A 143803-nucleotide genomic window follows, 5' to 3' on the forward strand; every position below is an offset into this window, starting at 1 on the left:
CATATAAAACAAAAAACAATATATACACACTACATATATTTTCATTTACAGATACGAATATATATGTAGATATACACACACACACACGTATGTGTTCAGATAAACAAAAAATATATAATGAAATAAAACAAAATCGTCTGACATAATGTAACAATGTTTGGTCTGAAAAGGAGTAGGAAGAAGTATGAACATACTTATTAATTCCTACCCCTGCTCAACATCTTATTGATCCCACATAATTCACCTAATTCCCATCATCACATACTTCACACGATACACGAGGAGAACCTATATAAACTTGGCTACCGTGACTGATATAATTTGGATATAATTTGATATTTTTATACATACAATGGGTGATCATCTTTATCGGTATCATATTCTTCCAAAATCAGTTTTCGAAGTATTTTCATGAACTTACTAATTCCTGAGCATTGCTGTAGATCTATAGTAAAACTATTCCACAGTTTTACCCCATAAATAGTGACACAAAAGGTTTTAACCTTTGACCGTGCTTTAAGAATCCTTAGATTCAATTTCCCCCTCAATTCATAGTCTCCTTCTCTGTCATAGAACATCCTCTGTATATTTCCTGGTAACATATTGTATCTGGCCTTGTACATAATTTTTGCAGTTTTATATTTTATAAGATCCATAAACTTCAGTATTTTTAATTTCAAAAACATGATGTTAGTATGGTCTCTAAATCCTGCTTTATTAATCATCCTGATTGCTTTTTTTTGAATTTTACATATTGGTTGAAGTGCAGTTTTATATGTGTTTCCCCAAATTTCCACACAGTATTCCAAATATGGCAATATAAGTGAACAATAAAGTACCCGGAGTGATTTGGAAGGCAAAAAATATTTAACTTTACTTAGTACGGAGATGCTTCTTGACAGTTTGGCTTGTATATGCTTTATGTGAGGTTTCCAGCAGATTTTGTTATCTATTATCACACCCAGAAATTTTGTATCCGAAACTTGCTCTATTTCAACATTGTTTACTAATAATTTTGCTCCTGCATCTTTTTTTACAATTTCCGAATAACATAAATGTAGTTTTTTCCAAATTTAATGATAGCTTATTTCTATCAAACCATGTTTTCAGTTTAATCATTTCTTGTGTGACAATTTCCAAAAGCTGATGTAAGTTCTCTCCAGCACAAAAAATATTTGTATCATCTGCAAATAGAATAAACTGTAGTATATCTGATGTTCTGCATATATCATTGATATAGAGGATAAACAGCTTTGGTCCCAATACTGACCCCTGCGGAACTCCACAAACAATCTCCATACACTCTGATTGATATTCCCCAATTTTCACAAATTGCTGCCTGTCTCTCAAATAACTCTTTACCCATTCTAACACCACTCCTCTAATGCCGTAGTACTCCAGTTTATCAACTAATATGTCATGATTAATTGTGTCAAAAGCTTTTTTTAGGTCAATGAATACACTAACTATACATTGTCTTTTATCTATATTGTTGGTGATATTTTCGATCAGTTCCATTAATGCCAATGATGTTGATCTATTTGATCTGAAACCATACTGACTATCCGTTATTATTTTGTGTTTATCTATAAATTTGTCAAGTCTATTACTAAAGACTTTTTCCAGTGTTTTTGAAAATTGAGAAAGTAGAGAGACAGGCCTATAATTTGTGAATTGGTGTCTGTCACCATTTTTAAACAGTGGTGTTACTTTAGCTGTTTTCATTTGTTTTGGGAATGCACCAGTTTGTAAGGACAAATTGCAAATGTGTGTTAAGGGTTTGGAAATGCCCTCTATCACTCTCTTAACGATTTCCATATCAATGTCGTCAGAGTCTGTAGAGTTTTTTGTTTGTGATTTCCCAACAATATCAATGATTTCCATTTCTTCCACCACCGTTAAGAACATTGAATGAGGATTGCGGTCAATGAGTCTAGTTTCTTTCTCTACAGAATCTGTTATATCAGGAATTGTTTCAGCCAAGTCTGGCCCAACACTTACAAAGAATTTATTGAACTCATTTACCACATCTCTCATATTAGTAATATTTCTATCATTATTTGCGAAATACGAAGGATAGTCTGCCTGCCCCGAGCCCTTTTTGATGATGGTATTTAATGTTTTCCAGATCCCTTTAATATTATTTTTATTCATAATCAGTAATTTTTCATAGTATTCCTTTTTACATGACCTTAAAATACTCGTTAATTTATTTTTATATTTCTTGTATTTATTTTCAGCTTCTGTGCTTCTGTTCATTATAAATTCTCTGTATAAGGTATTTTTCTTCTTACATGCATTTTGCAATCCTTTTGTAATCCATGGGCACTCTGCATATTTTTGTTTTTTACTATATTTCTTTACTGGGCAATGACTATTATATAACAGTTTAAATTTTCCTAAAAAAATCTCATAAGCTTTATCAATATTTTTTTCCTTATACAGCATCTCCCATTCTTGCTTGAGTAAATCACTTTTGAATGCGTTTATTGACTCTTCTGTTCTCACTCGTTTGTATTTTATTGTGTTTTGCTGTTTAACCTTCCTGTAATTGCTGTTATACACTATAAAAACAGGTAGATGATCACTGATGTCATTAATTAGGAGACCACTTATGGTTCTATTTTCTATTTCATTAGTAAATATAATGTCTATTAGGGTTGCCGACTGTGCTGTAATCCTGCTGGGCTTAGTGATCACTGGAAAAAGTCCCAAGCTATACATTGTATTAATAAATTCCTCTGTCGCTCTCTGCTTGTTTGGATTTAGTAGATCTATGTTAAAATCCCCACAAATGAACATGACTTTTTGATTTGTCCTAATGAATGTTTTATCTACCCACTCCGTAAAAATTTCAATATTAGAACCTGGTGTTCTATATATACAGCTTACAATGACATTTTTCTCTTTTCCCATACTAATTTCTATTGTTACACACTCTAATATATTATCTACCGCCACCGTCATTTTTTCTACCATCTTGTATTTTAAATTTTTATCCACAAACAAGGCCACACCACCGCCATTCTTATTCTTTCTATTTGTAAGATTTAATTCATATCCATCTATTACAAAGTCCTCTCCTTTCTGTTTATTAATCCATGTTTCAGATACTGCAATCACACTGAATGGATGTGTAAATTTGCTTAAATATTCCCTTATTTTGTGAAAATTTGCATATAAACTTCTACTATTAAAGTGGATTATAGATATTTTGCCGTCGACCTTGACAGTTTTGTTGAATTGTTCTTCAGTATGATAGTAGCAGGTATTTTTGATGTTAAAAAAGTTCAGTTCTGGATCAATGTCCTGCTCTGTGAAGTGTGTTTTGTATTCCGTGTTTACTGGTGAATTTGAGACAACATGAGACAACATGACAAAGATGAAGTGGCACTTTCATCCATGTGTTGATAGCTACCACTGGTCGACAAAACGTCAGTCTTCTTTGACATATTTAGCATTTTCTAATCTTTTCTGACTGGGTTAAGTGTTTCACTAGCCAAAAGAAGACAATTACATTTCAGCGTTTTATTTCTTTATTAGTACACCTGCATTTATTAATTCACAGTCTATTGCAATTCACAGCTGCATCTTTTTTCTAAGAAAACACTAATCGTAGCACCGATTTGTAACACTGTTACCATGCATATAGAACAAGTATTACAAACATGTGTTAAACGCATATAAAATATTATTAATCAGTATTTTGGTGGTCCTGAGTATTTATTTATGTCATTTATGTCATGAGCTACAAATAAAAGTAAGATACCCCTTCAGCCATATTACTCCAATTTCAACCCTTTTGGCATAACATTTATAATAAAGTAATCATAAATGATTCTCTTAGTTCACAGAGGGTTGATCTATATGCTTTGTAATTGTTTGAATAACTATAGTGAATAGGGTATTCAAGCAAATATTTGCCAATAAATACTGAATGAGTATTTAGTACGAGGGACAATTTTTAACTTTATGTTTAATAATTAAAAAAGGGTTTTAAAAATTATAGAATACAGCAGCTAATATCTGATAAAAAGTTTACAATTGATGCCTGACCTTTATAAATAAATTTTTAATGGCTTATTATTTGTTTTTTATAAATTACACATGTATTTATTTATTTGTTTACATTTTAAGTTTGAATTAATGCGCCAATTGTGTAATGATCAAAAAATATTTAAAAAATTAAAAAATAGAGTGTAGTGCCTCTTGCTCACACGTCCGTCCACGTTTGAATGTAAATGCTGCTTTTAATAAGAATTTTATTATTTTAATTCTATTCTATTTAACATATTTGCCGATTGTATTGTGCCCAAAACGGTCATATAGATAAAAAGAAGGAAAACAATCTGTATGTTAAGACACTGTTCAAGTTTTTTCTTTGTTCGTTTTTTTTTTTTTTTATCTAGAAGTGAACAATAAAGTTTCAGGACAAAAAAAAATATTTTGGAGGAAGTATACCCACGCCACTTCCGGAGACTCTGTAGCTAGCAGGTAGCTAGTGATGAGTGATGGCGTCTGCTGCGATGGATACCACGTAAATGAATAACAACAAAAACATTACGGCGAGTGCGTGTCTGCGTGTCAATAACGAGGCCGTTTCTGTGAAAGTACACTGAAAAACAGTGTGTCGTTATGGCGACCGGGAGCAGTGGTGGCGGATTGCCGTCAAACCATGACGGTCAGGAGGCAGCATCCAACTCGGCTCATTGCGGAGCACCAGCAGCGCTCTCCAACGTCCCAGCCTCCGCTCCTACCCCGTCCGGCTCCCCGCCCGTCCTCGGCCTTCACCGGGAGCCCATGTACAACTGGCAGGCGACGAAGAGGTCCCTAAAGGAGCGCTTCGCCTTCCTCTTCAACAACGAGCTTCTCAGCGACGTCAGGTTCATAGTCGGGAAAGGAAGACAGGCCCAGAGGATACCGGCCCATAAGTTCGTCCTGGCCGCTGGCAGTGCCGTTTTTGATGCCATGTTTAACGGTGGGATGGCCACGACCTCTGCTGAAATCGAGCTGCCTGATGTGGAGCCGGCCGCCTTCCTCGCGCTGCTCAGGTAGGACAGGTGAACCCCAAGCCCTGCCTGCATTCGAGACCACCTAGTACCACACTATTTCCGGGTGGTAAAAACCTCATGCATACCTCATGATCAAAGTGTACATAAACATTAAAAACAGCATTTAAAAGTTAATCAAAGTCAAGGCGCTTATGTGGCCCACCATATTGTTTTTAGGGGATTTCTCATGTTTAACCCTAATGAAAAATACGAAACCTCGCTCTAACCTACTCTATTAAAAACAGTTTATCACTTATTAATTTGACTTCCTGATTTTAGAGGTCTCACAGCAAAGTGACCTTCAGACCTTTTCTTTCAAATTAAAGAATTTGAAAGGTAAAAACTCAAATACGAACTGCTAAGAAACTAATAATTAGAAGGGGTGGGTGGGGGAGGGTATAGCGATACAGTACAGTTTCACGATATTGTATCGACGCAGGGACACCAAATATCGATATTTTATTATATGAATGAAAATAAACAGATAAATAATAAGTACATGAAAACACCCTGTAATACTACTCTACTAAGAAGAGGGCTTATCTCCTGCACCACCATCCTAAATTATAATTCTGATTCTGATTTAGGATGGTGGTGCAGGAGAAAATAATGCTAGCCAAGCAATAAATGGGCTCAACTGAAAAAAAAACACAACTATCACCACAAATGATGGACACACTCAGCTGGACAAAGTATATAATTGCCAACTTGACCCCATTCAATCACAGAAGGGCAACATTGATGGATGATTTTAGTGACATTGTTGTTATGCTTGACAATCTCATTTTGCAACAGAAAAATAACTGAAGCACATAACTTTGTTATTGGATAAAATATATACTTTGATGATATATTTAGGTAATAAATAACTGTATATGTTATTGAAATACTCAGCTTATTGCAAAATGGTAAAAATTACAATTATAGCAAATCATGAGGGAAATATTGTGATAGTATCGTATCTCAGGGTGTCTGGTGATTCAAGCTAATAATGAGTAAAGAACTGTTGTGATTATCTAGAGGACCATTTCAGTTTATGCCAAATGAGTAGTGATGTTTGTATGAACTTGTTCCTTGTAACTCAAAATGTTGAGGCACCTCCATCTTAGCATGGCCTACAAATATTAAGAATTTACGTAGAATAACTATGAAAATGTAATTGTTCCCTTTGTTCTGGTGCCTGTTTCCTCTCTACAGGTTCCTCTATTCTGACGAGGTCCACATTGGTCCCGAGACAGTGATGACGACTCTGTACACGGCTAAGAAGTATGCGGTCCCTGCTCTGGAGGGGCACTGCGTGGAGTTCCTCACCAAACATCTCAGAGCTGACAACGCATTTATGCTTCTCACTCAGGTTACTTTCACTCTCCTCGACTATAGTGCATCCTTTACGTTAAAACTGAGAGATCCAGATGGCCTGGATTGTACTTTCGGTTTGTGAAATTTTTAATGTTGAAATATTCCTTTTAATTCTGCAAGTTAACTTGCTTGGTTTTGAACCATCCTCGATGGCACTAGATATAAATAGTCAGATTTATGTAGTCTACAAAGAGTCAGATTTCTTTAATGGCGGGCATGAATAGGGTTTTAATATCAGCTATGTGTATTTTTTTTTAATGCATTTTCCAGGCAATATGTTAAAAAAATCTAATGAAAATCTGGCATTGCTCTTACCGTCTGTTCAACAGCAGCTCTTACAGTTAGAGATAAACTGTATTTCTTTTAAGTGTGTGTGTGTGTGTGTGTGTGTGTGTCAGCACCAGACCACCTCCCAGCCATCGCTGGCAGGACTTTTACAACATTAGCTGTTCTATTTTTGGTTTATGCTGCCGTTTGTTTGGGTTCAGCATTCTGTTCAGTGGCTGGCTGCTGTGCCCTCAGGCTGCTACTGAATCTGATTGGGGGGTAGAAAAGGTCTCAGCAGCAACTAGAACAAAACTATAAACAATACTGTAAATAAGCTAAAGCAACCATATTCTGAGCAGTGTTTTCTTTATTAGCAGTGGTGGTTTGGGAGATTTATTCATTAGCATTATGAGGTTCCACCCAACTTGGATTGTTTTAGTGTTTGCATTAAACTTTCAGTTTTGTTTTTGCTTGTTCTAACGTGTTTGGGGGTAAATTCGATACCCTCCTTTGCTGCGTTCAAGATAAATGACCAGAATCGACACTTACATGGATACTTTTGTGGTCTTGTTACAGGCCAGGTTATTTGATGAGCCTCAGCTCGCCAGTCTCTGCTTAGACACCATCGACAAAAGCACAGCAGATGCAATAAATGCAGAGGGATTTACAGATATTGACCTTGGTATGTGAGCGTTTATGATCAGGTGTTTTCTTGTCCACGGTTTGCATGCGACTTGTTAAATATTAAGACTTCTGTGTATTTGCATGTGTAGACACTCTTTGCGCGGTGCTTGAAAGAGACACACTAAGCATCAGGGAGAACCGTCTGTTTGGAGCGGTGGTCCGCTGGGCGGAGGCTGAGTGTTACAGGCAACAGCTTCCTCTGACCGCGGAGAACAAACAGAAGGTTCTGGGGAAAGCCCTCCCGCTCATCCGCTTCCCGCTCATGACTGTTGAGGAGTTTGCTGCCGGTAAGTGAATCACAGAAATATGAGTTTATTTGCAATGCTGTGATGTTTGCAACACTCTTCTTACCAGTTCAGCCATCACTAAGCATATCCATCATGTTCCTCATGTATAACTCAAACCACAGAAACCAGTTTGATATTCTTTCTTGTGCAACAGGGCCTGCCCAGTCTGGAATATTGTTCGATCGGGAGGTGGTAAATCTGTTTTTACACTTTACAGTAAACCCCAAACCGCGGGTCGACTACATCGACAGGCCTCGCTGCTGCCTCAGGGGGGAGGAGTGCAGCATTAATAGATTCCAGCAGGTTGAGAGTCGATGGGGGTACAGTGGTACCAGCGACAGGATCAGGTGAGCGGAGGCTTGATGGTTGTTTTTTTTTGTTTTTTAATTATTAACACTTGATTTTTCTCATTTTCTTTCCATCTCTTTCTCTCTCTGCAGATTCAATGTTAACAGAAGAATATCCATAGTGGGTTTTGGCTTGTATGGTTCCATACATGGACCCACTGACTATCAGGTCAACATACAGGTAACTTCTGGCACGGAGACATAATGAGGTTCAAGAAAAAATACTTACACTGCTGATGAGTGGGTTTATAACTTTTTAGTAGAACTCAGTGTCATTTCATTTTTATATTATTGCCAGCAAGTAAAAAACAAAACAACAACTTTGAAATATTAAAGTGAATAAAAAAAAAAAAACACAAGAAAAACAACCTTTTCTAAAATACAGAGTTGTGGTAACACAAGCATCAATCCTCACTTAATATATCTTAGCTTTAAACTATAAGTTAAGTGCTCAGTGTGTAAAATCCCCCAAATTATTCCTCAAGGCTTTTAACTAAACTGCAGCCAGGTCTCTGTAGCTTGCATGAGCATACAGCATATGCTCAAACTAAGAGCTAGCATTGGCCAAAATAATGATGAGATATACATAAGACTGTCCTGCAGCTTTGTATACTGTGTGTCATGTCCAAAGAAATTGGGATGGAGAGTGAAATGTAAACAAAAACAGGATACAGTGCAAATCTCATAAACATGTAATTTATTCACAGAAAAACAGAGAAAAATGTCACATGTTTAAAATAAGAAATTTTTACCACTGAATGAAAAACATCAGCTCCTTCTGAATTTGATGGCAGCAACACCTGTCAAAAAAATTGGGACAAGGGAAACAAAAGAATGGAAAAGTAAGCGCTACTGAGTTCAGTAACATGAGAGGCAGAGTTTCACTGTTTTGCAAAAAACTGCAAATCTACAAATTGTGGGACAATTTCAGAATAATGTTCTTCAGTGTGAAAGCAAGCGAGACACCAGTGTATAATCTGTATGCCTCACTTCCTTATACCAGTATAATATTTATAGTAAGGTAACTGAACCCTGACATTACCCTTGGGTCTTCCTGTTATTTATTACGGTTATTTATGCATCAAAGCTTTTATTCTATAATTACAGGCAAAAAAAAGCATCGTTTTATATAATACACACATAATACATTAGTTACTGTTATTAATCCTCTTAGCTGTAGAGTCAATCTAGCTAGCTAGTGTTTCCAGTCACATCAGATTTTGCTAGCAGTACCATTAGCAGGAAGGAAAGCATACATTAGAAATTAGTGGACTCCATTTCCAATCTAAAATAGCCAGTATTGCTCAGTGTTGGTGCTGTAGAGGAATGGAAGAAAGAGACAAAGGCAAGGCGTTAAGGAGCGGGCAACTCATCCGAGTCCCTCACATTAAGGTTACTGCACAGGCTGCTGGAGGTAACCCAGAGCTGGAAAAGATCTTATTTTTTAAGTAACGTTACAGTCCGCTCACACATTGGCAATAAAGATAAAAACATTGCTTTTATGAAAAAAGCTGAAATAATGTTAAAAAAATACCGGTAAGTGGGGAAATTAAAAATCTGAACACAGTAGTAATATCCTTTCCAAAATATGCAATAAAGATACCAAAAAAGGGTGTGCTGTCTAGATCTGCTTTATGGTAACCTCACTCTCTTTTATTGTGTAATTTATAATTCCTCTTTATATGACGGTTTTCTCTGTTTCCTGCTTGAACACAAGCTTTAAGATAAAACATGGCTGAAGATACTGCGATTGCTAAAAGCGAGTGTTCAGTAGCTGACCTTTTATCTCTGTCAAACACCAAGCCCTGACAAGTGTTTGCCTTTCAGTTATTTTACTAAAAATGCGCCATCAAATGCCAACTGACTTGTTCAGTTCCCTGTATTTGTTAAAAAGTCTAACAGAAGCTTCTGTACACCAGTGAACAGCCCAGGTTCTTACAGTGCTCGGTAGATGTTCTGATTACAATCTGTGATGTAAAGGTCCAAGATTTGCATCGTCCCTGGATTTCAAAGTATAGCCTGGGGCCCTTTATGCGTGTGATCCCTCCTATCGCTGCTGCTCATCTAAACTAAACCAAAACCCCAGTCACACAGGCGAAAACGATCGACGACTGAATTCAGCAGTTTAGCGGTCACAGGCTGGTCTCTGTGCCTGTTAACTTTAGTCCCCAGTAAGAAGAGACATAGCTGAATATGTGCTGTGTAACAGTTTATTTCAGGGGGCTTCCACGTTTGTTACAGCTACAGAAATCCACCAGTAAACAGATGTGACACTGATGCTGCCAGCTGTGTAAAAAGTTGATTTAGTTGTTGTACATTCAGTGAAGACTTTCTCCTGTTCCTCTGTAGATCATAGAGAGCGACAAACGCATCACACTGGGACAGAACGAGACAGGTTTCAGCTGCGATGGCACAGCAAACACGTTCCGAGTGATGTTCAAAGAGCCCGTGGAAATCCTACCCAACGTCAGCTACACTGCGTGCGCCACCTTAAAGGTCAGCCCGAGGTCACTGTATTTGAAAACTGAATTGAAGGAATGATTGAAAATGAGCTTAATTTAACGTCTGTCTTTTTAATTTTATAACTCAGGGCCCCGACTCGCATTATGGCACTAAAGGGTTAAAGAAAGTGACCCAGGAATTGGCATCGGGGGCCAAGACAACATTTTTCTTTTTTAGTTCACCTGGAAATAACAACGGCACATCCGTGGAGGACGGGCAGATACCAGAAATCATCTACTACAGCTGAACTCGCTGCAGTGTCATTCAGGTACACTGAAACAAGGAGACCTCGGACTGCTGGGAAGACTGGACTGTTCTTAGTGCCTCACGAGCCTATGGAATAACGAGTGTGTGTGTGTGTGCTGTATGTGTGTATTTGTCTATACGATGTTGGTGTACAGGCATGATCAGCAATGTGGAAACAGCCTGAGTTGTGGAAAAATCACAGCTCTGTTGTCAAAAAAAAGAAGAAAAGAAGCTTTTCGGGGGACAAAGTGTATCATCGGCTATGAATGATCTAAATACAGACACATCCTGGAGACAGGCCTGAGAGCTGTCTGTTTGTTAACATGTGAATCTGAGCTACACGTCAGACTGCAGACAGTTACAATCTGTTTTGCTGATGCATTTATCCAAAGTACAATATTTACATTTTTTATTTTTTTTTTTATTGTGCACTGTTTATCATGTATTCAACATGTGTCTGTTCAAGTACTTTGTTTTGGCATTGTAATCACGCTCCGTGTGTGTATGTTGTGTAACATTGCCAGTGGTACATGCTGTTATTTATGACTTCATGTTTGCTTAGAGTTAAAATGAAAAAAGAAGACGGAAAAAAAACCAGCAACAACAAAATAAACGTTCCAGTTTTATGGGGAAATAAATGTTTTGGTTTTTTTTAATATGGCTTAAAAGGTGAGTTTTTTTTTTTTCCTGTTCCAAACGCTGTGGTAAATATTTATGTACAGTTTATATCATTCCTCTTTGTGTCACTAGGTGATGCCAAATCCTCTACATGCATTCAGATACTACAAAACAGATTAGAGGAGGGGGTTGTGAGACGATCAAGGGAAGTAATCGGCGTCGTGGTTACAGTGTCGTCCTTAATCCTGACGCACATCTCAATAATGCCCAATTATTCTTTGCTGGATGTGCTCTATTCTTACTCTGCCAGTGAAAAGAAGGCTGTCCTCTGAAAGCTGCGTCTACAGCTCAAAAGATGAAGTGCTCTTTAATTGCATAATGTGCACATTCATATGAAACAGGCAGTGCAAACAAGGCCACTTTAGATGGCTGTGAGTGGGCTTTGACGAGGAGAGTGATCCACGAAGGCTGTCAGGTGAGTCACCGGGACCTGAGAGCTTCTGCTGTCTGCCCACTTAGACGGCCCTCATAAGAGAAAGAACCAAGAAAATCAGTTTGAGGCAGCTTTTTTTTTTCTTTTTTTCACCACCCACGACACAAAACACTCAAGAACCAGGAGGACAGATAGTCCACAGCACTACCAGTCCTCTAATTTTTACCTGTACTTTGTTAAAAAAATATATTTTAAAGTCTTCAAAGAACTTAATAAAGGCTTCCTGTTACGTCTGCCACAAACAGGCAAACATGGAGCTTATTGGGAATAACTCGGTCACAAGGATGATTTCTTGCACTTATTAGATTACAAATCCATGACAGGGATTTGTGGTTTCTCTGATGTGTGCGCTTGTCTTTCTAGATGTGTGGGTGGTGTGAGGCTGGTTAGATGGCAGATGAATGAGCCGTCTTTCACAGAGTGAGCCTGAACATGAACACTGATGACAGGAGAGGGGATTTTTCTCTCTGCTGTTTTTTGACAACAAATGACACTGACTGTACAGGACTAAATGGTTTATGTGGTGCTGAAGCATGATTATAATCAGGAACCCCACTTTTAGTACTCAGCCTAGAAATGGTTCCTCTAATTAGTGTGGCTGCAAAAAATGTTGTGCAGCAAAACTCTCACAGTACCAAAAAATGATGCTGACATATGAGCAGGTAGTATTACCTGCATGTGGTTCTTCTGTTGTGAAGGAAGTGAAGTGAAGCAAGGTCTTTACTCTCTTTTCTGGTTTTTAGCATTTTTATAAAAACACATTTTTGTGTTTGCCAAAGACATGCATCATATGTGTATGATGTGTCTGTGGTTACAGTGTGTATTTGTCATTTACATTATGTACCCAGATGTAATTGTGGTAATATAACACACCTAAAGGATGCACACACTCCTGTCTTTATCTGAAGACACAAAGCAACAACAGCAAAAATCACATCAGTGTCAAAACTGAATCAGGAAAACCTGAAATATTTTTCTTTTGGTCAAAAGCTGAGTGTGGTAAGTGTTACACCAAGCAATTTTTAGACTACATCAGTTGAGCCAATTTCCCAGACTTCACGCAGCTTTCTCTACACACAAAATACAAGGGGTTTTACACACCTTTGTTTTCACATTTGTGGCAATAGTCCCTAGGATCTTTTTGGATTTCCCTAAAGGAAATTCAGTTCAGTGATTTGTTTACTCCTATTGTGTCTTGACAATTGTGTTGATTAACTGAAACCACACAAAGTCATTTTTAAGGCTACATTTAGATGCTGATCCTAAAATGTTACCTGGGTCAGTCCAGGTCCCCACTCAGTCACTCATCCTGGATTTTAGCTTTATTGCATGTGCAGCCTATCCTTGTTTGTCAGTGTACTGCATCTTAGCACCTACATTTATTTAAATATTCTCGTCAAGATCCAGCTTTCTGTGTGTGTGTGTGTGTGTGTGTGTGTGTGTGTGTGTGTGTGTGTGTGTGTGTGTGTGTGTGTGTGTCCATCACGACTTAACCTGCAGGCAGAATGGATAGTGTGTGAGTGTGTTTGTGTTCACCTACTTGTCCAGCTGGTGGGAGTTATGTAATTTGTATTCCAGTGTTGTGAGACAGTTGGATAATTAATTTTATATATATATATATATATATATATATATATATATATATATATATATATATATATATGACTTTAACACTTTAACACTTTCAAGATTATTGAAATTGTGAAAACTCGACCTTCCGAAATGGTCAAGACAGCCGGCTGCTGCCTGAATTTAGTTCTGCCTGAAGTTTCATACTCCCCACTGCTTGCCAAGTGCTTGCTGACATATGACTGTGTGGTGAGCATCACTGAACTGATCCTGCTAAATTGCGATGCCTCTCACTTCATATTCTATTATACTGTACGCAGTGCACGTTTTAAAGAACTCTGAATTTGATGGAGAATACATGTCTGTGCGATTAGAGTGACAGTAGAGCGATCAGGCCGTGCACTCCTCATAGAGAGATGCTGAAGAGGAAAGGAGAAACCGAAATGACACACAACAGCCCAATTTATGATTTTTATATAAAAACTGTTATAAAAATTAAAATCAACATTTCATTTATTTTGAAATTTACATTATAGGGCGTGGTTGTTTTTTTTTTCACTTAACAGAAATAGATACAATTGTTTTGCTATTTGTAATTCAAATATTTTTGGTTATTATCTCAAAATTTAACTTTTTAAAAGTTTTTTTTGCAGAATTTTTTCTCAACAATTCAAGTTTGTAAGTCCCAGACCAACCCAAACATTTACATCATTTAGAGGGTACCTCACAAATATTGGAGCTATTAAGCCAAATGTTTGACTTATTGATGAAAGTGGAAGAAAAAAAAACTGTCATAGGCATGTGCCTTCACTTGTGGTGCTAAAAAAAAATCAGTTAGTTCTAACAGTGAGTACTGAAAGTAAAAAATGTACACAAAACTCTCAATTTCACAAATTCATTGTGGCATCTCCACCATTCATGCCTTCATTTCGGACTTGTCGCCTTCATCATCAGATTTTTCTTGAAATTTTATGTTAAGTTTTTTTCCCTTTGCATATTCAACAGTGGAGGAAAATTAAGAGTGTCACTCATAAGAATAAAGATGGCACCCTTTTATTTACGTAGCTAAAATGATGGAGTGCAGCAGCATGCACAACACCAAGAATCAGAGACTGAAGTAGCTCGATAAAATAAATCCATATTTATTTATTTATTTATAACTGTGCATTTCTACCATGTGCTTTTAAAATTTTGACTCATTTTATAAGTATTTCATTCACAGTCAATCAGGAAAAGGATAAACAAAGGCATATTTCCTACATTTAGCTGTTTGGGCAACTGGTTTTAAACAAAGGGACATTTTCTCTATTCACAAAAAATCTGCACCTTTCCCTCTTGAATCTGACTTTTATTAATATTCAACAATGTAAATTATCAGCAGTGGTTCGATGTGCTGCTCTGTAGGACGCTGATGGTTGTCATCTTGAAGGGTAATTGCAGCCTAGACGGCAGTAAGCACAGGGCAGGTTGAAGAATGAGGGAAAATCGTTCCCATTTCGCAGACTGCTGAATCTGAGAATGTCCTTACCCTGAATGAGACAAGAAAAACAGATGGCTCAGATGTTGCATTTTTGATCAACATCAATTACAAACCAGCATCTTTACTGCAATGAAAAGGCTTTCGGTGTAGTTCTGTGTGTCAGCCTGTCCCTCGGCCAATCACTGGTTTGCATGAGGAAGACACAGATGGACTGAGCGGAGCATCTAAGGTTTTGGAAGATGGAGCCATCTTTGGTAACAAGAGAAAAGCCATTTCTGTCTGTATTCCCATGAGAGAAGAAATACATTGAATTTTCATGACCTGCATTTTATTTATAACATGGGAATTTACAATTTGGGCTTTCTACTACATATGCTGAATTTGATAATAACAGCATCAGCTTTTAATTCATGAGAAACCTTTTTGGCCTATGGTTGCTTGCAAAAAGTGGCACCAAAGCTGCTTCTTGTTATGTTTCACATCCACTACTGAATACATCTCTCACCAGGTTAGTAAAGGATCAGGTCTGAATGCTTCTTCCACCAAGTATTCCTAGAGCTGTCTATGTGTGCCACTAGAGTACCACCTGATATAATCAGACTAACAAGCGCTCCTCTGCACCACAGTCCACCGTCTTCACATGGATGACCTGGGCAGCTGCATGATTAAGTTACAGAGTGTGCATTCGGATGAGCAAAGCACCAGGGTGCATTCAAACCTCACTTTGCGACCTATTCTTAATTGTTAATTAAGTGCATATATGATCACGTGGCTTCTAGCTGCACGTGTGCTCGTGCACACAAGGTACACTTGTGCACAGTGTTGTTTGAATGCTGGAGGCATTCATTTCAACACAAAAGAGCAGAGCGCTTTGCCATTTACACACGCTACTCGCTACACGAACACTCTGCACTGTCTGCTGGGGGCTGGCTGGCCCGGACCAACCTTAGCCCCTGCACTCTCCAACACCAGATGTAGGTCGCCGAGTGCTCCGGGGGCTGGGGGATCCTGCGTGTTTGTGCGTGTTTCCGGGGAGGCTGTAGTGTATTGTGCGCACAAGCGCATGTGTGCATGCTCTTCCAAGAGGAGGGGGGGCAGAGTGATGATTGTAGTGGATGAGTTCATCATCAAGGACATGGCCCCCAGCGCACTGTCTCCATTGCTGTCACATTGCATCGTCACAAACAGGCCACAAAAAATGTTGTGCAGCAAAACTCTCACAGTACCAAAAAATGATGCTGACATATGAGCAGGTAGTATTACCTGCATGTGGTTCTTCTGTTGTGAAGGAAGTGAAGTGAAGCAAGGTCTTTACTCTCTTTTCTGGTTTTTAGCATTTTTATAAAAACACATTTTTGTGTTTGCCAAAGACATGCATCATATGTGTATGATGTGTCTGTGGTTACAGTGTGTATTTGTCATTTACATTATGTACCCAGATGTAATTGTGGTAATATAACACACCTAAAGGATGCACACACTCCTGTCTTTATCTGAAGACACAAAGCAACAACAGCAAAAATCACATCAGTGTCAAAACTGAATCAGGAAAACCTGAAATATTTTTCTTTTGGTCAAAAGCTGAGTGTGGTAAGTGTTACACCAAGCAATTTTTAGACTACATCAGTTGAGCCAATTTCCCAGACTTCACGCAGCTTTCTCTACACACAAAATACAAGGGGTTTTACACACCTTTGTTTTCACATTTGTGGCAATAGTCCCTAGGATCTTTTTGGATTTCCCTAAAGGAAATTCAGTTCAGTGATTTGTTTACTCCTATTGTGTCTTGACAATTGTGTTGATTAACTGAAACCACACAAAGTCATGTTTAAGGCTACATTTAGATGCTGATCCTAAAATGTTACCTGGGTCAGTCCAGGTCCCCACTCAGTCACTCATCCTGGATTTTAGCTTTATTGCATGTGCAGCCTATCCTTGTTTGTCAGTGTACTGCATCTTAGCACCTACATTTATTTAAATATTCTCGTCAAGATCCAGCTTTCTGTGTGTGTGTGTGTGTGTGTGTGTGTGTGTGTGTGTGTGTGTGTGTGTGTGTGTGTGTGTGTGTGTGTGTGTCCATCACGACTTAACCTGCAGCCAGAATGGATAGTGTGTGAGTGTGTTTGTGTTCACCTACTTGTCCAGCTGGTGGGAGTTATGTAATTTGTATTCCAGTGTTGTGAGACAGTTGGATAATTAATTTTTTATATATATATATATATATATATATATATATATATATATATATATATATGACTTTAACACTTTAACACTTTCAAGATTATTGAAATTGTGAAAACTCGACCTTCCGAAATGGTCAAGACAGCCGGCTGCTGCCTGAATTTAGTTCTGCCTGAAGTTTCATACTCCCCACTGCTTGCCAAGTGCTTGCTGACATATGACTGTGTGGTGAGCATCACTGAACTGATCCTGCTAAATTGCGATGCCTCTCACTTCATATTCTATTATACTGTACGCAGTGCACGTTTTAAAGAACTCTGAATTTGATGGAGAATACATGTCTGTGCGATTAGAGTGACAGTAGAGCGATCAGGCCGTGCACTCCTCATAGAGAGATGCTGAAGAGGAAAGGAGAAACCGAAATGACACACAACAGCCCAATTTATGATTTTTATATAAAAACTGTTATAAAAATTAAAATCAACATTTCATTTATTTTGAAATTTACATTATAGGGCGTGGTTTTGTTTTTTTTCACTTAACAGAAATAGATACAATTGTTTTGCTATTTGTAATTCAAATATTTTTGGTTATTATCTCAAAATTTAACTTTTTAAAAGTTTTTTTTGCAGAATTTTTTCTCAACAATTCAAGTTTGTAAGTCCCAGACCAACCCAAACATTTACATCATTTAGAGGGTACCTCACAAATATTGGAGCTATTAAGCCAAATGTTTGACTTATTGATGAAAGTGGAAGAAAAAAAAACTGTCATAGGCATGTGCCTTCACTTGTGGTGCTAAAAAAAAATCAGTTAGTTCTAACAGTGAGTACTGAAAGTAAAAAATGTACACAAAACTCTCAATTTCACAAATTCATTGTGGCATCTCCACCATTCATGCCTTCATTTCGGACTTGTCGCCTTCATCATCAGATTTTTCTTGAAATTTTATGTTAAGTTTTTTTCCCTTTGCATATTCAACAGTGGAGGAAAATTAAGAGTGTCACTCATAAGAATAAAGATGGCACCCTTTTATTTACGTAGCTAAAATGATGGAGTGCAGCAGCATGCACAACACCAAGAATCAGAGACTGAAGTAGCTCGATAAAATAAATCCATATTTATTTATTTATTTATAACTGTGCATTTCTACCATGTGCTTTTAAAATTTTGACTCATTTTATAAGTATTTCATTCACAGTCAATCAGGAAAAGGATAAACAAAGGCATATTTCCTACATTTAGCTGTTTGGGCAACTGGTTTTAAACAAAGGGACATTTTCTCTATTCACAAAAAATCTGCACCTTTCCCTCTTGAATCTGACTTTTATTAATATTCAACAATGTAAATTATCAGCAGTGGTTCGATGTGCTGCTCTGTAGGACGCTGATGGTTGTCATCTTGAAGGGTAATTGCAGCCTAGACGGCAGTAAGCACAGGGCAGGTTGAAGAATGAGGGAAAATCGTTCCCATTTCGCAGACTGCTGAATCTGAGAATGTCCTTACCCTGAATGAGACAAGAAAAACAGATGGCTCAGATGTTGCATTTTTGATCAACATCAATTACAAACCAGCATCTTTACTGCAATGAAAAGGCTTTCGGTGTAGTTCTGTGTGTCAGCCTGTCCCTCGGCCAATCACTGGTTTGCATGAGGAAGACACAGATGGACTGAGCGGAGCATCTAAGGTTTTGGAAGATGGAGCCATCTTTGGTAACAAGAGAAAAGCCATTTCTGTCTGTATTCCCATGAGAGAAGAAATACATTGAATTTTCATGACCTGCATTTTATTTATAACATGGGAATTTACAATTTGGGCTTTCTACTACATATGCTGAATTTGATAATAACAGCATCAGCTTTTAATTCATGAGAAACCTTTTTGGCCTATGGTTGCTTGCAAAAAGTGGCACCAAAGCTGCTTCTTGTTATGTTTCACATCCACTACTGAATACATCTCTCACCAGGTTAGTAAAGGATCAGGTCTGAATGCTTCTTCCACCAAGTATTCCTAGAGCTGTCTATGTGTGCCACTAGAGTACCACCTGATATAATCAGACTAACAAGCGCTCCTCTGCACCACAGTCCACCGTCTTCACATGGATGACCTGGGCAGCTGCATGATTAAGTTACAGAGTGTGCATTCGGATGAGCAAAGCACCAGGGTGCATTCAAACCTCACTTTGCGACCTATTCTTAATTGTTAATTAAGTGCATATATGATCACGTGGCTTCTAGCTGCACGTGTGCTCGTGCACACAAGGTACACTTGTGCACAGTGTTGTTTGAATGCTGGAGGCATTCATTTCAACACAAAAGAGCAGAGCGCTTTGCCATTTACACACGCTACTCGCTACACGAACACTCTGCACTGTCTGCTGGGGGCTGGCTGGCCCGGACCAACCTTAGCCCCTGCACTCTCCAACACCAGATGTAGGTCGCCGAGTGCTCCGGGGGCTGGGGGATCCTGCGTGTTTGTGCGTGTTTCCGGGGAGGCTGTAGTGTATTGTGCGCACAAGCGCATGTGTGCATGCTCTTCCAAGAGGAGGGGGGGCAGAGTGATGATTGTAGTGGATGAGTTCATCATCAAGGACATGGCCCCCAGTGCACTGTCTCCATTGCTGTCACATTGCATCGTCACAAACAGGCCACATGAAGCCTGACAGCCCGGCAGACCACACCGAGGGCATATTCTTGTCGGTCCCTCACTGTGGCTCTCTCTATTGTTTTCCTTTTCTTACAATCTCCAAGTCTCATCATGCATTACCAGCGTAATAATTGCAATTAAAACATGATGGGATTGATTAGAGGGGGATTCAAAAGGTCTCCACCTGGTAGTCAAAGAAATAACAGTAAGCAGCACATTTATTTTCTTAATGTGGCAAAAACTGCTTAACCAGATGCTTTATGCTGCATTAAGAGATGAGTGCAATGAATGTGTTGGCTAAGGGATAGTACAGTCAACACTCTGTGTCACACAAAGGACCGGATTAACATGCTGACCTTTGGATTAATCTTTCTAGCTGTGTGAACTTTATGTTGAGTCTAGTTTCTGAGGATTTCAAAGGGGATGTCAGTTCATCTCAATCTGACAGGCAGTCCTTCTGATGTGATGTGTTAATATCAGCACCAAATTCTATACTACGTAAGCTAAACACATTCAAAGCAGGATTCGAGCACGAAGACCCACTTTTTTGACAATCCATGAAAAGCAAAAACTATCATTAGTGTTAGAGAAGTAAATGTCAGGGGAAAACACCAAATTCTGTATCATATATCCTCTATAAAATGCAGGCACTATCCATCCAGACTGATGACAGAGTGAACAACACTGTGTGGGTCCTTATAGAGTCTTTGCCAGCAATGCCATCCAGAGAGTCGTGCTATTAGCAGGGACAAACCATAAGAAATATGACTTTAGCTTACTCTTGTAATAACTTGAGACACTGGGAAGTGTTTGTTCACTGTGACCATAGTAAACTTCAGTAGTACCAGTTTACAAAGTACATCAATTAATGAGCTATATGTGTTGTATGCTCCTTTCATTTTCAAAGCTGTACAGTGGGCCAAACTGGAGTCTCTGGAGAGCTAAATTTTGGCAACTGGGCCTTATGTTTGACACCCATGCTTTAACACTTTCAAGATTATTGAAATTGTGAAAACTCTGTTTCGACCTTCCGAAATGGTCAAGGGAGCCAGCTGCTGCCTGAATTTAGTTCTGTCTGAAGTTTCATACTCCCCACTGTTTGCCAAGTGCTTGCTGAGTGTGGGTGGGTTTCTCTTTATAATATTGCATATAATTCAATATAATGTTTTTGTCATATATACTGTGTTTCCATGTAGGCTTAAAACTTTCCTTTTTGATGAAAACCTATAATAAGAGGTGGTTCCCTGAAAAATCCTTTTTTATGATGCTATAGGCCCTTCTTTTGTGGGACCTCCCACAGTGCACCTATCATCTTGGCTTTGCTCTCTTCTCGTTCAATGTAAATTAATTTGATTGACGACTATTGCAGGTCATTCACTTTGGATAGTTTTTGCATTGTCCCCTCTCTTTCCAGAGCCTGTGCGTCTGGTTCTGGAGCTGTGTGTTCCTGATCTTTTGTTTACTGGCACCACCAATCTGCTCAGTGTTTATTGTTTTTCAGCGCTCATCCTTTCTCTCTCCGCTCACCCCAAATGGTCAAGACAGCCGGCCGCCCAGCCTGAATTTAGTTATGACTGAAGTTTCTTACTGCCCACTGTTTGCCAAGTGCTTGCTGGGTGGTGATGTTTTGGGTTTCTCTTTATAATACTGCATATAAATCTGCTGACCTTGATTTGTAAACTCTCCTCAGATTATACTTTTATGATTTGCCAAAGCACTGATAACAAAGAAAGTGAAATGACCGTGAAAGATGGGAATATCTACACTCCTTCCCTGTGCCACGTAAACACAAGTCTGGAATTTTTAGATATTTCTCTGTAAATAAACCCCTACTTTACTTACTGATCTACTCTGCACAAGACATCGCTGTGCTGTGAAGACACAGCAGTCTCGGGTGACAACTCTCTAATCTAAACTGATTACAGTGGTGATGGCAGCGTTCTCCACAGTGTGCCAGTTTCAGCACATCCCCCACGCACTTACGGCCTAACCTCCTTCCTCCCTCCCTCGCTTATCATCACAGCTGATTGCACTGCTGAAGTTCAAATGAACTGTTAACCCTGTCTTTACACTGGAAGATGGTATTAAGGACTGATGAATCAAAATGTGAAATCTTTGGGTCATCATGCAGGATCTTTGTATGCTGTCGGGTAGGAGAAAGGATGTGTGTTGCATCAACTGTCAAACATGGAGAATGACGTGTGATGGCCTGGGGCTGTTTTGCTGGATCCAGGGTCAGTCACTTGTACGAAGTGAGAGGCACCCTGAACCAAAACTGCTACCATATCATTTTGCAGCACCATGCAATGCCCTGTGGTATGCACCTAGTTGGTTATGGGTTCATCCCACAGCAAGATAATGACCCAAAACATAAGTCCAAGCTACAACACAACTACCTCAGGAAAAAAGAACAAGATGGTCCTCACTAAGATAGCTGAACGGGTGTGTGCGTGTATACACACACACAGACACACACACACATTATGAAAAACTACTATTTATATGGTATGTAACACAAGGTCAGTGATTCTTTGGTGTTACAACCTGAATCAGCTTAGTGCGACTAAATGAAAGAAAGAAAATAACAAAATAGTATACGGTAGAAAAATGAAATATGTTTAATGCAAACAGACCAAAGGCCAATATCTGATCTTATCAATTTTTGAACTTTTAGACACATCCCTATAAATTATCTCCAATAAATTATTAGCAACTGTTTCTGCTGGGAACAAGACTCTTTATTAAAAAAAAATAAAAATATCAAACTACATAACTCAACCCCCCCCTCCAGAAATCTCTTGTTTGTTTTTTAAATTTAGTTTATTGACAGCAGATTAGTTCTTAAGTCTACATGTCCTTGCATAACATTCTGACACAGAAAACTGAAGCTGTGTTGCTTACACGTTTTCGCTGCAAATTCTGGTTTAGTGTTTGTTACAACACTGTACCACACAATTTTATACCAAAGCATATAAAACAGTAGCAGAAAATAAACAAAACAATGCTCCTGTGAAATTTCAGAGCAATAATGTGCTAATGAAATTATACGGCAGCCCACAAACCCGAGAGAAACAGTCATTTTCAGTGTGAGCTCCACTGCAGAATACTGCAAATCTATCTCCTGTTAAGACATCCAAATATGACAACAGGGCTGAGCAGTGTGAAATAACATGGGAAAACATTACTGTGGTTAGGTATGACGGGGGGGGGGGGGGGGGGGGGGGGGGGGGGGGCGCTAAGTGGAAGTCCAGCAGATTCACACAGTCCCATTTACCTGCCAGGAATTTTAATTTGGAGAGTAAAAATCAGTGCATCAAAAATAAAATGATAAACACAAAAGACTTTTTTTGTTTATACATTGCTCATCTTGAATCACTGAAAGAAATATTAGTTGCACACTCCTGCATATAGTACTACAATGTGAGCTGAAAGACTACAAATACTTTAAACACTTGTAACACCTGAGAGATTACAAAAGAGATCAGTAGCGATCATGATGTGGTCTCTGATGGGAGACGTATCCCTGGTTGGAGCTTGGCCGCCCTGAATAAGACCCACTTCCATGACCCCAGTGCCGGTCTCTGTCTCGGTCTCGCTCTCTGTCTCGGTTTCTGTCGTGCCAATGTTGCTGTCCACGATCATCTCGTCTCCAACCGCGGTCTCCTCCCCATCCACGTCCTCTGTGACCACGGTCATGGTACCTTGATGATGACATAAAATTAACAAACAACAGGCAGTGATTGATAGACATTAGCTTAAGTTGTCCTCATAAACTACTATGGTATTGTGAGTCGTGCTTACTGGGTTTCTCTAATCTCTCATCACAATTTAAAAATAGATTTCTCATTTACAAGAAGGTAAAAATACCAGGAAACTCCTCCAGAAACTTCCGTGTTAATGCTGGGATTTCAGTTTTATGAAGGCAGTTCACTTCTTACTGGGGTACATCGCCATGGCAACTTATTCTACCAACCTAACCTGTAGGCTATGCTCCAGATTAGATATTAACAGGTCCAAAATTACCACCTATGGATTAATCGGTTCTCTGGAAAATAGCGTCAACATTCCTGGAAGATCCCTCTGACCTCTGTGGGCAGACTGTATTGGGGCCAAGTTTTCTTAAGAGCATAAAACACAGATTTTGAGATCTAGCCTTATTCCTTGATTTTTGTGTGTGTGCCATTTTCTACAAATATTGGAGAATTTCAGTACACAATTATTAATGGGGTCACACAACACATTTATGAACCTTACATCAAATTTGCTCACAGACAAAGCTTGCATCTGAATTACAAACGAAACTAAAACCATCTTACAGACACTACATTAATTTCATTGCATAACAATTGTAATCCATCAGATGTATTCGTTACAGCAGACTTATAATTTACAGAGCCCTCATTTTCATCAGCATTCTTTTGTGGCTCCTGGAGGAGTTTAAACAGATATGCCCAGACCTCCCTTTTTTTAAGTCACCTCCTCTAGCCCTTGTGCTGCGACACTAAGGTGTTCCCAAGCCAGCTGAGAGACAAAGTCTTGAAATGACTAAAGAAATTACTTGTCCTGGGTTGGCCCTGGAAACTCCTCTGTAGGACATGCTCTAAACACCTCACCTAGGAGGGAAACTAGTCAGATGGTTGAATCACCACAACTGGCTCCTTTTGATATGTGTGAAAGTAGCGGCTTTATTCTGTGCACCACCTGAATGATCGAGCTTTCATCCTCTCTCTCAGGATGGAGGAAGTTCTTTTTCACCACTCCACAAATCACCACCTTATAACAGGGGAGGAGTTTGTGTGCTGTCTCAAGTAATTTGCTCCAAGTTGCAAACTGGTCCTGGGTGAAGGGCAGAATAAATGAGTCTGTGTTGGTTCACAGTCACACAGATCATTGGAGTCCTGTGTGGTTGGTTGGTTGGTTGGGGGGGCTTGCGACTGGGTAGATGCTGCCAGTGCCATGCCTTTCAAAATATATCAGCGGTATCTCGAACGTACTTCATAGTACACTGTCCAGATCAATGGTATAGTGGAATACTGATCTTTAAGGACAGTTTCACCCCTCTGACTATCTTGCTGTCATTTTTCAGTGGAAAACTGCCTTACTTAATGAGAAGTCTTTTGCATTCTTCTTTACTGGTTCAGAGCATCTAAACAGAATCTCTCATTCCTTATCCCAGCTACACGATGGTTAGGGGAATTCTCCTTAATATTTTCTAACGCTTATCACCTACATTACAGCGGTGTTTCTATCATTATCGCTTCTCCCAATCGTTAGCAGTTTCGCAATGACAAAATGAAATCAATAAGCAGCCCTACCGGTTATCTCTGCCTCTCTGGTTTCCTCCCCCACGACTCCTCCAGTCCTCCACGATGGGAGGGTGGTCTGCAGGACGGTTTAAGTACTCCTGGTACTCCTGATCCTCCGAGGAGAACCTGTGTGCGAACATCTCCTCGTAGTTCTGCTGGGTTTCCGCAGTTTCGGTCATTCTGTGAGCACACAAATTATTGAAATACTTAATATCACAGAAAAGCTGCTATCGCGGCGTCGTGTTTGTATTCCCTGTTGGTCTTGCTAAACCGCGTGTTCCCAATAAGATAACTATTCTGGACAGTAATAGTAGTTATCCAACATATAAACAACGAAAAATAAAACTAGATTAAAAACAGTTACATCTCTGGCTTTGAAAAAATACCTTAATGTGACAAGTACGTCGTTAGCTTTAGCGACACTTTCCACTTCTGAAATTTCAGTGTCGTACGTCGCTGAAATCCTTCCCCCCCGGAACAAACCTCTACAAATTTTAACGGTTCTGGGAGCGCGCGCACCTGCCAGAGATTAATGAACGTTACCTGGCAGTTAGGGGATAGAAGAAAAAAGTCCAACAACCATTATGAAAAGATTCAAGACCTATTAATTGACACAATTACATGCTAATAAGTGGCGTAGCGAAGTTTGCTTTAACAGTTATTCCGCTTAATTTGGGAGAAAGGGCAAACTGGTGGAAGCCAGCACAGTGAATGGAAACATGTAAGTGCATCAGATTTTTATTTTTTATTTAAAAAACCGTCGGGTTTAACTGAAAATTATTATTATTTTTTTTTGTTTATGACTAAAAAACTCCAGTCTGGCCTGAAAGTCCATCTAAAACCGCAGACGCCACCACAGATATGACAGGTTTAGGAAACAGTGGGTGGCTGAAAGGAGAAAGCAGGTGGAAGCCGCCCCGTGTCGCTGCTGCTGCCGTTGATATGAAACAGCCCGTTGTGGAGGAAGAAGCTCAGCGTAGAGCAGCGAAATGCAAACATTAACTTAACTCACCAGCGCCGATTGTTTGAAGGCGGCGAGGGAGAAGCCACGCCAAGGTGGGATTCACACCCGCCCATGTGAACAGGAAAAACAAAGGAGGAGAGGAGGAAAAAACTTCCTGAATTGAACGGGCTTCTGTGAGACTGAGCTTGACAGCCCGGTGAGTCGAGTTTGCGAAGAACTGCTCTCTCTCTCCCCCATATCTCAGCTGTCTCTCAGCGGCAAGAGGACTTGTTCGGAGCTGGCACACGGGGTTATGAACTCTTTGGACCGCTAATCATCTACGGACTGCGCTTTTGAAACATTATTTTTCCTCTCAACCCAGCCAATACATAACCTTCAGATTAAAGAAAAAAATAAGGAGTTGTTCCTCAAGTCCGCGGCAATGGGGTGAGTAATCCAGAAAGCGCTGCCCTTCAGAGCGCCTCTCATGACACCTGCGCTGACTAAAAATGTGTTTGTGCGGCGAAAAGACGGCAAATATGCCCCCAGAGCTGCCCGTTTCACCTGTCAGCCCTCAAATACATTTAATTCTAAATATCGCTGATTTCAAGCGCCAGGTTGTGAGAAGATCACCTCTGTTTTATTGCCAGATTGTGTTGCAATGTGGGGAAATTAATGAGGTGACTCTTGTTGGACTGTCAGTGAGACTATTCAGATGTGTGTATATGTGTGTGTGCGGTGGGGGGGTTGATGCCATATTTATAATTATGGATTTATGTTTTATTTATGAGCAGAATTTCAAAAGGATCATTCTTGAGTGCTCCGCTTCTTCCTTTTCTTCAGGATAGGAATATGGTTTGGAGAGGGTTATGATATGGAGGTGTCAGAGTCAACACTGCCCACTAATGAGGAGAGATGGTGGTACTTGTGGAAGTGTGTATTTGTACGTATGTGTGTTGTCCACAGTACTGGAAGTAGTGGCGTGTACTCCCACAGTAGTTTTACATGGTACCGTACAGTATTTTGCCTCTATACTGTGGTATGAATGTTGATTCTGTGGCTCACTGCCACAGTTATGCAATCACCATCTCTCCCTCTTTCTGCACATCTACATATATCCCTGTCTATGCTTTCCAAGCAGCTGGATTGTTTTAATTTCACACAAAAAAGGGAAAACTTTTCAGACTTAAACCTCATTCTAGATCACTTATTTATTCATTTATTTATTTTAGGAATTCTTCCACTTGTAACACACAAAACTTGGATTTATGGAAACTATGATGTGAGGCGTGAATCACTAGCTGCATAAATGCTCAATTATGTAATGAGTACCACCCCATACCAAAGTGATTGCTTTTCCTCAGTATTTTAATGCGTAAGAAACCAGTTCAACAGTCCTGACTTCCTTTCGCCAGTTTGGTGTACTCACCCAGCCGGTTTCAAAGGACTCAGCTGTGTTGTGTCATGAAACTGACCCATGCAGTGGATCTGTGACAAGCATGGCAGCCAGGCCAAAGCAGGAGTTCCCACCTACTCACAGGCACAAAAGTTCCCTTTTTCTTTTCTATGTTCACTCAGTGCTAAGCAGTGGTGTCACTTGTCAGCTAAATACCTTTTTAAGAAGGAGGGCACAAATGGCTTCTATGAAATTTTATCCCACAGGACTTCCTTGAAACTACATTGGCTGCCTTTGTCATTCCAATTAGTTTCGGGGTAATCAAATGTTGCTTGTATAAAAAAAAATAAAAAAAATCTTAAAATTCCTTTTTGCAATACCTGAGCAGCAGTGAAAAATCAAAACTATGGAAGGCTGATAAATCCAATCTCCTACACTTGATTCAGTATTGTTGCTTTGATGCATTTGAATCAGCAGCTATTGCAGCAGTGATTGAATCAGCATGTTGTGACTGTGTTAGATTGTCTGACCAGGAGTCCAAATCACAACTAATGAAATTTACTCTCATAGAAGGCAAACAAAATATTTAATAATAATAGTAATAGCGAATCAAATGTGAGAACTGAAACTGGAAACTTTCTCCTTAAGAAATAACTTAATGATTGTTGCTCATTATGCTGCAACTGAATGATGGAGATTACTGATGAATCTGCAGTTTTCTTGTGTGTTTGTGTAAAACAAGACCCAAAAAACAATGCCTATCACATCTTAAACCTTGAAGTAACTGGACTAAATTAAAGAAAGGGGAGGGGAATTCTTTTGTTCGCCTTCCAATAATTAGCAGATGTGTTGCTAATTCTGCAGTGTATATATTACTACCTGAGCACACCTGCTAATGATGCAATGTGTTTTGCACGAAGCAGCAAATCAACAGATAAGAATGAGTCTGTGTTTGGTGGAGGGAGCTGTAGATCATTTGTCGTGTGTGTGTGTGTGTGTGTGTGTCTTTGTCCCTGAAGCTCCTGTCTCCTAAATGAAGTTATAGATTAACTATAAGTCAGACAACACACACATTAACGCCCTCGATTTCTATCTTTACGTGTCCCTTTATTACCATATTTCTTTGAGCAAATGATCTATCAGTACCCTCTTGACCCTGAGACACTTTTTGTTGTTCATGCCATTTCCACACGATTTATTGAGTATATACTGTTACATATTGGTCCAAATTGTAGCATTGTATGTGTGCATTTGTATGTGTACGTCATGTGCGGCATGTCCTAAAAAAGAATAAATCAAGCCTATGTAATTAAAGACTGGTGAATTGGAGAGGGGGAGGAAATTCAGACGGTAGCACTGGGAAAGAAAGCGATGAGAATTCTGTTTCTAAGTACAGTTTTGCAGCTTAAGGGCTGCATCTCTGGAATTATTCCAACATAAAGCCTAGATTGCCTGAAAGCCCCTACTGAATAGGCAGCCACACAGACAGCAATGCAATCAGCATATTGCTATTTAAAGTAAGCCATGCTGGGAGCAGGCCTAACACAGGGATAGATGATAATCTCCTGGCTGGCCAGAGAATGGCATATAAAGGTTTAACACTCATTGATTAGGCTCTGTGACATGTGACGTGACAGTGGGTCCTTTGGCTGCCCTGACAGGAGAGTGGACTGTAAGCTTAATCTGAGGCTATGTTCTCCATCTGTGTCCGAAGGCTGGAGGGGATGGCTGTAGAGGTGCAGTTGGGGAATAGGAGCAGGTCTTACTGTTAAAGAATCATGTGTAAATGAAAGGGGACAGGCTGATGGTGGATTGGACGTCTCATCACCAGATGGTTGAAGCCTAGGAGGCCATCTGCTGCCATGCTGTTCTTCTGTGGAGACTTCCTCACTTCCTTTTCCTTGGAGCGCTCACATTACGTTGGGCTCTGTGTCCTGCCGCCTCAGTGTGGTGGAGGGAGACCTGCTGTGGTGGCTTGTTTGATTCTGGCCTGCTGCCTGTGTTGCATGGGACACTCAGTGATGCCAGACCTGGCATTGATTATGAAGGTCATTGGTAAAATGAATAAAACATAGTTTACCACAGTCATGCCTAAGACAGAATGTTTTCTACAAAATTAAAATATCCTGCATTAAAGCAATATGTAAAGATTATTTTACTATTTTTCCAGCTGTTTTTCCAATTTGCCAAAATGAGAAACAGCCCGATTACTAAAGTTATAATGTTTCGGCCCTCAGAGCCTGATCATGATCTGTGGAAGGAGTGGGACAAAATATTAACAAGTGTTTTATCTTGAGATCATCAATCGTCGATAGCATGGAGCCAATTATAGATACTTCTATTGAATATGTAGGTGGACTGAACTAATTTCCCTGACAAAGGTGGACTGTGTATTAAAGCAAGAGAGCTACCGTAATTAACTGATTTTAATGCTAGTAAACAAACCAAGTAGCATAACAGCAGCATTTACTACTCTTCAGTTGCACAAATGTCTTGATGTATGTTTGGATAATTGCCTCGCGACGCATCAAACGTTGTATGCCTAATTGTGGATACCGTATTGCAGTACTGAGTTACAATAGGCATGGGAGTTAAATAGTATCTCTCATGTATATCAAATTTTTACTATAGCTTTATAGAGATTGGAAATTCTGGTAATACGGGAATTTTTTTTTTAGTAAAATAGAAATGCTTGTAATTAGTCAGTTTATGAGCAGTAGTGTTGAATTTGGGCTTATTTTGCTCTTCCCTCCTAACGGTTGTTTCTTCCTGCACTGGATAGTGTAGTGCAGAAGAGATGCCATAAAATAACCTTTAACAGTGACTTAATGCGAGTGGTTTTAAGCTGAGACATCATGCTCCTGTTTTGTAAATGTCAGGAGAAAGAAAATGAAAGCATAATATAGAGCTGTAGTTCTCTGCTAACTAGACCTTGAAGTCTGTTATTGCATACAGTATATATATATACAGTGGCCTCCTTTGACCTGTTGACATCATTAGTTGAGCAAAGTGTTTGTTGCAGGGAAAGCCCAGGTGGTTTAGTAGTAATGAACCCAGAGAGAATTTCCTCCGCTGCTTACTTTGCTCATTCACACAGACAACACGCCGTTCTCGCTAATAAGGCGGCGCCGCTCTCCATCAGGACCCGCAGATAAAATATAACACCATGCCTCAGCGGTGCTCACCTAACATGCAAAAAAAGGATAATGAGAATCCAAGTTGATGATTTCTAGTGTTTTATGCTTAGCAAATTAATACACTCATTTCTAATTTTCCATATTCATGTTGCCACATTTGAACAGTACACCTTGTGACACAGTTTTTTTTTTTCATATGGGAAAAGATGTCCTTTTGTTACTGTGCTACACTCTAAAGCCTCTTGTAATGTGGAGTGCTACTGACAGGACCAGCAGAGAAAGTGAGGAAGGATAACTGCTCCCAGTGAGTGTTTCTGCAACTTTACCGTGGATATTTGACAAGTGAATAATGCCCCATTTGTCACTAAAGTTCTTCGAGCAGGCAGCGAAATCTGCATATATATATATTTTTTCAGACCACATAGGGACAAGGACAGCACTTTATACTTACTCTATGAGTGATATAATGAGCTTAAGTAACTGGGGTAGCCTGCTGATTGTCCTGCTTTAGTGCCCGTTTCATCAAGAAAACTTTCACTGTGGTGAAATTGTCTCTAAAGGAATAAAAAAATAAAAAAATAATGGAGTAAAAGACCAAAAAAATAGTTTGACTTCCTAATGTTGGATGTTTCTTTTTATTAGTGAGATGGTTGCACAGTTTGTGTTCACATCAGGCAGCTGAGCATAATGTGGTCCAGTCTCTAGAGGATTCAAAAGGAATGAAATATGAAGTCTCACTGGCAAAGAGACTAAAGAGGTTATCTTATATTATAGGTTACTATTCTCAAACATATTGTTATGCCTCTGGAATTGCACCCATGTAAAAGTGACTACTTTATTCATCTCTTGCACTAGAGCTGGGCGATAGAACGATAACGATATGTATCGCGATATAACTTCTACTGATAGAGAAATTAAGCTATCGCGATAGACCTCGCCGCTCTTGTCCTCAAAAAAAAAAAAAAAAAAAAAAAAGGTCAGCCAATCCAAATTAAGTAGCGCAGAGCCGAACCAATCACAGCCGCAGCGTCACGTCGCGTGACTTGTTACGTACAGCACAAGTGCCAAGCCGCAGTGTGTTTGTTTGGGAAGCAGCCAGCGGGTAATGGAGCCAGCGCGTAATGGAGGAAATGAGTGTGCCGACTAGAAAAATCAACCGAGCGTGACCGAAGAGAAAACAGATGATGGTTCCAATGCCGGAGAGATTGTCAAACGGAAGAGCCATAGAAGTTCCGTAGTGTGACGGTATTTCGGCTATTTCAAGTCTGACAAAAAACAGAGTAGCGTGCACTGTAAATTGTGCCGAAAGCAAGTCTGGAAATACAATAAACTGGTGCATGCGTCACACTGCGCCACGTTATTGTTTCGGTGAAATGAATTTCTACAATACTGTTACTGTTAATTCTACTCTCTGCAGTGTTTAAATGCTTACATATACACACAGTTACTGTCCGTCCACACATACGACTCGGTTCTGCTTCTATGCCCCAGCTTTGTTTACTTTTTCCCACCGAGGCTTCTAGACTTCTGATTGGCCAACATTTAGGCACGGTTAGGAATCTAGCGCCACCTGCTGCTTTGGCATGTTCATAGCAGCGTTTTCCTTCATTTCTGCCTTTATGTGTGGACGGGATTATTTTTTAAAACGAAAATGGAAAATCTCCGTTTTCAAAAATACCCGTGTACGTGTGGACGTAGCCTCAGTCTCTGACTGGAAGCGCTAATTCGTCATTCGGCTTTTGTCAGACTAAAGTAACTGTTAAAACTGTTTGAAAAGCTAAGCTATACAACAAGGAGAGATTGAGAATTTCCTTTTAGTTCTCAGTTTATTTGATATTGACAAAAGTTAGTCAGTTTTGTCTGTTCTTCTGTAAAACAAACTAAGATTTATTTTTAGAATTAATATTTTGTTTCTAAGTGGAATTGACAATTTAGTCTGTTTTGTTTGTTCTATTTTGAAACTTAAACGCTTTAGTGGCTGCCTTTTGTGTAGTTTGCAATATTTGCCTTTTATTTATCTGAAAAAGTCTCATGTTCCTTAAGTACATCTACCCTGTTGAACTTATTATGGGAAATAAATATTTAAATAAAAACAAGCTGCTGATTATTTCACATTTTACTTGTGAGCAATGGCACATTTAAATCTTACAAATATAGTTATTTGGCTTATATCGTGATAGATATCGTTATCGCCTGAAATGAAAAAAACATATCGTGATATGAAAAAATCTCATATCGCCCAGCTCTATCTTGCACATTTAATGCCCGAGACATGGTGCAAACCCAGATAGCGTGTGGCGATGCCATCTCTCTAACCTATTTAGTGAGCGATCTGACACCTTTGTAACGGTACTGCAGGCTAGAAAAAATGACACTGAACTTTCTAAAGAATCGGGCCTTACTGTCACAAGTGATCAACCTTTCTTTTTTTAAGATGTGAAAAATTACCCAAATATGTTTTTACATAACCACCCTTGGCTCCACATTTAATTTTCAAACATTACCACCTTGTGAGGTTAAACTGTCACACAGGTTTACTGCAGTGATACGAGCTTCCTTGTGTTTAGTGAGACACATTAACTTTCTGTAGGGATGTAAAGAATGCAGTTCGCATAGCTGAAGCTGCTGACGCAGCAGATTTCTGTTAAACCAGTTTCAAAGCCTGTTTGAGTGACGTTAAATGCTTTAGCGTTTAACCTCAGATTTCTAAATCCTCTATCAGACCGAGAGCTCGATGAGCAAAGTTTGTCTGTGGGTGCGGTAAGCCCGGAGTGGATTCCTATACTCAGGAATCTGGACAAAGCTGTTTGTCTTTGTTACTGAAAGAAAAACATGCCTGATCTGCACAGATGTAGCAGCACACAAGTGCAAAGTGACTGCAAGCGCTTGCATGAAAATCACCATCCCAGGCTCCTGTTCAAAGATAGAAGCTGTCTGCTGTTTATTCACACTTCCTCTCAGAACACCATGCCATCCTGTATCATCTTAAAATGTCTTTTTTAAGCTGCATGATAATCCTTCTTAGCTGTGTATGGTGTTAGACTAATCGCTACCTACCTAAGTTATAAGTTTTTGTGAGTTATTACTCTCAAGGCAAGATTGTTTTTAACCCTTTCATGCATGAATTATGACAATCTCAATCAGGATTTTTATTCACCTTAGGCATGAAAAAATAGTTTTTTGAGCTTCATTTTTTTAAAAATGTACTTTTCAAAGAGTGTTTTTTTTTACTTGTCCACTTACGTGGACAACATCACCTTTTGGAGTGGGTGGCAGGGTATGGAGTGACACATCAGTGTCCAATGTAGTGGTTTATGTGCAAGTATACCATCAACACTGACTCTGTGAAAGGCTGATACAAGAAAACAGCCTTTGAATAGCTGTCTACTCTAGTGACCACTATGTGTGAAAGGGTTAAAAATGCATGTATTTATAGGTGGGGTACTCTGAGTAGACGGATCTGTCTGTCAGCTCACTTTAAATCTTATTGCTGGTACACAACAAACACGATTGCTGCGTTATCAGTGTGTACAGTCCTGAGGTGCGTATGTAGGTGTATGTAAGCATAGACAGTGCAGTCTAACTCAGACCTGCACCCCCACATAGAAACACACACACACACACACCTGTAAATTATTCAAAGCACCAGATGGGGACAGAGAACGCCTGACAGGCAGCGGGACAAAGTATCCAGTGGTCATAGTCCCAAATGTTGTCGTCTTTTTTTCTTTTCTTTTTTTCCTCATTTATTTTTTTATATCTAGTAAAATCAATCAACCTAATGCTTTTTATCTGAGAAAAGCAGATCAGACAAATCCATTAAACAGTTGTGTGAGTGCATCCATGTGTTCAGCAGCGGCCTTTCACTCCTCCTTCCCTTGCCAGTCTGAGCTGGCTCGAGACACTGGCACTGCAAAGGTCAGCGCGTGTGGCTATGTAAAGCGACAACAGTGATCTGTATAATGGGTTTTGTTGTTCCCAAAGCAGATGAAGACCGAGATTAGGCTTAAAGGGGACAGTGAATTTATTAGGCTTTCATTTCTGTGAGAACCATAATCCCAATGGAAGTAAAAGCTTTATTAGCTCATGAATATGTGCTGCCTGCCAGCTTGTCTGTCTGACATTATTTTCACCGGCAATTCATAACTGCATTAAAGTATTTCTGTCCATGAGACATGTCACTTTGCCCGTTGCAGTGAAGCTTTGCAACAACAATGGGACCATCTGTACCCTGTTAATCAAACATGTGTACGCTTCTCAGCATGAAAAATTGTTTGTTCAGATTTTTAAATAAAAAAAAAAAAAAAAAAAAAAAAAAAAAAAACTCAGATGATTTTGATTAATTTTCCTAAGCACATCCCCGTGCTTAAAATGTTCAAAATTGATTTGTTGGCATCACATTACAGCAGCTGTACCAGTGTATCTAGCTCAGAACCATTACATATGTTTAAGGAAGGAAGATACCAGCCCAAGAAAATGAATGTAATGAAACAGTAAAAAGGGTTATAACAAAGAAAATATAATGCAGTAGAAAAAATTGTGTGGTTCTGTTGCTGTGGTGGTTCAATCCCAACTGCTCCAGTTTGGTTTGGGCAAGATATTGAATTTAAGTTTTCCCCGATGCGTCCATAAGATTGTGAATGCTAGACAAAGTCTAGTCTTGTTTGAATGAATGTGTGATTGGGTGAATACAGCTTGTAATAAAAAGTGCTTTGAGTGCTCAGAGTAGAAAAGTGCCATAAAAGTCCAAGTCCAAGTGATAAGATTTTGTGGAGGCAGATAAGTGATATGTAAACAATGTTTTAGAAGCACATTTGGGATTTTACAGAGAATAAAATTATCATTAAATCATCACTAATTATCAGAGGACAGAATGACTCTTATAGATGCTTATAAGATGGAAATGGTGGTATTTTGATCATTTTTCTTCAAACTGGCCATGACTGTGTTTGGGTGAGCTAATGCTTGTGCTGGCTAGCTAGACTAGTTATCGGGATTCAACTCTACTCATTTTGATATTAAGAGGAGATGCTAATTTAAGCTAGCAAAAACACTATATTAAATCTACTAACCAGAAAAACTAACAGCTGACTCCTTTTTGTCTTTTACTACCTGACACTGATTAAGAGAAATCCGCATGTGACTCAATGCTGCCAGTCCCACGAAGCCTCAACACAATTTAAACTGATGTGTTTTTAAACATAAATTCACTCTGTGCAGTGGTCACAAACAGGTGGATTTACTATAGAGACAGAAAAACAGACAGCCTGAAGAGACACGTTTCGGCTGTAAAGTTGAGTATTTTAACCTGGGATTCTGTGGGGGTGGAGTGGCTTTTAGAGATATCCTGAAGTGCCCATTTGAGGAAATGACAACTTAATTTTTCTGCCCTGGAGTTTGATGTTGGCTTAAGATATGGCGTAACATACAGATCATCCTTGAGGGCTGTTCATACATCACAGCATCCAAATTTCTGACTCAAAAGGGCTGTTTTACTATCGTTGCAGTCATTACACACTGTTTGCTGCTACAACTACACATGTTTCTTTTCCAACTATTTATTTATAAGTGACTTATGTATGTATGTATATATATGTGTATATATTGTACTATTCTTAGTTAGCGTATTGTCTGTCTTGTCTTAATGTTGGTTTAAAATGGAGCACTGTAACAAAAAATAATTTCCCCCAGGGATCAATAAAGTATTCTGATTCTGATTCTGATTAGAGTTCAGCGTTTAGTGCATTTTAGCCAGGTCTTAGCTTTAGATGGAGAATTGAAGGTGAAATCCAAAACAAAAGACTAGAATCTACAGTATGGGCTTGTGTAAATGTGTGGGTCCGACACACTATGGACCGCAGCAAAATACATGTAATACCAGCAAACATTTTGTTCTCCCTGTTTTCCAGGAACGTGGGAACGAACTGCACTGTGCTGTGCTTGTACTGTAGCTCACTACTCAAGGCATCAATATGCTTCCACTGAAGTGCTCTTCAGATGGCTGAACAGCATGTGAAAGCCCACTTACTCCCCGATGTCAGCACTGAGGGGGGGCTGCAATCCAACATTTTCTTTATTTTCCTAAAGCGACAGTCACAAGAACACCCATTTCATACAACTGATGATCAGCTGTAGATTTGTTTTTATTTTTTCCCCAGAGGCTTTATCCCCCTTCTTGACACAATTACTTATGTCACTTTCTGTTTCTATAACCATTTGCAATGTTTTGGATGCCTTTGAGGAAGGATTGTTCATGAGTGTGTTATGCATGTTTGCACGGTTCATTGCATTTCACTCCTCTGTGAAGGCACAGTTTTCACAATGCATTTGACTGTGCCTTGTGGGACAGAAGCACTTTTGGTGCCAGTTGGAGGTGGTTGGAGGGCCCTTGGAATTAAAGAAAGGATAACAAAATGATCAGTATGTGCTCAGAACAAGCTACTAAAATATACTGCAATCAGAATAACAAAGCATTGACAACAGTCAAGTTATTTGTACCAAGCAGTGGCATCTTTCTAATCTATATTTTGTCTCTGAAAGTATTTTTTAATTCACATTTTGATTTCCAACAAGTACTTTGAATCTGTCTCCCCACATTCTTCAGCTTGTATCCATTATTAAGTTCTTGAGGTGTCCTATGATCCCTCTCATCTCAGCCACTCCACTTAATTATTCCTCACTCTTGGAACGTTATAGAGGAGTATTTCAACCACCTGCACTCGCCTTTTGAAATGAGAACCTCCAGTGGAAATTTTAACCCTCCTGAGTCCAGTCCTTTTAAAGCACTATCATTAAAGAGAAGGCAGACTGTTTTTTATTACTTTTTTGCTTCTAGCGGCAGTGCTCTTTCAGTCTTAGGTTTCTGCATAGTTGCCTTGAAACACTAAAAATGGATGGTCTGCTTTCAAATGGAGTTTTTTTTTGTTTTTTTTTTAATATTTATTTATTTTTAACCACAAGCTTTGAAACTGTGTAATAGTGTAGTAGATACCGATGTGTTCTTTTTACTGAACCCAGCGATCACAATGGCTTGAAATTTAATTGATTTACAGAGTCATGTCTATTTTAATACAGTGTCACCTGAAGATCACTCAGTGTCTGCATTCTTTAAATCGGGGAGTGTCAAACATACGGTCTGGGGCCCAGAATTGGCCCGCCAAAGACTTTGGAAAATGTGAAAAGGGGCATACATTTTGGACTTTTAACTAGTTTTAAAGTTTTTACATTTTTACATCTTACCGTACTGATTTAAAAACCTCTGGGTCATTCATACTACACCAAAATATTAAGTAATAGATGAACATTTAAATGACAGTTTCTGGCTCAAGAGTTGGCAGTTCGTCTTGTAATCGGAAGGTTGCCGGTTCGAGCCCCGGCTCGGACAGTCTCGGCCCTTGTGTCCTTGGGCAAGACACTTCACCCGTTGCCTACTGGTGGTGGTCAGAGGGCCCGGTGGCGCCAGTGTCCGGTAGCCTCGCCTCTGTCAGCGCGCCCCAGGGTAACTGTGGCTACAATGTAGCTTGCCATCACCAGTGTGTGAATGGGTGAATGACTGAATGTAGTGTAAAGCGCTTTGGGGTCCTTAGGGACTAAGTAAAGCGCTATACAAATACAGGCCATCAATTTTGGTTTTATTTCATGTGTTTTCTTTGTACTGTTTTTATTTCAGCGTGGGGTTCAAATTATTTGCAAAAGGTTAGGGTTTTTTTCTCTTCTTTTTCTCCTCTGTTAAAAGCTGTGAAAGCTGAAAATCCACTTCTTGTCTTACTGAGTCAGGCTATGTTTCCAGGTAACAGCAGGACTGTCATCGGAATCATAAAGGTGTGTCTGTGGATGTCATTGAGAGGAGGAGCATTTGTATTTAGTCTGCGGTCATTCAAGTTTAACAGCCGCCTTGATCCTGCTCCTCATGCTGATGCTCTTCTGAATCACAAGGGCGGTGTGCAGCTCATGGCTGAGAGGCAGATTACTTCACTCCCACGGATAGATGACATGATTTTGAACTTTTCTCCATCACATTTATTGCTGACTTGGGTTTTATACATTTTATTATTATTTTTTTTTTAAGTCGAGTGTGGTTTCACCTTTTCACTTAAAAATGATTAAACTATAATGAGGCTGTAAGAGATTGAAAATGGAGAGAGAACTGCTTGAGTATAATGACAGAGACGTGGCAGTAAAACTGGGCTGGACAAAAGCTTAACTTGAATCAGCTTGTGAATACTTTCTAAAAGTGGACACTGAAATGAGTCAGAGACGGGCTCAGCAGAGCTTTTATCTACTTATAATTCCCGTAATGAGTGGAATCCATTTTACCGATGTTTCCCAGTACAGTCGTTTGCCGATAAATCCTAAGAATCCCCATTAGTTTACAGGTTTAATATCGGTGTTTTATGGATAACGTGCTACCATTCAAGCTAAGCGAAGTAATACAAAGCAGTTTTCTTTGATTATAAAAGATGACTCATGATGATGGCAAATGTATGCAAAATCATAATTAGGAATTAATCCAACTGATGTTTAATTCAGTGCCTTGTGCTGTGCAATATATAAACTGTTCAACAAAACAAAAACTGCTTTTGGATGTGGGTAATTGCAAATGTGACATGATAATAACATACTAAGAAAATGGGCAAGCATTATGTGCATTATCAGAGTGACATGTTGCCATTAGCACTGTGCATGTTTAGTGTAAAAACTGTTTTGACAATGTGATCACTTGGTTAGATTAACATTGCATCCAGTAGTAGGCAGCTGGTGTGAGAAAAGTCAATTATCTGACTGTGGTGCACTAGAAAAATCTTTCTCTAAACACATAAAAGTGCACAGTCCAAACATCTAGTGTGTTACTGACACTTATGAGAGGGAAGGGGGGTGTTAATGTGCTAATGGCTTTGGGTTGCCATGAGAATTAAGGGTTTGTGTTACATTATCACCTGCCTGTCCACACTAAGACTCTCAGGACTCTGCATTTCTGAACACAAAGCACACGGTCTCTGCAGACTTTATGTGATAAAGCTTTTATTCACCCTATAGCTCTGTTTGTGTGTGTTGTGTGTGAGAGAGATTTGGCTCGTTTATCAGTGGATGTTATCTTGAGCTGTAGTTCCATGTTGTGTCTTATCTCAATCGCCCTCTAATATCGTCCCTCTGCTCTGTCTTCTGCTCTTCAGGGAGCAGCCGATCTACACCACCAGGGCCCATGTCTTCCAAATCGACCCAACTACCAAGAAGAACTGGGTTCCTGCCAGCAAGCAGGCTGTCACTGTCTCCTATTTTTATGACAGCACGCGTAACAGCTACCGCATTATCAGTGTCGATGGAACCAAGGTATGTGTGTGCATATTCTGTATCTTTGTGTAACAATATCAATATCAATAACTGCCCTCGGGAGACATGGAACGAGAGAAACACTTAATAGTATTGAACAAAAGGTGCTGCCAAGCATGTCAGTATTGCATTTGCTGCTCTCACTGATTAGCGTTAGTCCAACATGGCAATGTTTAAGGTTTCCTGCAACTCCTCTGCGTTTGTCTGAATAATTTGATATTAAATTTATTGCACAATGACAAAGAAAAAGATGACATCAGCTCTATTTGAGGTCACAATATTTAGCAGTTAGAATTGTTGTATGATTAACTCTTTACACCTTGAAAGCCTACTTACTGGGAGCAGCCCTAGTAACAGGAGGCTTGAGGTCAAACTTCATCTTTATGGGGAAAGCGTCAAAGTTTAGTCTACTCATGTAGTGCTAAGCTGAAATAACTGTCTAACCGGACTGGCTGACACCTGCAGTTAGGTCCATAAGTGTCAGACAGTGACACAGTTTTTCTAGGTTTGTCTCTGTGCATCACCACGGTGGATTTTAATGATCAAATGATCAAGATGTGATTGAAGTACAGACTTTTAGCTTAAAAAAGGGGTTTGACAAAACCATTGCATTAGCTGTTCAGTAATGAGTCATTTTATGCACAGTCCCCCATTTTCAGAGTTTCAAAAGTAACAGTTGACTGACAAGTTGTTTCATGTCTTGTCAGGCTTGTTCACCATTTATTCCATGACAAATTAAGCATTCTGGAGTTGATTCAAGTATTGAACTTGCATTCAGTTCACTGGAACTGTCTATGTGAGAGTTGTTGATGCAACTGAAAGAAACCAGATTAGACCTCGCTGGAAGATCTCCAAACGTGTTGGCGTAATTCTGAAATAAAAATCTTTAGACAGATGAAGACGCGTTTAACCCGTACCCGAATGATAGGAAGGGAAATCTATGAGGTAAGGAGAGAAACATGATCTGACGCACAACACTTATTCTGTCAAACACACTGTTATAGTATGGGCATGTATGGCTGCCAGTGGAACTGGTTCAGCAGTATTTAGTAATTATCTGACTGCTGATAGAAGTAGCAGGATGAACTCTGTAGTGTACATGGCTGTACTCTCTGCTCAGATCAAAACTGATCCCACGGTGCTTCACAGTACACAAGGATAATGGCCCAAAGCATACAGTGAAAGCAACCCAAGAGTTTCTCAAGGGAAAGAAATTTGATATTTTTCAATGTGCACGTTGGTCACCTGATCTCAGACCATCAGAGCACACTTTGGAGTTACTGAAGACAAAACTGAAGGCAGAGACACCCACAAACAAGTGAGAGTCGAGACCTGGCAGAGCGCATACACAGCATGTGGTGACGAGCATGGGTTCTAGACTTCAGGTAATCATTGACTGCAAAGGATTTTCATCACCATGTTAAAGACTTTTCAAAGTTATTTTAGTTTGTCCAATTACTTTTGAGCCTGTGGAAATGAGGTCATGTAAAGGTTGGCTGTAGTTTAAATGTAATAAATAGACTACATTGAAACAGACTTTCTATACTGTCGCTGCATTTGGTACTGCTACAGTTTAAACTGTGTATACTTGTTATAGCAATGTTAATTGGAGACCTTAAAATTCAGAATTGCCCATTAAACAGTTGTACTTTCCATTAACTGTATAAACATACATCTAATAAAATATTTTTTAAAATTAATGCAGTGTTACAGTTCATAAAATAAAAATGTTCGTGTTGACTGTCCAATTAAGGGAGGAAAAAAAAGTGTGAGCTCTGCATTTTTATTTGCCAGCTGTTTCCATGGATTTAATGTATTTAAAAGCACACACAGCACATAAAAATATGAATATGGGACACACATTGATGATTTCTGTGCTTACCTAGGATCTTCTGCCTAGTTAAACTGTTTCCAGACATGGAGCTTTGCAAAACAAATATGTTAATCATAACATTAACTTGAATAACTGCCATGTAAGTTGAAATATTAGCAATCTTCCCCTCTAATAGATTAACAAGAGTATCAAAGAGCTGCCGACCTGTGGAGTCACAATTAAACTCAATTATCTGTAATTTCATGTCATCAACAAAAAGCCAACAGTCGTCATACTCTGAGGGTGGTAGAGTTTTTAAAGACTGGCCACACTGCAGGGGGAAAGTGTCAACTTTTGCTTGTGTTATAGTGATTTTTTTTTTGTAGTTGTGAGCATAGTGCTAAGATTAAATAATACAAGTGATGATGGACACCACTTGAATTTGTCTACATCCCATATTCACACAGTCTTCCTCTGCTTGCTGAAAAAGTACATTATGCGTTTCCATGGCGATCAGTTTTCTGTCTGTGTAGAAAGCTAGAGGAGCCTCAGGACAGCGATATTCCTCTGTTGACACTGTTAGGCAACCACATTTCAGAGTCTTAAATCACATAGTTTACCTGCAGAGCCACTTTAGGGTGGGTGTGTTGACAGATGTTTGGATTGGTTGATAGTTTCAATTCTCTGCTTCGGTGAAAGGATTGAGGAGTTAAGATTATCAGCAGGCGATGAGTGGCTTTCTCACAGGAAGTCAGCATATCGGTGTTGAGTTTTTTGCACAGCAAGCATGTCCTGCTGTCTTCTTAGTGCAAAGCATGTTTTTTTTTGTTGTTTTTGTTTTTTCTTTTTGTATGTTTTTGACCATCTGGCTCTACTGTAAAGAGCTTGTGTTCATTCTTAGAATTGTAACTCACTTTTCTGGGCAGTTTAAGCCTCACAGCACAATTTTAAGTAAAAGAAGCATCGGTTCTCTTCTCCAGCAAAGCATTGTTGAGTCAAGCTCTGCTAGCTTCAAAGCATTGAAAGCTTTCTTCCTACAGCTACAGAGGCAAGACTTTAATGTGTTATGTCATCAGCCAGCACTTATGGATCTGCAGGGATGACAACAGCTGACAATAGATTACTAAAGATAAACTATATCTACTACTTCATGTCTGTTTTATTTGTGAGAAAGATAATGGGACTATTATTTCTTCATGTCTAAAAGCATCAATTTTTGTCCTCTATTTCCTCAAGGCCATGAGTGCTCTCTCTCTTCTCTCCCTCTCCTGTCATCTTTGTTGTTGTCCTCCTCCTTCTCCCTCCTCTGTAACCTTAACAGAACATTATGTGTCATAAAATCTCTGCAGGGAACCGCTGTACGCGAGGTACAGGGAAAAGGAATTTCTCAAATGTTATCGCAATTTAAAAGGAGCAGACTCCTGCTGATTTTAATTTTATCCTCCTATCCATTTAATTTAAGTGAGTCAAAGTGATGTCGATATGAGCAAAGTAACCAAAAGCGAAGAAACGTTGAGTCATGTCAAATAGATGTTAAATATAGTTTCTAGTTTGCACAGTTGCTGCAAGGGAGACAGGTCTGTCTAGAAGAATTCTGTGCTGTTGCACGCACTAACTATGACAGACCATCAGCTTGTATTCATCCACCTATGATGTCTGGGCAACTGGCTGATGATGATATGGCAAGTAGAGGAGCGCATCAGCACTTTTGACTGTCGCTCAGCCTGCATCGTGCTTCTCATGCAACGATGTACCAAGTGCTGTGACAACACAGTGAGGACACATCTAGCTGTACTTTATAAATAATTCCCAGTATGATAACTTTGTGAGGTAATGCCTAAAACACTCAGTTCTTTTTAGATTTATCTTTCTGACACTTCATTAAGTATCTTCTTTTTTTTTTTTTGGCACAGCCAGTTTCTAGCACTAACGTTAAAGCTCATGAGCTTATGAGTTTGGCTTGTAGGCTAAAAGACATGTCTCCGCCAGTAATAAGAATTCAAATGAGCTTTTTATTCATCAAATGCTTGTGTAATTTAGTAATTTCATTGTATTCATTCACTTTGTCTGCTTATTACAATGTCTGTTAAGCCAGGGCAATCTTCATTGCATGGCATACCCTCCTTTCTCTTCGCTGTTCCTGTCAATCGTCACTTTTGACTGTTAAATACAAAACTGTCAAACAAATATATATTCTGCTACCTAGCCAGAGCTCATTAATGTGCTGGGAAATGTTGGCATTCAGCTGCTTTGCCCATACCAAGGAAGAAAGGAGTAAAAAAATTTCCAAAACCTGAAGGTTCTGAAATAATTATTTTATTAAGTGCTAAGTATTCTACAGTGCTACCAGTGACATGTTGTTTGTGAAAGTGGAAAAATAAGGGTTAATTGTGCTGGAACATAAACAAGATGATCAGGTTTATTCATTCTTTTTAAAGTTGTTTTGGTCTTGCCTAAACAGCATAGTTTGTATCAAACTATCAAAAAGTCAAGTTTTCCTGTTATCATCAATCTGCTCATAAAGAGTACACTAAGTCTTTTTTTTTTTTTTTTTTCTAATTTTCCTTTTTTTTTGAAGTTGTGAGCCATAAATGTTTGTTTCCATCCAAGAACAAGAAAACAAAAAACTAACACCCTCCCCGATAAACCTGGGGATCTAGGGGATATGCACACTCCACCTTTCAGTGTCTGGTACGTCAAGCTAGTCGATTGGATATTGTGCTGTATGCCCAGCTGTCATCAGAGAGAATGCACTGGGCTGTTATCAGTCCCAGCACAATTATCCATAAGGATTATGACACAGTTGCACCAACCTTTTATAGTGTGAAGTCCCAGCATCAGCAAATTCTGTATTGTAAACAAAGCTGCAGATCAGTGACTCTTTCAACAGGGGAAACAAACGAGGACAGGAAACATAAAAAAATAAATAAATCTAAAAGCACGCATTTGAACTTTTGCCAGTTAAAAAGCTGCACTTCATCAGACAACTGTCAAGACTTGAAGCATAAATACACAGAAGTGTTGTATTTATTGTGACTCAAGGTACAAATACACCCTCTATTCAGGCAACACCTGGATTTATAGGTCTGCAAAGACCTTGTGAAGGTCTTGGCTTTCTCAGAGATCAAAAGCTACATTCGGGATGTTGAACTAGCAGACTTATTAATTCAACTTTCTGCGTCATAAACATCAGCAGATGTACAAAACAAATATAATTCACACAAAAACTGTAAAAAAAAAAATACATTCTGCTAAGTTGAGTTAAAAGTGGTGTTAGGTAACCAAACTTGCGTCATCACCACCGAGGAACAGTGTTTTGTTTTTTTGCAGTTCTTAATATATGGTGAGATGAAATGCATCAGGACATTAAAGCAGTTGGCAGACATACAGAAATACTGAACATTTTTTCATCTGCATCACACCTCTACCTGATGAGCAATCGCAATTTTTCCACTTTGCTTTCTGGTTTAATGACAGGACATGGCAGACTTTGTCTCACCTATCATTGGCTGTGTTTCAGATATACCACAGCATCATAATGACTATCCTCACTGCGCATTTGTCACCATAATTCAGATTTTTATTTTTTTGTATGTCCTTTTAAGAAAAAAAGATTCCTTCCTGTTCGTCCTAATTATCAGTAGATAACTTCAGCTGGTGTGTTTTTTTTTTTTTTTGTTTTTTTTTCCTTTCCAACCATGAAAAAGTCATCTGGTATTTGGTGCTTGATAACTGATCTCTCATGTTCTACATCTCCTTTCCTAATCACTGACTCTGCAGATTCTGTGCACTCTGCAGACACCTAATCGGCCGAGGAAGCTTTCCCTTATAACCTCCTGGCTGTCTCTGAGTTTCCAGCTGACCCTCAGGCCATTAGCTTGCCGAGCTTCACTCTGTGCCTCCTGTGCCACTTGATCCACAGCCCGGCTCACCATCCACACAGCTGCCAGCGTCACTCTGCACCCCCTCCCTTTCCTCCGTCACACCCTCCCACTCTCTCATTGGCTTGCTCACTGGGTCGTTTACATATGCGTGCCAAACATACAGTCACAGGTCTCGTGGGGGTAACTTTGTATCCCATGTTACATTACAGATGATACTGTAAATGCAATGACTGAGCCTTTCTCTGCAGATACTTTTAGTTCAGTAGGTATAAAGTTACAGGTATGTAGTTTAATTAGTCTCAGTGTTTTTCTTTATTAATATATAGTATAAAACAGCAATGAGATGTATTCAAGATGGCAGAAAATAATGGAATAGTTTGACATTGCTTTGTTGTTTTGGTTTTAAAAAAAAAAAAAACAAAAAAAAAACTGGGAGAAATAAATCCCTCTTGCCTTCAGAAATGCCTCATCATGCAATTGCTGCAGATTCCTAGGCTGCAGGTGATGATAATCTCCTGTTCCAGGACATCCCAAAAGTTCTGTGGGTTTAAGATCTGTTGATATGTCACCACACAATTACACAACCACCAGCAACCTGAACCAAGGCTGGATGGCTTTCATGTTTACACCAAATTCTCACCCTACCATCTGAACGTTGAAGCGGAAGTCAAGACTCATCAGGTTAGGTGACATTTATTGATCTATTGTCCAACTTTGCTGAGGCCAAGCAAATTATAGCCTCAGTTTCCTGTTCTTGGCTGACAGTAGTGGTATCCGGTGTAGTCTGTAGCCCATCTGCTTCAAGGGTCGATTTGTTGTACTTTCACAGATGTTTTTTTGCTTACCTTGATTAGAACAAGTGGTTATTGATATTGTCTTCACCTCAAAGCAGTCTACATTTTCACCCAGAGAACTGCCGATTACTCGCAATTTAAGAGTCCACATGCCGATTGTACGTTTAATTATGAAATAATTTTATGGTAATGAATTTTTTAAGAAAACTTAGCGGGGAGTAAAATGTTTGAGAAGCACTGACTGCGTTCAGGTCTTTGTACCTGTAGTGTGTAGCTTCAGTGGTATAAACGTCATCATGCTGTGTTTCAAATCTTATAGCAAGAGTTATCTTGCATTATGTTTTTGTTTAATAAAATTAAATTTAGTGAAAAAATTTTTTCTACCTCTTAAAAAAACAAAACAAACAGAATTTCTCCTAATTATTTTGAGAATTATCTGAAAGCATTCATCACACACGAGATAAAAAAGAGAGGATTATTATTCCAAAGGAAATTCACATTTTATACGCCGCTGGTTGCAGACATTTACTGCGTGTTTACCTAACTCCTTCCTTTTTTCGCTTTATTCCGCAGCAGCACTCCACTTTTTCCACAATGATCATTAAAGTTTCATCTTATCTTAACACTTCTCTTTGAGCCAGAGTTATGAGCCCTGTTAAATATTCACTTCACTGCTAGAGATGAGACGTAGGAGTGTTGTTCAGGCTTTACCCAGGTTCCACTTCAGGGGAAATTGGGTCACCTTTGTTTTGAAGAAGCCTCTGAAAGAGTGATGATTTTTAAGATCAGATTAGCAGTGCCTTGGTAAATTGCCAGTCTCCTTATAAACCCTTGATGTGGGAATGATGCCTGCATCAAAGATTGCAGTTGTAATCTTTAGCTGTGTTGCCTGATGGTCGTCTTTTTTTCTTTTTTCTTTTTTTTTGTTCACCTGTTGTGATCTTTCTCCCTAGGCGCCATTAGCATTGATCTAAATAGAGGACAAACATTAATTGCGTACTAATGATCCTTATTCCGCTCGCTCAGGCTCCTCTGCTTTTTGGCTCGCTGTGTCCAGTAATGATGTGGTATAAAGAGTTTTAACACCTCAGCCACTAAAAAGATGGAGAGGGAGACAGTGGGGGCGTAGAATGGGACACGAGTCTGTCAGCAGTTTAAATCCTCAGATCCTGTATTCAGAGCCATGTTGCTATGAAACAAGGGCTGCTCTGCCATTAGACTGTCTTCTATTGTTTCTTAATCGTTGGGATAATTTGCGTGTGCTGGTTTTAAGTTCTGTTATATCTCTGTAGTGAGACTGGGTTTGTGTGCATGCAGCAATAAATCAAAGCTGCTTGTGTTTACATGCACATCTAGCATCACAGAGGATCAGAGTTGTCTATATGAACTAGAGCAGGGCGATATGGCCAAAAATATTTATCACGATATATATTTGAAAATTTGCGATAACGATATAACCGACGATATAATTGATGCGAGACAAAATACAACTCCACAACATTACTAGCGCAAAAAGACAACCTTCCATTTATTTTCACTTAAACAAGAAGCTGGTTTTTATGTACATTAAAGCTTTATAAAAATGTAACAGTGCAAATGCAAATTCCTTGCTGAAAGTTTAACCAAAAGGCATTTCCAGTAGAAATGGGCTGACATATCCTGAGCATAACCATGTATAATATCCACTGAAGTTAAAAAGAGGTGCTTTGCAACATTAAACTGCAGTGTGCAGTACACATTTTTCGGACCATAAGGTGCACGGGATTATAAGGCACATTAAGCGAAACAAAGCAGTCAGATAAATCAAACTTTATTAAACTCATTCTTCTTGCTTCCTCCACTTCTGTACCATTGATTCATTAATGTTGAATTCTCTGGCAGCTGCTCTATTCCCATGTTGTTGCAGTATATTAATGACTAACCTCGTATTGTGGATGGATTATCTCAGTTGTTCTCCTGACTGAAGTTTGGTCCGTTTACAGTATCCTGCCATGCGATTGCATTTGTCTCTAACCATGAAGAACCTTCACGTTAACTTTTATAAGTGGAAAAGTGTTAGTGTTCGTCCTCCAGCTTCACTGTTTATGTTATGCTAACATAGCTGTGTCGCTAGCGATCACGTAGCACATCATTATATACCAGCTAGCCCAACTTCAGTAACCCTACAAACGTCACTGCTGTTTAGTTTCCTGTCTTCATTTATGTTGGAAGTGATAGCAGAGCTGCACGTTTGATTTTTTTCAGAAATCTCTCCGTCAGAACGTGCTATATCATGCTTAGGTAACTAGCGAAACTAGCGAGCTAACTTCCGCTAGCTTCCTGCTAACTTCTAACTCCGTTAAATGTAATAACTTTTGTTTTCATGGATGCCTGGAAGTTAAACTTTATAGTTACACCTGGTAAAGCAGCAATGCTGATCGTTTTATTAAAGATGAAAGAATTTAGACAGTTTTTAACTCTAAGTGATGCTGCAGTGTTGTTTGACCTGAAGCATACGGAGTTTAGGACCCAGATTACTCCCAGATTTAAGAGCATCTTAGTCCGACAAATATGACAATAACAACGGCCGCTTGCATGTTCTGCAAAAAAATGTGCTTTGTCGTGTATCTGACGGACAAACACCAAACCAGTTCCACATCACTGAAGTTGCACCATTTTTACAAACCAATTCTGGTTCATCTGTTTCACTCAACAATCGGCCATGTGCGTATGAAAACAAAGGCACTGCGCATGCGCGTTTTACTCCCATTCTATCGCGATATTTCATTTTCCTATCGTTGCCTAACATTATACCGGTATTACCGTGAACGGTATAATATGGCCCAGCCCTAATATGAACTGTGATGCGATATACAAATCGGTGAAGTCAGGCTGACATGGTGTTTAGACACGTGTTGCTTTCTTCACTGACACATGCACCCGTTACAATTTTAGACTGCAGCAGATGTTTTCTGGCATCTGAGTTGCGGCATGGCTACAACAGGTGAATGGATACCATGTAGGGTTGCCAACTCCCTGAAAAATAAATAAGGGACACCTCGTGGCCAGGGCCGGGCGACCCAGTTGTCTTCACCCTTCCCAGTGTGGTGAATTTTCTAGCTCTTTTTTTGTGTGTGAAATTATTTTTTTTAACCCTTTGACTTGAATTTGATTTAAGTAGATGTGTATTCTTTGTGATATGAACACATGTGAAACAAATGATCATTTAGCCATTTATTTTTAGCTCAAAATGACAACATTAACACAGTAAAACAGGTCTCTTTCTTAAACAGAAGCCTGTCATGCTTAACTTTTGAGAATATAAGTAAATCTTTCTTTAAAAGAACTCTGTCCTGCTTAACTTAAAATAATAGAAAACAATAGAAAGAAAAATATTCTTGTAACAGTGCACATTTAGTGCATTTAGTACAATTGGCTTCAGCTGAGGTATTATTTCAGCTTTTCTAATGCTAATCAGCTGCTCCCGTTTGAAAACCCGCTTGTTCCCATGATTACGCATCTTAACTCATCATCATTATTCATCTATGTATTACTTTTATGTATTAGTCATCTATTTGTTGTAATCATCTATCCTTGCAGTCGTTTATTACACAAAATAAATTATATTATCACACTTCTGGCCACATAGCGCTGATATTCACTGCACATGCCCATATTAACTTTTTCCAGCCAGGTGTTTTCCTTTTCCCATTCTTCCCTTTCTCTGAGGGGAACAAACATTGCTGCTCTAACGCTGGGCTCACACTGTGCGGTTTTAGGCCCATTTTGAGCCGATTTTTGAGTGATCGGACCGATTTTGGCCTTCATCGTGCGTCGTGTAGTATACGTGGGGTAACGAGAAGTGATTAACACCTCACGACCAGCTCCCGATCATCAATCGCTCGTGAGCCGCTCACACTGCTCGCGCGCAAACACGTAAACGCCGTGAAAAAGACGGAGCAGCACGGCTGTGCAGCGTGTGATCTGGACACAAGCGATGGAGGCACAACTTGTAGAACTTTGAAAAGCTCATCCGAGCCTTTTCGATGTGGCCTCACAAAATTATCACGACCACAACAACCGTGAAAATAGTTGGATCTACATCGCTGCTAAATCACAGCTGCCTGATCATGTTTTTCATTAGCAATTTAGCAAAGTTGATGGTGGTGGTGTGTCTGTGTGAGTGAGAGACAGAGAGAGCGAGCGACAGATTTTCTGTTATAACCTTAATTTTATGGACGCACAGTGTGAGCACTCAGGTCGCATCAGAGCATCGGGCGGTATAGTGTGAGACCTGCATCGTGACCTACCAACTTCTAACCCCTGCGAGTCAATCGTGCAGTTTGAGCAGGAGCTGAATAACGCGACTGAAAAAATCGCACAGTGTCTGCCCAGCTTTAGGTGTACTGTCGTCCGAGACTTGCACCGCAGTGACGGCGTTTGTTCCCCTGTTGGCCATGCTTCTTGTTGTGGTCATCTGTTGTCTTCCGGTATTTTCTCCGTAAGCGACCTTTCCTCGACCAATGAGATGAGCGGTAATCTGAATTGTCATACTCGAATTGTCATAAGTGTGCTGTCAGCTCATTGGTCACAAAGCAGGAGAGGGGCTGGGAATTATGTTTTCAAACAAAGCGTTAATTCCATTAACATTTATAGACTACTTTTGATTCTCACTGTATTACGGGACAAAGTGCGTCCCTTATTAGCTCAATACGGGACGTGTACTTTTGTTTCTAAATACGGGACGATTCCGTATTTTAAGGGACGGTTGGCAACCCTAATACCATGGCAAATATAGAGACTGTACTTCAACTGCTTAGAGGTTAGCGGGTCAGCAGTCAGTGTTTTTCCATTTGTGTGTGCTTTTTACATTTGCATGTAAATTATTTAGTGAACAAAACTTTATTTGTAACTGGGGAATGAAACGAGTGAGTTGAGAGAGGCAGCGGTCTGCAACTATTTTATTTAAATCAGTATCACAAAGTAGTGGAGGTCTTTTGCGTGGAGCTGAATATGCAATAAAGACTTTTGCAAATAGCTCAACCTGATTGCTGGTGTATGATAAATCCTTAACCAAACCTGATGTTAATAAGCTTTAGGATAATTAATCCTGGATAAATGGTAGTGTTGCATCAGGAAGGTCATCCTGTGTGAAATCTTTGCCGAATCAAAGGTGCAAATCCATCTTCTGTTGTGACCCTTTAAACATTAAGGGAACACATGAATGTCCCACACAGGTTATTGGAGTGTATTAAAAATGGTACGTTTGATTCACGCGACAATGTCGAAACTTTAAAACTCTGGGTTGACAAAGTGTTTGCTATTCAGCATCCTAAATTATAAATGTGGAAACCTTGTATGCCCTCTGGTTTAACAATAATCAAAGATTAGTACTCTTTAAGCTGTGAACACATAACTGCTATATATTTCAGAGACATGCTTATAAATCTGCTTTTTATATGATTTATTATTTCTTTTAAAATGATCCAATATGCCGTGTGTGGGCACTGGCATACAGCCATCAGCATATTACAGGTGTAGTCTGGTGTGAATGGAGCTACAATAGAGGATTGTCCTTTATTAAATTGGTGGGCCTATTTATTATGTGAATGCAGCTGCTGGAACAGCTTCTGTAATATGTCTTGGCTGAATGAGACGCATAATTTTCCAACCTCTGTACTGCTGAAATCCAACATCAGTTATTTTTATGAGGAGTGTCAGAAAGACCTGAGAACTATGCTGGGAGGATTACACATGACTAGGCTTAGAAAAATCTATGTGTTATTTCCCAACAGGTCATCATCAACAGCACAATCACACCCAACATGACGTTCACCAAGACATCACAGAAGTTTGGCCAGTGGGCCGACAGCAGGGCCAACACAGTGTTTGGATTGGGCTTCGCTTCAGAGCAGCAGCTCACAAAGGTGAGAGGTTTTTGTAGCAGATCCTTCATAAAGCTGATGGATGGCTCATTTCCCCTTTCGTTGATTCTCTTTGCTGGTTCAAAGTAAAATCCAGAATCACAGAATCAATTTAAAATGTTGTATAGTTAACCTGCTGAGCCCTTATTCTAACGGTCAGCCTCTCTGACATTATGATCAGGGGCTCTTAACTGTTTTCAAGAGGGGATCATGCTTTGGAGGTTGAAGGGCTTAAACTGAATCTGTGTTTTGGTTTTTTTTGGGTTTTTTTAAATGGTTAGCTTTTCTTTATTATTAATGTTATTGTAGTTGTTGATGTATTATTATCATTATTATTATTATTATTATTAATAGTAGTAGTAATAGTAGTAGAATCTGTGGTAAAATCAAAGTGTGGAAAAGTGCAGCTTTGTTATCAGTTAAAATTGGTAGAGAACTGGAACGATCAGATATATATTTAAGGGTATCGCGGATCCTCACCATCCTTAGATAATGTTTAAAAATGAACCTCGCCTTGCCACTAATAACCACAGCTTCCTGACATATCTTCTTGTACTTTCAGTTTGCTGAGAAGTTCCAGGAGGTAAAAGAACAGGCTAAGCTAGCAAGGGACAAATCTCAAGAGAAGGTGGAGACATTGAGTAATCACTCCCAGGTAAATAATATCTCTGTGCCGTATGAAAGTCTGATTCATTTCATCTCCTTGGCTTTCCACCCGTTTCATCTACAGTCAGTGTGTTGGCTTCCAGAAAGCTTACAGGGCCACAGAGAAAATGAGAAATGATTTCACAAACACCAAATGATACACTTTCTGTGTTTAGAAATGGCTTCTGGCATAATTATGTATGTAAATATGTTCAAATATTAATGGTTCTCGTGTTTAAATATTACAATGGAATCGTGGAGTAGTGTGAGCCGTCATGAATAAGAGGTCAAAGATCGTCCTTGCTACCTTGCAGGCACAATAGTAACTTAGAGGATAAGGAAGCTATAAACAGTGACAGTAAATTTGCTCAGATCTACATAAATGATAATGATAGTTAGTGGTTCATGCCACAGTCACCCACAACTAACATGCCTGCTTTCTACTCGCTCTGGCTCCAGGTGCTAAGGATCAGCCCTGAAGCACACAAAGCTTCTGGCCCATATGACATGATAGATACTGGCAAGCATTTACCCTCAACCCTTGGCTGTCATAGCTGACGTCTTCAGGGTGTTTTGCCAAAAGAAGCCTAGGGCCCTTTTTCAGAGAGCAGGATTTCTGAGATAGTTCTGTCTTTTAACCCATGAGACCCTTTTAGGTGGCTGCATGTTAACCACAGGCCTCCTTAAAACCTGCTTTGAAACAAAAGTTTCCCTCAATTTCTCAGTCGGAATCTGGTCGTGATACACCCTCAACCAACCAGGCATCCAGCATTAATGGGACAGATGATGAGAAAATCTCTCACGTCGGTCCGGAGGCTGCTCTCCTACAGAGTGAGAATGAACGTCTCAAGAGTGCAGTAGAGCAGAGGTAAGATTTTTATTTCATCAACTTAATGTGAAATCATATGTGATTAAATCCTGTTTCAAATCTACTAAATATCAGTCTCAAGATTCACATCCCGGGCTGCATCAAAGTGCTTATATTTAAATTTGTATTCACCAAATGAAAACACATTTTCCAACAATTTTCTTTTTTCAGTTTTTAAAAAAAGAATAAAAATAGAAAAATCGAATTGGAAACAGCTGGTTCAAACAAGAACTTTCATACTGTGTGATGATGCAAACCAACTAAAACACATACTTTATAACTGATTTTACTTCTCTGCAACTGTTTCATCACAACCAAATAAATAAAAAGTAATAAAAATTCACACACTGCTTGGCCTGCAGCTGCTGCTGCTGATGCAAGTGCTGTATAAACTTTTCCTGTGGCATCAAACAGAAACCACACAGGTGTTTGAAATCTGGCTGTTTGAATGTAAAATAAGCAGATTGGACACACTTCAGTGAGACAGGTACTGCATAATTATGGCATGACACTCGTCCAATCGAACAGCTTGCTCAATATTTATTATATTATACATATAAACTACTATATTACAAGCATGCAAGTGTGTAAACCCAATCCAGATCATATCAGCTCTTGATCACACTCATGCATATTAAACTGTGCTCGTATGTTCTCTCTCTTTATTTTATTGCTGTTACTTAAAGCAGTAATGACTCCAAAAGGGCTCAGAAAGCATATAATCCAAAGAGTGATGCTCCTCCAGTCCACCGTTTGGTTATTTGGGCTTTATAATCCAGATGTAGAGTGTACAAATTGGTAATTGCATGAAATGCCAGATGTGATTCCAGATGAGATTAAAATGACCCTGGGCCCCGGGCCATCAGAGTCAATTAAAACCACAGTGAGGAAATTGGGGGAAAAAATAATAATAAAATGAAATCCCATATCATATTGGATTTATTTGATCCAGATGTGCGGGTGGACTGGAAGGGATTGCAAATTTTTACTGGCAGCAATAGACCCCTAAAAAAAGTAAGAACTACATTAACATTTGCATGAGTGGTGTGGATAACAATTCATTTTTACAGATCTTGTAGTTCTCATTAATTTCCCTAGAAAGAAACTGACAAAGTTGAAAAAGTCACTGCAAGTTGGTACTAATTACACAAAGGCCACTGCAGCCTTTCCTGCTTAACCTGCCTAACCAGCTGAACTATAGCGGTGCCGTTCTTGGCATATACAGTGGGGCAAAAAAGTATTTAGTCAGCCACCGATTGTGCAAGTTCCCCCACTTAAAATGATGACAGAGGTCAGTAATTTGCACCAGAGGTACACTTCAACTGTGAGAGACAGAATGTGAAAAAAAAATTCATGAATTCACATGGTAGGATTTGTAAAGAATTTATTCGTAAATTAGGGTGGAAAATAAGTATTTGGTCACCTCAAACAAGGAAAATCTCTGGCTCTCACAGACCTGTAACGTCTTCTGTAAGAAGCTTTTCTGTCCCCCACTCGTTACCTGTATGAATGGCACCTGTTTGAACTCATCATCTGTATAAAAGACACCTGTCCACAGCCTCAAACAGTCAGACTCCAAACTCCGCCATGGCCAAGACCAAAGAGCTTTCGAAGGACACCAGGAAAAGTATTGTAGACCTGCACCAGACTGGGAAGAGTGAATCTACAATAGGCAAGCAGCTTGGTGTGAAAAAATCAACTGTGGGAGCAATCATCAGAAAATGGAAGACATACAAGACCACTGATAATCTCCCTCGATCTGGGGCTCCACGCAAGATCTCATCCCGTGGGGTCAAAATGATCATGAGAACGGTGAGCAAAGATCCCAGAACCACACGGGGGGACCTGGTGAATGACCTGCAGAGAGCTGGGACCAAAGTAACAAAGGTCACCATCAGTAACACACTACAACGGCAGGGAATCAAATCCCGCAGTGCCAGACGTGTTCCGCTGCTGAAGCCAGTGCATGTCCAGGCCCGTCTGAAGTTTGCCAGAGAGCACATGGATGATACAGCAGAGGATTGGGAGAATGTCATGTGGTCAGAGGAAACCAAAGTAGAACTTTTTGGTATAAACTCAACTCGTCGTGTTTGGAGGAAGAAGAATACTGAGTTGCATCCCAAGAACACCATACCTACTGTGAAGCATGGGGGTGGAAACATCATGCTATGGGGCTGTTTTTCTGCCAAGGGGACAGGACGACTGATCCGTGTTAAGGACAGAATGAATGGGGCCATGTATCGTGAGATTTTGAGCCAAAACCTCCTTCCATCAGTGAGAACTTTGAAGATGAAACGAGGCTGGGTCTTCCAACATGACAATGATCCAAAACACACCGCCCGGGCAACAAAGGAGTGGCTCCGTAAGAAGCATTTGAAAGTCCTGGAGTGGCCTAGCCAGTCTCCAGACCTCAACCCCATAGAAAATCTGTGGCGGGAGTTGAAAGTCCGTGTTGCTCGGCGACAGCCCCAAAACATCACTGCTCTCGAGAAGATCTGCATGGAGGAATGGGCCAAAATACCAGCTACTGTGTGTGCAAACCTGGTAAAGACCTATAGTAGACGTTTGACCTCTGTTATTGCCAACAAAGGTTATGTTACAAAGTATTGAGTTGTATTTTTGTTATTGACCAAATACTTATTTTCCACCCTGATTTACGAATAAATTCTTTACAAATCCTACCATGTGAATTCATGGATTTTTTTTTTCACATTCTGTCTCTCACAGTTGAAGTGTACCTCTGGTGCAAATTACTGACCTCTGTCATCATTTTAGGTGGGGGAACTTGCACAATCGGTGGCTGACTAAATACTTTTTTGCCCCACTGTATGTTTGCTTTGTAACAAATGTTTGTACTTGTGCTAAATCGTTAAGATGAAACTATAAAATAATTATAAAAAACTAAAGTAAATGCATGGATTATTATTTTCTGACTTGTTTTGTTTCTTTTTAATGTTTTTTTTTTTTCTCAAAGCACCAGCTGAGAACAACAACCACACTGCATAAATGTCACTCTACAGTGCTCCCTTTGTATATCTAAAGAATCTGAGGTTATCTTGACCAGTTCACTTATTAAAATTCCTTTGGTAAACTAATAAAGTCCAAATTTTGATTGCAGAGCTCTTTTCAGGAATTATCCTAATAAACAAACCTACAAAATCAAAAAGTCATAATTGAGAATTTAATACAACACTGATATGAAACAGTTGCTGAAGGAAGCGCTTCACTTCATATAAGGGCATCTAAATATCTCTAGCTTCTGGATGTAAAATTGTCTCTCTGTGTGCATTTTCCCATGCATTCACAGAACTGTTGGATTTTGTTTTTGTTGGAGAGTGTCACAGCAGTGAAACAGCAGAGGACTGCAGAATGCTGCGATGCCAGTCTGTCCACATTTGATGATAGAGCAAAACACTTCAACCCAGCCATGCATAAGGAAGTGGGGACAGTGATGCATACTAAATATACATCACATATCTCCCCATCCTTATCGATAAGATAGGAATACACTCACTGTGATATGAAAGATAACAAATCACATGCTGGTGCCAGTTTGTTGGATTTTGGGGGAATTTTATCTACTTCTAGCTTAAATTTTTGTTTCTTTTTTTTATTGTGGTCTAAACATCTCTCAACAGCGTAATGTGCAGCAATACTAATTAAGTAGATGTGTCTGGAAGGAGTTTGTAGAAATATGTTCCGTGTTGGCACTCACAAGCTTTTCAAAACGGAGTGGTTGAAATAAAATTTTACTTCCATTAATAACTCTCCTGCTGGATCTCTTTCTGTCGCTCCTGTCTGACAGCAACACCAACGCCAAGAAGTGGGAAACAGAGCTTCAGACTTTAAGAGAAAATAATGCCAGGCTGGTGGATGCACTGCAGGAGTCTTCAGCTAATGTAGAGAGCTGGAAGAAACAGCTTAGTGCCTGCAAGGAGGAGAGTGACACGCTCAGGAACAAGGTAATACACTCATGCACTCCTACGGGGAAGTTGAACAATGTAGACTAGCCCATTGATTGAGGAAAAAGTGACAGGTTTGATAAACCGTTTCCGCTGCTTTAAAAGAAGAAAACTCTATCACAAACTGCACACACAGAGTTCTCTGCCACGGGTTTGGTCAAAATCTGTACAGAGCAAAACACTGTAGGTACTGTACATTTCATTAGCTTCTGTGTTGCCTGCAGTCTCAGTCTGCTAAAAATAGAATCATTTTAGTTTCATAATCAACGTGGGCTGTTTCTGCAGCTGGGCTGGTGTGGTACCAGTGTTATTCTCTAACCCTTCCTTTTTTTAATTGTTGGTATCAGTTTTGAAATTGCCATTATACTCTACAACAAATCCAGGCTTCCGCTTAACAAGGAGGAATATGTTAAAAAAAAATCTGATTAGCTTAAGAAAAATGCCTAATTTTTCTTTTAACTCCCCCCCCCTCTGTATTTTAGATTGCTGAACTAGAAGCCCAGTGCAATGAAGCCAATCAAGAGAGACAGAAAAACGCCCAGCTGACCGTGAGGGTAAAGGAGCTGGAGGCTGAGCTACAGGACAAGGAGCAGGTGAGACGTGCATCACAATGGTCGGTCTGCAGAGCTGCAATGGAGAGTTTGTTTTACAAACTAGTTCTAGTGCCTTTTTATTTCCCCGAGGAAGTGATTAGGCCTCAATAGGAAATGTTAGATTCTGCTTTGGGTTTTGTGTGGATTTATTTTTTTTTTATTTTTTATTTTTTTCCAATTTTAATCCCAGACAGCTCTTTATATTGCCCCGTTGTCTCAATTTGATTGATCAAACTGTTTTGGGTTTTTTTGTACTGTTAAAAAAATTAAAAATTAATCCACTCTAGTCAAACCTGAAAGAAACCACCTTGTGTCTCCTACATTAATCATCCATAATCCAAACTAGCCGACTGTCAGCTCAGCACGGCCTAATGGCGCTGTTCTTTCTAATGAGGATGAACTCTGTGCGACCACGCGGCATTTTAACCTTTGCTTATTGCTGGTTAGATGCCGTTTTCTGACCGCAGACAAATTAGAACTGACTTCTGCCAATCTAAGAGTCTTGCTGCCCTTTTCATCAGCGACTGCGTCTCCCTGTCGATGCCAAGAAAGGGAGACGCAATCAGTAACGTGTGAAAACCATAAGTAGGATATGTATGCATTTTTATATACTTCTGGTTTGGGGTCATCTGTGCATCTGTCTCATATAGTGCAATGCCCTCTCTTTCAATTCAGTGGCAATAACAGCTTTACTGTGTCCCATTCAGATCGCCTGAGGTAAAGAGTGTCTGGGATATTCTAGTTTACCACATGGCGGCCAGAGTATTAATAGAACGTATAAATCATTCCTTCGAAGGCGGTATATATTTTACACAACAAGAGGAAGGGAAGTAGTTCAAAGAGCTGGAGCTGAATTTGAAAGATGATGAGCAAAGAATGGCATCCTTTGGGAGCTCGGCTTTGCCTTTCTTGTGTATCCTCCATAACGCTGTGAACACCGACCATGGGGTCTGCAGAGAAAGTCTCCTTGTGTGCACAACATTGCTGCCGCAGGCGGCCCACAGAGGCTCACCTACACAGTGACTCACCCCCTCCCTGTCTAGAAATCCACATCCTCATCGCCTCAAACTTAAAAGTGTGCCTATGAATTATTAAGAGTTGACTGCTGTGACCCCTGTGCTGGCCAGCAGTGAACTAACAGAACAAAGCCGCTGCAGGTAACTACAAAGACTCAAGCAATTATTACTTGGCGAAAATGTGCTCGAAGCGGTAACAGATGCCATGAAGCCGCATAGTGTTTTGCTTAAAGCAGGGAGGAGGTTTTCAGAGCAGTAACTGAGATGTTTACCTGAGAAGGAGACGGAGGCATGATCACAAGGCTATCTCTTGATCTTGATGTCCTTTTTGCCTTCTTTGTACCACTTTGACCTTTTTTCATTTTTCCTGGTTGGCTTATTTACAAAGGATGGTGCACCTTAATTAACACTGACATAAAATCATGACTGTAATTATGTTCCAGGGTTTATGCTGGGCATCACACTTTTTTTTTCTTCTTTTCTTGGCAAGCAGTTAATTACTGGCTTAAATGTCCCATTTTATCTGGGTGCTGTTCTTGTCAGTCTATCTACATACTTTTATACAAAAAAGCAATTAAGAATGATTTATTTTAAATTTCAAAGGTCCTTCAGCTAAATAACTTAGATTGTTCCTAAGACCCTGACTGACATCGGAATCGCTGGATTTTACATTTTTTTATTATTAACATTATTCCCAGGAGCTGGAGAACTTGAGGAAGCAGGCAGAGATAATCCCTCAGCTCATGTCGGAGTGTGAGAGCATCACTTCGAAACTGCAGGTACGTTCAAAAGCACCCAGCACAAGCCCTAGTTTTTACCCCCCCTCAGGTGTGATTTACTGCAGAGTACAGAGACCAGGCTGAGAGTTGTCTAGACCTAACACACACGTGAGGACACAATGGCTATCACAGCGAGCTAACACTCGGGCTCTGAGGCGTAAGCAGCGCTTTCAGATGAAGGTAGACAATAAGAGTTGCTATTCATCATTCTGCCTGAGGGCTGGTGACACAACATTCCTATCACGTGTCTCACTAACGCACATTGTCGTCGTTACTGTATCTAATAATAAAGGTCCGTCCCCAGTACAACGCAGAGAGGATTATTGCCTCTTTGAAAAGGGTTCTTTTTTTCTTTTTTTTTCTCCCTCTTCAGTGGAACAGAGATATGTCTCTGTCACAGCTTATTAGTTTCCTGCTGGTGCAGATTTGATCTGTTTTTGCTATAAAAACAGCTGAAGTAGTTTGAGAGCTCTGCTCAAAGCTTTAATGATCAGCTCTTATAACATTTCTGTAGGTGTGTGGGTTGTGCCTGTGAGAAGCCTCACGTCTTCTTTGTAACAAAGGGCACCTGTTCTTCAAAGCTGACTCCTCGCTGAATAATATCAGACTTTCTGTAGAACTAGAAGAGCCAGGCTCTTTGGATCACCGTGTGTCCTGTTAGTGCCAAGTCTGACATGAGCTGCATTGATACTGACGCTCATGTCGCCCTGTGCTGACTGACTCAGATCGGGATTTTTATCGTCCAAGCTGTCAGTGCATGTGCTGCCATTTCAATCTGGGCATGGAGTGATGAATAAAACCAACAGTGGCATGCCTGAAGTTCTTGTGCTTTACAACGCTCGACGGCATGGTTTGTCTCTGCAGCAGCCAGCTGGGTGAAAGACAGCAAAAATGGCTCAAGCCGGAGTTTATCTAACCAGTTATCCAAACTGAGAAGAGGCATAGACGATGGGGTTTCTCCAATACCTTTTGTCCAACTATGGAGCCTAAAGCTGAATTTGACTCAATTTAGACAGAAATGCTGTAAAAAATTATCTTTGCTGGTGCAGAGTTGATGCTTTTTAAAAAAAAAAAAAAAAAAAAAGTCTACCTATTCTACCCCTGTGTTTGTGGTTACGGCTGCCCTCTATTTAAAGATGACAGCCCTCATGGAGATCAGGTTTCAGGAGTCAGCTGGAACATAGTCATGCAGGCGCAACACCCTTTTAGCACTCCTATTTTAAATCCCTCCCTTCATTGCTATCTTCAGCATTATTAACATGTCACTCGTGTTGCCTGTTAGTCTGAAAGATTCACTTTCATGTCCCATTCACATATGCAAACACGTTTCTTTCACATAAATGTTTTCCCGTCCCAACCTACAGCAAGTGGATCTCTCTCTTTGTGTAGCTGCACATGCAACATGGGAAGGCTTTTGTTTGTTACTGCAAGTGAAAAAGCTCTTGCTCATTTCAGCTCAAACACACACAACAAACCAGCTGTGCTGATACATCAAATGTTAACGTTAATGTTTTCCCGACATCTTTCCACAGGCTGCAGAGACAAGAAACAAGGAGCTGGAGGGGAGAATAGAGGGTCTTCAGCTGGACATAGACGACAGCCGACAAAAGCAAGGAAACATGAAGATCGAGCTGAAGAAGTTGATGGATGTTCTAGATGGAAAGCTAGATGAGCTGCAAGAGTTCAGGCAGGGGCTGTCTAAGCTGGGTGCTGATAACTGAGGAAAAGTAGCACTGAGCTAAAAGGGTCGGAGGTCAGGTACGAAGGATTCACTACAGGGCAGAAACTGTGTGGCACCTATTCCCCCAAGGTGACGTCCACACAGACACAATTCAGCTTTGGCTTCTAATAAACACTACCTTGTGAGAAAGATGTTTTTGAGAGAGGGAGAGAGAGACTGGCAGACTAAAAGGAGGGAGGAAGGCCAGTGCACTCCACCAAATGGCTCGATTTCGTGTGCTGGCATTGCAAAACTAAATCAAGAGTCACACTTTGAGCTTACTTAACCGTTTCTGTGGGGGAAAAACAGGTTTAAAAAGCCGGTGGTGGGTTCTTAGATTCTGTCCATCTGTCTTTCTTCTGTTTTGTTTTTTTTCCTGAAGGCAGCACTTCTGCACAAGGAAGTCTGAGCTTAGAGTAGAGGAGGGGACTTAAAGGGCTAAAATGAACAACAGAGACAATGCTGCTCAGCATCACTCAAGTAATAATTGGTGTTAATCTTTGTGTCCCGCTCGAGAATTAAAGATGAAATCTTTGTACAGGCTGTCCTCGCTGTTGCCTCTCTTCTATCTCAGGTGTGTTGGAAGACAGTTTGTACTTATTAGATTATATGCACATATGTGACAAATGGCCGTGACACAAAGTGCCTCCAGGTGAGCTTAAACCTACCTGGTGAGGAGAACTGGCCAATCGATGACCATCACCATAATAACAACTTTTCTTTTTTCTTGTTGAGGAAACCTGAAGATGCATTAAAATTCTTGCTAATAAACTGAGATGAAAAAGGAGACAAGCATGCACACCCCGAGGATGTTAATGAGATGAGAAACGTAAATGATGAAAGCCATGTTTAAAAATAAATAAATAAATTAAAAATAAGAGCCCTCAACTGACTTTATCAACTCTCTTTTATGTAAACACTTTTTTGATTAGATTAAAGAAGGAAAAAACTTTTCCCAGGAGCTTTCCTTCCAGAACAGCCAGAATAATATTGGGAACCCCGTATAGCCATGAGTGTAGTGTTTAAAGGACTTTGTGTGTGCGCGCAGTAGTATTGCTCATTTGCAGAACAAAGATGTCTCCAAGGCTCTCGATGTGCTTCCTACACACTCGGTTTTTGTTATGGTGGTGGTTATTTTTGGGTGAGGGGACTCGGTGCTGCTCGATGGGTGGATGATGTGAAAGTGTACTTCACTTTAGATGGCATGGGGCTTTTCACTAAAAACTTGTCAAAATTTTGTTTTGTTTTGTTTTTTTGCAAGGGGAGAGGGATGTTTTATGCATTTATTTATTTTTGGTGCCTCTCTACAACGACCATTTCTAGAACGTAAGAAGTAAATCAACCTTAACCTAATGTCTCCACAGGTGTACGATAACATATTAAAGAAGTCAGGAGGTTTTCAGGATGGTGCCACAGCTGCTTCTAGGAAGTCCATCTTGAAACTTGCTCCATTTGAAATCAAAGGCACATGTTGTAGTGACATATTTACTCTGTAATACCGGTACTAAGTTTTTATTTTTCATCAGTTTCAATCTTGTCTTAAAGTTGAGATATCGAATGAAGGGATTTTTTTTTCTCGCTTTTTTCTCTTTCTGTTTTGCCCTCCTGTTTGTAACTCACCTGAATCTGGATAACACGATGTATGATCCTTCCTTTTGAACCGATGCCTCTTGTGCACTTTTGTGATTCCTGTTCAATATTGTACAATAGAACTGACAATTGGTAAAATTTAGTTTAATTACACTGCTGAGTTAGTGTCTTTTCTGTAGGGGGATACATTTTTGGAAAGGGCTCCACAGAGAGAAGATGGGAAGTTTCCCTAATACCTACTTAGCTGCATATTAGTGCTGTGGGTTCTGTGTAGGAAACTTAAAAAAAAAAAGAAAGAAAAGCTTACAAACACGCTGCCTGACATTTTATAAGTCTTTAGGCATTTTTCCTGGACGAGAAGCACAGAGGAGGTGGAATGAACCTACAGTGCCAGAGCTGAGTCCCGTCGAGCACAGAAGCTCCGCCACCGCACGATTTACATACCACTAAATATAGCTGTAATCCACGCATAAGCAAAGCAGATGAGGTGGGATTCAATCAGTCAATGATGTATCAATTTCTGAGATTAGAACAAATAAAGCACATAAAGATAAAAGCTGGTTTGAGGACTGATGGAAAACACCTTAAAACGTCCTCCGAGCTCAGAGAAAATAACTGCAGTAGTGGATCAGAGGACAGGTTGCCTTGGTAACTTAATCCTACTGACTTTTATTTTTCTTGTGTAAATAACTGTGTGAATGATGGACTGAGGGATGTACCAGTTTTACTTGGTTGATTTAAAAAAACAAAAAACAAGAAAAAAAACAATCAGACCCTTGGAAACTGGACTCCCATTTAGAGTCTAATTTGTTTTCACCTTCAGACATCAGCTGGTTTACAAGGGGGAAATTAATCAATACGCAGTTTAAGCACCAATTTAGTGTTAAAATGATGGGATAATTGACCAATTAATTCAGTCAATTGGAAATTAACTGCTGTAGGAATGCAGCTATGATTTTCACTGCAAATTACTCGGACTTTTTTGATGAATCACTTTGTTTATTATATGAAATGTAAAAGGAAAAAAAAGTCAAATCTGAGACGTTTTGAAAAGACGTCTTTTGTGCAGCCAACAGTGCACAATCCAAAGACATTTGAGTGATTCAAAAAAGAGAAAACTGCTACAACTGAATAACAACCAACAATGACATTATTTAAATGAGAGACTCTGATATGGAGACTCCTCATTTTTAGAATTGTTTTTGGTTCAGAGTTTAGTAAAGTTCAGACAGCTGTGGAAACACCGTAACAGACACGTTACCAGGTTGGACCTTCAAAACTGACTTCATTCTTCGTGGAACCGATTCAACAAGGTACTGGAAACATTCCTCAGATATTTTGCTGCATATTGAGTTGACACCATCACACAGATTTGCCGGCTGCACATCCATGATGTTCCACAACATCCCAACGGTGCTCTGCTGGAGCAAAATCTGGTGACTGTGGAGGCCATTCGGGCACAGTAAACTCATTTTGTTCAAAAAAACAGTTTGAGATGATTTGCGCTTATTGATATGGCACATTATCTTGCTAGAAGTAGCCATCAGAAGATGGGTACACAATATTCATCTGGTACTGAGGGATTTACACCACTACCTTGACCCACTGATAGGAGGCGTTTGTTAAATTCGGACTCCATGAGAATTTTGCTGCAGAAATCGAGACTCATCGGAACAAGCAACATTTTTCTAATTTCCTGTCGTCAAGTTTTAGTGACCCTGTGTGAACTGTAGCCTCCGTTTCTGTTCTCAGCTGGTAGTTGTTGCGCCTGGTGTGGTCTTCAGCTGCTGAGGCATTTTTGCCAAGAGAACTGTCGCTCATGATTTCAGCACTTTGTCTTTTTTTAACACCATCCTCTGTAAACCCGAGAGATGGCCGTACAAGAGTGCTACTTTCAAAGTCACTTTCTTCTTCATTCTGAGGCTCAGGGTGAACTTCACCAGGCCGACCTGGTCATGTCTGGATGTCTAAAGGCTTTGAGCTGCTACCATGCGACTGGCCAATTAGATACAGTATTTGTAATAATGAGAAGTTGAACAGGTGTACCCAACAAAGTGGTCAGCAAATGTATATTAAGTTAAACAAAAAAATGGTGTGGTGAACATTTTTTACTATTTTACTAATTTTATGAACAATTTATTTTTTAATTAATGTCACATGAATACACATGAATGTCCTTGAGGTCAGCAGATAGGTTCCCAGACTGTTTGCAGCCTTACTGAACACCTGAACACTGTCAGCCAGAGTAACAAACTACACAATGGACCGCCATGAAAGCAGGAAATCTGGGTAGATATTCATGCCCACCTTAGGATGAACCCTTCTCACCTAAGTCACCCTTAAGTCTTTTTGTTTGGCGCCACCAGCAGGTCGCCATTTTGACCATATATCTGACACGCATACTGATAATGATCTGCTAAATGTCAGCACTGCTTTAAAGTTTCAACTCTGGATCTCATTACACACAATTAGGGCTTAAATACCAATTTGAAAAAAAAATTGTACTTCTGCTCCTCAACTTTCAGCCTCGCTCCCAATCGATTCTGGTAGAGCAAAAACGGCCTCTCGTTCTCTCTGCTGTCATCGCTGTCTGACTCTCAGCTCTCATTGTGTGACTGGTGACAAGTGGGCGAGTTGGTGAAACATCAAGAGACTATGCTGCTCTGTACATGTGAGCGAGAGAGCGAGCAAGAGAGCGATATGGCACTGCAGGCCACTACCGCTGACACTTCTTGTTGCCATAGTAACAGGCTGCTGAAATTTCTGTTTATACTGGATGGAGGTGTTCGTCTAAATACCCCCGTGTGCGCCTTCCCTCCCACCCCGAGGTGCGTGACCCGTCTCCACCTGAATCGCGTGGATGTTGCAAACAGATTGCACACAGACTGACAGCAGCCCTGCAAAAATGGTGGCTTCTCTTAAGTACGCAGAGCTGAATAAACTCAATCGCAGCTGGCTGGGGATGTCTGAGCTGTCACTGCAGGAGACCGATGTGTGAGAGCGAGCGCTACCAGGATGGACATTACTTCGTGACTCATCACTGTGGGCTTCATCCACCAAAGCCCACTCGCCAGGGGTTCACCGGTGCAGGTCTGATGTGACTTTGTTTAAAGAATGAGGGCCTGGGCACAGGTAAGACTTTGGAGATCGGGGACCAGCGTGAGCAAAGCAAGTGGCAAAGAGCTCAGATGAATGTATTTGAATGAAAGTGGAGGGAAAAAGGAGCGCCAACGTTTGATGACGACCTGATGCCTCTTAGTTTATTATTAAAACACAGCAATGCAGGTGTCGGCCTCGAACATCATTAACTCATAAAACTAAAATTGAATTCATCCTGTAAAGCATTTAATGCTGCTATCACACAGTTTAACTGTTTGACAGGTTCAGGTAAGGAACACTTGTAAAGATTGAGGAGGGAAAACCCCCCAAAACAAAGCAATGTGCTGTCACAGGTTGAAAGGTCAATTTGCCTTAAACAACAGGAACCTTTCCCCCGTTTTCCTTTTCTTTAGATCACACAGCGATTTGCAATGTTTTTTTTTTTAATCCATTACTTAAATTAAAGCCTAATATTCTCAATTTGTCTTTGTGTATTTCACTTCGAAAGTGCCCTTTGATTAATCCTAAAGCGGTCCCAAAATTCTGACATGAGAAGGGGAAAATTGCGGGCAGCGTGAAACGGCCTGCAACGCAAACAGCGACAAAGACTTCAGACACGCAGGCTTTGAATGATTAACAGCGCTGCCTTCACGTGGCTGTAGCCTTACTGGGGTTAGGTTAAATAAACAATTGTTCAAATTTAATTACATTCAAAATGATGAGATCAGACCGAGTGGTGCGAGCGAAACGACAATTTGCGTAGTGTTATCTTCACCGCCCGCAGCACAAGCTCCCACCCCACTCCCCCCCTGCTGTGTGACAAAAGGCCTTCGGGCACAGATTTAGGAGAAATTCAATAATTAGAGGAGCGTTAAAAACAAAGCGGCTCATTCGCTCTCACTGGGATTTCTGAAAATTGGAAAGTGTTTTAGAGGAGAGTAAGTCCTGATTCTGCCGCTCGCTAGTTAGTTGCAGTGTTGGATGTATTACAGCGTTTCAGGGCTACAAAACAAAAGCACACACACATACACACACACACACAAAAGGGATTAAATGTGCAACAACTTCAACAAACTGCAACGTTTAAGTCTGAGGAGGCGTAATCCTGTTCTTGTCAAACAAGCAGCTTTTTTTTTTCTTCTTGTTTTCCGATGGAAAATTGGCAACAATGAGCTGAAGCTCATAACTGTGAGGAAGACTGAGAGGAGCTAACATAAGACGGCAGCTTCATCGGCGTGAGTGCGCACGCATTCTCAGCTATCCCAGTCTGCACTGCGTCCCTCTTCGTCCCCTCTGTCGTCCTCATCCGAATCAGCCGCCACCTTCTTCATCCTCATCATGGCGGCCTTGATGCTGCGCTCCAGCTCGTTGTCTCCGCCGCTCGGGACTTCTGCTCGTGCAGGAACCACCTACGCAACGGCAAAGAAATACAGTTCACATTTTAAGTTAGCGCCTGCTGTGAAATCTGTAATCAGTACCAAAAAAGTAGCTAATAACATTATAGTAGAGAGCTACATAGCAATGACCCCGTTGGGATAACACCCGACCCTGGAACTAGAACAGCTAAATGTATTCTAGTCTGTTATAGCATAGGTTTTTACGTATGCATAACTGTGGCTCCACGGTGCAGCAGTTTAGCACATTTGTCTAATATGTGAAAGATCCCTGGGTCGAGACCAGAAGGAGACACAGATCCAGCCTCAGGGGGTCACAAGCGAGTGTACTCCCTGTGCTGGACCCAAGCCTGGATAAATGGAAGGATTGCATCAGGAAGGGCGTGTGGTCTAAAATCTGTGCCAAATCAAATATGTGGCTCCATCCGCTGTGGTGGCTCCTCGGGAAATAAGGGAAGAGCCTAAAGTATGTTGCATGTATACTTGTGAAAGTTGATTCTGTTGATCTGTATTGTAGGGTTTGCAGTGGGTGAAGCGCTGAAGAGGTCACTTGGCTAACATCATCCACAAAATCAACTTTCTGGGCTTATAAAGGAGACGTCTGCATTCTCATAAAATAAAAAAGGAATTTACACGCACAACCTGTGAACAGCTTCATCGACCATTTGTTTAAAATTAGAAGCAAAATACCCAATTTTAAATTTACTAGCACTGTTCAATAATTCACTCCTTTGCTGCGCTAAAAAAGAATCCACACGGGGGAGCTGTTTGTTGTGCACAAGAGTGCACTCAAAGTTCCCATACAGCATGTCTCCTATCAAAAATTAGGACGTGAACGGCTTTTTGTGACAGCTCCTATAGCTTAACTACCTCACGAATGTGTTCTTCACCATTAATAGTCGGTCAGTAAAAAGAAATATTGTACACTGAGAACAAACGAGGTTTAATTTATGTGATCCACGTCCACAGCAAACGGCTCATAGCAAAAATACCGGTGGTCCTTAGTGAAAATGAAACTCGTGTCACATTTACCTAAACACCGATGATCGCATATTACACAAACACAAATAAATTGTGCATTTGTTAGGTAGCATTTTCACATGCAGATTAATTCTTTAGTAAAGACTGATATTTGATATTTGGAAGGTTTTTTTTTTTGGGGGGGGGGGGGGGGGGTTGACACAAACTGAGCCACACTGGCTTTTTTTCCCCACAGGTGAATAACCAACTGTCATCACATTTTTACCAAGTGACACATGCGGTGATGCAATCGTTCTGCAGTAAGCTAGCCGATCAACGTATCAACATCTCACCTTCTTCAGGGTGACTCCCTGTCGGATGGCAGACATCAGACTGCTCCTTGCGTCCCCAGTGGGGCTCGGCGTGCTGGCCGCGGGGACCTTTCGAAGCTTAATCTGTCCACGCTGTAGCGAAGCCAACACTTCGTCCATGGTTCCTACAAAAATACCAAAGTTAAAGGAGAAACACTGTTAAAGTGTAGGGGAAGAAGCTACACTGCTGATGAGCTGGTTCTTAGCTCGCTGTAAGAAACATTATTGAAACAGTTTTGTTGAGTGTGCTCCGTTTCACATGATCTTATGAAAAAGAAGCTCTGCTGGACGTTAGAGTCTCCTTGGAGCAGACAGCGTATATAACCAGGACCACTACTGCAGGTAAAATGCCTCCTCTGGCCCTGTGAGAGAAGTTAGGAATTTAGGACAGAACACTATGTGCAGACACACACACAACCTTCCCAGCAGCCAAACAAAAATCACGTATCCTGCTCCATTCTTTTATTCTTCGTTGGTTTTGTTGGACATGAAGATCTGAATGATACTGCACGTATTTCACCCTCACCTATATTTTGTTTGAGCGTGTTCTTGGCTGGAAATGGAGGGCCCTCTTTTTCACTCAGAGGCATCGGGGCATCCTCTGATGAGGGCGACACTCGGGGGGGAGGCAGCAGTGACAGTGGCGGTGGTGGTGGTGGTGGTGGTGGCGGAGGAGGAGGAGGGGGTGGGGCTGTTGGGGGAGGGGGGATGGCCGTTGGAGGAGGTGGCGCAGCGTAGATTTGGACAGGCATGTCTTTCAGCTGCTGCTTTTTGGCTGGTTTCTTGCGCCTTGGTGCGGGTCGGATGGAGGGAGGGGGTCCTTGAGAAGAGGGAGCAGGGCTGAGGCTGATGATGGACATCGGCTGCGAGGGGCACAGGCTTTCTGGAGAAGACGGCGAAGGCCTGGACTGGGGCGCTTTCAGGATGTACTGGCCCGGTCGCTTCTGGAAAAAAAAAAAAGAAGAAAAAAAAACAACCCATCAGCTGAAGCTCATGCATTAATGTTTTGTTTTAAACAGGCATCTACATGAGATTTAAAAAAGTGGCGGCAGATGTGCATCAAAGCCCCGCACAGTTAAGCACGGACGTAAAAGCTGATCGTTTAAATCAGGGATGTCAAACTCGTTTTATAATGTTGGCCACATACTTTGATCCTAAGTAGGCTGGACCTCCACTTTCTGTCAATGTAAGGTTAAACTACACATTTCATTTCTCATGTATAAGAAAACTAAGTGTAATTTCGGGGGTGCGTCAGTTTTTCTACATAATTAAGAAATACTACTGTAAATAAATGAAAGAAAACTGGCAGCATGACTCCATAGGCTTAAATGATATATAATGGGATAAAAATATGAGAAATAAATGTGTAAAATTCAATGAAAACATCTGTTAGTGCAAACTGTCCTGTGATTAGAAAACAGAACATTTTTTGTTAATTGAATGTCTTTTTTTTTTTTTTTTTTTACAGATTTTCTTAGCAGATACATTCATCTATTTCTTATTTGCCTTAGAGTCTGTATAAATGGCTATGGTGGAGGTCTTTATTAGTTTATTAGTTAGTTCTCCTTCATATTTTCCAAAGCTGTCCAATGGGCCACATTACAGTCTTTGGCAGGACGATTCTGGCCCTCGGGCCTTATGATGACACCCCTGGTTTAAACAAAATAGTCTCACCACAAAGGCTTCTCAGTTCTGGCTTACATACATAATAATTGGTTTGATTTTCCTGCTCACTATGGAATATACAGATGTACTGTCAACAGTGAGCAGAGCATGTAGACGCTCATGAACAAGAGGACACAAGGGAGTGATTTTAAACACAAGAATCAGCCGTCTGAAATCTTGTGGGTGTATTTGTGTGCAGGTGGAACGACATCACAGTGTTGGACTTTCTGCGTGTGTTGCAGAGAGAGAATTTCCTGGGGCCAAAAACTTGTTTCGTAGTGACCTTTGACCACCGAGATCCAACATCATTGTTACATCTGGTTGCCATGACGCCCTGACACAACCACAAATGGGATGTGAGTCTCCACCTGGAATTGAGCCAGCAACCTTTTGCTAACCATGCACATTTGTTAACCACTACACTATGGAGGCATTAAAAAAATACCAAGAGAGCGTTAATGTGGGGTGGCTGTAGCTCAGGTGGCAGAGCAGGTCAGCCACTAATCAGAAGGTCGGTGGTTCGATCCCAGGCTGCCTCCTGGCTGCATGCCAAATATCCTTGGGCAAGATACTAACCACATGTTTTCTTACTGGTGGTGGTCAGAGAGCCCGGTGGCGCCTGTATCCGGCAGCCTCGCCTCTGTCAGTGCGCCCCAGGGCAGCTGTGGCTACAATGTAGCTTGCCATCACCTGTGTGTGAATGGGTGAATGACTGAATGTAGTGTAAAGCGCTTTGGGGTCCTATGGACTAGAAAAGCGCTATACAAATGCAGGCCAATGTTTTGTTTTAAAGCAGGACCATTCATTCAGTCACATGAATCAATGGAATGATTTCTAGTAGTTTCTGACCACTCAAAGTGCTTTAAACTACAAGCCCCCATCTTCTTTTTCATACATATTCATCCTGTGCACATGAGCGCTGCATCTACCGATTTAGAATCATCAGTTAATCTAACATGCATGTCTTTGGACTGCTGGAGGAAGACGGATAACCCCAGGAGGTTTGAATCCTTAATCGCCCGCTCGGCCTTTTTCTCGCTGTGAGGCGACGCAATGCCAGCCACTGCACCACTGTGCCGCCAAATGATGTAGTCATCATCATTACCCAGTCATTATTACTGATGCAGGGCTCTCTTCCTGGGCTCGTAGCTATTCTAGCAGCACTGAGGTTGCTTCAGCTGAATACTAATGCCATTCTTGATTAGGTGTTGACAATGGCATCGCTAACATGCTAGTTTAAGGTAGCGTCTAAGTCTTTTTTAGCAGTCAGCACACTGTAAAGGAGAAGCTGATGGAAATGTCATTAGTTATATTTATATTTAAAGTTAAAACAGAGTCTGACTGTCACACTGAAAATATCACTGGGTCACTGAAGTTAGAAGCCAACAAAGAGCAGTCGTCCACGCACAGTTTGAAGCTCTGGTGTAAGACAGCTCATTACTAACAAGCCCGTCCACAGCCACAGCGCGCCGTCATCAGGACTTCCTCCGACGCGAGGGGTCGAGTGGCTAATAACTGAGCTTTTATTTTTGAGGTGAACTATTACATTAAGAGGGTACGATGCAGCGTCCCCCCGGGTTTTATTAACTCGGAGAGAGCTGCAGGCGAAGGCAGAGCAGAACGAGTGAGAGCGCCTGACCTCTCTGAAGGATCGTAATCGGCTCAGAGTTTTCTCCCGCTCCTTGTCCACCCACTCTTTCCTCCTCTGCTCCTCCTCCTTCTTCTTCTCTCGTTTCTGCAGACAACAGAGGGAGACACTGAGAGGCACAGGAGAGAAACAGCGGCTTTCATTTGCGGCTCCAACAACCTGGCTGACTTACGAGGTGGACCTGGTGATGCTGGTTGAAGACTATGGAGCTCTGTTTTTCCACCAGGTGCTTCTGCTCATGTGCATCTGTGCACTGATCCTAAAGAGAGACAAAACATATCACTTAATCGCTCGAAAATACATTTTAGTCTGTCAGAAATTAGCGACTGTCTGAGCAAATGGTTAAAAAACTTTGAGAAAATGCAACTGCAACACATCCGGATTTTATTTGGAGGCCGTTATTTGTAATTTTCCAATGCCCCTATTTTTTTAACTGCATTCCCTCCCTGTGAATTACTGGAATTAACTATCGAGAGTCTTTAACCAGGCTGCCTTTGCCATTTTTTTTGCTCTGAGTAATACTTTTTTTAAAATCAAATAAGCAAGCAGCCAACAAAAGAGGAAAACATGCCAAGTGCTTCAATTACTATGTCAGCTAAAAATAAACCAATGTAGTAAAAACATTTTAAAAACCCAGCATTTGGCACACGAGGCAGGCGGAGATGTGCCTTTGAAGGATCGATACATTTTTCCTTGGACAAAAAACCCCCAAAACGCTTGAAAGGACCACAGAATATGAAATGATTTCATGTCAGCAGCACTCGCACACACCTTTTTGTTACGCAGGTAAGCTCGGCGGGCACAGATGTTGCCCCTCTTGGTTTCCAGGGTCTGTAGGCGTCTTTTGAGCTGACTGACAGCTGGAGGGTCTGGTTGATGAATACCTGTGTGGACCATGCTCTGCAACTCCTCCGGATCCTCGCACACATCGTAGTACACCACCTCCTCCTTCAGCTCTGAAACACAAACGCAGCCCAGTCACTCCTACATGTCTTCTGTTTATATGGCATCCTCTCCAGCTGTACGTCAGCTGTCGCATCCCATCAGACAACCTAAATAACCAGTGTCATGCCCACTGCTCACGAGCAGCACAGGTAGTTGTCACAGGTAGTGCCAAGGTTACTTTTGTGCCAACTGTAGTTATGCAGCTTACGTGAAGTTAAGAAATCTGTTTACTTCCTGTTTAGGTAGCAAACTTACATCTGATTAAGAGTAAGCGGCTTAACATTGGTAAAATTACTGCTAAATTATAAAAGCATCTCCTCAGCTGCTTATGAAACGTTCTGGGTCTCCTTGGCAACTGCACTAATTGCAGTATTTGCCTTGCAGTAGCTTTCTCCTTATTTACAGAACATCATATCTTCCTCAGTCCTCCAACTTTATGTTCACGAATAACAAATGACAGAGGGCGCGCTGCTGTTTCTTAGCTAGGAAACTACACCTGAGAGCTGTAAAGGTAAATATGCCCACAGCCAAAGTCACCACAGACACAGACAGCAAGATGCACACGCAAACACCTTGGAAGCAAACATGCCCCCTCCCGCGAGGAACAATTAGAGAAACATTTACACGAACAAAATACAGCATTTCCCAGAAGGCACCTCTTTTCCACAACACACTGCCTGACAATCCAACACATTATAATGCAGCGGGGAGGGGGGCATTGTGTAATGTGTCATTTTAATCATAACTGACACAGAGTCTGAAGGGTGCTGAATCAGCGCTGTGGGAATTGTAGTGTTGGGATATATCGTAAGATGCGTTTAGAATATTGGAAAAATTCTATCCTAATATGAATATATTTGTTTAAAATTTCGATAGTACAGTGGCAGTATAATGCCCTCGTAAGTGGACATCAGGCCCTTGTAGAGCAAAATTCAGTATTTTGGTCTAGACAACTCAAAATGTGATGTCCACATATGTGGACGCCAGGTCCTAGAAGGAAGACCTTCAGAAAGCCTGGTTGCTCAAGACTGCTTCAAAAACAAGAAACTCTGTCACCGTGGAGGCTCAAGACTTTTGCAAAACACGTGTATATATACCCAAAATAAATCTGCTGTACAGCACAGCTATGTAAATGTGAGGATACCTTTAATCTGTCGTCTCAGGGTGTCTATCTGAGCCACCAGGAGCTGCTCTTCATTTTTCAGGATTTCAAACTTGGCGTCGTAGAGTTCTAGCTGGGTTTCGTAGAACTGCAGTTCCAGCTGGTCCACAGTGTCCTGCTTCTGGCCGTCCTCAAACGCAGACCTTAAATCGGCCCTCTGGCCTTGGGCTCTCACGGAGAGGTTCTCCAGCTGCAAGGCAACGACAGAAAAATGTTACATCAGCCCCGCTGAAAGGATCATAGCGGTCGTTTGTGGGGAGAAAAAAAAACAAAAAACAGTCGTTTGTATATATACAGTGAATACTTTGTGAGGCAAGTGCTACTTTTTGACAGCTCGCTACCTGTCCTTGAACATTATGATCAAAATAGGCTTTGCTTTCAGCCACGCTACTGGCAAACACACACACACACACACACACACACACACACGATAAATCTGACATAAAAAATTAAGCATTTGTGATGAACTGCCTGTCTGAAGACAGTTTAATCTCTGCAAGCTTTCATGCTGTGATGAAATGAGCTGAAACCAGCAGCTACCTGCAGCATGTGCCATGCATGAGCTTTTGCATTCAAAGCATTCAAAATACAGCCTTAAAATGCTCTTAATTATGTCGAACACAAATACACACACTGCTGGAATATGACACAGCTGCCACAGAGACTGAAGCGGTACACTCACGCAAACATCTGGGATACCCGCAGGCATACTGGCACGCTCTAAAGAGTCACCGAGCTGTGTTGCCACCAGCGCAAGAGTTTGCGTAGGTGTAGCTCGCTGATCTCGTTATGAACACTCGCACACAGCTGCAGATGTAAAGGCTCGGGTTGATTTCACAGTGACGGATGACGCCAGCGTCCTCAAACCTGACTTTTTTTTTTTATTATTTAAAAAGCTTAATGGGATGGGAATGCAGCCGTGTGAAGGTAAAGGTGTTGCGGTTGTTCTCCTTGCTCTTTTCAAGAGCTCAAACGCACAGCATGACCCCCGTGAAGCAGCAAGTGATCCGGTGCCATACCATCCCGAAAAATGCCGTGATCCTGACATGAGAAACATCCTCCTGGTGCAGTCACACATTTGTGTGTAGCTGGCATATTTTGAGTATGCATATATGCACCCAGACACACTCACTTATTCATGCGTGGAGGGGGTTTTTTGTGATCGGGATGGGGGTGTATTGAGGGGATTCTCTATGTTTTCAGAGAAGCTTTATAAATAGATCAAAAGGAACAGAGCAGCCACAGACTCACATCAGACTGGAGTACCGAGTGAATGATACATGAGAGCGAGTAGGCACCGTGTCACATCTCTACTGACTTACAACCACTACAAAAGCAGCGTTGGCCTTGGCACGGAAATAAAGACATGAATGATAATGAAAGTCTTACAACTGCACCACACTCTAGTAAGATGTTACCGAATGTGCTGAGTCATTACAGAACCACTGGAAAAGCAGCTGATACTAATGGAAAAAAAGAAAGAACGAAAGATAAAATGGACACGCACCCTCTCCTTGATGCTGTCTTTCTTGCGGCTGAGGCACATCTCGGTGGCTCTCATGTGCTGCAGGGTTTCTTTGGCCAATAGGAAACGGAGTTTTTCCAGCCTGGGAGCCGCTGACGCCCAGGCAGCGGGTCCAAAACGACACTTATCCTCCTCCATCTGTTTCACCATACCTGGAAATGTGCACAAGGAGCTGTCATATATATATAACGGTTATAATTTTTTCCTTACAAGTGTGAAATGAATCCCATAGCGTAATCATGGAGGCTTTTCTTTTAAAACCATTTCCTCTGAAAACAATCTTTTTGGAGGTTTTGATCATTTACACATTTCATAATTAACCGAAACATCCACGCAGATATAAACACAGCAACTTATACCAGCCAGAGCCTTTGAAGTCTGTGCAAAGTAGGTGACAGTGATGTCCTGAATCGAGGCGACTGCATCCTCTGCTTTTTTTCTCCACTCCTCCGCCTCCTTTTCCAGAGCTGCAATTCTCTTAGGACCCAGTTCCTCAAACTCCAAAGACTTCTGCAGACAACCACAGCAAGCAAAACGGTCTTTACTCAAGGGCTTACCTGTCCGTAAGAAGTATGTATTAACTGTGCATTCATGGGAGCTTTATTCATATTTGGATGAGTGTAAAAACAAATTCTGACCTCTCTTTTCCCTCTAAGTGGACATAAATATTTTCCCTACACCACGCTCACTTTTTACATGTCATTCCCCTTGCTTTCTCCCCAATTTCCTGATACTCTTTACTGTCCTATCAAAATAAAGGCTAAAAATTCCCTTTAAAAAATAATGTTCTTTAACCTACATCACAGAGTTTGAGAACCACACTGGACATAGTGATGCAACAGGTCAGTCTATTCATGAGTGCTGTGTGTGGCTCAGCAATAACGAATGAACCAGTTAAGAGTGAAAGAGACCTTTATGTGATCACTAAAGGACGTATCGGTCAGTGCTGTGCAAAAGTCTTGAGCCAACTCTCATTTCTTTATGTGCTTCCAAGGAGTCAGACTTAGAGAAGACACCTAACAATGCCGCATGAATTACTGAAGCATGGACCAGTGTTTACACAGAAGAGACAACTTAGTAAAAAAAACATTTTATTCACTGTGCTATTAGCTGAAGACTTAGCAGCAGCTCAGCATCATGTACAGTGTGTCCTTAAAAAGACTGGGTAAGTGGAGGACAAAAGAAGAAGTGGCAGGTCTAAAATCTGTCTACAGCAGGTAAACAGCATGTGGAAGTCATGTCTTTAAGAAACAGGAATACATCCAGCAAAGTCCTGACACAGGATCTGAGAGATCCTTGTGATGTTTTAGTTGATCCATCTACTGGTCAACGAAGTAAAGAAGCGATTCTTAAGGAAGGGAAACAGGGAGAAAAGGCTGAGGTGTGCCAAACTACATAAGAACTAGACTGACAAATCACTGACAACAGATCTTATGGAGTGATGAACCCAAATTTGACATTTTTGGTTCAAATCACTGTCAGTGAGTGTTTACAGCCATCTATAAAACACAGTGGAGGCTCCATCGTGGTTTGGGGCTACGTTTCATTCAGGGGCGTTGTCAAAACTGCTGGAATTATGAACACAGAAAAGTACCATCACATTTTGGTCCATGTTATCAAGAAAGCACCTAATTGGCAACGCCTTCATTTCTCATCATAACAATGATCCCAAACAAACTGTGAGTGCAGTAAAAGTATACCTGGATAGAGAAACACATAATAAAACACCATCAGTCACAGACTGGCCTCCCCAGAGCCTGGACCTCAACTTTACTGAAGCAGTGCGGGATCAGCTTGACAGACAACAGAACAAAAGGCAGCAAACATCCAAAGAAAAGTTTTGAATGTCCTTAAAGAAGCCTGGAGAATTATTCCTGAAGACTAAAAGAAATTACGAGATTGTTCAGGCTGTGTTGAAGAAACTTTGTACAATTCTAACAAGCTTAAAAGTCAATCTCTGTTTTTGCCTCACATACTGTATATTTTAGCTATGTTTATATGTTTTGATAAATCACTGCAATATTTCACATTTTCCTAGCAAAATATAAAGAAATGAGGGGGTGGCTCAAGACTTTTGCACAGTATTGTAAAATCCTCCCTTTTTTTATTTTCATCAAAATCTTAAATTTCTGATATTAACACTAAGTACATCCCCTGCATATAATCGTGTAAAACATTCTGACAACGTGTGTATTTACAAGGATGTCCATCTTGTAAAGGCAGGCCAGCTCTCTCATGTCCCTGAAAGGCTGAAGCAGGTACTGGAAGAAAGTCGTGGCGACAGTCGCCAGGTCCTGGTAGGCCTCGTCTTCTTCCTCGTAGATGCTGAGCAGCATGACCATCCTGTCAGCACCGCTGTGACTTTGTAGCAGCTGTGGAGACAAAAAAAACTTAAACACCATGATCTGGGTTTACCCTGAGCACACAGCTTAGTTTTGCTCTGTATGACTTTTCATACTCAGAATGAACCAATCCAATCCGTGCCAGCTAACACAAGAGTCGATAACTAGGCCTTTCAGAATACAACTTGGGTGGGCTGAAGGTAGACTTGTGAAGACACTTCAAGATGAGGTTAGTGGTTGAACACCACGGGGATTCTTGGACCTGGTTCTGCGGTGTTGACCGCTGAAGTCAAACAAATTCAGGTATTAAAAAACATTTTATGTGAGAGTGATGAAATATTTGGAACTGAGACTTTTTTTTTTTTGGAGAGTGAGATCTTGGTTAAGAAAATGTTAAATCGCTTGGATTCAAAATATGTAAATAGTTGGAAAATCAAGTGTTATCTATGCCCTGACATCTTCCAGCATACAATGGGAACAATGTTTGCTTTAGCCATTAAAAACAATCAACACAGCACCACAAACCTGCATCTGAGACAGCATAAGCAAAAGCTGGATAAGATGTCATAAAGGTATCATTTACAGCAGAACCGTAACAGTGGTTTATGTAGACATAATACCGGCACCGAGTACAGATTCTGATACATTTATTCTACTCGTAGCGGTGCCATCAACAGTTTTTCTTACAGGTCCACTTGCTCGTTGTTTCTGTGACCAATTCTTGATCAGAACCTTACATCTGTGTAAGGAAACAAACCAGCACAACAAGCACATTTTCAGCTCAGCGAGCTACATCATGATGTCTGTGGAAACAGGTACAGTGTGGGCATGTAAAAACTCAGCTACCATAACTCAGACCACATTATTTTGATAAAAGGACATGATAAGCTTGGAGGCATGCATTCCAGCGATCTCCAGTGGATCTCGAATGGAACTAGATTTCTGTTTTGATGTCAAGCTGACGTATTATGCTCTTCAAATGCTTCATTGGTCTATTGGCTGTCATTTGACTGCTTTTACTTCCATTTGCATGTGAAACAAACTAAACAGAGCTAAAGGGTCAGATTGCAGGTTGAAGCAGCAAACAAAGACCAGTGCTGGTGGTGTTGCAACATCTAGAGCCTTGGCTGGAACAGCAGCTGTGGTTTGCTGTGTCATGGTAGACCTGATTTAGGCTCACACCACCACTTAGAGGTGCTAATATGGCAGACTAGACCTTTAAACTTCTTGGGATTAGAGAGCATGCAGTCTTTCTCAGACTTCAGACTTCAGGGACTCATGTTTCTAAGGTGTTGTAAGACTTCTATCATAGATGGGGCACCAAACAGATACAGGGCCAGTGTTGCTGATACCGATGCCAATACTTTTGCCCTATAAAATGTAGATTACAAAGGGGAGAACAGTGTACCATGATTACTGATTGATTCATCATTAATTTACACATTCTGAACACATTTTAATGACCACTAAATCACTGTGATTTTTACTTTCCACATTAATTAATTAATTAACACAAGGTGTTTGGAAACTGATTTTCTGGAGACCTGGAATGTAAATGTGCACATTTATTTAACAAAATCCAGTGGGCATACTGCACTTAGGGAACAAAAACAGTCTCAGTCCTATCGCGTTGGTATCGATATTAGATCGATCCGCCCACCTCTACGCCTCACCTGTCTCAGGTGACCCTTGGCCCTTGACATCTCCTCCTGCAAGCTTTTCTTTTTGAACTCCTGTAAATTCTCAAAGTACTCCTCGACATCTCGGTCATCCTGTGCGAACAAGGTGTCGAGAACGATCTTCCGTCCGCAGAGGTCAATAGCGGTGCTGAAATACTTCTCGAGTTTCCTACACGGGGTGTCATAGTCCTTCTCCTCGTCATTGTCTGGACCTGATCTCCTATTCAGGAAGAGCAAGTCCCAAATGTTGCCCTCTTCAAACTCCGTCAAATCCGGGAAGCAGCCTCCCAGGACGTCGGCCACGCAGGTGAACTGCTGGTGGACGTGCTTCAGATCGCTGACGGAGAAGAGTCCTGCCCAGCTCATCTGAGGGTCGTCGGCGGCAGGCTCGGATTTGCGCTTCTGCCGCTGTAACGTCCGGTTATGGCAGGTGACGGCGAACTTACACTCGATAACGTTCCACTGTACGATGAAGCCCAGTTTAAAGGCCTCATCTTCCTCAAATATGTTGCTTTTAACGGCCACCCACCCCTCCAGACTGTCTAGCCGCTCACACTCTATGCTGTTCATCTTAAAAAGAGATATTTCACCCTGGCCGAGAAGCTGCTGGCTCTGTTTACAACGTCCGCCATTTGTGTGACGTCAGTTGCCTTCACCAGCCCCGGAAGTTATCGGTCAATATGAGCTAACGGTTTTACTAACACAGATATCTACCTTTTAAAGAATACGCTGTTTTGACAAAGAATAGTAACCACGAAAAACCTAGACTGGGTCACTAAGAGCAGGCGGGTCCCATTACAGAAATGTCTAATCCAATGCGTTTGATATGTCTTAAACTAAAGTTTACGAGGAACCTTGAATGCACCATAAGCCTCTGGTACTGCCTTTAACTTTGACCTTTAAATCACATGTTCGGGGATTTCCAAATCCTAAAAATAAAAGCATTTAACTTTTAGTTGTTGTTCCTTTACAATGTCAGCATATCTCAGACCTCTGCAGACTTTCGACCACGTTTAATGAATCTATTTCATTAATAACGAACTTCCTGTGTAGATGTTTGGCATGCCTGTGAAATGTGAGCAAACACAGTCCCATCTATTTCTGTCACTGCTGTCCTGCCGGATACTGCTGCTGGCCTGAAAAGGCTGTCTAAGAACCAAACGGCTCCCTTAAATTTTCAGGTAAATTTGTTATCAGCTGCTTGCTCACTATAGCAGTTCTGCTTTGTTAAATTCTCCTCCGATGCAGTTTCAGGACACTAACAGATACTTAAGCCTCAGTCCTCGCCTGAGTCCTTGTCATCATGGACTTGTATGAGATCAGAGGAGGCAGGCTGGGTGTAATTGCAGAGGAAGCCGAGCTCCAGGAGTTAAGCAGAGAGTCTACTGCTATGGAGACCTACAATGTAGGCTCACCTCCATCTCCCACTGCAGCAGAAGATGGAAGTGATGGTGAGGAGGATGCTTTTAAGGAGGGAGAAACTGAGGTGAGGACACTAACTAACTACCTATGTTCAGCCACAGTCGTCTCATTGCATTTAATCACTTCTCTGAGAGAATGCCAACACAATACAGAAGAGTAAAATAAATAGCTGAGTGAGGGGAAACATCTGATTAAGATACACTCATAGTAAACAGCAACATAAACTCTTAACTGTTACCCCTCATTGTAGTCTGTGTTGCAGGTTTGAATTAAATGTGAAAAGAGCTCAAGCTTGCGTTATGACTGCTTTCAGGGGGAGATCATCTTGATTCGCGATCAGCTGCAAGAGAAGGTTGCAGAGATGGAGAGCTTTGCTGGTCATCTGGAAGAGATCTTCCTTACAGTGGAGGTACTACTCAAACGTCTAGTCTGATCTCCTTTGTTTTGACATAACTTTACTGTTTTATTATCATATGAATATGCAGAGATGCTTTTTTCCTTTTTTTTTACTCATAGACAGTAATAAAGTCATCACAAGCCCATTTTATTACATCAAATTGTTGTTTTTTTAATTTGTTCTTTCCTGTAAAACAAATGTGTTACACTCTAACTCTCTCATATTATTGCACGTTCAGGAGAATTTTGGCCGTCAAGAGCAGCACTTGGAGCAGCACTACAATGACGTGCTGCAGACACTGTCTCAGCGACAGGATGAGAGCGCGGCAAGGTTGGAGGAGGAGAAGAAGAGTAAGCTGGAAGCCCTGTACGGTCAGCTGCTGGCCTGTGGTCAGGCACTCGATGCCTCCAAGGAGCTCATCGAGACAGCGCAGGAGGTCTACCGCAGCCAGGACAAGAGGCTTCTTTTGAAGGTGATAAATGACTCCACTGGATCATATTTGCAGATGGCCCCAAAAATAAATAAATAAATAAAACATGGCCAGCTAATGCAATTGTGGATATGAAGCATTGATTAGCATTTATTCATTTATTTATTTTGCTATTGAAATTACTTCTTTGGATTTTATTGACAGACAGTTATGCCCACAATTAAAAGGTAAGCATGAGGCTGCACAGTGAGTCTGCACAGTGTGACACTGCAGGTGTGATATTAAGAGATCGAGCATCAATAACATGTGAGATTTGTCTTCCCTTTAGTTTCAGACTTTAGTTTTATTTAACTTGATATATTTTAAAATCCCAGTTGAAGGTCCACTTACTGAACTTAGCAAATAAAAACAAAAAAAGAACCTTGAACCTAGCACAAAAAGTAAAGAAATTTGTATTTGGTCAATTATTTTATTTATTTATTTATTTTTGTAAGGTTGCTTCCTGCCAATAGACCTATACGTTGGAAAGCCTGTTTATTTCCCCTTAAATGTAGCCACATTTATTAGGGAAAATGCATTTGTGGGCTGAGCAGCAGAGTTGAGTATGTGGGTCGCGCCCGTGAAACACTTGCCAAATTTCCTCTTCCAATACCAGTCAGCTTATTCTGCTACTGACTCTTGTTTGGTGTAGTTTATTGGACTGGATGATTAAAGTCTGAAGAAACAATTTATTCATTTAACAAACAGGGCCCTGAGTAGCACGTGGAAGATCCACACACAGCCACAACAGCCTGGCACCTCCTCCTCATGCTGGTCACCAGCTTGGTCACACGCTGCTGTGGGACGGCATCTCAATATGGTTGTGTTGGCTGACTTGCGACAAATGCTGTTAAATTGACAATATGTCTTGTTTCTTCAGACTTCAATCATTCATATTCATTCATGGGCACAACCCACAGACACAACTCTGCTGAACAAACTCCATCTACTGTACAAAACATGCTTGCATGCTTGATGAAAAGCACGTAAAGTATTTATTTTATGGTCAAATTTTGAACATTAGCCTGATAACGCACTGCACGTTTTTTAAAATCAGGGCTTTTTTTTGTTCTGTACCACACTAGAATCGAGGAGTTTGCCAAAGACGAGGTTGACCTCACGCTGTCTACATGTCTTGAATTCAACACACCGCTCGCTGACCTGTCGGATGTCAAAACCATGATGGACTCGATCAACGTTGTTCCAGGTCTGAATCTACAAATCGCCTCCTCTGGTTCACTTTCCGCCTCCTTCTCTGTCACTTGAAAAATACAAATCTAGCAACACGCCGTGTCTTGCGTCACTGAAAATGAGAATCCTAATAATAGGAATCACACAGAGGTGTCAGTGTTGAGCTTCAACCAGAACAGAGCTGTCTTAACATTTAGATTTTTGTACTTTAAAAAGACTTCTTGATAACTGTGCTGAATTTACAGTGAATCTCTATCAAACAACCCCCAGCTCCATCTGCCCCAGTAATCAATCCCCAGATGCCCAACTCTGCCACTCAGACATCCCTGCGCGTGTGCTGGAGCTTGTTCTCTGATGACACAGTGGAGTACTACGAGCTTTACTACAGGCCGGTGCTGGAGGATACACCAGCAGACAGCACCTTCACACCGCAGGGTATAAACCAGAGACGCTCCCTGCAGATGTGCACTGCATGATAATGTCACCATCTGCTGCTCAACTTGTATCTACTGATCTCCCTGAAAATATTGCGATCTAAAGGTGTGCTCATCTTTTTGTTTTTTATTTAAGTGAGCAAGGTAACGTTGAAGGAGACGCACTGCACTGTTGCAGATTTGCTGCCCAATGCTCAGTACGAGCTCTGGGTGACGGCTACCAATACCACAGGCATCAGCCCAGCCAGCGAGAAGGCCTTATACATGACGGGTAACAAATGTCACTCTCCAACTACGTGAGGAGTTCTTAAACTTGTGGCAGTTTAAAATAATAATAGTTCTGCCACTTTCCTCAGCTTTGCAATCACTCCAAAGTGGTGTGTTGGTGGGAATAAAAGTCTAAATCCTCTCTCCCCTAGTGCCATCACCTCCAGTGATTAAGCAGAGGGAGTGCAGTAGCTGTCCAGAGGCTGCTCTGATCCGCTGGGAGTCAGGAAACACCAACCCCGTAGACTCCTACACGGTGGAGCTCAGGGAGATGGGTGCAGACGGCACAGAGAGCAGCATTACCGAGTAAGAGGTGTTATTAACGAGACCGATTTGGCAAGCTCAAAATTTAACCGTGCCCTCTCCTTGAAATCTGTCACTTTGAAAAGGCCACGCCTAGAGTTAAAGTTAAAATAGCTCGGTAAAAATAGAAGCGCTTGGCTGGAAACGCAGAGCTTCAAAGACGCAGTACTCCGTGATATTAGGCTCCACTGGCTTTTTCCTTTGATAAGGCTTTTGCTTCAAAATAAACAAGCTGGTGTTAGTGCTTGCCTGGGAAGTTTTGTTTTTTTGAGGTCCCATGGATATAGAGCTGCTGAATCAAGATGCACTCTGTCCTAGAAAATCTATTCTTAGCTTCAGCCCTTGCAGTGCTGTTGGCCTCAGCTAGAATGCTGTGCCCACATTTGGGGTCATTTTCATTTCTTATCCAGTCGCTCTGGAGAACACTTTAAACATTTATCTGTGCAGTAAACTCTCTTTTTATTATGATTTTTTTTTTCAAGCTAGACTTAAAGAAAATGTTCAATTATGAGTATATACAAATATAAGTTTCTGTTTAACCACCAGAATTTCAAGGTGATCTTTCAGTGATTTATGTTTTGGTAACCATACACAATAAAATACAGTTCACAAAGTGATCAGTGTTCTGCATTTACTATATATTTAAAGGAAGACGCGTGACCCTCATGTCTCAATTACAACCCCAGGTCTATTGTAGCAGTGCCCACCTGTCAGTGTCTGATCCAGCTGCAGCCAGGACAACGTTACCTCATCTCTGTGAGAGCGGTCAACATCGGAGGGCCCAGTGACAGGAGCGAACCAATTTCTATCACCACGACAGGTGAGAAACAATTGGGATCAGCGTTTTCATTATGTTTTTGGCTCACTCATAGGCGGTATGGACCTTATCGTTTAAAGCAGAACAGTTATGTCTGTTTGTAACTTTAAGCATCTACTTGTTGATCATCCCCATCATGTTTGAGACTCCTTTCGCTTAGAAAGAGCATATAAGTTTATTTATTGTTAGCCTTGTTTAAACAGAGGTTGCACGATTAGAATAAATCAATCTGATGTCCTGTGTTTAAGCCGTAGCTTAAATAAATATACCTTCTTACTACATACATGGATTCAGGCAGTCTTTGCAATCAAACACCCATTTACCTGTGCAGGTACGTTTTTCTATCTCCTGGAGGACACTGCCCATCCTTGCCTGTCCATCTCTGAAGATGGCTTCACAATCTTTTATGGAGATGAAGAACTTCCCATAAGTGCCATGGCCTTAGATGACAACACCTTTACCAGGTGCGAATAATGGGAACCTTGACTTATAAAGATGACTCTATACACTTGCAGATGTTTAAATGTCCGTGTCTTTACAGATGTGTAGCTGTCCTTGGGGATCTGATTCCAGTGCGAGGAAGGCATTACTGGGAAGTTGAGGTGGATGATGGGACAGAGTTCCGGATCGGAGTTGCCTATGAGGACACAGAGAGGAACTCGTATCTTGGGGCCAACAGTACCTCGTGGTGTATGAGACACATCCTGAGTCCATCCAGGTAGCAGTCAGTACCAGCCAGGGTTCTTTCATCAGCTTCACTGCTGAACACCCTGTGATGTCCTGTCAGTACTCTTTACACATTAGTACTCCTCCAAAATAACTGCACACCAGGGATCCTATAGGTAAACTATGCCTGTGAACAACGGTTTAGCAAATATACAAAAGCACAACTGCTGAACCGCAAAATACTTGTATCCGATTGCTCTAACAAAGTCCCCATATATTTCATCTTAATCATCTCAGTTTGAACAGCGTCTGCGTGTTTTCAAGACAAGTGCTGTAGTAGCTTTGGTTTTCTGCTCAGTCATTTTTCTTAAATATACTTGTTCCCTGAAAAGAAGCAGACATTTTCACAGGACTCCACAGACCTAATAGATGCAGACTTTTCCACCAATCTGATAGCAGAATTAACATGCGGATCCTCTGAGGGCCTACTATTGCAGTTCTCAGAAACTGGGCCAAGACTTTATTTTTAGCATTCAGAAATTTTCCCTTTCCTAAGCAAAAAAAAAAAAAAAAAAAAAAGTGCATCCGTTCTGTGTGAAACTAAGCCCATTGAAGGGAGAAAAGCCCACAGCTGAATATCTGTTACTTTATAATAGTTTCTATGGCAACTCTTCTTGGAACAAAGCAGGACAGATGAATTATCACATTTAGCGAGTCATTCGCAGCAGCATATCACACGAGCCCTGAATATGGCTCCCATTGTGGACATCTTCTTGTTGATTCTGCCTACGCACAATTTAACAAGCACATTTTTCATTTTCTTTAAGCTGCAGCCATTTGAAATCCTGCTGTTGGCTCATTATTCAGCATCTGCTTTCCTAATGGCTGACAGAGCGGGAAAATCATCAACAGTATGAATAAAATTGCTTTTTGACACACTCAATAATAATGCGTCTCCCTTTGTTAGGCATAAATACGAGTTTCTGCACAACGGCTGGAGTCCTGACTTGAGGATCACTGTGAACCCCGTACGGATTGGAGTGGCACTCGACTACGACAGAGGGACTCTGTCTTTCTTTAACGTAAATCTGGAACAACATCTGCACACCTTCCACTGTCACTTCCAAAATTACGTCCACCCCTGCTTTAGCCTGGACAACCCGGGAGCGCTTACTGTACACAACAGCATAGAAGCTCCTGAATACACATTCATCTGACATCAGAAGTATCAAGAAGAAATAAAAACCCAGGCAACAAGGACAAAACAATTATCGACTTTAATACTTACCAAAGAGCTCGGTGACATCGAACAAAACCAATGTTTGTAACGCCAATCTCCATTAAAAACTGAACTTTCTCACTAAAGACAACACACTGCTTTCAAATGTTTTTATTATAGTATTCCATGGGAACAGGCATACACCATTTTCCAAGATAAGAAAAGGTTTCACTAAATTGTACAATATTTAAACCACCTGTGACTGCAGCAGACTTGAGTGTTTAAGTCCAAAGGGGGAAATAAGGAGCTGTCTTTTCTTTGCGCTCCCACCAAAAAAAAAAAAAAAAAAAAATGCATTTGAGAAAAAAAATGAAAGGGGGAAAAAAACCAATTGAAATTATAATACAACTATATTCACATATGTAGAAGGAAAGTCCACCCAGAATACTTCCACACACTGTATAAAGTGGCTAATGATGATGTGTTTGAATTTGCAATCAGATCACTATTTCATAAAAAAATAAAATGAAAATAAAAAACCCACAAATGTAGCCCAAAGAGGTGTGACATTTTAACATAAATCCACACTGACGCTGAAATAGTTCGCATCTAGACTTCTATATTTACATTTTCTACATAGGCAGCAGAAAGTTTGAATACGCCCCCCCCTTACTTTACTCCCCCCCAAAAAAACCTTCTATTTCCACATGTGTCCTTTTTTTAAAAGCATGTTACGAATGCTGTATGAAGACCGATGGGCTTTGAAGGTTGGCTACCTGATCTAAAAGGTATGTCAATAGTAAAAGGGGTACACAAACTTTCAAAGAACTGTCTCCAAGATCCTGACAGAGCTTAAAATTAAAAATGCATCTGTTCTGAAAAACGGAAGAATAAAAAGGACTCTCCCCTGCTTTGTGCGAAGGCAGTTGTCAGCAAATATATTTGTCTTTGTAGTAAATGTGGTGTAACATGCCAGAACAGTGTATGATACAAGGGTGGACTTTTCCTTTGATGCGGTTTGAGTTTGTGAAACTTGCTGATCTACTGAATGTGGTCTATGAATGTCCTGGACAGTGGGGATGGGACGGGGCAGAGGTTATGAGTTATCTGTCTTACTGCTACGGCTCCTCTCCTCCTCTTCATCGGAGGAATCCCCTCCATAGGGCACTAACCCTGATGTATCACTGAACACTTTAGGCTTCTTCTCGCACACCTCGTCTTGAACACCTGCAAGAGCACAATAAAGGAAAAAAAGAAAAATGGAGAGAGAGAGAGAAGTAGAAGAAAGGTGGGAGATATGAGCAAGAGAAAAAGAGAAAAGAGAAGGGGAGTAGACAAAGCAGGAGAAGAAAACAAAAAGGAAACCCATTGAGGAGCCCCATATTAGCGGTGGTTTTTGAGTTCGTTTGATCCACAGCCAGGGGGAGGGAAGATATCAAATGAAACGGCAGCAGATCACACATCCATAACAGGCAGGTCCAGGGACACATGTTGAGAGAGAAAACAAGGGAAAGACAAAAAACATATACAAGAAGAGCATGTTAGTGAGTTTCACCAGCGGAAGGTTTCACACAGGTCTCCACTCCTCCCCCATTGCTCCACGGGGGGGAGATGCCATTTCATGTAACAGACAACACCACAGAAGAAATATCTGAGTACTCAGGCTCTCAGAGTATTAGGAAATAAAGAACAGCATACCCAATGACGCGGTGCTGCTGGGCAGACTCGCTGGATCATCCGTCACGGCATCTCTTGGCCTTTTGCGTGCAACAGCGGCGGGAGCCACGCAGGGAGGTGGCGGGGGAGGCATCAGAAACCTGAACAGAGAAAAATATGAATATCTACGCTACACAAGACTCATGAAGAACAAGGGAAAAACAATGATCTATGAGCAGACCTTTCTACTTCTTTCTCCTCGCCAACACTGGGTGCAGGAAGGGTGGACTCCTGATGAGTTGGACCCTCTGGAGAGATGGCGTAGGGCTAAAAAGACAGAACATTCAAGCCTTTTTACAAACTTTCAAAAGAAAAAGCTTGTCTCAAAAGAAAATTATTTTAGCATGTGAAAACCTTGGAAGACACTCAGAGCTTCCCATTTGCTTCAAGTTATTTTGATACTCAGCTAAGGCTGCAACAAGATCCAGCAAGTTTGCTCACTTACAAAGAAATGAACAGTTGCTAATTTTTATGGTAGTTCCAATGTAATGGAGAGAAACCAGGAAAAAAAAAACTATTCAATTTTTCAAGTTATAGACTATCCCATAAAACCCGGATCCCACAGATAGGCTGTGTGGCACAGAGATGACAAATAATTACTCCTGATCTCATTCAACTCATTATGTGTATCAAGCAAACCTGTCCAGTTACTTCAATTTAAACCTGTCCACCATCATGAGCAAGACCAAACAACAGTGCAAACATGGTGACAAACTACAAAGACACATCTTACTACTGTCAAACTACACTTTGAGATCAAATATTCATTTCACTCATCTACATGTAAATCATTTCAGAACTTTTATGCAGTTTCTAAGTGAGCCAGCTAACAAATTCAAGCAGGGGATCAAATTAATATTTCCCCCGCTGTATAACACAGACCTCTTGCATGGACTAAGGCATTAAAATCTTTAATATTCTATTTTAAAATATCTGAATTTAAAGGCAGATCTATAGTAGGGAGCAACTAGAGAGAAATCTGCTTATAAATTACAACCCAAAGTGCTTTTGATGGGAGATAATAGGCACTACAGCTTCAATAAAGTTTGTTTTTGAACTGAGCACTGATAAAACATGATCAGATTTTCATCCAAGCCAAAGTTGTGGCCAAATGCAATCAAACAAAAACAAAAAAACCCCAAAACAAACCTGTTGTACTTTTCACATCTTTACTGAACAGTAATCTAAGGTTATCTTCCTAATTGGAACATGTTGTTAGTACAATACAATTTTATTTATATAGCACATTTAAAAACCCGAAGGCACACCAAAGTGCTTCACAGTAATATGGAGAGTCAGCATAAGTCAATAACAGGGTACAAATCGGGCACAAGCACAGGCAGCATAGAGGCACTAACAGACCAGAAGAGTTAGATAAATACAAAATCTGCTAAGAAGACAAAAACAGCAGTAAAATTAATAATAAAATAATAAATTTAATAAAACTTAAAAGATTTAAAAGTGTAAAATTTAAAAGATTTAAAAGGGTATTAACTGGTCAGGAAAGCCAAGTCAAATAGATATGCTTTTAATCTTGATTTAAAGGATTGGATAGAGTCCATGGCTCGAATAGAAGCAGGGAGGCTATTCCAAAGGTTTTGTTCAGCTGAAGCAAAGGCATGATCGCCTATGGTCTTCAGTCTAAACTTAGGTTGGGCCAGGAGTAATTGACCTGATGATCTTAATGCACGACAAGGAGTGTACAGATTGAGGAGGTCAGTGAGGTAGCCGGGCGCAATGTTATTCAGGATTTTAAAAGTGAGTAGCAAGATTTTAAGCTCAATGCGATATTTGATTGGTAAGCAGTGTAGATCAACAAGACCCGGAGTAATAGGGTCAAATTTTCTAGTTCCAGTAAGAAGGCGAGCCGCAGCATTCTGAACGAGTCGCAGCCTTTGAAGAGAGAACAGTAGAGAGAATTACAGTAATCTAACCTGGAGGTCACAAAAGCGTGGATAAGTTTTTCCAGGTCCCTGTGTGGTATATAATGCTTAGCTTTAGAAATCTGGCGCAGTTGGAAAAAAAACAAAACAAAAAAAACCAAAAACAGATTTAACTACAGATGATACTTGCTTATCAAGCTTAAAGGAGCTATCCAAATAGACACCCAGGTTACGCATAGAATCAGAGAGACAGTTAGCTAGGGGCCCCAGCAGGGCAACAAGCTGGTCTCAAGGAATATGGCTGTCGAACACCGTAACTTCAGTTTTTTTCTCATTTAAAATGAGAGAATTATCTGACAGCCAATCTTTAACCTCTCTCAGGCAATCGTACAGGGAGTTCAATGATGCTGACAAATCATCAGTCAGTTGACGATAGATTTGAATGTCATCAGTGTAAAAGTGATAAGAAATATTGTATTTTTCAAATATGGAGCCCAAGGGTAGCATACACAAAGAGAATAATAGAGGGCCCAATACAGACCCCTGGGGCACACCACAACAGAGAGGGGCAACAGAGGAAGAGTATCCTCCCATCACAACAGAGAAGGATCTATCTGTGAGGTAAGAATTAAACCAGTTAAGGGCAGAACCCTTGATGCCTACAACATGCTCTAGCCTCCTCAAGAGTATATTATGATCAACCATGTGAAAGGGTGAAGACAGATCCAATAAAACTAAAACGGCAGGGCGACTAGAGTCAGCAAATACAAGAAGATCATTATAGACTCTTAGAAGGGCCATTTCAGTGCTATGGTGTGGCTTAAAGTCAGACTGGTATTTGTCAGTAATATTATTTGCAACTAAGTAAGCCTGTATTTGAAGACAGACTGCTTTCTCTAAAATTTTTGATAAAAACGGAAGTTTCGAGTTTGGCCTATAATAGGACATACTTTAACTAGGGGTGCAACGATACACAAAATTCACGGTTCGGTTTGATACTTTGGTGTCACGGTTCGATATTTTTTCAATACAAAAAAAAAAAAAAATGTTCATGCCTTTTTAATTTGTCATTTATTAAAATTATAAATATATATTTTAACTCAAAAGTACAGTTTTTAAATTTAATGTTGCTGAAACAACAAAGTAATAAAAAATTTTTTTTATCTGATCGAGAAATCACTCATCTTTGGAAAAGAGAGTTTATTACAGAGAAATGGCTCTTTCCAAAATAAAAGCTATACTATCCGCTTCTTCTGGGCTATATTCTCAGCAGCATATTAAACATATCAGGTCCCCATAAGGAGAATCATGTGCTAACAGCTGTCTAAATGACTCGGGTAAAGTTTGTAGCATGCGTGCTTGTTGTTTTTGTCTGCTTCCACTTGTCTTTGCACTAGGATGATGTCGGAGTAAATGTGCAGTCATATTCGTTGTGTTCCCCACTAGTGCTTTCAGCGTTAATCTCGTTGAAATGACGTTAACTCCACAACACCGCAAATCTCCGTTAACGAGCTACCGTGGATCGCCCCGTGCATGGGGCTGGACGGCCAACACGTTAACGAGCTAACTGCGCTAACACACTAGTTCCCACCATGTAATTGAGCATTGCGTGGCACATCCAACATACTGTTTTACTTTTGTCCATGACGTGCTGACCTTCAGGGTCATACGTCACATGAAAACCAAAATAGTTCCAAACGCCAGATCTGAATGAGGGTGGGGGAGGTTCAATTTGCCATGTTGCAACGACAGCTTAACTTCTGTCTCACTAGCTTGCCCTGCGCTCAGTGAATCTGCGTTCGACTACTCTGCCTAGGCTGCACTGTCGAGTGCAGATCCACTGAGCGCTCAACACAGACAGCATCGTCAGAAGTAAAGTTGATAAAATAAATGAAAAATTTTGTATTGTTCGATACATATGCGTACCGAACCGAAAGCACTGTATCGAACAGTTCAATATCGATCCGAGTATTGTTGCACCCCTAATTTTAACACACACTTTTTCCAGCATGGGCTCTAAATGATCATGCACATGTAGAGTGGAACTGCTGGTGTTTTATTAGCACAATAGTGATTGCCTATATTTCTGACACCATTGAAAATCCGAAAACACAAATAGCAATGGCAGAAGTCACAGATCCCCTCCCCGTATTAATCTTTTTTTTTTTTTTTTTTAAATTAACACAGTGATACAGATGAAACTAATGTCTGTGATCAAAAAACACTGCTTAGCTCCGTTTGATGGCCATTTGTATTACAGACAATAACTTTCAGCTTAAACACTTGTGTAATTTGGTAAACAACTAACTGGGAAAACAGAAAGCAAAAGAGACGGTCAGTATTTATGCTGAACAAACTGAAACTAATATTTTCATACAATAATTTCATGAGCTATAATTATGTGTAATTCTGTCCAATGTTGGTCGTTTAGCAGTGATGCCTGAAGCTTCTCTGTTTAAAACCAGATGGACTAATCAGCTGCAATTCAGACAGGTTTATCGGTGAGTAATGGTCATGTTAAAATGGGCAGAATTATCTATTAGTGATATGTACAGATGTTACTTTTCAGCTAACCTTTTCATCCTTAGCCCCCTCCTGGAATTGATGCTTGGGACTTCCTGAGTCAGGGGGGGTATTTAAAGATCCTTCAGGCTCCACTGTCTCACTGCTGCTTGGATCCTTGGGTAGGGCAAAACCAACACATACACATTGATGCTGCCACAGGACTTTAAGAGAACTAAAACTCCTCCTAAAGACCTCGATGACTTTCATGTCTTATTGCACTTCTAGTGTAAACTTGCACTGAAACTGGAAACTGATTAATCTATTCAGTGGTTTTAGCTATATGATGTCACAGTTTTTGATGGCTCTTCCAACAAGCAATTAAAAATGTAGCACACTAAATCAGCTGACTAATAAACGGGAACTTTAAGTAGTGGCAGCTTTAGACTTTTATAATTACCTGAACAAGATAGGGATGCGGTTTCCTAGGACACACCGGATACTGAACCATTGCCTGAGAAGATGGAGGGTTTGTCGACAAGTTAGAATGACTTGGGGGACCATTTGCCTTACTCCAATAACCAGTGGCTCCTGGATACGCTGAATAGCCGCCAGCATACCCATTTGCTGGGTAGTTATACCAGGACCCCTGGCTAGAGTAATTGCTATTAGGTGGAAATCCATGTACTGCGTATGCTGAAATGAAAGTATAGAACCCTGAGTTAATAGCACATATCACATGGATCAATAACAGGGTGTTTTGACAACTGTGACCTACTATTTCAAGCAATTGCTGAGCCACTAAAGACGTCACGGGAGGATTAATTACCACAAGGAGAACGAAGTTAGTCAGTACCTTACATTTGGTCACCCTGTTGGAATTTGCCTGTTTAGTTACAAGACTTAAGAAGAATACTCACACTGTGTCGAGCCCGTGGCTGTGTATATCGACACCATACGTGCATGCTCAGCTCTCACCTAAAGAATGAAAGAAACATTAAAATGATGTAATGAACCAGACAAAACTGCAGCTCTATAATCAGAAAGTTTTGTGGGTAGGTGCAGAGCACTCAAAACCTATCTCTGGAGATCAGGTGGTTCACACTACCACTTTCACTTTTGGAGGTGGGTATCAGTGAAAACTATACGCTTTAGTAGCTTCACTTTCTTACACCTCCTGTAAGACTTTCATGCAATACAAATCCCCTCTGACACAAATACAGTGATAACAGTGTGTACTTACGGTTTCCAGGAGACTCTCTGTGAGTTTCTTTGCCGATTCCAATCCAGCTGCATTTGGGTGGCTGTAACAAAGGTCCATTGTTAAACAGGATGTAACAGACTTAGTAAAGGACTAAAGCCACATATTATCATTACATAGACCAACTGTGAAGCCAACACTGTGCCATAACCTTTAAAACTTGTGCTTAATACGTGCTAGCTCAACTCACTGGCAAAGAAAAAACAAAAATAAGCTGCTAGACTGTTGGAATAGCAATAGGAAAGGTAATTTACAGGATTTACGTCATTAAAACTGTTTTTCCAGTTTCTACAGAAAGTTTTGTCTTTTCAAAAAGCAGAAATCTCCTTGGATGAATTCTGTGCCTCTGGATCTCTCCCACATCAATGGTCTGAAGAGACACAACTCTGGCCTACACCTGAACCATTTAGCACATGCTGCAGATGCGCAGTGTTCATCAGGTTAGTAAAACTAGCAAAAGCCATGCAGCAAACGACCATTCATCTGCAAGCAGGGCTCTAACACTGAAACCACACAGCACATACTGAATGTGTGTATATGTCATTTAACGACTCTTCCAATTAGAATGAACATACCTGATGTAGACATAAAGAGGTTCAAAGGACTCTCGTTTCGATGCTTGTTCTATGTAGCCAGAACCTTTTCCTCTGAGGAAGACTCGAGCTCCCGTCTCTGTCTGGATGTGACTCAGGTACGAACCTGCTGGACCCTCAACCTTTTCTTTCACATTGAATGAAGGCAACGCTTGGTCCAGACCCACAAAAATCTTTGTGTGCACAAAACTCTGAAGAGAAATAAAGACATGGTTACCTTACCAATACCATGTACCTTATGGCTGTTTAGTGAAATCATGCTTGACATTAGGCAGAAGTGCTTTGTAAGCAGATGCAGTAATCCAAGGCTTTTCACTGTAGACCAGGGACGTTCTCTCTGCTCCTTAATTTTGGAGGCAGGTATCAGTGAAAGCAACATAGTCTCCACTTGCTTCACTTTCTTTACCTCCACTCCCAATAACCTAGTCTGCATAATTAATTTTATATTTCATAACCCTAACTTTATCTTAGGTTTTGAGTAATGTAGCATTGTTATACACCCAAATAAACAATCCTACTACTGTGTGTCCCTCAGTTTACTGCCTGACTACAGAATCTTTCTCACTAAGCACTGTTAGTCTTGAACCTTTGGTTACAATGTACAGCTTATCTGTCTTTGTCCAATACTTAAGGAGACATAAATAACAAAATTAAAGATCAAGTTGTTGATATTTAGGGTTTGATGAGTTCACACAAATTTGACTTTATTTTTTAATCATCTGCCTACCCCTAAATGAGGAGCTGCTGGTCGATGACCCTGGGCTGGCACTGAAGTGGTATTGGGCATCCGTGGCACAGTAGAAGGAACGACAGGTCGAGGCGGCTGAGGGTAGAGAGTGAGCGGTGGAATTACAGGCACCTGCTGTCCCCCCGAGGCTGCTGAGGTCCTCATCACATCCTCAGAGATGATCTCCTTTATCCTGATTACAGCCTCTGTTGCAAAGAAAAGTGACCAATATTTGAGCATCTGCCACATCAATTGTTACATGCTGTGACATTTGTGAATTACATTAGATGATGTCAGCCTCAGCATATTAAGCCAATAAAATGTGCTACTTACTGTTGACTTGTTCTTGGGTCTTTCCCTGAACGTGCAAATACAAAGGTCTTTGTCTAAAGGAAAGAAAATCGGTCATGGACAACATTTTACACTCTTTATCACTGCAAAACTCATTAATTCAGGTTTGTCTGTTTACTTTTATTAGATGAACTTCACTATTCTAGTAAATAATTAATGTAGATTTTCTTAAGACACAATATGCAAATGGGTGGGAAGGGGGGGGGGGGGGGGGTCTACTTTTGCAGAAACAAAGTATTAAGACTTGAAACACATACCCTGCTGCTATTCCCTTTTCAGTTTCTGTCATGAAATGACCTTTTGTTGAAACGATGGCTCCACTAAACTGTCGAATCTGAAAAAGGTAAAAGAAGATTTTAAAAAAGAAAAAAAAAAAGAAGATATTTTAAGAGACAACTTGTTTTAAAAGTTCTTAAAGTGTGACAAAAGTGTTAAATGGAACACTGCTATGGTCACTTTCCACCAACCTCCTCCTGTGTTTTGCCTTTAGTAAGAAGGTCCCTGCAGTTGAGTGGTACATCATTTATGTCGACTTCAGTGACCACCATCTCTTCTGTAACAGCTGGCACAGGCACACTTGGAGGAGTCTAAAATATATGAAATAACACAGAAAACTTAAACTCCATTAATAACGACAAAAACATACATGATACAGTTATTCAAAGCAGCTCTCTAACTGCACACCTTTGCAAGTAATGGTGGAGGAGTCAACAGCTTTCCTTTTGCCATCAACATAGCATTTATTTTAGCAGCCATTGCTGCAGCCATTTCAACTCCTCCCTGAGGAGATTTTCCTCCCGTTTCTGGTGCCTGGGAAACTGTGCTGTTTGGTCCAGAAACGACTCCTGACAATGAGATAGGGTGGGCTGCATTTTCACTGCTCTTCTGCTGCTGTATGTCTACACTCTGTTTAGGCTGGGCTGGCTTATCCCAACGGCTGGTTAGGCACCTGAAAAAAAGATATACTATAACATATAACATACTATAACTATAATACTATAACAATCCAAGTTTATCAAATTATTTATTGACAGTATTCCTATACCTAACGCTTTTTCATCTTTATTTCTTCCTAAATGTTTTCCATTATGTCTTGGGAAATACTTTGTTTTGACACGTGTTACGCAAATAAAGTTATTATTATTTGCCTAAAATAAATATAAACAAAAAACAACTCCGTGACGTCAAATAAAAGGGGACTAGGTATTTTAACCTAAGGACAGCCTGAGAAATACTACATGAGCACCCATATTACCACTGTCCAAACCAGTCATTGGAATTTAAAGTATCGGCACAACATTTTGTCTGTGCTATAACGATCTGTTTAGATACCGTACACTAATACATTGTGGTATCACAAGACAAATTGCCTAACACTTCGCTGATGATGCTAAACAGTAAACGTGGTGAATAGCTGTTTATTTTAGCCAATCGTATTCCGCGTTACTAGACATCTGTCATACCGGTGCATTTCAATGTTTTAACAATCTTTCGTGTGTAAAATCTGTGGATTCTGGTAACGGTAGAAGCTGTTAGCTAACATATTAGCAAATAAGACGGCGTTAGTCATTGCTAAGCTATCAGACGCCGAGAGCTAAGCTAGCTAGCTATCAAGTTACGATACGGTTTCACGAGTTTTTCCAATAAAATATAATTTTGGTGTACACTGAACACATAAGCTCTGAGTAACCCATGTATGTTGTTGAATTTTTTTTAGCGTCAAATAACACCCTGCAATCTAACTTTTACTAACAGGCCATGGTAGTGCTGGCAGTTAGCAGATTAAGCTAACAAACACTAGCTTACTGTTCGGTGAACTCTGCAGTGTGGCGTTAGCTTGTGTAACGACTACTCAGTTCTAACAAACTAAACAGACACTCACGGTGTTTGCCCCGTCATTCCTGAAGACATAGCACAACTCCACTAAATAGATAGTAAATTGATACTAGTTTTCGGATACAGTACAAAAGCTACACGGCCTTAGCCATCGGTCTTCTTTCTCTCCTGCTCCGGCGATTTCTTCTGACGACTTGTCGCAAAGTCTGACTTGGCGGAAGCGGAGCTGTCCTCGTGTTCTGGAAGAGTCTCTCTCACTTTCAGTACGCTTCATAACAAATCAAGGCTCACCTGGTTAACGTAGCATTATGCTAGCCTGTTGATTTAAAATAAAGTAAAAGAAAAGAAACACATTAAAAAGTTTATTTTTTTCTCCCCCCAGCATCTTAAACCAAGGACAGCGCGAACACAAAGCGCTTATTTTCCCATTTTGCATGCAATCTCAGGCCGAAAGCATCAAATACAACATGTCTGTCTTTTTGTACAGTTCCGCATTTGCTCGCGTTGCGTACCTTATTGTGTCTACAAGAGAGACATTATGAAAATTTAGTGCCATATTTCTGCTGCCAATATTACCATGCACAAACCGTCCTGTCATTGTTGTGTGTATGCTTGTACCTGCAGCTCAATGTTTAGTGCCTGTATATAGTAACCAGGCAATACATCCGTCAGACAGGCTATATATGGGTCAGTTTTGTTAAACAGACAGCTAGTATAACTGTACTTTAGGCACAGACAGTAAGAACTGGCAGCCTTCATGCATTTCCTTTAAGGACTTGGAGACTATGTTCAATGTAGCCAAAAAAAAACAAAACAAAAAACAACCCCATCCCACACATATTCACCTGTTCACACAAACAGCATGGATTAAGTGTGTGTTATGAGCAGTTTCTATAGAAATTAACAGTTTGTAACACTGTTAAAGAGGAAGAGGATGAACTTTAAATGACCCGTGTTTATATTTAGCTGACAAGGATCTCTAGCAGCAGCAGTGTGACTTATTGACTCCCATGTGCTGGGAAAGAAGTTGGAAGTTGAACTACATTGTCTGTAAAAAGGCAAAACCTTGAAGGGAGGAGGTTGTGGTGGATATATGGGTCGGCTAAGTGATGTAAACACTGAAGACTGTTGTTTATTTTCCATTTCCTACCAACCAGCAAGACCGTGTTCTTTCTCCAATACCTCAATGAAGCAGCTTAAAAAAATAATTAAGGAGTATGTACTTTGAACCAGAGTTAAAAAGTCCCGTTTTAACCATATGTGGGAGGATCAAAAAGAAAATGAAAATAAGAATCTTACACGTGTCTTATTTTTCCTCGAGGTTTGTAGATTAAAAAGAAAGTGCTACAGAAAAAAGTAGCCTCAGTCACATGTTACTGTGTTTGTTTTTTCACCATTTTATACTATATTGAAGTGTGTCACACGGGGTGTTATCCGGCTGCCATGTAGTTTGAGATGCTTCACAAAATGTTGAAAACCTTTTATTTAAATTAAGTCAAAAGAAAAGAATAAACTAATGGAAGTAACCTGAAGAGGCAGACACAGAGTCTTACTGCAGGCATGAAATAAATGAGCAAGTCAAAAAGAAAAAAGGCATTGAATCATAGACATTAAATATATAATTGACATTATTTTATTTTTCATTGAATAGTTTCTAATTTTTTTTTCCGTGCCTTCAGACCAATGTGTATCAGAAGGAACAAACAAATCCCCTGATTGCGTGTACATTTCTGTCATTTGAGAGAAACAACGATAATCGTGGTCAGCGCATCTTGTTAACCACCATTTGCTTAGCTGTTATGGCATTTAATATACTGTTTAAAGAGGAAATATTCTTAATAAGCGACAATCTTTAACATATATTAGTATCCTAATCTGAATCCAACCTTGAACAAAAAGCTGTTCCCTGGGTCTGTGCAGAAGGATGTTGGACAAGTGGCCAAAATAGAATGATGTTTGATCCAAAAACAAAGAAGAAGAAGAAGAAAAAAGAAAATCAATACAAGGTGGCCTCCAGGAGACTGCTTAAAGACAGTGATAGACAACTCTGCGATCCACATCCTTCTTAACCATTTAGTTCTCTGTATACATGCTCTGCGTGACCATCCCATTCAAAAGTATTCAGATAGCTATAATGGTTGATCTCTTTTGCTGCAAATCCAGTGTAAAATTCATTGTCTATAAAAATATTGAGATTTCCTTGAACATAACCTTCTGACTATGTCATAATAAAAACTCCAGATGTCTGTTGCAGTTGCACAGTGGGATGTACTGTATAAATATTGTATAAAATAAGGCAGTCTTTTCAGTAGGATAAACCAGATACAAAAATTTCTGGGAGACAAAATTTTTCAAGTCCAAAATGTTTTCACATATTTCTGCTGTTGTCAAATGTCGAGCGGTTTACAGCATTAAACCAAGAGCAAGGGATTGTTGCAGCAATGAATACACCCACGCACTCGCAGCAACAACCAAAACACACCCACACGCGCATGCGCGCACACACACACACACACACACACACACACACACACACACGCAAACTCCCGATGATCAACAATAACAGCTTATTCTCCAATGCAACATCCCATCCCTGGACAAATCACTGAGACGTAGACATTTCTAATATTGTTTACAGTGCAATACAAAAGTGTTCATTCAAACTGGTACTGTACTTTTGATAAAAAAATTTAAAAAAAAAAAGTTTAATATGGTAATGCTTCATATGAATAATAATTGTGAATTTTCGAGAGTTATAGTAGTATTTGTCTTCATTAGCTTTGGCTTTTCTCGCTCTTCATAAATTCATTTTGTTCTCGTCAACTAATTCATTTAGGAATTTTTATATAGAAAATATGGAACATCTTAAGAAAAATGTACACACCAAATCATCTGCAGTTAGATACCTACGATTGTGATGTTGAGGTTTTTGTCTCTCAGCGGTGGCCTAAGAGAAAGGTCCACCGCCCCCAACCCATAAAGAAAGCATCTCCTCTCACATGTCTACTAAGATAGCTATGTGTCAACTTGGTTGGGTTTCTCTCGGACACGTGTGAATATTGCCCCAAAACAAAAACAAAAACAAACAAACAAACAAAACAAAGGAAAGCAGTGGAGTGTTCTTTCATGGTGTGACCTCCAGGGGGTTGAAAGAGCAGTCCTGCCTTGCTGCGAGCACAGGAATGGAGGTCAAAAGTGATTTCACAGCCTGGTTTGAAAAGATACATTTTTTCATCCAGACCACGCTTCCATCGAGTCTTTTCAGTAAACAAGCAGTTTTTACTCAAACAACAACTTCACAGGCAGACAGGAGTGCCCACGTGGCGATCGGGGAGGGACGGGTGCTTCGCCAGAAGACCGCTAACGACCCTCTTTCAGTCATGTCACTTGACCAGCTACACTGTGATTGCCTGAGAGGCACAAGAAGTTCGTAAGGATGCTGCGTGTCCGTGTCTGTTTGTCACAGTTCGCGTACGACAGGCTCGTAAAGCCCGCAGCATTACAGCTGCAACTGCCTGTCAGGAAGGAAGTCCTTCTGTGGTTCTCTGTATGGACGGACATGTGGACGCTCGGTGTGCTACGGAAGCAGGAGAGTGAAGGCGAGGAAGCCCCTTGGCTGGCTGGGCTGGCAGGGAGAGAGACCCCCCCCAGCCAAGAGAGAGAGAGGAGGTCTGCCTCAGATTACAGAGTCCCAGGGCACAAACACTGCAGCACCTACTCGGGAGGTGGTCGCAGGCTGTGCAGCTTCCTCTCATCCAGGCCTTTCCAATACTTGAAGTTGTTGTCCAAGTGCTGCATAAGATTGGGGAGGTCTGCAAAAGCTGGGGAGAAGAAAAAGCAAGATCAAGATGAGGCTTAAAGATTACATTTTGTTTCAAAGATAGTACGACACATTTATATTTAATAAACATCTCTATCTCACTGTCACAGTATAAAAACAAGCAGCAGCATCTGGTGCTGACAAAAACTGCTGTTCCTCCGACGGCCACTTTGGTTCTACCAATGGCCGAATACCCAATAAAAGTGATGGATCAAATTAATATTATTATTATTATGAGAGTCATAATAAACTGAATCTGCCTCGCTATAGTTTCATGTCATTTCTGCACAAATAACCAATACTTGCAATACAGACGTGTGTGTGTGCACGGGCACACAGGAAAAAAAAACAGAAAAGAGAATGAAACCATAATACTGACGTAATCCACCATTTTGGCTCTTCAGCTGTCATCCCTCCACTCACATGCATGCTAACTAATTACAGGGGGATAAATCAGTTAGCGTTGTATGTCGGCACTAACTTTAATTAGATAGCGCGAGTCGTAAACCAGTCGGAAGGTCGGTGGATCGATTCCCCGGCTACTTTTTGGGGTCCTTAGGGACTAGAAAAGCGCTATACAAATACAGGCCATTTACCATTTACTTTTCTCTGAACGTCAAAGCATCCTCGGGCAAGATACTGAACTCAAAGTTGCCCCTGATGCATGCACTGGAGTGTGAGTGTATGCATGAATGCACTTAGGTGGAGGGGAAAAAAAGTGCTTTTATGACAGGGTGAATGAGGCTTGTAGAAAAGCACTTTATAAGTAATAATTTACCATTACAGAAAGTGAGGAATAAACTCCATTTTTTTGTCCCCTGTATGTTTGGGGCACATTATGGAGAATTAGTAACCTCCTCTGCCCCCAATGGTGTGTCAGCTGTCGGCTTTGACACGGAGAAAAGAGCACGATTGGACTTTAGAGCAACCTAATTGCCACTTGAGAGTGGTTCTAAACAACTGAAGCATCACAGCCCACCCCAAGTGAATAACCTCTTGGTATACAAGCAGATATAGAGCACGGCTACTGCTACAGCAGCCAATGCAAGCTGTGTCACCAAGTGAAGTCACTGAACTAGTCCTCTCAACTGTGTTTGTGGTTTCGGTGCCTTTTGCAGCATTTTTTTAATGATTATCTGATAATAACATGGCTGTGTGAAAATGTAGGACTATTTTATTTGTGAGTTAGCACTAATTAGAAGACATCTATGTGCATGCGATGCTCCCTAACAGTCTACGGGCGTGCCAATCCATCCAAGCTAGACAACACTAGCAAGCTTACCAGGATGATAACATCTATAGTGTATCTGCCTACAGTATGAGCCTTTGGATTAATTTCTTTACAAGGCAACAAAAGGCCATGTTTGATGGCACCAAACACCGAGTATGCTTGCTGTGATCTAATAACACTGAGAATTTTATTATGGCAGTGAAAGACAAATGCCACCTAATCACATTACAGCGAATAACTGAACCTCCTACGAATATTGGTCCTGTGCATGCATAGGAATTGACACAAATATAGATATAAAAGTACTTTTTATGTCATGCTGTGCAGACTTACCGTCCCATGCATCAAACATGTCTGTAATGAAGTAGTCTATGAAGGAAATCTGGGACTTTGGGATGCTACAAGTGTTTCTGTCAAACACAGGCATGACCACCGGTAGACCTTGTCTCTTCTCCTCGTCAGTCTGCATCAGAGATAAGAGCGCAAGGAGTCATCAATCCCAGTAAACACATTACAGCTGCTTCCTGCTGGATCCATTTCCACACGCATTCAACACCATGTTATTTTTTGCCCCTTCTAATCACCTGTGCAAAATACTCCTCTGAGATTCGTCCAGCCCATTCTATACAGAGCTCCTGAGGCCTACATGGATTGGATATGTCTGCACATTTAATCAGCATCCGCTTGACAAGGATGCGATTCTCGGGGGATGTCAAGACGCTTTTGACAGATTCCTCATCGTTGTTTCCCTGTATATAAGGAAAGAAGAAAAGAAAAAGCAAACATTTACCACAAAATAAACTCAAATTCAAGTTTTTAGTTAAAATCAACAGCACCTTACAAGTGTACTACTTCACGAATAACCTGATATGTCTTTACAAAGAGCAGCCCTGGCAGCTGATAGGGTTTAGTCTTCTAGACGTTTAATTATGCGTTACACTTCCATGTAAATGAGCACAGCAATCTTCATGAAGTCACAACATATGGGTTGTACTTTATGTTACAAGACTGAATTCACTGAGAGTAATGTTAAACCAACCTGCAGAAGAAGATCCGTTTCCCCTAGCAGAGTTATTTTATTCCCGATCTTTGTGTTTTGTCTTACAGTCAAACGATATTATGTTTTTCCCTCAAGGCACTCTTTTATTAACCAAACCTGACCTTCATCACATTTTACATCAGACACAAACGCACAAGCCCTCTAAAAATCCTACACTTAAAAAAGCAATACAGCTTTTAAATGTCTGTGTTGAGCATTCCACACAGGGATGAGAAAGATGGTAGCAAGTTGCAAAACTCTCCCCCCACAAAGACATCTGTACCACAGCAAACACCAGTATCATCATCTCCCTAAGCCCTTAAGACACTGTGGCTCGCTTACTGTTGGTGTATCATTATCTGGTTTATTTAGGGGGGAAAGGGGAAAAAAGGGAAATTATATTTCCTCACAGGTATGAAATCTATATTAAAAATCATTTAAGAGTGTTCCAGTTTCATTCTCACCCCATTCTCCTCCAGAGCAGCCAGTGGTTTGTTGATGCTGTTGACAAACTTGTTGACATGCTCAAAGTGTTTGGTCATCTCAGTTGCGAGCACCATGTCAATGATGGCCTGTCGTAATGTTCGATATTCATTCCTTGAGAGAAAGTGTTGACAGAAATCACGTGGGTAAGGGAGAGAAAGATGGGGAGAAGTGAAAACAGAGAGTGAGATGACAGTGTGGTAAATAGCCTGGAAACCCGTGTGAACAGTTTTCCCCTTCACTACAGTGACAGTGGCCATGAATGAATGCTTTGTTCACCTTCCCCCTTGGAGGGGACCAGCAAATGTGAGCTATTCTGTTTTGGGACTCAAATCACATTACTACCCTGCTGCTGTCAGCACACACAAACACACAGTATCACTTTCATCAGTGCATAAGGAGACTTAAGTCCTATGATACTTCAGATCATGTGCGTGTCTCAAAGTGCTTCCATATGTTAAATATAATGAGCCTGACCTTGCATGTTGCAAAATCTAAAGATTTTGTAGAGCGTGCAAAAAAAAAAAAAAAAAACGTAAAATAAAATACCTGGAATCATGGTTTATCTGATCAAAAGTCAGCAAATTCACTTAAACTGAAATAAATAATTAATCCCAAAATAGAAATTTAGTAATCAGTTTTCCAACTCTGTGCAAGCAAAGGCTGTGTGGCAAATATTAGTCCTTTGAGCACACAGTGACAGCAGATTATACTAGACATCAAGCTGTCTAAACGATAACTAATTTAGGCCTTGAGGCTTCAAATGTAGCTACATCCTAAAAATTCCTCCTCTTAACTCAGTTATTAGGGAAAAAGCTTAAAGTCTGGACACCTAATACATTTATGTTTGGGGAACTTGTGGTGTTTTACAGAGCTGCTGGCAGTAAAAGCAAGCGCACAGACGGCCACATCATAAATCTCCTACCTTTCTATGTTTTTGAAGATGTTGCACTTATCATCTCTCGTGGTGATCTGGAAGGCCAGTGCGGCATGGTGACTCTCTAGTACAGCTGTGTCATTATAGAGGATGGCCAGCTCGCTTCCTGCATTGCAAAGGAAGCTGTTGGTACGGCCTGGGTGGTCCACATCGTGCACGGTAGCAGCAATCAGGGCGGCCACCTCATCAATGGGATCCAGACTTTGCTGTTGGTAGAAGCCAATGAAGTTAAAGGTTGGCATTTGAATAGCCTAACCGTTATCAGGTGAATGATAAGTTATACTAACAGTTGGCACAGTATAACCTTCTACTATTATAACGTTTATATAACAAACATTTCCATCTTTGTTCAGTTCTCTGTCAAGATGATCCCACACTGCTTTAACAATGTTGAGATCTGGGGTCTGGGGAGTCCAATCCATGACTGATATTGTTCCACTGTGCGTTCTTCTATCCAGGTTTGCTTTTACTGCACTGGCAGTGTGCTAAAGATGAAGCCAATGTTTCCAGCTGGTTTTGCATAGAAGATCTGAAAGCATTTTCAGATTTTATAATTCCATCAGTTTTATATTCCCAACAACATTTGTTGAGATTCAGCCCCAAACCATCAGAGAACCTCCACCGTGTTTTATAGATGGCTGCTCACACTCATTGTTGTACCTCTCTCCTGACCTCCTCCGTACACACAACAACAATTTGAACCAAAATTTTCCAATTTGGATTCATCATTTATTAAGACCTGTGGTCACTGATTTTCATTTCAGTTCTGGTGTAATTTTCTTCCCGTTTCCCTTCCTTAGGAAAAGCTTTCTTGACAGCCACCCTTCCACTGAGACCATTTCTGATGAGACTTCAGTGAGCAGGAAATGAATCAACTGAGGATTCAGATTTATCTCTCAGATCGTTTGCTGGATTGGTTCCTCTTTCCTAAAGACATGACTTTCAAAAACTGTTCATCTATATAGTGTTTTTAGGGCTGTCATTTCTTCTTTTGCCTCCCATTTGTCCAATTTCCTCACATTTTTTAAGAACATTTCAGCAAACAGTTCTTTGGGAATCATCGTGTTGGTGAGGAAAAGCTATATGTCCATCAAACTGAGTTATCTTTGATATTTTTCATAGATTCGACTGAAAAAGTGGGAAAAAATATTGTTTTTGTGACAGACTGCTTGCTGACTTGTCTGTTACGTGTGGACACAATGCTGGTTCATTGCTTAAGCTAGATGCATTTTTATGCTGAGCTGATTCAAAGGTCAGTGTTAAATGGAGTAAAATATGGCTGCTGTAAAAATATAAATAAAATAATAATGATAAAAATAATAACACAAGAAAGTCTGACTCCTTGGAAGCATAACAGAAAGAAACGAGGAGTGGCTCAAGGCTTTTGCACTATTCTTTTATCAATACACATTTCATGTCTAATGCTAGCCAGAAAACAAAAATCATTTAGTCTTTAAAGCACTTGGTTTTTGGGTTGTTGTTTTTTTTTTAAGCTTTGTTCTACTTTTGATTTGAGGTATATTTAACACATTTAAAGAGTATGCTATACAACAGTACATAACAGATTTTAAACCTGCTAACCCTGCAGATTTCAAGGGATTTATTAACCATGGTGCTATAACTTCACAGTTTATGGGCTAAGCCAATGAAAGATCACTGCACTGAGTTCAGAAATAGACTGTTTGGTAAGCAGCTTTAGCCACTGCACATCACCCAACAGTTACTGAGCTACTGACACACATGGACAAAACCAAGACTTTTTAGGATAAAGTAGACTCAGACAAGACAAGTGACACCCAAGACCGTGCTGAGACTTCTGTCTGACTGTGTTACCTTCCAGCATTTAGTTACTTGTAGAGGTCTGGGTCCAAAAATCAGAAATGGTGAACTCTTGCAAACAAAAGTAGGGCAGGCTGCTGAAGCTTTAAAAAACTATTTTATCCATCTATAGCATCTGGTTCTGACCGAAGATCATTCAAATAAACCACAAGTGAACATTGTTTTTAATTCTAAATGATACAAGTAATTAGGAAATATGAGCTTAATTTGTAATATACTTTTTAAAACTAACATTATTAATTTACCTTGACCCTCTCTTTGCAGAGAAAATAGGCCGTTGCATGCAGGACATCAGCTGCATGGGTAGAGTTGTGGTAGGAGTTACTCGAGTGGTAGTTCGCTTCAATGACTTGTAGCCAGGAGCGCAAAGTGGCTTCAGGGCAGTTTAGGAACTCACAGACCCCAAAGCGGGAGAAGATCTTCAGGCCCAAGTAGGTCAGAGGCCTGTGGGATGATTGAACATGAAACTTTAACACAAGCTGTCATCGCGAGTCTTCTTTTTATTCCCCCCCCCCAAAAAACACACAAATCAATCCTGCAGCATTAAACAGGTTCAGCCTCACCGTTTCAGGGTCGCCGCCTCCAAGTTGAAAATGTCAAAGTCCCAAGAGTCCTCATTCTCCATGGTCTGGGCGATTCGAGGGGGGATGTCGTTTAACGACAGAGGAGTTGTCAGGTGACTGGGGAGATGGTGGGGCTCTGTGAGGAAAAGGAAGACATGACAAAGGAGGAATTCAAATGAAGAGGAAAGGGAAGAAGGGAACTGGATGTTGTTGTTGTTTTTTTTTTGTTTTTTTAGAGATTCAGGCAGTTGAACAATATAAGATACAAAATACACAAAATGTACAAAAATATATAATATACACCCAAGCTGGAAAGAAAATGTAATGAAAAATCTGTACTCTGTGTCACAATTGCATTATGCATTTTGTAAACTCACGTTTGGTGGAAAAGATGTATTCATTTCCTGACAACCTGCGTAAACCATCCTGAAAACCAGAAACAAAGAGCTTTAGGGATTGCAGGTGGAGAGAAAGAGTTGAAAAAAATGCATGCACAGAATGAATAAATCCATCCTTTAGCTTTCTTCAGAGCGCAACTTGAAGACTTCAGCTCATTGTCAGGAGCACCAGCATCACCTCTATAATAAATGCTGCGGCGTACTGTCAAAATTATCTGGAGAGTGAAACTCTTAGGATGCTCTGAGTTTACGCTTGCATTAGATGTTATATAAAAGTTATCTTTGAAAATTAAGCCATTTGGAACGAACACACACACACACACACACACACACACACACACACACACACACACACACACACACACGCGCTCGGACTTTAAAGAAATCTGTGCCAGATCAGCCTGAACATCTGGATTCAGCCATCACAGATGTTTTTAGCGACTCACAAAACAGCATGAATGACATGAATGAGCCACAAGTCAGGAGGAATCTCCATGCCAATAGTAAATATAAATAATAAAAAAAAAATTAAAAATGTAATATTATCTACACACAACCTATGAGTCATTTTAATTTGGTAGTTATTAAAGAGCCAGTAAATCATTAAACCAAAACAGCAGTCCCAGTAACCCATGTTCAAAAGATGAACGTCAGCTATCACCTGCATTTAATGTGATTTAAATAAGAAGCAGGTGGTTGGATTTTGGATTGGTCTCAACAGCTCTTTAAGGAAGTGCAAAAAAGAAAGAAGAAAAAATGACAAATGTAGAAATAGACCTGTTGTTCCTGCCTTTATGAGTGTTCTTCCATCTGTGCTGCGGTGACACAATGTTTTAAAGGCCATGTTAAGCCGACAGTTCGCACCACTTTCCCCACTCGCACAAAGAGGGATGACATGGCCAAATTGAGCTTATTAATGACACCAATACGCAGTCAAAAGAGAAACATATTTCTGAACTGACCGAGTCAGAAATAACACTGTGATAAGTTATGTTCGCAGGTCAGATAATCTGCATCGAATGATTTCATCATGACATTTGTCTTCCTCTGGGCATTGATGCATGCTGTGATAGCAAATGGAGCTTATCAGTGGGGTAACACTTCATCACCCAAATAATCAAACACGTGGTGAGAAGCGTAATGATCCGGCTCTGCTAGGACTGTGATTTGTACCAGCTGTGCTGAACACACTGTGTGTTAAGAATTTGAAAGGTAATTTACAAATATTATAAATAGCTCTTGAATGGACCGCCATGACATTTTGGACACAATGCGGATCAGCTGGCTTTCCCTGCTCGTTAACAGGACAGCCATGCAACTCAAAGCAAAGCCTGAGTCGCCATAGCACCTTGAGCCCTATCTACATATAAAGCCGTTCACCTGTTGCCCATCACTTTGTAGCAGTTGGTCTGTCTCTGCTCAACTATATTTCAAATTTCCCAAGTCAGCCAAAGTCAGCATGGCCGACAAAGGCACGATCGACACATTGATGGAAAATAATAATTTAAAAAAAACAACACAAAAGAATTCATCTATAACATTATGTACATCAACTTTCAAGTTCTTTCTCCAACTCGCCAGCAATGAAAATTACTGACTTCTATCATCCAGTCATTCCCATGCTAGATATATCTACTGGGTGTTGGTGAGTCCATGGGTGTGTGTCACACAGTGAAATGTTTACTTCACAAGTGAAAAAGGAAGAGGAGACTGGCTCATCTTTGACCCCCGCATTGTCTCATGGTGGCGTTGCCTCTGCTACATGCTGGCTATTTTAAGACTTCTTCACCCAGAAAAATGACAGCTCCTCTCTTAATGTTCACTGGGCGGTTTAAGTTCAGAGCCAGCATCCCGTTCACCGTAACAAACTGGACACCTATCATTTCAGCAAAGCAGAAATTCAGCTAGGCACCTCATAAACCAGTACGATTGTGTATAAATAATCTTCTAATCACAGACACCTCATGGTTTTCGGATTCCATTAGCTTTATCACCTATGCAGAATAAATCTTTCTGGCGAAGGACCAACACCTCTATGCTTTTGTGTTTCCGCAGTGGACATATATAAGTAAAGCCATGCTTATTCATCGGATCCAAAGAACAGGATGTTTCCAGGCCTGTGGAGTCGAGAGGAAAAGGTTCATGTGTGCAGCGAGAGAGAGAGAGAGAGAGGGAGGGAGCGGGGGGAGAAAGAAAGGGTGGGGTGGGCTTTCCTCTCCAGCCTACAGGAGCACAAAGGACAATCTAACACTTCCTCTGGAGTTGTTGCCAAGACTGCCAACTTGGCACTCTTTCTACTTCTGTTCTTCACCATTGCTGTCTGTGAGTCGCTTTTTGCCTCCCGCTCTCTTACAGTCTCCCAAAATACGAATTGATATATTTGCAAAAATACGAGGGCCACATTCAAGGACGTTCCCAAAATGCTTGCTTTTACGTTACCACATCGTGGGCATTCATAGTGCAGGCATCCTGGCTATTCAAGAGTCGTCATATAGGAACTGATTCATTGGCAGATGGAGGAAACGGGTTGTTTCAAACTTCTTAAAGGATCTGCGACTTACCGTCATCAGCCCGCCTACAAGGTCATTTGTGTGGGGATCTTCATCCTTGGTTCCCAGCTGTGGAGAGTAGAGCTCAGTGGTCCTTAGAATCTCCAGTACCCGATCCAAGGCCTCAGCAACAGGCATAGGACTGCTTTCCTGTGCTGCATTAATGATGTTGATTACCTGTGTAATGAAATATTGTAAGTATTATCATCGTCATTATTATTATTATTATTATGATGTAGTATATACAGGAGAGGTAAAAAGTCCCCCTGTAAACATGATGATTATTAATGACATGTACGTTGAACCAAGTACAAATAAAATAAAGAAATTCTTTCAAAATAATCATAAATTCTCCAATAAAAGTGTGTTTCAAACAATGCACATTAAACTAGCATCACTTTATTTGGGCCATTTGAAAGCCTCTGGGGCCAGACTAAAAAGGCTCTGTCCCTTGTAGTTTCAGGCATACACACGTGTAAATTGGAAAGAAAAAAGGGTCACAAATACAGCTAGATGACTCATTGGAAATGTACAAATTTTGTTTATTTGTGAAAAGTAAATGGATCCTCTGTAAAAAATAAAAACAATAAAAACCAAACAAACATCAGTTTCGCAGATTACCAGCGCACTCCTCTAGCTATAATACACAATGTAGCGTCACAGCAGCAACAATTGCTTCTCTACAATCACTGCGGATGTCTTTGATCTTTGGCACACCTGAATGCTCCAGACCAGTAAACCGCCAAAACTGGGACTTCAATCTTCCTGTGTAAGAAGTAAGCATGCATGTAGGTTCTCTTTTGTTTTGTTTTTCACATGCAACCTTCTGCATTTTGGCTTAGTTTTTGTTAAATAAATACTGCTACCATCTAATATGTCACGTTTTGTTTTCCATCTGGGGTTGTGTTTACCAAATTTCAAAACCTGCTGAGGAACAGATAATTCTTTATCTCCTGATACATAGTACACCCTCTGTCAAGGTTGTACTTTCTTTTTCATATGTCTGTAGGACCTGCTCCTGCTCAGTAACTAATAACAGTACAATATCAAAATGTTTCTTTAAGTAAATTAGTATTTAAATAGGAGTTCAAAAGCAGAGATATTTTCATTTCTACTCAGAAGGTTGAGGCGGCTTTAGCAATGGGCACCTATGGGCGAGGTCAGCAAACATGTGCAAGAACAGAAGTTCCAGTTAATTCGCTTATACACACATATAAACACACACAGTACCCGCAGTTCTATCAGCGCTTTATTCTGGTGAGGATGACGCCTACAGGGACTGACTACACAGTCAAATGATACAGCAGAGGAACAGCAGTGTGTCATATGACCCATCCCTGGGGACTTTTTCTGTTCCGACTATCCAGCCTGCAAACGGCATAAACCAGTAAAACAGCAGGTCATTCCCGTCCAACATGTTTTAGTGTCTTGTGCATAAAATCTGGTATTTTATCAGCTTGTCTACTCTTAACATAGTGTGTGTGACCTCTACACTCAGTGCTGGTAGCTCTTCGAAAAGTGCTCATGGCAGTCAAGGCAATTTTTATAATCCAAGAGTTCAGTCATGAGATCCAAAACATCAAAACAAAGTGCTAATCATATGATGGAGGCTGACAGGGACAAGGAAGGAAATGTACCCACCTTAGTGATGGGAGCCTCTATAGTCATGGAGTGGATACGAGCCATTGACGAGTGCCTTCGCTGTGAGCTCCCTGGAAGAAGAAGAGAGAAAAAAAAAATCACATTGATTTTCAGCAAACTGTGAAAGTTGTGTAGTTCAAGCACAAGTTAGGTAGGCAGCAGTTTTCCCCAACCACTTTCTAATTAGTGTGTTTGTGTGTGTATCCAATCAACAATTGATGTAAACAGACAATAGGGAATGTTTCATAAGCTGACACGAAACGCCCAGAGTTTCCATCATCTGTCTCCTTTCACGCTCACCATCGCTCCCTCGAGATGTTGTGGATCTTACATCCAGAGAGCCTTTCCTCCGGTCTTTGTGCTTACTGGATTGTATGTCTGGGGAGAAGAAAACACCTTTCATTAGCAAATGCAGGCAGACAAAATTGAGATGTGGCAGGAATATGACTGATCTTTGGTTAGAGGAAGAAATTTCTCAGTATGTAGAAATCTGTACTTTTATCCATTTTAAAAAAAGATATAATTTTATTTCAAACATGCAAATATAATTGAAATAACAACAGAAAAAAGAAGTGTGTGTTTTTAAGGCAATGAAGAAAATGGTGTAGCTTGTTGATGGGGTTGTAAACTGTTTTAGATCAACAGTAGTCTATCAGGGGAAAAGATCTCATCATGTTTTAGCTACACAGAAAGTGCTTTTGGATAACACCCTCTTGTTTGTTTATTTCATTAATTATCATTGAATTTTATTTGAATTTATCAACAGTAGGAACTTTCCCCCCGTTTGTCTGTATGCTAAATGTCACTTGCACTTTCCAGTAATCTGAAAGAGTTCACCAACTTTTACTTGTAGCTGTAAGGCTTCCCAGACAAGAAGGAAGATTTTCAAAATCAATTTTTCGCAGTGAGCTGGTGACGCCAGCACAGGAACGATATGATCCCCGTTTTGTTTGCCTGTCAGAAGTCAAGCTGCTGCATTTTGATATCGGTTGCAGCTGTGAATTGGCCTTACACTTCAGTCCACAATACAACGAGGAACAATAGTCCAGTTGAGAGAAAGTGAAAATATGAATGACCTTTTCAAGGTAAACAATCATTCCTCGTGAGATATTTCTCAGCTAGATAAAGCAGGACTGCACACTCTGTTAATCTAAGGTTTAAAGTTTGGGTTGTGATTATAGAAAGCAATAATTTTTGCTGGCATGGTGCAATATATTTGCTAAAATATTTCCAAAGTAAGACTTCACAAAACTCCCAAATGCATGTATTCTTATAAAAAAAAAAAAAAAAAAAAAAAAAAAAAAAAAAGCACTGTATGTTGATCTTTCTAATGACCAGCAGCTTGGCCATCAAATCTTCGAACCTTGTGTGACTTCTGGCACAAATTTTAACTGAACAGAGGATATGGTCAGCATTTAATGGACCTCACCTGTCTGAGACTCTGCCTGCACACGTTCACTGGATTTATCAGTCTGCATGGACAGAGTGGAAAAGCAACATGATGAAAAGCAAAAAGCTCACATCATTCTTCATTAACAACTAGAAACACATCTCACCTTATTATTATCATTTAAAGGCCTGTTGATAGACACATAGTGTCTGATTTTTCTGTGAAAGACAAAAGCATATTAACACAAAAGAGAAACCTAAACTCAATAATCATTACAGTGTAATCATTCTGTTGCTGAACAGGTCATTTACATTAAATCAGACTACAGGAGCAAGATTTCCAAAACATCCACTCACCCTCCCTGCCCAATTACAGGTGTGATCTTCACATTTTGCTGAATGCTGTCTCCATTCTTCTTTTTGGCATAGTAGATCCCCTGCCATTCCTGGAAAACATAAAAATAAGTCATGTGACCAATTATTTAACCATTTATCACAAAAACTGAAAATATAAGACTTGAAAACATCCGATAAATAGGTGTGGAGCTCGGTTGGTGTTTGCGCTGCAGATTAGGGGGGGAGGTGGGTCAGTGTATGTCAGATGGCAGCCACTTGCTTTAATGGGGAAGGGGCACGCTCCTGGAGTCCTGTGCTCTTGTTTCATGTCACCCCCCCACACAGACTACCTTAGTAGCTTGAAAAGACCCTTCCTGCTGTTAGCCTGTCTGCGACTGACCTTTGCTCTCTGTGTAGTGAGATTACAGCACAGGCATCAACCGCTGCTCTTATGCACATGAAACGGAGGTACTGGATGACCGGTGGTGCAGACTTACAGCACACACATGACATGCCAAAACTGTATATGTATAACCAATCAGAAATAAAGCTCCTCACATATTGCCTGATGAAATTAAGTCTGTGATGAAGTAAACTACATTTTAAAAAAATGTGTATGACCTGAAATGTGAGATGCGAACGATAAAACGATTTGATAAATGCACTTTACCTTTCCTTTGCGTATGCAGGAGTTTATCGTTTCAAGGAGATCAGGCTTATTCTTCTCACTTTTAGGCACTTCTATTATTTCCTTCCCTATTAGCTCGCCTTGTTGGTAGCCCATAATGGACTCGTAGGCAGGATTCACATACTGTCAAGGAGAGGCAACAAGAGACTGTTGTCTGCTGTTTAAAAGATGGACCATGAGTTAAGACCACTACCTCTACTGATACAAGATACAAAAGTCTTGAGCAACCCCAATTTCTTTATATTTTGCCAGGAAAAAAGTGAAACAGGTGGAGCAATTTATTGAAACCTGTGCAAACATACATGGAAACACAGTATATAAAGGGAAAAACAGAGTTTATACAGTTCTAATGAGGCTGAAAGTCAATATTTGGTATGACCACCTTTTATCCTTCAACACAATCTGAACTCTTAAGGCAAGGCAAGGCAAGGCAAGTTTATTTGTATAGCACAATTCAACAACAAGGTGATTCAAAGTGCTTTACAGAGACATTAGAAACAAGAACAAATAAAAAGCATGATTTAAAATTGATTAAAACAAGCAAATAAACTAACTAACTAATTAACAAACAAACAACAAACAACAGTATATAAAATCAAAACAGATAAAATCAGAACAGTAGATAAAATCAGTAGTTAAATGTAAGTTTTGAAATTTAAGCTTAAAGTGTGGATTTGGTGCTTTATTCAAATGCAGCTGAGAACAGGTGAGTCTTCAACCTGGATTTAAATAAACTGAGTGTTTCAGCTGATCTGAGGCTTTCTGGGAGTTTGTTCCAGATATAAGGAGCATAAAAGCTGAATGCAGCTTCTCCGTGTCTGGTTCTGACTCTGGGAACTGATAAAAGACCGGATCCAGATGACCTGAGGGATCTGGATGGTTCATACTGGGTCAGGAGGTCATTGATGTATTTTGGTCCTAAACCATTCAGAGCTTTATAGGCCAGCATCAGAATTTTAAAGTCTATCCTCTGACGGACAGGCAGCCAGTGTAAGGACCTCAGAGCTGGACTGATGTGGTCCACTTTTTTGGTCTTAGTGAGGACTCGAGCAGCAGAGTTCTGAATGAGCTGTAGTTGTCTGACTGATTTTTTAGGTAGACCTGTAAAGATGCTGTTACAGTAATCAAGCCTACTAAAGATGAATGCATGGACTAGTTTTTCCAGGTCCTGTTGAGACATCAGATCTTTTATCCTTGATATATTCTTGAGGTGATAGTAAGCTGACTTTGTTATTGTCTTAATGTGTTTTTCTAAGTTTAAGTCTGCATCCATCACTACACCCAAATTTCTCGCCTGGTTTGTGGTTTTTAGATGTATAGATTGAAGTTCTCTGGTGACCTGTAATCGTTTTTCTTTGGCGCCAAAGACTATTACCTCAGTTTTGTTTTTGTTTAGCTGGAGAAAATTGTGGCACAACCAGTCATTGATTTCCTCAATGCATTTACCAAGAGCCTGTACAGGGCCTCGGTCTCCTGGTGACATTGTGATATATATTTGTGTGTCATCTGCATAGCTGTGATAGTTTATTTTGTTGTTGTTTATAATCTGTGCCAGTGGGAGCATGTAGATGTTAAACAGAAGGGGTCCCAAGATGGAACCTTGGGGAACTCCACATGTGATACTTGTCTGCTCAGATGTGAAGTTACCTATTGATACAAAGTATTTCCTGTTTTCTACGTATGTTTTGAACCAGTTTAGTACAGTTCCTGAAAGACCTGTCCAGTTCTCCAGTCGTTTGAGTAATATGTTGTGGTCAACTGTATCAAATGCTGCACTGAGATCCAGTAAAACTAAGACTGACATTTTTCCACTGTCTGTATTCAGACATATGTCATTAAACACTTTGGTCAGAGCGGTTTCAGTGCTGTGGTTCTGTCTAAAACCTGACTGGAAGGCATCGTAGCAATTATTCTGTTTTAAGAAGTAACTGAGCTGTTGAGAAACTGCTTTTTCAATGATCTTACTTAAAAACGGGAGATTTGAGATCGGCCTGTAGTTGTTCATTTGTGTCTTGTCAAGATTGTCCTTTTTCAGTATAGGTTTGATTACAGCAGTTTTTAGTGATTCTGGAAACACACCTGATAATAAAGAAAAGTTGACGATCTGTAACAGGTCTGACTCTAAAGTCTTTGAGACCTTTTTGAAAAAACTTGTTGGCAGGACATCTAAACAGCAGGAGGAGGAGTTCAGTTGACCTAAGATGTCCTCCAGGTCTTTGCTGTTAATAGGTTGAAACTGTTTCATGGTGTTTAAACAGTTTTTTGGTGGACACAGTACATATCCTGGATCTGCTGTTGATGTACCAATTGCTTGTCTAATTTTTTGGATTTTTTCAGTGAAGAATTTGGCAAAGTCATTGCAGGCCATGGTCGAATGAAGTTCAGCTGCCACTGACACAGGAGGGTTTGTTAGCCTGTCAACTGTAGAAAATAAGACCCGAGCATTATGGCTGTTTTTAGTGATGATGTCAGAGAAGTAGGACCTCCTTGCATTCCTCAGTTGTAAATTATAATTGTGAAGTTTCTCTTTATAAATGTCATAATGAACCTGGAGGTTTGTTTTTCTCCATCTGCGCTCAGCTTTCCTACACTCTCTTTTTTCATTTTTCACTAGTGTGGAGTTTCTCCATGGAGACTTTTTCCTTCCAGAGATAACCTTCACCTTAATGGGAGCAATAGTGTCCATTACATTTAACATGTTAGCATTGAAGCTATTGACGAGCTCATTGACTGACCCTCTGGGCAGGTCAGGTGTTAATGGGAAGACCTGGTTAAAAATTGCACTACTGTGTTCAGTTATACACCGTTTTGTGATCACTGTTGTTGATATATTTGTGTGGGCTGAGATTTTACTTTCAAAGAAAACACAGTAATGATCAGACAGGCCCACATCAGACACAGTAACCTTTGAAATGCTCAGGCCTTTGGAGATCAGTAGGTCAAGAGTGTGTCCTCTATTATGTGTGGCCTCTGTTACATGCTGAGTCAGCCCAAAGTTGCCCAGAGTGTTACTCAGGTCTTTAGTCCCTTTGTCCTGAGGGTTGTCCACATGAATGTTAAAATCCCCAGCAATAATTACACAGTCAAAATCAACACAGATCACAGACAGCAGTTCACTAAGGTCATTAAAAAAGTCTGTGCAGTATTTGGGAGGCCTGTAAACATTAAGAAACACAACTTTGGATGGGGCCTTCAGCTGTAAAGCCACATATTCAAAAGACTGAAAAATTCCAGGAGATAGCTGCTTACATTGAAATGATTCATTAAATAAGACAGCAACCCCTCCTCCTCTCCTGCTCGCCCTGACCTCACTGATAAAACTGTAGTTAGGAGGGGTCGTCTCGATGAGAACAGCTCCACTGTTACTTTGGTCCAACCAAGTTTCAGTTAAAAACATAAAATCAAGGCTGTGCTCAGTGATTAAATCATTAATTAAAATGAATCAAAGATGTCAAAATTTGATTGATCACTCTATAAACACTGATTTTCAGTCCAGTTCTTGGTTAATTTTTTTCCCTCCCATTTCCCTCCTTTAAGAATGGCCTTTTATAATCATAATTATAATAGGTTTATTTATGACTTATTATTACCCCCTTGAAAAATAGATTTCGTCTTTGCCTTTTCTAAAGGACATGACCTTTAGATACTGTCCATCTGCTGTAGCCTTTTCTTTTAGGCCTTCTTCTTTCTTTCTCCTCTACTTATTGAGTTTCCTCAACTTTTCTAAGGAAACACTGCACACCATGCCAAGGTAAGCCAAATCTTTGGTTTATAGGTCTTTGGGAATCACCCTGTTAGTGCAAAAATAATATGTCTGTCAAATGATGTAATCTTTAGCATTTTTCATAGATTAATTTAAAGAAACTGGAACAAATTATCTATTTTTTGCAACAGGCTGCAAGTAACAAAGTTCCTATAGACATAATTTCAATTTTTTAGATGTTGAGTTGTCCAGTATGTGTATCCACAACTTTCAAAAACCCTGGAGAATTACTGCTCAAGAGCACTTAAAAAAATACAAGAAAGTCTGGATTCTTGGAATTAAAATATAAACAAATGAGGGGTAGCTCGAGACCTTCGCACATACTACACATACTACTGTATATGTAAATATGAGAACACAGGCTATAGTATTATGGGTCATTCAGATGACAGGAATGAAAACAGGATCTTAAACAGGAGAGATTGTGAAAGGAAGAAACCGGAAGGGAAGTTCAGGAAAAGAGAGAGAGAGACAAAAATTGAGCTAGAAGCAAAAGTTTATCAAAAGCCCACCTGAATAACTTGATCTTCAGAAGTGATCTCTATGGCCTCTTGGCTTTGTTCTAGAGCTGTGAAAATAGCATTGCCAGCCCTTGTGTAGAGACACAACAGCACCAGAATTATTGTTAAGAAATGCAAAAGTAGCTTAACATTTACCAACTTTCAAGAAAAATGTAGCAGGAGTTAAAACTGGGATTGAAAGTCAGCATGTTCTTTCCGATGCCTTGCTCTCAGTGCATGAGCATTTAAATAAGGGCACTGTGTATTTAACTACAGCACAGGACATCACACCGATATGGCGTGACTCACCTCAATTTGAACTGTGCCCGCACCTCTCCATGCTCCAACTGTAGCAGCTCATTGTAGCAGGCCATCATATTGGCATTTTCCACATATCTCTGAGAGTCAGAGCAACACAGGTAAAAGGCAAAAAAAGAAATCCCACTTGCAATTCATGCACAGTCCAAATCTGGACTCCGGCCTTATATACCGATAGATTAAAACGCATCAGTACATCAATACGCACGCATTTGGTAGAAGACACACATTTAAAGACAGAGTCACTCACCCTATTAAAGCCAGCATTGATCAGTGGCATCACAGAGGCTTCCTCTCTGTCTGGCCTTAAAAGGAGAGCACGTGTAAGCACCGAAACATCGACAAGACAAACAGTTGTTTAAAGAACATCAGAGGGTTACACGGACCTGCTCCAAGCCAAGCATTTTCAATCATTTCAAACAGTGACGAAAAGGAAGAAAGAGATTACATACCTTTTCACAACGGCGACTATCACAGTGTTTTCTGAAGAGTTTACTGCTCTAATTGACCTGAATGTAAACAGAGGGAGCCTTTTAGCTGGTAAGCAGGCTGGTGGAAAAGCCCATGGCATCAAATCAATGTATTTTTCAGTTTTTCACGCTCCGATTCTCGCAGGCAGGCAGAGCCCACTGGTGGAGCTCTATGAGCGGGCAGAGGCCTCTGAAAGAATGCAGTGTACAGGGCCACTCATCCGCCTGTGGTTTTCCCCAGCCAGTGGTCATAAAGGCCCTTTAGTTCCCGTGTACACCGAACATATGGATCGGCCAAAATGAATAGGGTTAACATACACGCTGGGCAGGGCAAATGAATGTTTGTCAATGTGTTTTTGGTTTGAGCAGAGGCTAAAGATAGAGAGTGGTATAGGCAGTCACTGCTCATTTCTCAGTGACATGACTCCACTAGGTAGCACGCAGTGGTAGCCGGGGAACCCAAAGTGAGCTGGCCATTTACCCCCACATAGAGTCATAATCACCAGTGCTGTACCAAATGTACTGTAACACATGAAAAGTAGTTCCATAATTGTTCAGTCACAGCCCTTAGAGGACAGCCACTAACAAATTCACTTCAGCTGTGCTGGTTAAAACAAAAATCACAGCGTGATTAAGTAAATTTATATGCACAACTTTATCTCAGTCCTACGATCTAGAGTGCATAAAAACAATTTACAAAGCATGTCTAAACAGTCTGCAAAAAAGTAATGGAAAAAGTTGATTAAAAAAAAGAGGTGTAAATGATGTGAAGCTAGTGGAAACTGGGTATAAACAGCTAAAATAGCAATAAGTCAGTGGCTCAGTAAGTAATGGCCCGAACAAATGGTCACAGTTTACGAGGTAGTGATATTTGAATGCAAACTCAACTCCTGACTGGTCAATCACTGATAGCTCAGCTTAAAAGTATCAATGTTCATATCACCAATAATGCTAAATGACATATAGCTTTAAAAAATAAAAAAAATAAATGGCAAGAGGAATAGATACTTGACCATCTGCAAAGAGCTGTGCGGGTATACTGGACAAAACAAAGCTGCAGATCACTACACCGCATCACTCAAAGAAACAGATGATGGGAGAGCTTGCTTACCGGCATAGTGCTTCAGCGTCAAAGTGTCTGGAATGTCTGTGGTCAATGATGACGAGGTCATGATGCTTCTCCAAGAAGCATTCAAGAGCCGACTCCGGCGTTCGCGCCATGCTGCACCTGAAGTTGGCCTTCTCGCATGCCCAGCAGAAGCCATTACTCTGACTATCCTCTTTGGCAAAAACTAAAAGTACCTGCAAAAGAGACACGGGTAAGCACATATGGTAATATAAAAGACATCTAATAGTACCACAGTTAATATTCCAGTGTAATAATAAATGAGGAGGGGTAAAAACGAACACATTAAAAGAGTCTCCTAAGTAAGAAATGATGTATGCAAACAGATTTTACACTCTGTTTGCTAGCATGGACAACAAAGACAAAAGCACGCAAGTGGCAACCTTCGGTGGGTAAATGATAAGTCTACATTAAAGTGCCGGACACTTATTAAACATCTCTGCTGTGTAAAATTCATCGTGGCTTATATTTACGAAACATTAAGGACCGAGAAGTGGCTGTCAGTCCTGGTTCTAAAAGTAAGGTGGTGCCAGCCATAGTGCCACCCTCAAGGTTTTGGAACAGAACTTCAAAAACCATTGAGTGACGCCATGATGGATTCAAATATTATTGGGGTTTTTTGGGTTTTGTTTTTTTTTACTAGTAATTGATATTATCCAAATAGTAAGGGAGTAATTAGGACAATACCATTATATAAAGTCTATGGACTAAATCTACTGTGGCACTCAAACATCTGACCTAAAGAATTGTGATAATGATTCTGTTGATTCATATAATCAGTCTTTTTTTTTTTTTTTTTTTTTTTAAACAAAGTGAGTCTATGAAATTATGCTCTACTGGTTGGATGTGTGACAACTACAGAGTAGCTGCATTATTAAAAGGAATCTGAAAAGATTTATTGCACAACCCTGGAGAAGTCCCGTGCAAATCGTCATGAAGTTGTGATTCCATTAAGGAAATTAGATTAATCACAAATGATGTACCCTGGCCCTATATCATCAGTTCTGTAGCAAAAAAATAAAAAAATAAAAAAATAAAAATGGCTACAGGGATTTGGGATCCGAATTGTCAAAACATCACTGTCACATTTGAATGACACATGCAAATGACCACAATCAGCCTGCAGTGTGACCTCAGGTCTCCAGTGGGTAGGCCCTGATTGATCAGCTTGTACTCAGATGCATGAGATTTTCTTGTCTGCTGCCATGAGCTATAGCACAATTAATCCCGGTGGCCTTCACTGGCTGTGGGCCCCTCCACCAGTCTGCCAAGGCTGTGGCCCAACGAGCTGCTGCTGCTATCGTCAAACCTGAGAATAGGCTCTCTCTCTCTCTGCCACCGTACTTTCAAATAACCCCATTACATGCGCAAATACTGGACCAGAGCATTAGGCCTGCCTCCAAGAGCAGTGCCGCACTAAGAGTAGATTCATGAGTCACCCTCTCAAACAGACGTCATCTCCAACTGTTGGCAGGGAGCAGTGTGAACGTAAAGAAAAGAAAGCTTGTTCTGCAGTTTTAAGTTTGCATCACACCTGTAAGGTTGAGTTAGGATACAAAGACCTGATTTTGCTGAGAAAAGTAGAAGCTCTGTCCTCCACACAATGAGGGGATAGAGGATTGGCTGTTTGGACAGTTGTCTTTCTCATTCATGCTGACAATTGGCATGGCATTATTTAAGTAGCAAAACATAGCCTCAGGCTCGAAGCACTGAGTCCTTATGTCTGAGAGAGGTGTTGCCAATCCAAGCCATATTTCTCATGTGAGCATTTTTCCTACAAGCGGCATTAAGTGTCCGGGTCATAAATACATCACCTCTGAATCCTAGAGCTATGTTCGGTACGCACAGGGAATTAGATCAGAATTCCACATTGGGATGTTGGTAGAAAAGTCAACATTCCTGCAGAGCTGGAAGAACGGGGCAATATAGGCCACGATGAGGTCTGCTTAGGGGATTCTTCCTGGGCCTAGACAGATATGCCTTGCTTATAATAACAAAACCAGTTACAGCTGATAGGGAAAAATAAAATCTATAATCTTAAAGGACATTTAAAGAAAAAAAATTTCTGAAAATCAGGATACCCTGCTCATGCTCCAAAGAGTCAGATGTACCAGAAAGAGAAAGTAGCAGACAGACAATGACATCCAGAGGGGAAAAAATAGTTTGAAGGGGGTAGTGAGCGGTTTGGCAGAGTCTGATCACTCAGTCTAGAAAACATCATTGTTGAAAACAGAGGGCCCGGCCAGATCCTGTGGACCGCGAGAAAAGAGGAGGAGCAGAGAGGAGGAGGGAATGACAGGATCAGCTGTGAGTGACAAAAACAGGAAGGGGATATCTCTCTACCTCGCTTTCCTACTGTGGTCACTGTGGAGCGCATCAGACAATGAAGCAGTCTGTGCACTTATATGTGTCATTACAATGCACGACTTCTAATATATCCAGCACCTTCAAACCATCACTGTTATGAGAATTTGTTGCAATTTTATTTTTGTAAAAATGCACCATGTTACATGCTATGCCCCAGCTGTGCAACTAGTCTATTTTCATTCATGCGGTATGTCTGAGGCTTCGACATGAGTCCTTTAGTCATCTCCATTTTGGCCTTTTAAAAGAGGGTGTGACAAGCACAGGGTGACTCTGACTAAGAAGCCTGGGGACAATGCAGGTTCACTCTGATCTTGTAGCCACACCCTAAAGCATACATAGCTTAACCTTGTATTCTTTTGTATGCAGAGCCATGATTTACTAGCAACTGAGAATATCATTTCATTATTTCATCAATACATTTGAGCGCTTTCTTATAGAGATTTCCTGCATGGCGTCATTGCAACCAACAGTTACAGGGGTTTCCTTAAATGTTGCTAGGTAAACTTAGTTGCACCTTAGGTGCAGCACCAAAAACCTCAATCTTATTGCTTTGGCTGTTAGCAGATTTCTGTGATCACCTGTAGTTTGCATAAGAAATGCAGACTTATTTGCAAACACTTGCTAACCACTAGCAGAGCAGTAGCAAAAAATAGAAACCCGAAATGGGAAATGTTTGCCTTCACATTAAAAACAGTGCCTCAGCACTGCAGCAAACATGTTTCAAGGTTTGTGTCACACTTTTCAGTTTCACTACTGCCTGAAGAGTAGTTGGCAAGTGTTTGCAGACAAATCAGTGTCTTCCATGCAAACTATTGCAACATGCTAGCAACCAAAGCAATCATAGGTGGTTCTTCGCCAACTGGCAAACATAAATTATTCCCTAGCTTTCCGCCATCAGGGGGTCACGATCAGTCTCTAGGCCCATGTGGCTGGAGATCCTACACTGTCATACGTCCAAGATGGCGGACAGATATACATCATGCGACTGTAAAACCTTCTATACAACTGGACAATTACTTTTTGGGACCAGATGAGTTGCCCCCTGCTAGCTACTAGCAAAAATGCAGTTTTAAGGCATTTCTGCAGCCACTTCACTTTATCCTCTTTTCATAATCCGTGTATGTTCTACTGGGTAGAACGACAGTAAATTCTTATTTCTGCTTAAACAAATCTAATAAAAACAATAAAATAAATGTCAAAACCCCTGAAGAAACAAAAACAAACAAAAAGACCACACCACACTGCGTAAATGGCTGAAAGCTTGACGTTTCTGAGGTTTTATACAACAGCAGCGACATATGGCGAGGGAACGCACACGAACTGTATAATGACCCACTGAACATCTGAGAATGTCGGCAGCGATGAAACCGGTCCATGGACCCTCTGTGCAGCTGTTCCATAATGTGCATTGTTCATTATGGTATGCTCTTCGTCACAAATGTTTGGCCTTGTTGCCTTGACAACCCAGGGGTGTACTGCACACAATAGGCCCATTAACAGTTTTAATGCCCATCTCTCCTCTTTTCGAATCTTTGCATGGGACATGCTGTGGGGTCTTTAAGAATTTCCACCAAACTCCAAGCAAAAGTTTTTAAATACTAAAATGCAAAAAACAACTCCACCAAATATTCACAGTCACACCAAGTTTTGCTTTACAACTTAGCTAAAAGCTTCTTAATGAATGGACATGAATATTTTCCTGGAGCACTCGTGTTGTTCGCGGAAGGCCTTCAAACACTCAAGCACAGGAGCGTCAGTCATGTTAGTTATTGTTTTACGATACCTGAAGTGGGTCTTTAAATAACTTCATTGGTCCGAATTGCACCTCTGTTAATGTGGTCTGAAAGATAACAAAAAGAATACAGGCATTAGAAGAATATCAGAAAAAAAGCATTTCACTCATTCAGTTTAAAATGGTTCCATAGATCCCAGTAATTTCCCAGAAATAAGAAAGTTAAGCAAAATGTCGCACCTTTATCTTTTCTTCTGGCCTTAATATTGCAGGAAAGCACTGACATAAATAACTATATTCATTGTTACAAGCTGACCATGCATACTTAACCAAGAAAAAAAAAATTGCTGTAATGCCATAGGAATGTATCACATATTATATGTAAATATTATTGTTTATTGATTCACAGACAAAGAAATACACTGCAAGTGATCCTAAATGGTGATTTCACTTATATTTTGGCTCATGAATAAAAAATAAATAAATCATTCACTGATACTGTTTCATATGAAAACAACAGATCAGGAGCTTAGCCTGTTTAAAAAACAAAACAACAGTAACTCATTTTTCTGAAACACATTCTCATCAGTTTAAAATTTTTATAAGGAAATCTAACAAAATTTCTAAAAGGTATTAAAGTATGAGCTATTAAATATAACAGATATGGCAACATGTTGAAATGTACTTATCTGACATCTCATTAAAGACAGCAGTGAAATATAAACAAGTATTTTCTCAAGTAATATTTTCAGTTGACGCTACATTTTACTTCTGTTCAACTAGAAATATAACACTACCTCTAACCCTCTTTAACATTCACACTATATCTTTTAACCAATTTTGATTTTTCTTAATTAATAATCAAGATACTTTTTAAAAGAAAAAAAAAAGATTTGCAAAATTTGGAGTGCAAAACCTTTTTGCACTCCAAAATTTTAAATTGCATAACCTTGTATTGTGTTTCTATATAATTGGTATTACATACCTGCATACTTCTCTCATCACCAACTCAATTAAAACAAATGTTTGAAATTTAGTCATCCAATTTCTCCTAAACAGGAGACTTGAAAGAACTTTTTTTTAAAGGGCAAATATCACACTGACAGGTTTTTCACTCATTACACTTTCCTTACATGAGCTTTCTCATTTCTGTCTGCAAATAATTTAGCTTCCTTCCTGCTAAATGGAACCCAGCTCAGGGGTTAGTAACCATAGCAACCAAGCCCCTTGCGGACCGCCATCCCTCTAGAATTCCTCTTCTCCGTAAACAATCTACACATGTGAGGAGGAATACAGAGAGGAATTCCAGAGTGTGCTGGGCTGCAGTAAATCACTTCTTGCTAAATTGTAAGCCTTCTGAAAGCTCCATGAAACAACAAAGAGGGGGGGAAGCTGATTAGCCCTGGGTTGTAGCCAAACTGACATCATCATGACACTAGGCTGTTTGTTGTAGCTGACCACAAACAAGAAGTATGGGACCAGAAAGGCTACAAGCTCTGTGATGCTCTGTGATCATCTGATCTTTCACATGAACTAGGATCTGGTAGCAAAATAGCCTGATGTGGTATGCGCACACATAAAGAAGTGTCCAGCTACATTTTTGCACAGTCATATAGAAACATCATAAACCCATGCTCTTCTAGAAGGGTTTAGCTCAACAACATCTAGTTTATTTTGTTGCTAGATTTCTTTGCCCTCATGCCAGAGCAAATAACATCTTCTGCTTCAATCATTTCATTTTGCCATGAGAATGAACCAGAACTCTCTCTCTTGTTTTGATTGCAGCTGGGTAAATGACACCGAGATGCATGTAAAGTACACAGTACAGCGCAAAAATTACCCCTCATTTCTTTACATTTTGTTTTTAAGAAGCCAGATTTTCTTGTAATTTTTTAAAAGTGGTCTCGAGCAACAGTTCTCCAGACTTTCTGAAGGTCTTTCAAAGTTTTTCTTTGGACACTAGCAGCTTTTTCACTTATTTCCAGTCCAGTCTTTGTACCTGACCATTTTCAGGGGAATGTTTTTTTTGTGTTTTTGAAGCAGTTTAGCACTGGTCTATGAATTATTCAATCATTAAAAAGGCATCTAACTCAAGCAATAAAGCAGTGCTGGGTCTACACATAATAGGCAACCTAGGTTAGAAATAATATACATAATTTGTTCCCATTCCTTTAGTTGAATCTGTCAAAAATTTGACAGCCATAAAATACAATTTTTCAACAACAAGTGAGTGATTAGCTGAAAACATGGTGTGTATTATAGCTGTAAAAGAGGAAACTGGGAAACTGGACAAGTCTCATCAGAAATGGTCTCAGTGGAGGGATGGCTGTCAAGAAGTAATTCTCAAGGAAGGGAAACATGGAGTCTGAAAAGTCTCAGGTATGCCAAATTACACAAGAACTGAAAATAAGTGCCAACAGTTCTTATAGAGTGGTGAATCCACATTAGAAATTTTTGGTTCAAATTGACATCAGCATGTCAGGAGAGAGGAATAACAGTACATGAGTGTACACTGTAAATATAGTTTGAGGCCACATTTCAGTCAGTGGTGTTGGAGATTTTGTCAAAACTGATTGAATTATGAATGAAGAACATTCAGATTTTGATCCAACACCCAATAGTATATGGAAAGCTTTTGATTGGCAACATTTTAACTTTTCAGCATGACACTGATCCCTAAAACACTGCCAATACAGTAAAAGTATACCTGGATAGAAAAATACAATTTAACACTGTCAGTCATGGATTGGCCTCCCCAGGGCGCGGACCTCAACATTATTGAAGCAGTGTGGGATCATCTTGACAGACAAGAGAACAAAAGGCAGCCAACATCCAAAGAAGAGCTTTGAATGTCCTTCAGAAAGTGTGGAGAACTATTCCTGACAACTACTTAGAGAAATGACAAGAAAGCTCCCTAAGAGAGTTCAGGCTGACTTTCAATCTCATAAGAATTGTACAAACTAAATTTCTGCCTCATATGCTATCTTTCAATAAATCATACAGTACTATATACAACTCATTTAGTGTGTAGCATTTGGCTATAAAGTATCCAGCTAGCTGAGGCGTAGCACAAGCAGTAACACACCAGAGTCTCACCATCCCGGAGAGACTTGTCTTCAACTGACAATGATACAACAAATACAACTGCAGCTGAGATTGTGTAACTCACAAAGCCAGCCCTAGTCTCTCTCTCTCTCTCTCTCACACACACACACACACACACACACACACACACACCTGAACCAGTCTGCCAGCCTCTTCAGGCAACATACTTCTCCTGTACAGTACACAAACGCACACACTGCAATGAATCATTCAGACAAGCATTTGCATCCCGCAGACATCATGTTGGCCCTCAACCAGGAGCAAACAAAACAGGGGAAGTGAGTGAGCATATAGGCCAGGCAGCCTGGCAGTACAGACACAGTGTGCGCACCCAGGTAAGCAATGTCCCGCCCTATATGCTGCCGCGTTATACCAGTCACACTGGGAAATCTGTGTTTGTGTCAGAGTCTGTGCCTGCATGTGTGTGCGCGCATGCATGCATGTGTACACGGGGCCTTCATGATGATATTATCATGTCATCTCTCTACAAATCTTAATACAAATTCCTGCTGACTGATTCAGAGACACAGTTATTAGACAAAAAAAAAAAACAAAACCTAAGTGAATGGTTCAAGTGTTTCTTTCACATAAATATTGTTTATTAATATAAAAAAGTTTTCATTATAATCAAATGTTAGAGAATATTTTTTAAAAAGCTGGCGGGTTATTTTAATTACCAATAAGTAATTATTTTGCAGTAATCTGAGAAAATTCTATTTAGGATTTACACTGGGTAAGCATTAAATAAGGGATGTTATATTAAAGAATAGGTAATGGGTTTACCTATTCTTTACCTATCCTTGAAAGCTGTCACGATTTGTGCTTTATTGAAGTATAAACCACAACTAAATAAACACATAAATAAGCCGTTATTTTAGTTTTAAGCACCATGATCAAATCTTATCCCTCAATATTTTCAGTATGTATGGCAATCTGTAAAGTTATTGGAGTAATTTTTCAGCCAGACACGCAGTGGTACCAAACACTGAGTCAGCAGCACACAGTGACTAAAGCAGCTCAGTACAGATGCTGAATTAATGTAGATCAGTAACATCATGGCCAAAATCTGATACACTCAGCCCGGGTCACATTATGTCGATATACGAGCATGAGCAAAATCAAATTACAACACACCAGTTGGCACATGGTGAACTTGGAATCTTCAGGCCCTCTAACCCACTTTGACAAGTTCCTAAAAAATTTTTTCACTAAAATTCACAGAACTGCGTCTGTTTTTTCATTCACTGAGAGGCCATTTTGCAGGCTGGCCACTTCAAAGAAAGTTATATCGTGTGATATCACACCTTTTTGTTCGTTTGGGCCAATATGACCAAACATGACAGCTACTAGGCATCTGCAGTCATCTAGAGAAGTATTTAAGACAGTCTGCAGTACCCCTGATTTTTTCTTTGTTTTAATCTATGGGTAAACCTACATTGCAAGAAAATATACAATGAATAAAACACATTTTCAAAAACCACCCCACCACTGTGACCATTTATACCCAAATCCTTTCAAACTGACTTCAGATCAGTGTATACACAAGCACCTACTGTGAGTTGTTTTAATAACCGTTCAGCTGTCAACCATAGACAGCTACTCAGCTACCATGATTTCACCCACTGGCACCGAAATCCTGTTTTGAAGCTTTGAAGTCATAGGTATATAAAAGTAGGGTCTGAAAAATTATGCCATAGCATAAAGAGAAACGCATAAGTGCCTTAAACTTATATTTTATCTGAAGACCACCAGATGGCTGTAGCTGTGGTTGCTTAAAGAAATCTACGGAAAACTGGCTTTCTGTCTCAACTTGTGCCAAACATTTCCTGATGAGTTTATGGGCTCAGGTTCTTGGTAAAAGGTAAAATAAATAAAATCATACTTATTTTGACAATCTTGGTCGCACTAAAAATGAGGCTCATCCATGCTATAAGTTGTTAGCCAATGAGCAAACAATTTTCACAGTCACACATATTTACTGATTCTTTTAATGTGAAAACCTACACATTTCCTGATTTAATAGCATTTAATGGACTACAAAGTGAAACCACAGGAAGCTGTTGTTTTACCAGAGCTAAAAAAAGAACCTGTAGGTGGTCATGATGGGTATAAAACAGAATATCCATCACATGATTAGATAAACCATCTGTCTCATAATATGTAACACATGGCTAACCCTATTGGCCAGTAGTTTCTAATAGCTCACCAACTTATCTCACCGAGTGCCTACCAGAGCATAGCATGAAGCCTGGCATGGACCCTCTCATGATTGTGATCTTGAAATATTACAAGAATCTAGCTATTGCACAAGGCAAGTCCTGCTGCCACTTTCTTTTGATACACCTAATGTATTTACGTAGTGGGGCTGCTTCTGACCCTATATCCTGCTTCCAGTGTATCCGGCCCTATAGATCTCCTCCTCCTCTCCTCCAGACCACCAGCTCTTCTGTCTCAGACACACACACACACACACACACACACACACACACACACACACACACACACACACACACAGACTAGACCATACACACTGGGAGAGTGGCTTTCCACTAAAGTGAAAAACAGGAAATTGGATGACATTGTTCGGTGCGCCGACGTCAGCAGTGAGAGATACTGTAGAAAGAGTAAACAGCTTCCTCCACCCCAGAGCTGGGACCAGGATGCAGGGAATCTTGGGATGCCTGCCCTGCTCGTACTTCTTAGAAAAACGGCTACTCCATATTCTCCAGATCCTTCGCTTTGACAAGCCCTCTCCAGTTAACGTGCAGCTAACACTCTCTCTTCGTTTCACCGCTCCCTCAAACCACTTCATCAGTTCAGGAGTTTATTCCTTTTAAAAACTTCTCTACATGTGGTTAAGTAGAATATGATATGCCTAGCTGATGGCACAGTAACATAGGATGAGATCAGATTTCTTCCTTAGAAGTGTTGGGCCTCACAACCAGTGGTGGGGTGTCATGCGTGTGTTTGTGTATGTGTACGTGCATGTTCCTGTCTAAAAGTGTGAATCAAATGGAGATGAATCAATGTACTTGATTAGGACTGATTAAGGGCAGCAGTCCCAGCCACAGGTGTGGATGCACACTATGTACCAGACAGACACACAGTCGGACACACCAACCCTGACACACACTCAGCTAAGTGATGGGCTAAATGGCACCGCCTGACACATCAACCTCACCACATGCTGAGCCACTCAGATAGTATTGCTAGCTGCCCATGCTGGGTGTGTTACCTCAAAGAGAATAATTCACTTTCATGTGTGGCCACTGCCTATAGATCTGCCCCGAAACCAAGAGTAACAGAGAAGTTTCAAACTTGTGACCATATCCAGCTGAGATGAATCGACTACCAAGCCGATATTTAAAACCTTAAAGAAATTTCGATTTAGTTCAGCTGAATTTGTTAAAGTAAAGTACCAATGCACAAAATATGTAATAACAACCAGCCTGGTCTTAAGGAAAAGGGCGTAAAACACATTAGTTTATCTCATTCCAGCAGCATATCCTTTATTAAGAATGGTGGTCGACCAATCTAAGGTAACTAGGGTCTCTTAAATAAATAATGAGTGATTTATCACCACATCCTGTCTCCTGCTCCACACTTTGTTACGCTGTCAAAATAAAAGTGGTACAATTCGTATTATTTTTCAGTAATGAATAGATACAGTTTCATCACTATTTCACAAGCTGTCATATAAAATTTTATGAGAAATTCACCTAATGCCTTCAGTGTGTGGCTCAGTGTAATTGGTCTCCATGAACACAAATTCACTTATTTTGTGACTATTTCAAAGACTTTCTTGAGACTGACATGTTAGGCAAATTAATAGCTTTACTTATTCGTGTACTTTAACAGTATCCATCCATATAGTTCCCACTGATAAGACATCTGAGGCCTATCAGTCACACAGGTCTAAATACCGGTCAGCAACCGCAAACGTGTAATCTCCAGCTGTTTGATGAGTGCTTGATAGCTGAAATCAGTTGCAAAAAGGGTACTGGACCAAAAACCTCCTTTTGATTGTTTATGAGCGTACAAAATTAGAGAAATGCTTTCAAAGTAAAAGTTCTGCTGCACCCAAAACATTGTAAAGTAAAAACCTTTACTTTGAAGACAAACGGTCTTGTGTTGCACTTTTTTTACAGTTTCACTGCAGCTCGGGGAGTACTGCGTGAGTGTTCGTAGCCAAATTGGCGCCTTGTGAACAAACTACAAACGACAGATCAGAAAAGTGTCAGATGACTCATCAATGCTTTTCTCACAACCAACAAACCTGAATACACAACCACAGCCATAAACAATAAACTTCCACAACAAGCTGCACCTATAGTACTTCAGAAAACTGGGAAACACACCGTGGTGGAGAAAAAAAGAAAAAGAAAATTATGATATATAATCTTCAAAATTCGTCAAAAGCCTTCAGTACTGGTATGATATTATAACTTCCACTCTTTCTTTAATTTTTCTGAAAACATAGTGTCTTCATCTACAGTGCAGTGAAAACAAAAAAAGAAAAAATTGCTCCCGTCCCAATTTTTTGGTGTTTTGCACATTTGTCACACTTAAAAATTTCAGAGCAAACAAATTTTAATATTAGACAAATGTAACCCAAGTAAATGCAAAACGCATTTTTAAGTAATGTTTTCAAATTTATCCAAACCTACCTGGCCCTGTGTGAAAAAGTAACTACCCCCCAAAATCTGATAACTGGTGGTTCTGCCCTTGGCAGAAAGAACTGCAGTCAAGCGTTTGCGATAACTGGCAGTGAGTCTTTCACATCACGTTGGAGGAATTTTGTCCCACTCTTCTTTGCAGAACTTGCTTTTATTGAGACATTCAGAGGTGGGTTTGCTGGTATGCTTTTGAAGTTCTTTAGATGTTGTTTTGAGTCGATGAGCTCTTAGAGGTTAATCAGTTAATTCATGATTCATGGGCACGATTACTTTTCACGTAAACCCAGGGGAATTTGGTAAACCCCCCCCCCCCCATAATAAATGAAATCAAAATTTATAAATGCATTTTATATTTATATTTATATTTACTCAGGTTATCATTGTCTAAAAAAAATGTTGTATGATCTGAAACAGTTGAGTGTGACATATTTCATAGAAATTAAGAAGGAGGCAAATACTTTTTGTACATGCAGAGGTTAACAGATAAAAACTGTCCACAGTGTGAATTCTTTTGTTGCCTTATTTATGGCACATGGATCCATCCCTTTGCACTCTAGGATAAAATCGTGTGTTAAAAGCATTTTGGAAATCAGTCTAGCTTAATCCGACATTACATCTCAAATAAAAGACAAATGAATTTTTCAATTCATCCATCAGGTCCTTCATTGCCTTATTATGCTCAAAAAGTAATAAAATAACCACTGAATAAGATAAAAAAGGACAAATAATAAAATCACAAATGCAATTAATGTGCTAATGTAATTACAGTCCATCCTTTCTGAAAAATAACTACGCCAATGTGTATTCTGGCTCTGTCCACATGTTTTATCCACAGTGACCAACCCCACAGTCAGCCAGGCAGAAGACTTTAGTTGAGTCGCTGGCATGAGTGAGGGAAACTAGGCCACTGTGGATCGGTTTGTCCCAGAACATCCATGCTTTCTCTCTGTCTCTTTCTCAGTCTGGCAGAACACACACGGAGGAAAGACCAATTGCCTGAAACAAAAACTATGTCCAGCAAAGCGCGCACACACACACACACACACACACACACACACACACACACACACACACACACACTACATGAAATGAATAATCACATTCAACTAATTTTCTTTCCATTCTTTAGATATATGACGGTGTGACTCACATGCAATGTTGAGATTAACAATGCAAGCATCTTGCATTTACTATGCAAATTGTTCAGTTATGTGTTCATGACAGGGCAGAATAAGCTGCCACAGTGAATGAATATAAATTTTACATTAACCGATTAATTTTTTTATCTCTCTTTTTTTAATTCTTCTCTAGCCTGGCTACGAAACTGATGATAGTTCTCACTATTCCTACCTTTGAATGGAAACCAATTTAAGGTCATCCTCCAACTAATAATTAGTATTCATTAATTGGCTCTTGGTGAATTTTAAGAATAAATCTGTTTGCAGGAAAATAAAGAAAAACAGAGAAAAAAAAAGGGTTCACATTTACATCACAGTGAGATGTAATGCAAGTCAAACCATGCTATTTGGACAAACGGGTAACTATTAAACATCTTTCCATTTAAAAAAAAAAAAAAATTCATTACTTTAATAGGTTATCATAAACAGATTAATGTAGTTCTTTCAACTGCAAACTGTTTAAAAATCTTAATTACACCATCTTATTTTCCTAAAATAATCAAAATCTCATATTAAGTGATAAGAGATCGTCTCCAACTATCCAAAATAGTGAAGATATCTTTGTGAAATTATGTGCAACTCACAAAGAGCTTTACAAAAAAGTTCCTAAGGACCCCATAAATCTTAAAAACTAGATATCATTTAAGGCTCTGGAAATGAGGTCACTGTTTGAATACCACTGTGTGAGTACCATTACATTCAAGATTATAAAAAATGAGAAAAAGACAAATTACAGAAGCTTGTGGTTAAGCTAACAATAGAATTGTACCCTTAGAGTAGATATGTAAATTAAAAACACGACATGATGTTAAAATCACTGGTGGACCAAGTAAATTACATTGATATTCTCATTAAAATGCAAAGTTCTGCTGGGAAATCTTGGATCCTTGGGTTGATATGGATGTTACTTTGACATCAACCTAAATGTTACTGCAGGCCAAGCGCACCCTCCATCTCAGTGGCCTTCCCAGTGGCTGCTCAGTGATCTGCACCACATTAAACCAGAGCTTCAGTGACGTAGCAGCTTATTTGCCTCACAATCTATCACAATTCACAGACTGCAAAACCACAATTTTGCAGAATTTGGGTGATGACCCATTAGATGATCAATACAACAGGGAGATTAGCTGTTCTTGTGAATTGTGGGCAGGTATGACTTCACTGTCTTTTTTGGCCAAACGAGCTAAAGACAACTTAGCAACTACAACTTTTACCCAGCCTCCAAACTCTCAGGATCTTTAAGTACTCAAGGGATAGGCCTGATCCACAGAACCCAAATGAAGCTGCCGATGTCTTGGGTCAGGACCCCAGAGAAACCCTCAAATGATTCTCTCTCAGAGAATACTGCCTTTCCTCACCAACGGTTATTGAATCGTGATTGCTACAAGTCACCAAATATCAACAGTAGAGTTGGATGTCTCGAGACCACTTTTACGTGGTCTTGGTCTTGTCTTGGTCTCGCTGTCTCGGTCTTGCTGTCTCAGATCGACATAGTGGTCAGGAGATTTGGAGCCAGCAGTATGACACACAAAGTAACGTTCCATAATGTGTCCTGCGCAAAAGCATCAGCTCTAAGAGCCGTGCTTAGAGAGTGCTTTGTAGTGAATCAGAAGAGTCGACTCCCATTGAGCGAGAGCCGGCTCCTCACTTAATTTCCTTTCGCTGCTCAGCTCTCACATAGTGGCTCAGCTATGCTCCAATCCCTCCACATTGTGGCCAATCACATGCGAGGATATAGGATAATATCATTATGTGAAAAACAGAGAGGGTAAGAGACGCAACAGTCAAGTGGAGCGTGCGTCTGTCCTCTCAGTAAGTGAGTAGTAGAGTAGTAGTAGACAGCGGTGAGGAGGGCTGTGCGAGTGCATCGCAAAAACACATAAATATGCCTGACATCCGCAAACGAAGCAGCATCTGGCTGCAGTTTAAAGACTTTTTTTGTCTCGGTCTCGTCTCGACTTTGGTCTTGGTCTTGTTCTCGATACCCTCTGGTCTTGGTATTGTCTTGGTTTAGGCGGTCTTGACTACAAGTCTAATCGACAGTAATCCACAGCTCTGGTCACCACATCACTGTCAGAGTCGACAATTATGATAACAGCGTATAGTATAACAGGAAGCATATGAGCCAAGGTTGCAACTCTTCTGGATATTAAGGGTGCAGCTTAAGCCTACAAGTGGTCTAATCTATCCTTACATGCTAAATAACCACAAGCAAAGGAAAAACAACTGCTGCCTTCCATTTGAAGCAGAAGCTTTGATTTCCAACTTTGAAAGGTCACACTGTGTCACAAGGGTGTCACAGTGCCCATAAAACTGTAAAACCTGGAACCTGTGCTTTTGTGCATGTGTGACTCATTAAATAAGCCATACACAGAAATGACCATTGCATTGGACTGCTAGTGACCGATGAATGGCTCTACCTAGCTAGGAGTAAAATAGATGTTGTATTTCTTGATATTCTGTTTTTACTACTGGAACTGCGTCAGCTCGAGAATGACGTGGCTTCCATCTCTGAATCCGACTCATGATTTAAATGTAATGGAGCATACATGTGGAAGATGCCACCCTGACTCATTGATGAGAAGGGAGATGAATTGACTGATTAGCGATTTCCAAAAAAGCGATATTAAAAAAAAATGCTATTATGCTTTTCAGACCAAGGGAGGAATGTTTCTAATTCAGCGACACACCTGAAAGACCGGCATCCAGACCTGTTCAAAGGGGTGAAGGAGTTTCAGTTTGACATCACAGTATTATCCTTCCTAAATGTTACCATTTTGTTTGAGACAGCTGACACTGCTGTTGTGAAATCAACTATTTTCTGTAAGTTCAGATGCTAGCAGCTGTTAATGTTATACAAGTGCTTAAACTCACATCATGTAGCTAACCTTATATCTCAAAGGAGCATCAATAGGTTACCCAGCAAGCATCCTCACAATTTAGTCTGCGTCCTGTCAACAAAATATAATGGTTAAGATTTTAAATAAGCGGTCTGCGACCACCATTCTAGTAATTTTTTCATTTACTTAAAATTACTTTCCCATCCATCCATCCATCCATCCATCCATCCATCCATTTTCATCCGCTTTGTCCGGGGCCGGGTCGCGGGGGCAGCAGCCTAAGCAAAGAGGCCCAGACCTCCCTCTCCCCAGCCACCTCCTCCAGCTTATCCGGGGGAATACCAAGGCGTTCCCAGGCCAGCCGAGAGATATAATCTCTCCAGCGTGTCCTGGGTCTGCCCCGGGGCCTCCTCCCGGTGGGACATGCCTGGAACACCTCACCCAGGAGGCGCCCAGGGGGCATCCTTGTCAGATGCCCGAACCACCTCAGCTGGCTCCTTTCGATGTGGAGCAGCAGCTGCTCTACTCTGAGCCCCTCCCGGATGGCCGAACTTCTCACCCTATCTCTAAGGGAGAGGCCAGCCACCCTTCGGAGGAAGCTCATTTCTGCCGCTTGTATCCGCGATCTCGTTCTTTCGGTCACTACCCACAGCTCGTGGCCATAGGTGAGGGTAGGGACGTAGATCGACCGGTAAATTGAGAGCTTCGCTTTTACACTCAGCTCCCTCTTCACCACGACGGACCGGTGCAGCGTCCGCATTACTGCAGCTGCAGCCCCAATCCGTCTGTCGATCTCCGGCTCCCTTCTCCCATCACTCGCGAACAAGACCCCGAGATACTTGAACTCCTCCACTTGGGGCAGGAACTCATCCCCGACCCGGAGTGGGCACTCCACCCTTTTCCGGCTGAGAACCATGGCCTCAGATTTGGAGGTGCTGATCCTCATTCCCGCTGCTTCACACTCGGCTGCGAACTACTGGGCTATTACTTTCCCATAAATGTTATTATTTTTTAGATTTACATGTTTGAAATGACCCCCCCAGTTTAAAATGATCTAATCCTGTCCATCGTAATACTATTTAATAATAAAGGAGTAAAGTAATAATGGAATTTATAATAAAGTATTTTATGTTTAAGTACGTGAGATAAATCCCTTAGTATTGGGAGGGACAGTCATGTAGTTCTAATGATATTGATACAAACGACTACATTTCTGGTGTTATGACATTCCTCGTGCACACCTCCTACATATTAGGGCCACTCTTCCCATATTTTATGTCAATAATTTGCCATCTAGCATCATATCTGTCAGAGCATCACTTCTGTTATGCAGCAATCACAATACAAAACAGATTTTTTCACACCCCTTCAAATACTCGAAATTTTGTACCCTTGTCCACTTCAGTATTTCCCCCGTTGCTACCATCTTATTAAAAAGTGGTGAAATTACTCAGTTGAATAATTTGACAGGAGAGAGTGAGAATAGCTTTTCTTCCTGATCTGTAGTGTTAGCTAAGGAAGCTAGCAGCAGCTAGATAATTTCTTTGGTACATTTACAGTAAGTAAAGGTAAGTATTTGCTCTGTGGAGGGAATTCATGATGGCATGAATTTAAAGACTGTGGTCTAAATAAATTCTGAAAATGCTGCTTGACGTCAAGTTTTAAAAACCTGACACCTGAAATGCTTTTCCTGCAGTGTTGTGAATTACTGCTTACACGTGCTGTCCAAAAAAACTGAAACTTCTAATCACACACGCACACACATTCATTGTTTTTCGAGCGGGTGCTTTCAGAATACACCCTGACCTTTATTCTGTCTGCAGTGAAATCTCTCCTACCTCACCAGATAGTGCGGAAACTCAAGCATACGGGAATGTGCACACAGACACGCACACAAAGGGAAGACACTGAGAAACACACAAGAGACTGAACTTGTCCTGGAATTCAGTCCCAAACGCCTTTGAGTGACGTCTGTGGTTTAAAAATACAGAGTTTGCAGAAAACGGATAGGTTACTGCATCCTTGGTGACCTGTCCCTGTTTCTAACTGGTGTTAGCAAGCAATGCTTCAGATTTCCCAGAACCCACCGGGGTTGTGTGAACTGCTGGTCTAGTGCGATGTCTGTCATTTACAGTGTCTTTGCAAAGTCAAAGTGAATGCTGCATTCCCTCATTTCACGACGTGCCCAGGACTGCCTGCATGCATGCATTCGCTGTATCCATCACAGTTTGTATGTGATCTGTGCAACACAGCGCCAAGGAGAGTAACTGAGGCTTGGCTGAGCAGCAGCTCATTCCGTCAGGCCAAGTGATGAGGGTTGTATGAGGAGCAGAAAAGAGTCGCATTCATGAAACTTGGAGAGAAACACTTCTCATGGATGTTTACTATACTACTGCATGCCAGCAAAGACAGATCACATCGACACAGGTCGACTTTTATGCATCTCCTGTGGCTGGACTTTTCTAAATATGTCCATTTTCCAATCATGTTCCATCATTTCAAATCACCCGAATACACGTAAGTTCAAAGTGTGCTCACACTATAACCACACACCATCTGTTTTTTTTAGGATCCTACAGAACCACAAGCACAATCCAACTTTAAAAAGTTCTGATCTTTAAAGGCAGCATCGACAAACTAAAGAGGAGAAAGTGTATAAGATCAAAGAGTGAACATGGTCATTTATTTATATAGGAGATATTTAAAAATAATAATACTTTTTTTAAAAAACAAAACAAAACTTCAGTACTTGAAATATTTCAGGTTGTAAAACACCATATCTCACACAATGGCATATTTGATTACACTTTCCCTGCCTCATAAATAACTGCTTCTTTCAAACTGCACAACTCCTGTTAATGTTTTCCAAACATGTTAAATATTGTGTTTTTGTATATCTACCACCAGTGCGTGACAATTAATTAAAGACAGACCCACAAGAAGCTGAGCACTTTCTCCTGCGTTCACCTTCAAGGTATTTCTGTCCTTATCCAGATTACCATGAAATCCCTGTAAGACCTGGTCAATCCTAAGCTATCCAGGGCTCTGGGGCAACCAAAACCTCCCCTTCTTCCAGTGGCCTACTTCAACACTAGTACAACTACACCGCAGGCCTGTTTTACTTTCCCTTATGTTCACATCTACTCTTCCTAAATAACCCCTCAATTTTATTACACGTTCTTCCTTTCACCCCCACTATCATTTATCAACTGTAAATCCTCTACTTACAGCACCTGTCATCAGTGTGTTATCTTTACTGTGAACCATGTGTGACTATTGATCAGGTGTGTGTTATTTTTATTCCTCCCTCTCAGTCCAGGTAAAGCCAAAGGCCAGTGAAGCAGAAGGACAGTCTAAGTTGGACGCTGCCCGGTCCAGCGACACTACAGCGTGCTGTAATCTTATCGGGAACCTTTCCATAGCAGTCAGCCCCCCCCTCCTTCTGAGTCCAGCCAAATACATGACAACAAGTCCAAACAACAGGCACCACAAATAAGAATCGGGAATCATTAGTGTACAGTAACTTTCGTGCCAGATCCATACCCAACAGTGCAATCTTAATTACCACACCGGCCCCATGGCCTAAAGAGCGGATTAGAATTTGAAAAAAAAATGCACTCCTGCTCCGTCTGTAACTCTGCCTGACTCTAGCCCTCCAAAACAGCTTATATGTTAGTAAAAATATCAGAAGTGGTTCTCCTGGGCTCCTCAGATAGCTGGGAGAGCATTAGATAATCACCAGACCCCCCTCCGTCTTCTTCGCCTGCTAAAACAGGACCACTGATGTCACTGTTGCATGAGGGATTAGTGAGCGACACGGGCTGGGGCTTGGCACACAAACTATACTGGAATCACAGACAAACATACACACAGAGACACGAAACGCTGAATAAGGATGACTGCACGCCAACAGAAACATTAAAGGGAGTTTGTAAGAAACACAAAGACATGCGGCCCAGTGTACCCTTAGAAAATATGCAAATACAGAAATGGGGAAAAAAGTTTAACTAGACCGACAGCAACTTCCCGTCTGAAGAAAACTAATATTGTTATTGAATTATTTTAGAAATCACGTTTCCCTTTGTGCATATTTTAATTACCACTGTAAGGACCATTAAAAGAAGCTTTACTCCTAATAAAAGTCTAAATTATTTGGGTTTCACGCAGGGGCGTAATTTCCAGGGGGGTTAGAGGGGTTATGACCCACTCAATAATCAGACCCCACCAATATAACCCCCCCAATAAAATTATGAATTATCTTGCATAAATAGGCTGTTGATTTTCTTTACTCATTTCAGGTATTACCAGCAAAATAGTTGCATGTTTAATCATCTGGGAATTTACCCAGATTTATTTATTTAGACAGAGATATTGACCCCCCCAATGTTTAGTACAAAGTTACACTGATGGTTTTATGACCACATCCCTGGAAACACTTTCAACTGGTTAATTCTCAAAATTCAGACCTAATCAGTTCTGGTGGATGTCAGATATTTCACTGCACCTTTCAGCTGCTTGTATCACTGAAACCTGAGCAGGTTTTTTCTTCTTGCGTACTAACGCTGGCGTTTCAACTGCTTTCTTTAGGAGGCCATTATAAAAGGAAAGATTTTAAAATGTTTATACTTACATACGCTCAATACTGATTTAAATGGAGAACTGGAGATTGCAATTTAATCTCCAGCATGTCATGATGTCATTTACATTTAGAGAGGATTTAGTACATCTAATACACCCTTTTCCATCTTGAAAGTGCATTCTGCACAAAACCCATTTCACCTCATCCAATATTGCTGGTAAATAAATAAATAAATTTATTTGCAAATGCATCGTATCATTAAACAGAAACTGTTTAAGACAACACATGTGTACAGAGAAAATTCTTTCTAGCGATTAGCAGGTATTTCTAGGGCTTGCCATTTTCCTACGCACCCAAGATGCCTGATAGTAGGTAATGAGTGATGTGACGCAATATTGTTAGGTAACCAGTCAAAAAGGTAACACAAAATCTCTCTTAACTTTATGTGACTGATTATTCTTCCCTACACGTTAAGCAGAAATTGGTTTCTTGTACACAGATTGTTGCTACTTAAGGTAGAAAGGCAGCCTTGCAGCTCTTCAACCTTCCTGACTTTGTTGAAGCAGAAATATCTAGAACAATATTTCACAACTATAAGCAGCTGTTCTTGTTGCAATGCACACAGTAATACAGGCAGTCTGTGGAGGAATGTCATTAGGCAGGTGCAACAGGTATGATAAATGGCACGGGTTCTTGTGAACATCACGCAGGAATGTTTCACTTGTGTCACTCCTATTAGAACCATGCAAACATGCTCCACTGTCATCAATGACTTTATTAGGGTGTGTCCTTTCATAGTTTCCACTGAATCATTTTCTTCTCTCCTAAAGTGTCCAACAGGCAGTCTTAGAGGTAGTTTCAGTGACTGTTTTCAAACGCTGTTTTTATGAAACCGAACTGGTATGCGCCTGGAGTAATACAGTCTATCTTGAATCAACCTTATCACCTCAAAGCAAAATAATATGAAGCATAAAACCACTGTCAAGTGTTCTAGCAAAGGTTGTGCCAAAGTGTCCTTCTCTGACATGCAAAATTAGATCAACTCGATAGGAGAATCAGAATGGAAAAATTACTTTAATATTTGGGTATATTCATCTTGACCTTTAGGAAGAAAAGGCAGTTTTGACATATCAAAGTTTCCACAACTTAAACTTGAATTTCTCTGGGGTGGGGGTGTTACGGTGGAGCTAACCAATAGTGACTGGCTCACTCCATGTTTTTGAAACTTAGCTACAAATTTTATTTGCATGTCACGGTCGAACGGTTTGGATTACTACAGCTCTGTTACAATCAAGTAAGACTTTGACGGGATCAGTTAGTCAAAAGAGATGATTTGAACTTGCCTATAAAAATCAAAAAGTTAGTCGGGCGTTCTGACTGAATTTCTGCACCAGCCTACATGTGTTGTTACAAGCACGCAATGGACACTGCAAAAACAATGTGCACCATCTACACTCCGCCCCACCGACACTGTTAGGGCTATTTCAACTGAGGGTACAGTGCATCTCAAGAGCAAAAGACAGAATAGACTCCAGAGAGCTCTGCATCAGAGTTAATGTCCCTTTAAACAAAGGAGGAGGAGAGCAGCGCTACTTTAATGGGGTGCACAGCAGGTGAATGAGTGTCTTGTGTGTTTACAATAAGCTGAAGGCCTTTTTGCCTTAAAGCTAGTCAGCTCAGCAATTATTTAGTGAAAAAAGGCAGCAGAAAGAAATCAGTGCCTCTGGAGCACTTTGATTGTAAAATTATTTTTATATCAATTGCCAGGTTTTTGCAATAAAATACCCATCAGGTTTACAATTCAACACTAAATCTAATAATTTTTGGTGCTTTGTATATCCTTCCCCAGAAGGAAACCTTCCAACAGGCAACATTCCTTCAGTTTCTTCAGTATATTCTGGCAGCGAAGACAGCGGCGTGATGAAGCGTGAAAATGTCCAAAGTACTCCAGTAACCAGTTGCTATTAACATGGCTGTTAGCT

The 143803-nt window shown here is 40.5% G+C and overlaps 7 protein-coding genes across 11 annotated transcripts in view; 3 read left to right on the forward strand and 4 right to left on the reverse strand.

Moving 5' to 3' along the window:
* Nucleotides 1-4495: 4495 nt before the first annotated feature.
* Nucleotides 4496-11368, forward strand: LOC146639950 (BTB/POZ domain-containing protein 1-like). 2 transcript variants are annotated; one of them, XM_085356749.1, is made up of 8 exons: nucleotides 4496-5051; nucleotides 6249-6405; nucleotides 7254-7359; nucleotides 7451-7648; nucleotides 7803-7995; nucleotides 8089-8176; nucleotides 10345-10491; nucleotides 10586-11368. In XM_085356749.1, exons 1-8 carry the CDS (start codon nucleotides 4636-4638, stop codon nucleotides 10742-10744), a joined length of 1464 nt encoding a protein of 487 aa, XP_085212875.1. In that variant the 5' UTR covers nucleotides 4496-4635; the 3' UTR covers nucleotides 10745-11368. The 2 variants fall into 2 exon arrangements, with proteins under 2 accessions (XP_085212875.1, XP_085212884.1); XM_085356758.1 differs by having other exon boundaries at nucleotides 7866-7995.
* Nucleotides 11369-22420: 11052 nt separating this feature from the next.
* On the reverse strand, nucleotides 22421-26183 carry LOC146639951 (RNA guanine-N7 methyltransferase-activating subunit-like protein). 2 transcript variants are annotated; one of them, XM_085348878.1, is made up of 3 exons: nucleotides 26050-26183; nucleotides 25047-25217; nucleotides 22421-23432 (listed from the first exon to the last, which is right to left on the reverse strand). In XM_085348878.1, exons 2-3 carry the CDS (start codon nucleotides 25214-25216, stop codon nucleotides 23213-23215), a joined length of 390 nt encoding a protein of 129 aa, XP_085205004.1. In that variant the 5' UTR covers nucleotide 25217; nucleotides 26050-26183; the 3' UTR covers nucleotides 22421-23212. The 2 variants fall into 2 exon arrangements, with proteins under 2 accessions (XP_085205004.1, XP_085204920.1); XM_085348794.1 differs by lacking the exon at nucleotides 26050-26183 and adding an exon at nucleotides 25424-25482.
* Nucleotides 25890-63604, forward strand: homer2 (homer scaffold protein 2). Its single transcript, XM_085348700.1, has 9 exons — nucleotides 25890-26427; nucleotides 39687-39843; nucleotides 52109-52240; nucleotides 52800-52892; nucleotides 53608-53750; nucleotides 57556-57712; nucleotides 58195-58305; nucleotides 60020-60100; nucleotides 61633-63604. The coding sequence occupies exons 1-9, from the start codon at nucleotides 26423-26425 to the stop codon at nucleotides 61819-61821; spliced, it is 1068 nt and encodes a 355-aa protein (XP_085204826.1). The 5' UTR covers nucleotides 25890-26422; the 3' UTR covers nucleotides 61822-63604.
* Nucleotides 63605-67339: 3735 nt separating this feature from the next.
* On the reverse strand, nucleotides 67340-80828 carry whamm (WASP homolog associated with actin, golgi membranes and microtubules). The gene is made up of 11 exons (XM_085348640.1): nucleotides 80195-80828; nucleotides 78378-78551; nucleotides 76539-76689; nucleotides 76162-76331; nucleotides 74637-74844; nucleotides 73319-73503; nucleotides 72720-72806; nucleotides 72539-72634; nucleotides 69761-70178; nucleotides 69217-69359; nucleotides 67340-67918 (listed from the first exon to the last, which is right to left on the reverse strand). The coding sequence occupies exons 1-11, from the start codon at nucleotides 80768-80770 to the stop codon at nucleotides 67763-67765; spliced, it is 2364 nt and encodes a 787-aa protein (XP_085204766.1). The 5' UTR covers nucleotides 80771-80828; the 3' UTR covers nucleotides 67340-67762.
* Nucleotides 80829-81313: 485 nt separating this feature from the next.
* On the forward strand, nucleotides 81314-87562 carry fsd2 (fibronectin type III and SPRY domain containing 2). Of its 3 annotated transcripts, none has more exons than XM_085349057.1 (13): nucleotides 81314-81381; nucleotides 81449-81686; nucleotides 81936-82031; nucleotides 82258-82491; nucleotides 82654-82676; nucleotides 83574-83695; nucleotides 83950-84114; nucleotides 84250-84384; nucleotides 84533-84686; nucleotides 85370-85503; nucleotides 85832-85964; nucleotides 86042-86218; nucleotides 87134-87562. In XM_085349057.1, the coding sequence occupies exons 2-13, from the start codon at nucleotides 81504-81506 to the stop codon at nucleotides 87381-87383; spliced, it is 1806 nt and encodes a 601-aa protein (XP_085205183.1). In that variant the 5' UTR covers nucleotides 81314-81381; nucleotides 81449-81503; the 3' UTR covers nucleotides 87384-87562. The 3 variants fall into 3 exon arrangements, with proteins under 3 accessions (XP_085205183.1, XP_085205187.1, XP_085205111.1); XM_085349061.1 differs by having other exon boundaries at nucleotides 81466-81686; XM_085348985.1 differs by having other exon boundaries at nucleotides 81314-81686.
* Nucleotides 87386-98442, reverse strand: LOC146639955 (KH homology domain-containing protein 4-like). The gene is made up of 14 exons (XM_085349070.1): nucleotides 98301-98442; nucleotides 97103-97367; nucleotides 96886-97005; nucleotides 96676-96752; nucleotides 96401-96453; nucleotides 96068-96273; nucleotides 95323-95531; nucleotides 94730-94790; nucleotides 94407-94464; nucleotides 93947-94182; nucleotides 93559-93663; nucleotides 89283-89368; nucleotides 89084-89202; nucleotides 87386-88612 (listed from the first exon to the last, which is right to left on the reverse strand). Exons 1-14 carry the CDS (start codon nucleotides 98327-98329, stop codon nucleotides 88482-88484), a joined length of 1755 nt encoding a protein of 584 aa, XP_085205196.1. The 5' UTR covers nucleotides 98330-98442; the 3' UTR covers nucleotides 87386-88481.
* Nucleotides 98443-99902: 1460 nt separating this feature from the next.
* Nucleotides 99903-143803, reverse strand: part of pde8a (phosphodiesterase 8A) — a 51461-nt gene continuing 7560 nt past the window's right edge. Inside the window, exons 2-22 of the mRNA XM_085349074.1 lie at nucleotides 125495-125551; nucleotides 121330-121520; nucleotides 120201-120257; nucleotides 119999-120053; nucleotides 119740-119828; nucleotides 119443-119521; nucleotides 115150-115290; nucleotides 114501-114589; nucleotides 114311-114362; nucleotides 114184-114226; nucleotides 113055-113132; nucleotides 112755-112825; nucleotides 111126-111290; nucleotides 108544-108592; nucleotides 108167-108302; nucleotides 107849-108047; nucleotides 105753-105970; nucleotides 104809-104941; nucleotides 103890-104054; nucleotides 103639-103768; nucleotides 99903-102075 (exon numbers count right to left, since the gene is read on the reverse strand). Coding sequence (XP_085205200.1) covers nucleotides 101969-102075; nucleotides 103639-103768; nucleotides 103890-104054; nucleotides 104809-104941; nucleotides 105753-105970; nucleotides 107849-108047; nucleotides 108167-108302; nucleotides 108544-108592; nucleotides 111126-111290; nucleotides 112755-112825; nucleotides 113055-113132; nucleotides 114184-114226; nucleotides 114311-114362; nucleotides 114501-114589; nucleotides 115150-115290; nucleotides 119443-119521; nucleotides 119740-119828; nucleotides 119999-120053; nucleotides 120201-120257; nucleotides 121330-121520; nucleotides 125495-125551 — 2304 coding nt within the window. The 3' untranslated portion in view covers nucleotides 99903-101968. The remainder of the gene's footprint in view (nucleotides 102076-103638; nucleotides 103769-103889; nucleotides 104055-104808; nucleotides 104942-105752; nucleotides 105971-107848; nucleotides 108048-108166; nucleotides 108303-108543; nucleotides 108593-111125; nucleotides 111291-112754; nucleotides 112826-113054; nucleotides 113133-114183; nucleotides 114227-114310; nucleotides 114363-114500; nucleotides 114590-115149; nucleotides 115291-119442; nucleotides 119522-119739; nucleotides 119829-119998; nucleotides 120054-120200; nucleotides 120258-121329; nucleotides 121521-125494; nucleotides 125552-143803) is intronic.

This window comes from Diplotaxodon limnothrissa, linkage group LG1, assembly GCF_057381915.1.
Source record: "Diplotaxodon limnothrissa isolate DT_005_m linkage group LG1, D_limnothrissa_male_GT1.1, whole genome shotgun sequence".
NCBI classification, from domain to species: domain Eukaryota; kingdom Metazoa; phylum Chordata; class Actinopteri; order Cichliformes; family Cichlidae; genus Diplotaxodon; species Diplotaxodon limnothrissa.

Bases quoted from the DNA above. Each gene is read 5' to 3' on its own strand.
- LOC146639950 (XM_085356749.1), top strand. From the start codon at position 4,636: ATGGCGACCGGGAGCAGTGGTGGCGGATTGCCGTCAAACCATGACGGT. The intron at 5,052-6,248 runs GTAGGACAGGTG...TCCTCTCTACAG, and splicing joins GCCTTCCTCGCGCTGCTCAG to GTTCCTCTATTCTGACGAGG. The intron at 7,360-7,450 runs GTATGTGAGCGT...TTGCATGTGTAG, and splicing joins ATTTACAGATATTGACCTTG to ACACTCTTTGCGCGGTGCTT.
- LOC146639951 (XM_085348878.1), bottom strand. From the start codon at position 25,216: ATGACCGAAACTGCGGAAACCCAGCAGAACTACGAGGAGATGTTCGCA. The intron at 23,433-25,046 runs GTAGGGCTGCTT...GTCATCATCAAG, and splicing joins CAGAGAGGCAGAGATAACCG to GTACCATGACCGTGGTCACA.
- homer2 (XM_085348700.1), top strand. The intron at 53,751-57,555 runs GTAAGATTTTTA...CCTGTCTGACAG, and splicing joins AAGAGTGCAGTAGAGCAGAG to CAACACCAACGCCAAGAAGT. The intron at 57,713-58,194 runs GTAATACACTCA...TCTGTATTTTAG, and splicing joins GTGACACGCTCAGGAACAAG to ATTGCTGAACTAGAAGCCCA.
- whamm (XM_085348640.1), bottom strand. From the start codon at position 80,770: ATGAACAGCATAGAGTGTGAGCGGCTAGACAGTCTGGAGGGGTGGGTG. The intron at 72,807-73,318 runs GTGTGTGCGAGT...GTCTCTCTTTAG, and splicing joins CTTACCTGCGTAACAAAAAG to GATCAGTGCACAGATGCACA. The intron at 69,360-69,760 runs GTGAGGGTGAAA...GTATTTTTGTAG, and splicing joins CACGCTCAAACAAAATATAG to GAACCATGGACGAAGTGTTG.
- fsd2 (XM_085348985.1), top strand. From the start codon at position 81,504: ATGGACTTGTATGAGATCAGAGGAGGCAGGCTGGGTGTAATTGCAGAG. The intron at 82,032-82,257 runs GTACTACTCAAA...TTGCACGTTCAG, and splicing joins AGATCTTCCTTACAGTGGAG to GAGAATTTTGGCCGTCAAGA. The intron at 84,687-85,369 runs GTAAGAGGTGTT...TTACAACCCCAG, and splicing joins ACAGAGAGCAGCATTACCGA to GTCTATTGTAGCAGTGCCCA.
- LOC146639955 (XM_085349070.1), bottom strand. From the start codon at position 98,329: ATGTCTTCAGGAATGACGGGGCAAACACC. The intron at 95,532-96,067 runs GTAGGCAGATGA...ATTTCTCTTCAG, and splicing joins CAGCAGCTCCTCATTTAGGG to AGTTTTGTGCACACAAAGAT. The intron at 94,183-94,406 runs GTGAGTATTCTT...CTTTCATTTCAG, and splicing joins AGCCACGGGCTCGACACAGT to CATACGCAGTACATGGATTT.